Consider the following 144179-nt stretch of genomic DNA (forward strand, 5'->3'; position numbering starts at 1 on the left):
GCTGGATCTCTTCTCTCGTCATTCCTATCCTTACCTTGATTGAGAAGGGAGGGTCCTTTTAACCTAGTCTCCTGTCCCAGAAAGGATGTCCTTCATGGTGCTGTCAGGATTGTTGACCAGGATATATATTTATTTTTTCACGGTGCTACATTATAAACTTCCATGAAGCACTTGGGGGTTCAACATGCTTGCCACATATCTAGATAAGTTCGCGGTTAAGCGGGGGTTGGGGTGTACGAATGTCTAGTTTTTAAAACAGGGTTACTTGTGGGGTGGAGGATTGTTCCACTGTTCAGGCACATCAGGGGCTCCCCAAACACAACATGGTGTCTGAGCTCAATTTCAGGTTGAAGCCAAACAGCTCTCCTTCCCTTGCAAGCGCCTAAACAGTGGTTTTTTTCTCCATAAATAGGGGGGGGGGGGGGGGGGTTTGGAATTAGCATGTTCAGGAGAAAATTGCATTACATATTTTGGGGGTGCATTTGTTTTGGTTACCCTTGGGAAAAAAAAAAAAAAGAAAGTGTGCAGAGTCAAGGATTCAGCACAGATGACTTGTAACCGGCCCCTGAAGACTGAGCATTGTGAGCCATCTTGTATCTGCACCAGGAGGCTGTCCCAGATCACCTGCGATTGCTCTTTTTACGGCTGTCGGTACCATCAGTCTCATCTTGACCTTGTCCACCCAATAACCAGCAGAAATCTGGCTTGTTAAAATGACAACCTATGAAGAATGAGGAGAGCCCAAGCAAAGCAGCCAAAACACCGCTGTAACCACATCCAGATATTGGCGACTCATCGTCCAGAGGAAAAAGGCGACGAACAACCAGAACATCTAAAAAGAGGAACTTTATTAAAAGCAAAGACTATTTACAAGCAGCAAAGGAAAGGGCGACCACGAGAAGCGTGTGCAGAGCTAGGAAAGCAGCGGGCGCGCCATCTGCAACACCACCTCTGACCGCAGCTGGGGAAGGCCACTAATCTTCATCTGTTTGCTGCTGCCATATTTATTCTTCACCGTCTAAACAAGAAGGAAGATTATTAAAGTCCAGTTTTATGCAAATCTCTAAAGAAAAAACAAAATCTGAAATTGTGATTTAATCTGCCAACTGATTGAAGTCTCCGGATGACAATGGCAGCGGTTAGTCTCACACACCCTCCAGTATGGCACCATTACTGCACAGCTCCTTGGATTCCTTCCCCACATACTGATCTTATATCCTCAAATGACAATCCGAACCATAAACTAAGATTACAACCCAAACCTAGAAGTGGGGCCATCCCTGTAAGCCATCCAGACAGGCGACCGCCTCATCTTACCAGGTGTTTGGTAAGGCCCTTGTTCACCCTCACCACATTCTTGGCCATGTGCTGCATGACGGGCAGCAATGCCTCTTCGTTGTATGCCGTGTAGTGCTGCAGGGTCACGGTCTGAGGAGAACAAGTCACCGCTGAGTATGGAGTGGCACAAGGGTCAAGGCAGAAAAACACCAAACTTACCCAGTCACCAGCACTGAAGACCTTGAGGGACAAGCAGGAGGCAGCAGCAGCGATCTGTGAGGGCGGGTAGTGCACCATCTCATAGTCAACCATGACCAGCTCCATCAGATACTTTGCCAAACTGTGCTGCTCGGCCGTGACCTAGAGAGAGCGGGAAAGGTCCAAGAATGAAGAGTCCTAAAACTGACTCCATCCCTCCTACTCCTATAGCATCACCACGAGCCGACCCCCAAAAGACACTGTATACTTTGCAATGTTTTACTTTAGAGGAGAACAAAGTATACAAAAAAGTGACTTGTTCCTCTCATTAGCCAAGGTGCCACCCATCATTACAGTTAGCAGCGGTGCTTGCAAGCAGTTTCCAATAGTTGGTAAGCACAGCCACCTTCAGTGCCACCGCTTCCCTCTGAAGCCATGAGGAAGCTTTGCCTCCGCAGCTTTAGGGTGTGTAGTCCACGAGGAGACGCACAGCCGCCACGCACCCACTACCCTGGGCCGCCACGCACCCACTACCCTGGGCCGCCACGCACCCACTACCCTGGGCCGCCACGCACCCACTACGCTAAGCTCTGTGATCTCCGGCCCCTGCTGTATACAGTGGTCAGCGAGCAGTGCACTCAATACACTGCTGCAATCTAGCCAACAGCCCAGCATTATTACATATATTCATCCTATGGATCTGCAGTTCACTCATCTAGCATTTCATCATAAAACATGAAGACATTGCTAAAATGAGCAATCACCAAGGTCAGTCAGGAGTCTAACTGTATGCCTCGTTCTCAACCTTCAGAAAACTAAGTGTGAGCAGCTAGATTTACGATACAGGCCTACATGAGCCAGGAATTAAAGGGAACCTGTCCCCCCCCGCTCAGGCGTTTGTAACTAAGAGCCACTTGTGCTGCACCAATGCTACTTTCTGACGAGGTGGCTCTTAGTTCTGGTCCCTGGCACTGCTGCGATAATCGCTTTTGAAATTTGTCCCTCATACTGTGAAATAGTCCGGGGGGCAGGTGTCTCCCCTTAATCCAGACACCTCACATCTGTCACTCATGACCTCTGCACACCGCCTCCTCTTCGCCGTTTTTTTTTTTTCTTTGGGCATGCGCAGTTGCACTGCCCTTCGAACTTACAGCGCAGGCGGTGGGGACGCTACTGAAGGAAGAGGAGGCGATGTGAAGAGGCCATGAGTGACAGATGTGAGGCGTCTGGATTAAGGGGAGAGACCTGCCCCCCCCCCGGACTCTTTCACAGGTATGAGGGACAAATTTCAAAAGCGATTATCGCAGCAGTGCCAGGGACCCGAACTAAGAGCCACCTTGTCAGAAAGCAGCAGGAGTGCAGCACAAGTGGCTCTTAGTTACAAAAGCCTGAGAGGGGGGGACAGGTTCCCTTTAATGCTCAACATCCAGACACCAAGTAGTATTAAATATATATTCTATCGATTTGTACGAGGCTGAAGTTGGTCTCTTATTTTCAGCAGTTTTCTTTTTTATAGGTTTAACAAATAAGTATCACAATAATAACATACACTGCAGCGAGGCGCCCTGATGTGAACACACTTAGGCTAGGGTCACATTGCGTTAGTGCAACCCGTTTAGCGCTAGCGGGTTGCGCTAACGCAATGTTTTTAATGGGGCCGCGTCCTGGGGTCGCGGTAACGTCCGCGGCGCGCCAGGAAACACCGGCGCGTCGCTAGCGCGTGCTGAACATGGCACGCGCTAGTGCTGCGCGTTCCCATTGCCATGAATGGGCGCGCTAACGGACGCGTTGCACAGCGTTAATTTCGCCGTGCAACGCTGTCCGTTAAGCGCTTTCCCATAACGCAATGGGAACCCAGCCTACAACAGCTACAAAAACTATAAAACAGACACAAAAGTGGGCACCAAAGGGCGTTAATCAAAGGGTTAAATGACTTTGGGCTACTCTCATACTAAGAATACACAGATAGTGATGCCCTGTATCAAACCAAGGTCCCTCCAGCCTGGCCCAAATGGGTTCTGGGCATCAGAATTGGCATCAAAGTGGGCAAACCGCAGATTTTCACAGATTTGAATAAGTAACAGATGTTTTTTAAGTGTTAAATAGCCTTCTGCCACTGAGGTCATTTAACCCCTAAAATGATCAGTTACTTATTGAAGTCTGTGAAAAAAGCGTAGTTACTTACCGGTAACAGTATTTCTCAGAGCCCATGACAGCATCACCAGAGAGGGGATCTGCCCTTCAGGGACAGGAAACCTACAGGATAAAAAGGGCGGCACCTCTCTCCTGCGTCAGTTTGGTTTACAGAGCATCGGAGGTCCTCCAGGTTAGTGACAACAGGAAAATATACAATTTTAACAAAATACTTATCAGGGTTACACCGTGTCTAAATTAGAAACACATTCCGTATAATAAAGGTGCTCACCGCACACGTGATGAGGGGGGGGAATAAGCAGGTGCTGTCATGGGCTCTGAGAAATACCGTTATCGGTAAGTAACTACTCTATTCTCAGTCGCCCATGACAGCACCACAGAGAGAATTACAGAGATCATTGCTTAGGGAGGGACCACCGCCTGCAAGACCCTTCTTCCGAAGGTTAGGTCAGATGAAGAGGCCAGGTCTAAGCGGTAGTGCCTAAAGAAGGTTGAAGGTGATGACCAGGTGGCCGCCTTACAGATTTGATCTATTGGTACCTCCGACCTTTCGGCCCAGGAGGTCGCCATGGCTCTTGTAGAGTGCGCCTTGAGCCCCTCAGGAACTGCGTTCCCCGTGGATGAGTACGCCAAGGCTATCGCATCAGTTACCCAGCGAGCTATAGTGCTTTTGGAGGCTTTGAGTCCTTTCCTAGGTCCCTGAAAACAGATAAAGAGACCCTTCCTTCCTATACTGTGAGTATAAGTAATGTATTAAACACCTTCTCACATCTAATGTGTGGAACCTTTCCTCTTATTTTTAGGGTTTGGGCAAAAGGAAGGAAGAATTATTTCTTGGGACCTGTGGAAATTGGAAGCAACCTTGGGTAGATAAGCGGGGTCTGTTTTTAGTATTACCCTATCATCCATGATTTGCGTGAATGGAGGGTTCGCAGATAGAGCCTGGAGGTCACTAATTCTACAGGCAGATGTCAAAGCACTTTTAAGGTGCTCACCAAGAGGCTCATATCCAAACCTTTCTGCAGAAATTCTAATATTTTGACCACTGGGACCCCATCTTGTAGTTTTACCCCAGAGGTGGACAAACTTTTTCCAGGTCTTACCGTAGATTTTAGTTGTTACTGACTTTCTACTTTTTAAATAGTGTAGACACTAAATGATCTGAAAAGCCCCTTGCCCTTAGTAGTGACGTTTCAAGTTCCACGCTGTCAAGTGGAGGTTTGCTGACTGAGGGTGGAACACCAGTCCCTGTGATAAGAGGTTCGGAAGGTCCGGGAGAACCCAGGGATCGGAGACCGATAGAATTCTCAGCCAGGAAAACCAGGCCCTTTTGGGCCAGAAGGGGGCTATTAGGATGATTCTCGCCCTGTCCTGTCTGATTTTCCGTAGAACTGCCGGAATAAGAATGTGAGGGGGAAACGCGTATGCCAGACCCTGAGTCCAGGGGATCGTGAATGCATCCAGAGCCCGAGGGCCCCCTCTGGGGTTCAGAGAACAAAATTCCCTTACTTTCCTGTTTTCTGCACTGGCAAAGAGATCTATTGCAGGGACCCCCCAGATTTTGGTGATCCGATCGAAGATGCTTTGGTTCAGCGCCCATTCCCCTTTTTAACCGCGTACGGCTTAAGAAGTCGGCTTTTTGGTTCTCTACCCCCTTTTATATGTAGCGCAGAGAGGGATAGGAAGTGGTCTTCTGCTAAGGTCAAGATCTGGGAAGTGGCTTTCATTAGGGCTTGGGATCTGGTCCCCCCCTGATGGTTCAGGTAGGCTACCACTACCTGATTGTCCGAAAAAACCCGGACATGAAGCCCCTGCAGGCTGGGAAGAAAATATGATAGAGCGTGACTTCCTGCCCAAAGTTCTTTTTGATTTGAGGATACCTCGTATTCTTGATCTGTCCAGACTCCCTGAGTGATACTGTCGTCCAGGTGAGCTCCCCACCCCGTGGGACTGGCATCCGTGGTAACTATCCGAGATATGTCTATTACCCACGGAACCCCCTTTGATAGGTTGTTGGAATCTAACCACCAGGCTAGGGAACGAATAGTGTTTGAATTTAGAGTCATGTGTCCTTCTAGGTGTCCCCCCAGTGTAACCCGATTCCTCAGAATATCCCACTGGAGGTCCCTCGTGTGAATTTGTGCCCACTGTATTGCTGGGAGACAAGCAGAAAGGGACCCCAGCAGTGACATCGCCCCTCTCAGGGTTATGAGGGTTTGAGCGAGCTCTGGACACAAGATTTGATATTTTATGTTTTTTTTTCTGGTCTGGAAGACGACATTCCTGTTATCGAGTCCAAAGTTAGGCCCAAAGACTCTTGAACCCTGGTCGGTTCTAGTTTTGACTTTTGGAGCTTTAGGAGCCAGCCTAACTCCGTTAGTTTTTACTACTCTGTCGCATTGCTGGCGACAGTGTTGGGCTGAGTTGCTGACAATTAGGAAGTCGTCCAAGTATGGTATTAGAATGTCTTTTTCTCGTATGTGGGCCATCATTTCCGCTACCAATTTGGTAAATATACGAGGTGCTACCGAAATGCCAAATGGAAGGGCCTTGTACTGGTATTGTTTTATTTCTCCTCCCATGACTACCGCTAGTCTGAGGTATTTCTGGGCATTTTTGTGGATGGGGATGTGATGGATCTCAGCGACGCGTACTAACACTATCATGAAGCAATTCGGAAACAGGTTTTTTTATTGTTGATTTTATTGATTCCATTTTGAAGGATTGATTTTTTTACATAACTGTTTAGTTTTCGTAAATTTATTATTGTGCGGAAAGAACCATCCGGTTTTGGGACCAGAAATAGTGGGGAAAAGAACCCTTTGCCTCTTTCTAGTAGGGGAACTTCTTAGATCACATCTTTGATTATACGCTTTGAAATTTCTTGTTCCAAGGCTTGTTGTTGCTGAGGTGAGGGTTTTAGTGGGGTGACCACAGTTTTGGGGAGGCATGGAGGTAAAGTATTTGAAGTCCCATCTTTATCAAATTTAAAATCCAAGTATTGGTTGAAATTTTTTCCCAGGCTGGAAGGTATTGAGACAATCTCCCTCCCACCCTGGCGGAGGTGTCACTTAGGGTTTTTTTTTTTTAAATCTCTTGGGGAATTACCAAAGAGGAAGCCCCCATCCCTCCTTCTCCCATCATCCCATCTGTTCTGTTCCCTTGGGGGATGTCTCCGGAAAAACTTCCTACTCCGAAAGGGCCGCTTAACAAATGGTGTGGCTAGGTTAGGGAACCCCTTCTTATCCCCGACTTTTTGTAAAATGTCATCTAGGGTTTCCCCAAACAAAAATTTCCCCTCACATGGGATTGAACAGAGTTTTTGTTTAGTCTGTAGGTCGCCCGGCCAACTTTTTAGCCATAGCGTCCTACGAGCTGCATTAGATAAGGCTGCTGATTTTGAAGTAAGCTTGATTGAATCGGCTGATGAATCTGCCAAAAACGCTGCCGCCCCTCTAGTCATGGGAATTGATTCAATCATTTTATGTCTGGATACCCAGTCTCTTAGTTGTTTCTCCAAGTTGTCTATCCAAATCATTAAAGATCTGGAAGTACATGCGGCTGCTATTGCAGGCCTTAGACATCCCCCTGCTGATTCCCAGGCCCCGGAAGGTATCAGCTCTTTTATCAAGGGGATCTTTCAGAGTTCCCATGTCCTCAAAGGGCAATGCGAATTTTTTTGACGCTTTGGCTACTGCTACGTCAAGTTTGGGTGCCATGTCCCATGACGTAGAAGCCTCTTCCTCGAAGGGATATTTCCTTTTAAGGGAGGGCACGGATGAATTTTTCTCTTTCTGGTCTCTCCCATTCCCTTTTAATTAAGGCTTGAACATTTTCATTAAGTGGAAAGACTACATCTTTTCTGGCCCAGGCCCCCCAACCATAATGTCCTGTACGGTTTTGTCAGGACGTGGATCTATGACCCCCATGGTTGATCTTACGGCCTTTACAAGGGCATCTACTTCGTCTAAGGGGAAGCAGTGGCAGCCTCCGCTCTCAGAATCCAAGGAGGAACCGTGTGTCTGAAGCATCCCCCTCAGAACTAGAAGAAGCGGAGTGAGAATAGGGCACAGGTGTTTTCTCCTTGACCCCTTCCCCTTTAAGAGATTTAAATGCTGTTTCCACCTCTGATCTTATTAGATCGTAATTCAGAGGCAAAACTAGGGGTTTCTTCACAAAGGACTTGTCCTATACAGGAACCGCACAATTTCTTATCCCAGTTTTGCAACAGGGGTTCACTGCATAAGGGGCTATTCTTAGTTTTCTCAGTTCTTTTTCTTGCCTAAAAATAAACGGAAAAGGGTGACTCCAATTATTTGGTGAACTTTCACGAAGATCACTCACCCACCTTGCACAGCCACAGGTACCGGTTCTGGAGGAGGTATAGGGTCCTGTATGAGATCCGAAGTCGATGGCGTCGGCTGGTTAACCATATTGGAGGCTTTACTCCACGGCGTGGAATGGCTGCTGGAGTGGGTACTGCGGGTGCCTGCAGAGGACCTTTTCTTTTGGTCATCTGGCTTGCGCTGGTGGTGACGCTGCTGCAAGGGCTGCGCCAGCTGGAGCTGCTGATCGCTGTCCGCCATTATTAGGACTGCATGCAGCAAAGAGCGACTCCACAGCGATCTTTAAATAGCCATATTTCCTCCAGGGCTGCGTTCCAGTGAAGCGCTGATCCCCCTTGGTTCACTGCGCATGCGCGCTCTGCCCGGGACCCGGAATTAGCATTTCTATATCCGGTGCGGCAGCCATCTTGGTGCTCTCACACACACCATGCTACCGCTCCGAATCAGGAAGTGCCTCTGCGTCGCCGAGGCACACCGGGTCCCTGGAGCCCCTACCCCAATCCGGGGAGGCGGCCGCGCTTCCCTCCGCGCACTCTGCAGCCCCATCGGTCCCAGCAGTGGCGGCGTCGGACACCGCGCCAGCCGTAACAGGGGCCTCCGCGCCGTCATAGGTCGACTGGTCGGCTCCGGATCTCAGGTACCGATCCTAGAGGGTTCCCTGTCAGGGACAGGAAACCAAACTGACGCAGGAGAGAGGTACCGCCCTCTTTATCCTGTAGGTTTCCTGTCCCTGAAGGGCGGATTCCCTCTCTGGTAGTGCCGTCATGGGCGACTGAGAAAAGGCTGTTTGCCCACTTTGATGCCCAGAACCCATTTGGGCCAGGCTGGAGGGACCTGGGTTTGATGCAAGGCATCACTATGTATTTTTAGTGTGATCGTGGCCCAAAGTCATTTAACCCTTTGATTAACGCCCTTCGGTGCCCACTTTGATGCCCATTTTGTGCCAGTTTTATAATTTTTGTAGCTGCTTAAGTGTATTCACATCAGGGCACCTTGCTGCATTGTATGTTATGATTGTAATGCTTATTTGTTGTTCAACCTATAAAAACTAAATAAAAAATTGCCGAATAAAACCAAGCTCAGCCTCGTTTGATTTGCTGGATTGATTGTCTTCTGCACTGTGTGCCGACATTGTCGGGCGGAGCCCAGAAGGCTCACGGGATGGATCCTTGAGGACAAGTATGGTATATGGAGCCTTCCCATACAATATGGTGGCATGAATGCACCCAATCCCCCCACACACAAATGATCCATCACCCACCAGATCATCGACGGGCCATAGCAGCACTGATAGCTGGCCCTTACCTCTCCGACCTTGGAGGCCCTCCTGAGGAAGTGCAGGGGCAGAGGTCTTCCGATGGCAAACTTCAACACTCGGAGGATGTGCATTTCCATCTCTCTAATCTGTGCCTTTGTGTACGTGTGATCCGTCACAAACGTGAAGTCTCCAATCTCCGGAGGGTACATTTCCTCATACTTAGCAGCCAGAAACATGGCAGTCACCCCAACAAGCTGCAGCTGGTTTTTAGGTACGGGATTCTCCTGCACACAGTTACCAGACATTAGTCACACAGATCTGATAATTAGGGTGTAGGGTCAGTGTCCTACAGTAGAGTCACCTGTAAGAATCGGTCAATGATGCCAACCGTCATGAACATCGTCTCCTGCAGCAGCCGAAACTTCATCTGGACCTGGACCAGCCAGTCAATCAGTATGGCCCGCATGTTACCAGTCACCTCCTGACCCCGGAGATAGCTTGGTCGCACTGGCTGCGCGTCCTGCAGAAGACCAAAAAAGTGCTACTGAATACAAAGTGGTCAGAGCAGAAATTCAACCAGTCAGGAAAGACGTGAACTCATGAGATGACTGTAGGAGGGGAGATGCAACATGCATCAGGCAGAGAAGTCAAAGTTCAGCACCCAGATAATCCCAGTACATGCACTGCACCCACCCCGCTGCAAATCTCACCATATACACTGCCCCCACCCCGCTGCAAATATCACCACACCACACTGCACCCACCCCGCTGCAAATATCACCATATACACTGCCCCCACCCCGCTGCAAATATCACCATATACACTGCCCCCACCCCGCTGCAAATATCACCATACACTGCCCCCACCCCGCTGCAAATATCACCATATACACTGCCCCCACCCCGCTGCAAATATCACCATATACACTGCACCCACCCTGCTGCAAATATCACCATATACACTGCCCCCACCCCGCTGCAAATATCACCATATACACTGCCCCCACCCCGCTGCAAATATCACCATACACTGCCCCCACCCCGCTGCAAATATCACCATATACACTGCCCCCACCCCGCTGCAAATATCACCATATACACTGCCCCCACCCCGCTGCAAATATCACCATATACACTGCACCCACCCTGCTGCAAATATCACCATATACACTGCCCCCACCCCGCTGCAAATATCACCATATACACTGCACCCACCCCGCTGCAAATATCACCATATACACTGCCCCCACCCCGCTGCAAATATCACCATATACACTGCCCCCACCCCGCTGCAAATATCACCATATACACTGCACCCACCCTGCTGCAAATATCACCATATACACTGCCCCCACCCCGCTGCAAATATCACCATATACACTGCACCCACCCTGCTGCAAATATCACCATATACACTGCCCCCACCCCGCTGCAAATATCACCATATACACTGCCCCCACCCCGCTGCAAATATCACCATATACACTGCACCCACCCTGCTGCAAATATCACCATATACACTGCCCCCACCCCGCTGCAAATATCACCATATACACTGCACCCACCCCGCTGCAAATATCACCATATACACTGCACCCACCCCTGCTGCAAATATCACCATATACACTGCCCCCACCCCGCTGCAAATATCACCATATACACTGCCCCCACCCCGCTGCAAATATCACCATATACACTGCCCCCACCCTGCTGCAAATATCACCATATACACTGCCCCCACCCCGCTGCAAATATCACCATATACACTGCCCCCACCCCGCTGCAAATATCACCATATACACTGCCCCCACCCCGCTGCAAATATCACCATATACACTGCCCCCACCCCGCTGCAAATATCACCATATACACTGCCCCCACCCCGCTGCATGACCATTACAGGAACAGGAGCAGTTACCTCTGTAGCAGCTCCCAACAGGTCCTCACCTCTAGGCTTCTGAGATACGAATAGATTTCCTTCACATATTCACTGCACAGCATGGGGTTCCCTTCATCATCTGCATCCACATCTTCCACCTGTATGAGGACATCAGAGAAGGCCTGGCACAGCTCCTCCGGGAGGCACCCCGACGTCTCCATGGGGCTGGGGGAGCTGGGCTCTACCTACAGGGAGAGGAAGCCATCACTTCGGAGCAGCATCTGCCGGCCAGTCACACGGGACAACCAGTGACCACTGACAGTCGGTGAGAGCATCGCGCTGGGCTTCATACCTGAGGAGCTTCTGGACAGACACGTTCCACTGTCTTTGGCTCAGGCACCTTCTCCGCAGTTTTCGTTTTCTTGACAACTTTGACCGCTGGTTTTACATCCTGAGAAACAAGTTATTTAGTAACTAACATAAGACGCCCTGAAATGTAAACTGAGATTATTAATTCGTCCAAATATTCCCACCAGAAACATCTAAAAATGTGAATAGAAAACACTATTGATCCATAGCGCAGCTGATGTGCGGTCATACTGGACCCTAATTCACTGGTGTATTCTGTGGCCAAATCGTCGCCCTGATAAATACAGCGGCCATTGTGAAGCAGGAGGTAAAGAATGACGCCCAATATGGGACCTGGTCTCTGGATATCCCCCACAGTGACCCCTCCTGGCGCGTCAGTGGAGCCCCCACAGTGACCCCTCCTGGCGCGTCAGTGGAGCCCCCACAGTGACCCCTCCTGGCGCGTCAGTGGAGCCCCCACAGTGACCCCTCCTGGCGCGTCAGTGGAGCCCCCACAGTGACCCCTCCTGGCGCGTCAGTGGAGCCCCCACAGTGACCCCTCCTGGCGCGTCAGTGGAGCCCCCACAGTGACCCCTCCTGGCGCGTCAGTGGAGCCCCCACAGTGACCCCTCCTGGCGCGTCAGTGGAGCCCCCACAGTGACCCCTCCTGGCGCGTCAGTGGAGCCCCCACAGTGACCCCTCCTGGCGCGTCAGTGGAGCCCCCACAGTGACCCCTCCTGGCGCATCAGTGGAGCCCCCACAGTGACCCCTCCTGGCGCATCAGTGGAGCCCCCACAGTGACCCCTCCTGGCGCATCAGTGGAGCCCCCACAGTGACCCCTCCTGGCGCGTCAGTGGAGCCCCCACTCACACGTGGTCTCAGCGTCCTGTTACTGAACTATTTCACATCAGTATTTGCAGCCAAAACCAGGAGTGAAACAGAGGAAAGAAACTCGGCACCCTTCTGGATGTGTCACCCAGCCCTGGCCGCCTAATGCCGAGCGCGGCCGCATTGCCTAGATGGTCTGTAGCTCATTAGAAAGGTTCATGAAGGACTGACGTACATTACAGGGAGATGCCAACCTGCCACCACAGCGGGCAAAACACTATACATGGAAAAGCAAGAAGACTCCATGAGTTTGTACAGCAACCAACCATTGGCTCCGGACACCAGTGACGTGCGGAGACGCTCAGGTCTCCCAATCAGATCTCCGGGGGTTCCCTATAGTAGATCTATGGTCTGCGGACGGACGACGCTCACTATTCACCATGGAGACGATGAGGCCACTACACCAGCGCTGGCGCGGACTAAGGCGAGTTCACACTGGGCGGTTTTGCTGCTTTTTACCAGCAGAGCCTACGAGACCTCCAATCTCCTGCACACATTGGGTTTTTGTTCGATCAGGATTTGTGCTTCGCTGCTGTCACTTCTTTCAGCGTTTTTTACCCATTGACTTGAACGGGTGTTGGGAAAAAAAATAAAATATACAGGTATTATTTGCTGCCGAGAAGTCAAGGACATTAGCATGGACAAAGAGAAAAACCCACAACAAACACGCACTTAAACCTGCGCTTTTGCCACAGCTTCTTTCCTGCCAAGAAGATCAGGTTTTGCTGCAGAAAAATAAAGCAGCAAAAATGTCCTGTGTGAACTTCCCCTAATGGTGCAGATCTGGAGCGGTGCAGCACAGCTGGTTCTGGTGGGAAGATTTGTTAGGACTGGAAATCTTCATAAAGGACATGTGAGATAAGACGTCTGCGCCCTGCGTGATACGGTCAGTAGGGCAAGTGCTGCCTGCAGCCAACAGACGGGGGCCACATCGCTCGCACCCCGCAGCCAACAGACGGGGGCCACATCGCTCGCACCCCGCAGCCAACAGACGGGGGCCACATCGCTCGCACCCCGCAGCCAACAGACGGGGGCCACATCGGACGCACCCCACAGCCAACAGACGGGGGCCACATCGCTCGCACCCCGCAGCCAACAGACGGGGGCCACATCGCTCGCACCCCGCAGCCAACAGACGGGGGCCACATCGCTCGCACCCCGCAGCCAACAGACGGGGGCCACATCGCTCGCACCCCGCAGCCAACAGGCGGGGGCCACATCGCTCGCACCCCGCAGCCAACAGGCGGGGGCCACATCGGACGCACCCCACAGACAACAGACGGGGGCCACATCGGACGCACCCCACAGACAACAGACGGGGGCCACATCGGACGCACCCCACAGACAACAGACGGGGGCCACATCGCTCGCACCCCGCAGCCAACAGGCGGGGGCCACATCGGACGCACCCCGCAGCCAACAGACGGGGGCCACATCGCTCGCACCCCGCAGCCAACAGACGGGGGCCACATCGCTCGCACCCCGCAGCCAACAGACGGGGGCCACATCGCTCGCACCCCGCAGCCAACAGACGGGGGCCACATCGCTCGCACCCCGCAGCCAACAGACGGGGGCCCCATCGGACGCACCCCACACCCAACAGACGGGGGCCCCATCGCCCGCCCCCCACAGACGGGGGCCCCATCGCCCGCCCCCCACAGACGGGGGCCCCATCGCCCGCCCCCCACAGACGGGGGCCCCATCGCCCGCCCCCCACAGACGGGGGCCCCATCGCCCGCCCCCCACAGACGGGGGCCCCATCGCCCGCCCCCCACAGACGGGGGCCCCATCGCCCGCCCCCCACAGACGGGGGCCCCATCGCCCGCCCCCCACAGACGGGGGCCCCATCGCCCGCCCCCCACAGACGGGGGCCCCATCGCCCGCCCCCCACAGACGGGGGCCCCATCGCCCGCCCCCCACAGACGGGGGCCCCATCGCCCGCCCCCCACAGACGGGGGCCCCATCGCCCGCCCCCCACAGACGGGGGCCCCCATCGCCCGCCCCCCACAGACGGGGGCCCCATCGCCCGCCCCCCACAGACGGGGGCCCCATCGCCCGCCCCCCACAGACGGGGGCCACATCGCCCGCCCCCCACAGACGGGGGCCACATTACACGCGCCCCATCGTTTCCCCCCACAGACGGGGGCCACATCGCACCCCACAGACAACAGACGGGGGCCACATCGCTCGCCCCCCATTGCTTTCGCCCCACACAGGGGCCACATTACACGCATTCTTACTTTTCTTAGCGGCAGCTTTGTTTCGGCCTTGTTCCCGATGTCACCCAGGGCGGTGCGGGGGCGCAGGCCAGGCTTAGAGACCACCGGCCGTTTCCCCACCACCCCGCTCTTCACATTGTTCTCCGCATTGGCCATCATGTTCTGCAAAAGAAGAAGAGTCATCAGCGACAGGAAAGTGTCGGCTTCTCTCCGGGCGGTAATGAGGCGACCGCTCACCCGTGTGACCCGGGCGGCCATAACGCCTCCTCCGCTCCCTGCGCACTTCTGAGACGACGCTTCCGTACAAACAGTTTAAAGCCCGCGCTCTTTTCTTCCTATTGGTTGGTTTAAAAACTCTATTTTCTGATTGGGTGATGACCGTTTCGACAGAATGCGTTACCATGGAGAAGGAGGCGAAAGGGCGGTGCCATGAGCCCTGGCAACAAAGTGCGGGCAGCAATCACCGGGATATGGGAGCCTCAGCTGTTACCGGAAGTATTATAATATGAGCGCAATCTACGCTCACACCCTGTGCTGCTACCGTACACATTATAGTATAAGACCCAGCTCTCCTACTGTATAGCATTGTAAGAGCAGAATTGTTACCGTATATATAGTTATACGAGAGCTGTGGAGATTATCAATAAGGGGGAACAGTTGTTACTGAATGTAATGTGGCGGCCAGAGCAGCTTCTGTACACGTCGTAATAGGCGGCTACAGCTGAAGCGATATCCATATATATATGTAGTAATAGGAATGGCAGTGCTGGTGCGCTATAAGCATTGGGGCCACAGGGACCCGGTCAGCACTGAGCGCAGAGCACTGACAGGAGGTAGAAGTCACGTGACTCCGCTAGGTCTGGCGTAAGGCACAGAGCGCAGCGCATGCGCCGTGTCTCCGTCAGAGGCATGAGGGCGCATGCGCCGTGTCTCGGCTGTATCCGGCGGGGACGCAGAAGTTCATGGGATGAGGTCGGGCAGTGACGCGGGCATGGCGGCTGCTGTGCTGCAGATGAGTCTGGCATACAGAGGCCTCCTGGCGGTGAGGAGCAGGACTGTCGGAGCTGTGGCCTTGGGACTGGTGTCCTCGCAGCTCCGCACCTTCTCGGTGAGAAAAGAACCGGAACTGGAGGAAAATCCGTTCTACAGGAAATACCAGGACAAGATCCAGCAACTGCGCCGGTGCGGCCTCTAACGGTGGTTTGTGTTACTGCAGCCGCCCCCTCTCCCCTCCATGTCACAGGGCCCCAGTATGTGAGGAGCTCCCTGCAGCCGCCCCCTCTCCCCTCCATGTCACAGGGCCCCAGTATGTGAGGAGCTCCCTGCAGCCGCCCCCTCTCCCCTCAATGTCACAGTATGTGAGGAGCTCCCTGCAGCCGCCCCCTCTCCCCTCCATGTCACAGGGCCTCAGTATGTGAGGAGCTCCCTGCAGCCGCCCCCTCTCCCCTCCATGTCACAGGGCCCCAGTATGTGAGGAGCTCCCTGCAGCCGCCCCCTCTCCACTCCATTTCACAGGGCCTCAGTATGTGAGGAGCTCCCTGCAGCCGCCCCCTCTCCCCTCCATGTTACAGGGCCTCAGTATGTGAGGAGCTCCCTGCAGCCGCCCCCCCCCCCCCCTCAATGTCACAGTATGTGAGGAGCTCCCTGCAGCCGCCCCCTCTCCCCTCCATGTCACAGGGCCTCAGTATGTGAGGAGCTCCCTGCTGCCGCCCCCTCTCCCCTCCATATCACAGGGCCCCAGTATGTGAGGAGCTCCCTGCCGCCGCCCCCTCTCCCCTCCATGTCACAGGGCCTCAGTATGTGAGGAGCTCCCTGCAGCCGCCCCCTCTCCCCTCCATATCACAGGGCCCCAGTATGTGAGGAGCTCCCTGCTGCCGCCCCCTCTCCCCTCCATGTCACAGGGCCTCAGTATGTGAGGAGCTCCCTGCAGCCGCCCCCTCTCCCCTCCATGTCACAGGGCCCCAGTATGTGAGGAGCTCCCTGCAGCCGCCCCCTCTCCCCTCCATGTCACAGGGCCCCAGTATGTGAGTAGCTCCCTGCAGCCGCCCCCTCTCCCCTCCATGTCACAGGGCCCCAGTATGTGAGGAGCTCCCTGCAGCCGCCCCCTCTCCCCTCCAAGTCCCAGTAAGTGAGGAGCTCCCTGCAGCCGCCCCCCCCCCTCAATGTCACAGTATGTGAGGAGCTCCCTGCAGCCGCCCCCTCTCCCCTCCATGTCACAGGGCCTCAGTATGTGAGGAGCTCCCTGCCGCCGCCCCCTCTCCCCTCCATATCACAGGGCCCCAGTATGTGAGGAGCTCCCTGCAGCCGCCCCCTCTCCTCTCCATGTCACAGGGCCTCAGTATGTGAGGAGCTCCCTGCAGCCGCCCCCTCTCCCCTCCATGTCCTAGTAAGTGAGGAGCTCCCTGCAGCCGCCCCCTCTCCCCTCCATGTCCCAGTATGTGAGGAGCTCCCTGCAGCCGCCCCCTCTCCCCTCCATGTCACAGGGCCCCAATATGTGAGGAGCTCCCTGCAGCCGCCCCCTCTCCCCTCCATGTCACAGGGCCCCAGTATGTGAGGAGCTCCCTGCAGCCGCCCCCTCTCCCCTCCATGTCACAGGGCCCCAGTATGTGAGGAGCTCCCTGCAGCCGCCCCCTCTCCCCTCCATGTCACAGGGCCCCAGTATGTGAGGAGCTCCCTGCAGCCGCCCCCTCTCCCCTCCATGTCACAGGGCCCCAGTATGTGAGGAGCTCCCTGCAGCCGCCCCCTCTCCCCTCAATGTCACAGTATGTGAGGAGCTCCCTGCAGCCGCCCCCTCTCCCCTCCATGTCACAGGGCCTCAGTATGTGAGGAGCTCCCTGCAGCCGCCCCCTCTCCCCTCCATGTCACAGGGCCCCAGTATGTGAGGAGCTCCCTGCAGCCGCCCCCTCTCCACTCCATTTCACAGGGCCTCAGTATGTGAGGAGCTCCCTGCAGCCGCCCCCTCTCCCCTCCATGTTACAGGGCCTCAGTATGTGAGGAGCTCCCTGCAGCCGCCCCCCCCCCCCCCCTCAATGTCACAGTATGTGAGGAGCTCCCTGCAGCCGCCCCCTCTCCCCTCCATGTCACAGGGCCTCAGTATGTGAGGAGCTCCCTGCTGCCGCCCCCTCTCCCCTCCATATCACAGGGCCCCAGTATGTGAGGAGCTCCCTGCCGCCGCCCCCTCTCCCCTCCATGTCACAGGGCCTCAGTATGTGAGGAGCTCCCTGCAGCCGCCCCCTCTCCCCTCCATATCACAGGGCCCCAGTATGTGAGGAGCTCCCTGCTGCCGCCCCCTCTCCCCTCCATATCACAGGGCCCCAGTATGTGAGGAGCTCCCTGCCGCCGCCCCCTCTCCCCTCCATGTCACAGGGCCTCAGTATGTGAGGAGCTCCCTGCAGCCGCCCCCTCTCCCCTCCATGTCACAGGGCCCCAGTATGTGAGGAGCTCCCTGCAGCCGCCCCCTCTCCCCTCCATGTCACAGGGCCCCAGTATGTGAGGAGCTCCCTGCAGCCGCCCCCTCTCCTCTCCATGTCACAGGGCCTCAGTATGTGAGGAGCTCCCTGCAGCCGCCCCCTCTCCCCTCCATGTCCTAGTAAGTGAGGAGCTCCCTGCAGCCGCCCCCTCTCCCCTCCATGTCCCAGTATGTGAGGAGCTCCCTGCAGCCGCCCCCTCTCCCCTCCATGTCACAGGGCCCCAATATGTGAGGAGCTCCCTGCAGCCGCCCCCTCTCCCCTCCATGTCACAGGGCCCCAGTATGTGAGGAGCTCCCTGCAGCCGCCCCCTCTCCCCTCCATGTCACAGGGCCCCAGTATGTGAGGAGCTCCCTGCAGCCGCCCCCTCTCCCCTCCATGTCACAGGGCCCCAGTATGTGAGGAGCTCCCTGCAGCCGCCCCCTCTCCCCTCCATGTCACAGTATGTGAGGAGCTCCCTGCAGCCGCCCCCTCTCCCCTCCATGTCACAGTATGTGAGGAGCTCCCTGCAGCCGCCCCCTCTCCCCTCCATGTCCCAGTATGTGAGGAGCTCCCTGCAGCCGCCCCCTCTCCCCTCCATGTCACAGGGCCCCAGTATGTGAGGAGCTCCCTGCAGCCGCCCCCTCTCCCCTCCATGTCACAGTATGTGAGGAGCTCCCTGCAGCCGCCCCCTCTCCCCTCCATGTCACAGTATGTGAGGAGCTCCCTGCAGCCGCCCCCTCTCCCCTCCATGTCACAGTATGTGAGGAGCTCCCTGCAGCCGCCCCCTCTCCCCTCCATGTCACAGTATGTGAGGAGCTCCCTGCAGCCGCCCCCTCTCCCCTCCATGTCACAGTATGTGAGGAGCTCCCTGCAGCCGCCCCCTTTCCCCTCCATGTCACAGTATGTGAGGAGCTCCCTGCAGCCGCCCCCTCTCCCCTCCATGTCACAGTATGTGAGGAGCTCCCTGCAGCCGCCCCCTCTCCCCTCCATGTCACAGTATGTGAGGAGCTCCCTGCAGCCGCCCCCTCTCCCCTCCATGTCACAGTATGTGAGGAGCTCCCTGCAGCCGCCCCCTCTCCCCTCCCGTCACAGGCGTATGGTTTGCTATGTTATGCTTTTTACCACAGGTCAGACCCCGCAGCGTTTGTTGCTCGTATGGAGCAGAGGAAGGAGCAGCATAGCCCGGCAGTTGGTTTCCCTGCGCAGTCTGTGCGGTCCATGGAGGGGAAGGTAATAATGTAAAGTGGGGCCGGCTTGTGCTCCCCTCAGTACAGCGCTTGAAGTAAGAATATAAGTCGTCACCAATTTCTCTATCCCCATGATGGCACCACGGAGAGAGGGGTCCGCCCCCAGGGACAGGAAACTTACAGATGAAAAAGGGCGTACCTCTCTCCCACATCAGTTGGTTTCCTGTCCCTGACGGGGAACCTACAGCACGTACCTGAAGGATTCTTCGTGGGATTCCAGGGAGCTGGCCGGTCGGTTCCTGACAGGGGGCGCCCTGTCATGGCTGGATCCAGCAGGTTTTCTCCCCCCTTTTCTTCCGACCTTGAAGCACCACCGCTGGGGTCGGCGGGCCCTATGGGTGAGTGTGGCAGGGGGAGGCAGTGAAGGGGATCGAGCCTGCCTTCCCCGTGAAAAAAAAAAAAAAAAGGGGGAGGAAAGAGGCAGGTGACGGCGGTCACCGATATAGCCTCTGTACCGCTAATCGGTACATGGAGGTAGCAGCGGGTACGCTACCATGTGGGGACGCAGGAGCGCACCAAAAGCGCCCATAGCACCGCCGGACACCGCCGCCTAAACCGGAAGTGAGGGGGCAGCAAAACGAGGGCGGAACGCTAGAGCGCGCGCACAGGCGTCCCCAATAATATCCTCCCTATAGGACGCCTGTGCTGCGAACCGGAAGTGACTCGCGCGCATGCGCAGATCGCCGCTTTTCATCGGCGGCAAATTTAAAAAGAGCGTTTTCTAAGGGGAATATGTGGCAATACCTCCTCTTTGCTAAAAACGCAGCGGAGAGCCACTATGAGTGTCGCCTGAGCAAGTGCAGGTACAGCGGCACCCGCGCTCACAGCATCAGCGCAAGGGAAACGTTTCCTCTCAGCAGCAGTGGACGCTCAGGGTCACAACGCAGCCGAGTCTCTGGGAAAACTACGCGTCCGGTGACGGATCCAGTGGATATAGTCCCGAGGCCAGAGACGGTATCTCTTATTCACAGTGGGTGAGTGATCTACGTGAAAGTAATAATGTAATACAGGATTACTCTTTCTCCTAGGGAAGAAAATGTACAGCCAAATCAAAGCACAAAGTGTGTGCGATATGTCTGGAAGAGCTACCTTCCTCCTGGGAGAAAAAGCTATGCGGGCCTTGCATAGAAAAAACCATTCAGGAGGAATCTCCGGCGTTCGCTTCAGACCTAAAAACACTAATAAAAAATCAGGTGGAGAGTGCCCTCAAAGGCATTAAAGTCCCGAAGAAAAAGCACAGGTCAGGTCATAAATCCCCTGAATCTAGCATAGACGAATCAGATAGCGAAACATCTGACTCTTAACGATTCGTCGACATCCGAGACCTCTTCACTATCGTCAGAGGGGGGAGGCAGTTGCTTCCCCATCGAAGAGACAGACGCACTGGTAAAGGCCATCAGAACGACCATGGGTCTGGTAGACGAACGTCCTAAGAGAACGGCACAGGACATAATGTTCAGCGGATTAGAACAAAAGAAAAGAAGAGTATTCCCGATAAATGAGAAAATTCATTCTTTGATCAAAAAAGAATGGAAAAAACAGATAAAGTTCTCTTGACCCCCAAGAGAAAATACCAGTTTGATGACCCAGCCTGCTCATCCTGGAGCAAGGCACCCAAACTGGATGTGGCCATAGCAAAGGCCTCCAAAAAATTCGCCCTGCCCTTCGAGGACATGGGCACTCTAAAGGACCCGATGGACAAAAAAGCGGACACTTTTTTAAAAAACTCCTGGGAAGCAGCAGGAGGTGGCCTAAAACCAGCCATCGCAGCCACTTGTACGGCCCGTGCCTTAATGGTATGGCTCGAGCACTTGGATTCACAACTAAAGGAGAAAGTCTCAAGAGAAACAATCCAGAAGTCAGTGTCCATGATGAAAGGGGCGGCAGCCTTTTTAGCGGACGCTTCGGTGGACTCAGCAAGATTAGCAGTCAGGTCGGCCTCTTTCTCAAACGCCGCAAGACGGGCCCTGTGGCTAAAGTGCTAGCCGGGGGACTTGCAAACAAAGACCAAGTTATGCTCAATACCTTGCGAAGGTGAATTTCTGTTTGGGTCAACATTGGACGACATCCTTGACAAAGCGGGAGATAAAAAGAAATCTTTCCCCGGATTCCCTAACCAGTCATATAGGCGTTCCTTTCGGAACAGAAAGTTCATGCGGAGAAGACCCCCAAAAGGGAATAAAGACGGATGGGAAGACAGAAGGAACAAAAACAGGGGCTTCTTGTTCAACAACCCTCCCCCCCCCCCTCCAGATAATAAAAAATCTCAATGAAGGTACTCCCCGGGTCGGAGGGAGACTAGCAGAGTTTCTTCCAGCCTGGGAAAGAATTTCAAACAGTCCTTGGATTCTAGGTATTATACGAGAAGGCCTCAAATTCAAATTTCGTATCCCTCCCGGCAACTCCTTCATGATAACGCCTCAGAAACAATCACACGAACAGTCAGCTCTCGAGAAAGAAATTCTGAACCTAATCCAGAAAGGAGTATTGCAAGAAGTCCCATACCAGGAAAGAGGCACGGGGTTTCTATTCTCCCCTCTTCCTCCGCAGGAAACAGGACGGATCGTACAGAACGATCATAAATCTCAAAAAATTAAACAGTTTCCTAGAGATACAACATTTCAAAATGGAGACAATAAAATCTTGCGTGAGAATACTCTTTCCCTTGTGTTTCATGACTGTTCTAGATTTACAAGACGCATATTACCATGTGCCCATCCACAGAGATTATCAAAAATACCTCAGACTGGCAGTGAATATCCAGGGGGAAGTAAAACACTTCCAATTTCGAGCTCTCCCCTTCGGGATAGCTGTCGCTCCCCGTGTATTCACGAAAATAATGTCAGAGGTAATGGCCCACATACGGGAACAGAATATCCTAATAGTTCCCTATCTGGACGACCTCCTTGTGGTAGAGAACTCATTCCAACACTGCAAACAACAGTTGGATCTGGTCATGGCTTCACTGTCGAGTCTAGGGTGGCTACTAAACATACCCAAGTCCAAAATAGTGCCATCCCAGGTACAGGAGTACTTGGGGATAGTCCTAGACTCGATCACGCAGACATGCTATCTTCCTCAGGAGAAGGTCCAAAAAATGACACAGGCAGTGTTACAGCTGACGGTATCCCCAGTCACTACTCTGAGGAAAGCAATGTCCCTGTTGGGCTCCATGACTGCCTGTATCCCGGCCGTACAGTGGGCACAATGTCATTCCCGGGACCTACAATGGGAGACTTTAGATTCAGGCATATCTCTGCCCGGAAATTTAGACGGGCGGTTAAGTATATCACCAAACACGATACACTCCCTAGCATGGTGGGCAGACCCAGGGAATTTAACCAAAGGGGTTCCTTGGGCGCTACCGACAGAGAAGATTCTAACGACAGATGCAAGCCCCTGGGGTTGGGGAGCACATATAGGCGATTAAGTGGCACAAGGGAATTGGAACAAAAGTCAAGAGCTAGACTCTTCCAACATGAAAGAACTGTTAGCGGTAAAACTGGCCCTAACACACTTTCTATATCTCCTTCACGGCCATCACGTAAAAGTCTTTTCGGACAACCAAGTAGTGGTCGCATATCTAAACCACCAAGGGGGCACCAGGTGTCGAGCACTGATGGAGGTAACCCAATCCATCTTCCACATAGCGGAACACAGTCTAAAGTCCTTGACAGCTCTCCACTTAAAGGGCTCAGAAAACCAAACTGCAGACTTCCTGAGCAGAACATGCTTAAAGCAGGGGGAGTGGGAGCTAAACCAGTCGGTCTTCGATCAAATCGTGAATCTCTGGGGTCTACCAGAAATAGACCTATTCGCGAACAGCCAAAACCGCAAAGTAAAAACATTCTGCTCAATCGATCCCTGGGGGAACCCTGTAGCTCTAGAAGCACTGACAATTCCTTGGAACTATCACCTTGCCTATGCGTTCCCTCCAATGTCGCTCATCCCCTTAGTGTTGAGGAAAATTCGGGAGGAGGGAGCTACAGTGATAGTAATAGCGCCATTCTGGCCCCGCAGAATATGGTTTTCTTGGCTAAGAAAAATGTCCATATCAAGTCCATGGGTTCTACCAGACACTCCGAAGCTTCTGTCCCAGGGTCCAGTATTTCACCCCAATGTAAAGAATTTACACATGACAGCGTGGCTTTTGAAAGGAGGTTGCTAAGGGATAAAGGGTTCTCTCCCAACTTGGTGTCCACTCTATTACAGAGTAGAAAACCCGTAACCACTAAAATATATGGGAAAGTTTGGAAAAAATTTATGTCAGTATCAGGGGCAGACCCGTCCGAGGAGATCCCAATAGGGAAAATACTTGAGTTCTTACAGAAAGGTCTGGAAAGAGGGTTGGCTACAAGCACTCTAAAGGTTCAGGTGGCGGCCTTGGGAGCACTGTATAATTATGATTTGGCCAGAAATCGGTGGGTTATGCGATTTATTAAAGCCTCATCTAGGTCCAGGCCTATTCCCCTCCACAACTCTCCTCCATGGGATCTAAACCTTGTATTAAACGCTCTAACCAAACCTCCCTTTGAGCCCCTGACAGAAGTTCCTTTAAAGATCTTATCTCTAAAAACCTCACTCCTAGTGGCCCTAACCTCGGCTCGTCGTGTCAGCGATATACAAGCGTTATCTTCATGCCCACCCTTTACTCAGATACTTGATGACAGAGTCATTCTTAAAACTGACCCGGCTTACCTCCCTAAAATAGCGTCACAGTTTCACAGAACGCAAGAAATTTCTTTACCCTCCTTTTGTCCCAACCCTAAAAATGAGGGAGAAAAAACACTGCATACCCTAGACGTAAAAAGATGTCTGGTTCAATATCTGTCAGCCACTAGGGAGTGCAGGAAGGATAGGGCTCTGTTTGTCTGCTTCCAGGGTCCACGCAAGGGACAAAAAGCATCAAAAGCCACGTTAGCAAGATGGATAAGAGACGCCATCGCCCTATCCTACTCATCCTGTGGGACAGCCATCCCGGAGAATATAAAAGCTCATTCGACCAGAGCAGTGGCATCATCCTGGGCGGAGAGAGCTGGCGCTTCAATACAACAGATATGTAGAGCGGCCACTTGGTCTTCCCAGTCTACATTTTTCAAGCATTACCGCTTAGACTTGACCTCCTCTGATCCTACCTTTTGGGCGAAGGGTTCTAGAGGCAGTGGTCCCTCCCTAAGATTTCTATCTATTCAAATCTCTCCGTGGTGCCATCATGGGGATAGAGAAAATGTTAGTTACCTGCCGATAACGGTATTTCTCTGATCCCATGATGGCATCCGTATATTCCCTCCCTTTTCACACACAGGTGTGCACTTGATAATGTACTAGTAATTAATTTTAGTCACGGTGCCTCTGTTAAGTTAAATAGGTTAAGTTTAATTTGTGTAAATATTGAGTTGCAGCTGAAGTTCTGTATAAGGCTCTGTAATCCAACTGATGTGGGAGAGAGGTACGCCCTTTTTCATCTGTAGGCTTCCTGTCCCTGGGGGCGGACCCCTCTCTCCGTGGTGCCATCATGGGATCAGAGAAATACCGTTATCGGCAGGTAACTACCATTTTTCTACGTTAATCTATTTCTGAAGGTGATCTTGACATGAAATTCTCCCAGATGTCGGTAACAATCTATCCAATCCACACAGCCAAAGAAATCGCCATAGGTGTCCATAAAAAATAGTGCACAAATGAGAAATGACACAGGAAATGTATTGAGCACATTACAAGAGCCTTTGTTAGTGCTAAAGCGTCAAGACGCCTCCTGTATGGAGAAACTAGTCCCAGGCATTGCTCAGGTGGGATTTTGGCCCGTTCTTCCACACAAACACTATTCACACCCTGAAGCTTCCGTGGCTCCTTCTATGATCTGAGCTTTACTTTCTTCCGTACATTTTTTTTATTGGATTTAAGTCCAGTGATCGTCTCGGCCATTGTAGCAGATTTATTGTCTTTCTGACACCAGTGCAGAGTTTCCTTGGCCGTGTGAAATATCCCCCCTCATTTTCTCTTCATAGATGGCAGCAGAATGTCTCTGTACGAGGGGCCTGGCATGTAGCTTATTGGGGGATTCCGGGCTCCTGCACGGGGTGAACGATCGGAGGAGTGTGCCGCATATTCTGAGCCTCATGCAGGAACTGTGAGAGATGGCAGCGGGCCCTTCCCAGAGACCGTGGGTGCGGGCACGCCTGGAGCAGTATGCCAGGACGCCTGTGGATCCCTGCCTGCTGATGGACACCTCCTTCTGCCCATCCTGATTCTCTGATTGTGTGCGAGGCTGCGGATCTAGTTCTGAGAGCTGTATCTGCTGTCAGACGTGAATGGACGGATGGTTCTGGAAAGATGGACGTGTCGTACATCAGGCAACTGTTACAGTTTAAGGACAGAGACCGGATTCTGAGTCTTGCTCGCACTTTCCCCGGATCTCTGATGGATCAAAGGTGTCGCTTTTCCCAGACGTCTCCAAGGTTCAGAAGAGACGTGCCCAGTTTCCAGAAATCGAGGAGATTGCGCCAGCTGCAAGCTCAGTGTGCCATGTTAGATCCTGCAAGATTGAGAGTTGCCATCCTCCATGAAACCCATTTTTTGATGAGGCGTTGCGGTGGCCGGGTTTGGTGTCTATGAACTCGTAATGACCTGGAGAATCGTGATGGTTGGTCAGTTTTAGCATTCAGTGAACACCGTAAAAAACAGCTGTGTATTTTCCTGTTTTACAGTACACAACATGTTAAAACCAATGGTGTCGTTCAAAAGTACAACTCGTCCCGCAAAAACCAAGCAGTCACATGGCTATATTGCCAGAACAATAAGAAAGCTGTGGTTCTGGGAAGGGGGGGGAGCGAAAAACAAAACATGAAAATGAAAATGCCTCCGGGGGTTAAGGAGTTAAATCCCAAGCCATGTTTAGGGAGTTGATCTGGAAAAAAAGGCATAGCCGGAATCGAGTATGTTACAAAGGGGAGGGAGGGCTGGCTGCCCCTGATCCGTGGGGGAACATTTCGGCCTCACAATTTCAGCCACTTTAGCTGCTCCAAGGGTCTTCAATGTCTATATTGCTGAAACATATGGGGGGATATCCCGTCTTGCCCTTCCTGGAGGTGGGACGTCGGGGTGCTTTCAAGAAGAAGCTTCCAACAGTTGTCCTTTCATGATTGAAACTTGGGGGAAAAAATAAAGAAATGCTAGACTATGTTGAATATACCCCGGTCACGCCAATCTGGCAAAACCCGAAATTACCAGAGTTGTTTTCCTTTATGCCCTGTATAACAGCGGGCGCTTCTAGTTCAACTACAGTCTAATGGGATTTTCGATGGCTTTCAACAACTTAGTGATCAGTTTCCTCTTCCTAATAAATTCTTTTCAGTATCTCCAATTACGTCATGCTTGGTCTGCACAGAAGGCGCTCTCTCCCCTAAGAATTAACCCCTTCCCGACCCAGCATAGGCATCATAAGTCAGTGCCAATCCGACCTGTGACGCATATGCTGGATCACAGAATGATCGGGTGAAAGGGTTAACTCCAATTTCACCCGATCTGCAGGGATGAGCCGAAAGGTGCTTTAACCCAGGGGGGGGGGGCTTTGCCCCCACGTGGCTACGATTGCTCTGATTGGCTGTTGCACTTTCAGCAGCCAATCAGAGCAATTTGTAATATTTCACCTATGAAAAGTGGTGAAATATTACAATCCAGCAGACCACTAAGAAGGTCCTAGAGTGCTAAAACTATAAAATGTTCACATGCGCTAGTATCAAACCTATGTTATGAGCTCAGCGCCAGTGTGGTCATGGTTGTATGTGGTCAGGGTTTGGCTGAAATAAGCCCCTAGAATACCGGCACCTCCGGTGAGGAGTTTTGTGGATTCAGGGCTGGCGTATAGCCATTAGAATTACGGCACCTCCGGAGAGGAGTTGTGTTGTGAATTCCATTCTTGGGCTCCCTCCGGTGGTTGTAAATGGCACTCTTGTGAATTCTGCCCTTGGGCTTCCTCTGGTGGTTTTGAGTGGTACTGCTGCTCCTTGGGTTTAGCTTTAGCAGCTGCTTTCACTAATCGTCTCTCCTGGCTCTGCTATTTAACCTGGCTCTAATCTTCAGCCTATGCCACTTGTCAATGTTTTCTGGCTGGATTCACATCTCTGCTTGGATTCTCCTGGTTTCCTGATCTGTTCTGAAAAGATAAGTTCTGGCTTTGCTCATTTCAGTCCACATGTTGTGGACTTATTGTTCTGTGCATTCTATATTTGTCCAGCTTGTCATTATGGATATTTTCTGTTAGCTGGAATCTCTGGGAAGCAGATTTACCCTCCACACCTTTAGTCAGGTGTGGAGATTTTGTAAACTCTGTGTGAATTGTTTTGTAGTTTTTATACTGACCGCACAGTATCCTTTCCTGTCCTATCTATCAAGCTAGACTGGCCTCCTATGCTAAAATCTGATTTCATCTCTGCGTATGTTTTCCCCTCCTCTCACCGTCAATATTTGTGTGGGGCTATCTTTCCTTTGGGGATTTTCTCTGAGGCAAGATAGGTTTCCTGTTTCCATCTTTAGGGGAAGTTAGATCTTAGGCTGTGCCAAGGGGTCTAGGGAGCGTCAGGCACCCCCCACAGCTATTTCTAGTTGCGCTGCTAGGTTCAGGGTCTGCGGTCAGTACAGATACCACCTCCTTCAGAGCTTGTCTCATGTTGTTCCTAAACCACCAGATCATAACAGAGTTGCTCGTGTGCTATTCTGAGTGCATGACCACTGTCGGCTTTATTAGGTAGCTGTGATCTCCTGCGAGGCTAACAGGGCACGGCGTTCTCTTTTCGTAGTGACTCTGTGAAGTAACAGAGTTCGTTTATACCGCCATATAGTACTGCCTGTTACTAGCAGCAGGTTTCTCTCCTGCACGGTGGACCCCGGGTTGGGAACGCACCTACTAATATATATACATATATATATATATATATATATATATATATATACACACACACACACACACACACACACACACACACACACACACACACACACACACACACACACACACACACACACACACACACATATACATATATATACAGTGGGGCAAAAAAGTATTTAGTCAGTCAGCAATAGTGCAAGTTCCACCACTTAAAAAGATGAGAGGCGTCTGTAATTTACATCATAGGTAGACCTCAACTATGGGAGACAAACTGAGAAAAAAAAATCCAGAAAATCACATTGTCTGTTTTTTTATCATTTTTTTTGCATATTATGGTGGAAAATAAGTATTTGGTCAGAAACAAACAATCAAGATTTCTGGCTCTCACAGACCTGTAACTTCTTCTTTAAGAGTCTCCTCTTTCCTCCACTCATTACCTGTAGTAATGGCACCTGTTTAAACTTGTTATCAGTATAAAAAGACACCTGTGCACACCCTCAAACAGTCTGACTCCAAACTCCACTATGGTGAAGACCAAAGAGCTGTCAAAGGACACCAGAAACAAAATTGTAGCCCTGCACCAGGCTGGGAAGACTGAATCTGCAATAGCCAACCAGCTTGGAGTGAAGAAATCAACAGTGGGAGCAATAATTAGAAAATGGAAGACATACAAGACCACTGATAATCTCCCTCGATCTGGGGCTCCACACAAAATCCCACCCCGTGGGGTCAGAATGATCACAAGAACGGTGAGCAAAAATCCCAGAACCACGCGGGGGGACCTAGTGAATGAACTGCAGAGAACTGGGACCAATGTAACAAGGCCTACCATAAGTAACACACTACGCCACCATGGACTCAGATCCTGCAGTGCCAGACGTGTCCCACTTCTTAAGCCAGTACATGTCCGGGCCCGTCTGAAGTTTGCTAGAGAGCATTTGGTGATCCAGAGGAGTTTTGGGAGAATGTCCTATGGTCTGATGAAACCAAACTGGAACTGTTTGGTAGAAACACAACTTGTCGTGTTTGGAGGAAAAAGAATACTGAGTTGCATCCATCAAACACCATACCTACTGTAAAGCATGGTGGTGGAAACATCATGCTTTGGGGCTGTTTCTCTGCAGAGGGGCCAGGACGACTGATCCGGGTACATGAAAGAATGAATGGGGCCATGTATCGTGAGATTTTGAGTGCAAACCTCCTTCCATCAGCAAGGGCATTGAAGATGAAACGTGGCTGGGTCTTTCAACATGACAATGATCCAAAGCACACCGCCAGGGCAACGAAGGAGTGGCTTCGTAAGAAGCATTTCAAGGTCCTGGAGTGGCCTAGCCAGTCTCCAGATCTCAACCCTATAGAAAACCTTTGGAGGGAGTTGAAAGTCCGTGTTGCCAAGCGAAAAGCCAAAAACATCACTGCTCTAGAGGAGATCTGCATGGAGGAATGGGCCAACATACCAACAGTGTGTGGCAACCTTGTGAAGACTTACAGAAAACGTTTGACCTCCGTCATTGCCAACAAAGGATATATGACAAAGTATTGAGATGAAATTTTGTTTCTGACCAAATACTTATTTTCCACCATAATATGCAAATAAAATGTTAAAAAAACAGACAATGTGATTTTCTGGATTTTTTTTTCTCAGTTTGTCTCCCATAGTTGAGGTCTACCTATGATGTAAATTACAGACGCCTCTCATCTTTTTAAGTGGTGGAACTTGCACTATTGCTGACTGACTAAATACTTTTTTGCCCCACTGTATATACATATATACACACACACACACACACACACACACACACACACACACACACACACACACACACACACACACACACACACACACACACACACACACACACACGTGTTCAAAAGTCCTGCATAGGCGTGAAGAAAACTGTTTCATACTTTTGCATCTCTACAGTGAAACTGGTGGGACAGATATGTTTTTGTAATCCCTCATTGTATGCCATACTCATTTTTGAATGTCCCAAGTGTATAAATTGTTATGGTGTGCGCATTTTTGATAATTTTTTTTTACAGCATAACCATACCTACACTAGTACAGTGTGTAGAATGGTGAACAGGTTTCTAAGTTCACTAACTTCCAATGCAAGTTCACACAGACTTAAGTTTTACTTTTTCAGATTTATTATTTTTTATTGAATTCAGAGTGTTGAGCAGAAGGCAGCATCTTCTTATTAAGGATGTCTATGTATTTTTTTGCATTAACCATAGCCTCCACAATATGAAGCCTTCCAACACCCCTGGCTGCCATACAGCCCCAGACCATTACTTTCCTCGGATGTTTCACAGAGAAGCTCAAACACTCTGGCTTGTACTCTTCATGTGGGAACCTTCTCACATAAGACTTGCCATCATTTCCTGCTTTCATCACTAACTAGCACTTTTCCCCACTCCTCCTTCCTCCATTCCTCCACAGTTTTCGCCTTTGTCTTTGTATGGCTGTCATCAATGGCTTCTTTCGGGCCTTGCACCCTCTCAATCCTGCTTCCAAACATCTCTTCCTAACAGTTGATGTTGCTACCTCAATATTGCACTTTTCTTGCCATTCTCGCAGAAGCTGAGGAGAGATGAGCTTTCGATTGGCAAGGGATGTTCTTATCAGTACTCTATCCTCCCTTTTAGTTGACTTTCTGGGCCGACCAGATCTGGGCCTGTCCTGGGTAATTCCAAGCTGCTTGTTTCTGCAAAATTCTTACGACTGTACTCTGATTACAGCCGACCTTCCTTGCGATCTGGGGGCCAGTATAACCCTCTTCATGTGGCACCACAACTCGCACACGATCCTCCGCTGGCAAATATCTGAAGGCTCCCATCATAAAACTCTACAGTATGATTCACTAGATAGACCGACAGATAAAACAATGTAATGCAATGTGATTGGCTGCCATATCCCAGTTATGATGGTCACAAGAACCTCATCTGTGATTGGCTCATTTTGCATCTGAAGCTGTACAATGTTTAGTTCTGCTTTCAATTCCCATATTGTTGCAATAATTTCAGGCAAAACTGCTTCAAAAGCTAAAAATATTACAGGGAAAGAATGCAAAATTGTATTCTGAACAAAACCATATATAATATGTCATATTAGCATCGAAAATATTCGACAGAAAACGTTTAAAACTTGAAAAATCAATCAATTTATCCTATGCAGGACTTTTGAACACCACCATGTGTGTGTGTGTGTGTGTGTGTGTGTGTGTGTATATCTATATATATAATTGTCTAAGGGTTTTTCCGTCTGTCTGTCCTGGAAATCCCGCGTCTGATTGGTCGAGGCCGCCAGGCCTCGACCAATCAGCAACGGGCACAGCGACGATTATGTCATAAAGGACGTAGAAATCCCACGTTTCTGATTCAACGACGGGCACAGTATCGACGTAGATGTCATAATGGTTGCCTCGACCAATCAGCGACGGGCACAGTCTGCCGCGAATTCTGGAATCATCATTGTCCATATACTACGTGGACATGCATATTCTAGAATACCCGATGCGTTATATATATATTGCATTCCGCCAACCCTAGCACACAGAAGTTTGTTTCACTTGGAGTTATATTCTGTTAAGTGTTCCCTTTATTTTTTGAGCAGTGTATATTCTAGTGTCTGATCCACCTCCTGTTGAGACACAAATCAGAACTGCATATTTAGTTACAGGTCTGATTTATGTGGCTTCAAAATGCGGTTGTGTTAGTACAGCTGCTGTTACTACCTTGTTTCGTTGTTCTCCGTATGTGCTGCTTGTATTGAGGGCCTGTCCCATGTATGGTGGAATTGTATACCGTCTGGGGGGAGGGGGGCGGATTGTCTGTTATTGTTGTATTGTTAAAACAAGACCTTAATACAAAGTTATCTGATTTTAAAAAAGTGAATGCCTCGGTATATTTTTCCATTCATCCTTCCTTCAATTATATGAAGTTTGCCAGTACCTTATGATGGAAAAACAGCCCTACACCATGATGTCCCACCTCCACACTTCACAGTTGGTATGGTGTTTTTGGGGTGATAGGCAGTGCCTTCTGTAGCTCTCCACAGTTGGACATTGGCTCTTGGACAACTCTTCTGATAATTCGTTTCACTCCTCTGTATGAAATCTTGTGGGGATCACCTTAGGGTTAGGGTCGTGGCCAGTTTATGGTGAAATCTTGTGGGGAGAATCTGGTTGGGGTCGGTTTATGGTGAAATTATGTTCTTTCCACTTCTGGACTATGGCCCCAACAGTGTTCATTGAAACCTTCAGTAGTTTAGAAATTCTTATGTAACCAATGTCATCAGGATGTTTTACAACAATAAAGCTGTGAAGGTCTTGAGACGGCTCACTGGTTTTACCTATCATGAGATGTTCTTTTGTGGTACCTTGGTAATGAGACACCTTTTTATAGGCCATCAGTTGAACCAGCTGGTAGGGTTGCTTTTTAATTACTAATAGATTTCAGCTAGCGTCAGGGCTTTTTGCTCCTCTTTCTTCGTGTTCAATACTTTTTCTGGCATAGTTTCCCATTATTACATCGATGTGAATACTTTTCTGCCCAATGATGACAGAAGTATTCTAGGAGTGATACCTTTGTTAGCTAACCATTAAAGGTATCACTCCTAGAATACTTTTGTCATTGATTTTTCTGGCTAACACGGTACTACAATATAATGTATTGTACATCATTATTCCATACTAGATGGCGGCCCGATTCTAACGCATCGGGTATTCTAGAATATGCATGTCCACGTAGTATATGGACAATGATGATTCCAGAATTCGCGGCACACTGTGCCCGTCGCTGATTGGTCGAGGCAACCTTTATGACATCGTCGCCATGGCAACCATTATGACATCTACGTCGATACTGTGCCAGTCGCTGAATCAGAAACGTGGGATTTCTACGTCCTTTATGACATCATCGTCGCTGTGCCCGTTGCTGATTGGTCAGACGCGGGATTTCTACGTCGATGCTGTGCCGGTCTCTGGTCGAGGCCGCCAGGCCTCGACCAATCAATCAGAGAGCCAGGATTTCCAGGACAGACAGACAGACAGACGGAAAAACCCTTAGACAATTATATATATATAGATAATTTCTGGACCTCTATGGTGATTGTGGATTGGATATGTTCTGTTCCTATCTCAGGATGCCCCGGCCACTGACGTATGCACAATGGCTGCCTTTTCTCCTCTGATCGCTGTTGTCTTTTCCAGGTGACATCCAGTCCAGATTCAGAAGCCGTCCTGAAGAACAAGGTGAGGATGTCGTGTGAGGTGCCGCCCTTCTCCGAATCAATCTCCTGTGTCGCTGGCTTATATGGGTGCGGGCCGTCTAGCACATGTTCATTATTATGAATGCGGGGCGCTGTGCAGTAATTGTCAGCTCTGCGCTTTTCTCTTTAGACCTTGAATTCGCTGCTGAATGTGGAGCTGGTGATGGACAAGAGTGCAGAAGATATTGCCCAGGTCTGAGGGTGCATGCCGCACAGGCGCCACATTATAGGTGGTTTGGTGGGAGATGGTCTATGATGTTCAGCAGGGTCACGTTCCTGGGGGAATGGGGGAGTGTGCACACTGCATGCACAGAAGATATTGTCTATGTATGAGGGTACACACTGGCCGCCGGGGTCACTTTACCACCAGGGTCATGTCATAGGGGGGTTAGCGCAATGTTCCCCAGCAGGCAGAGGTTGAGTACATATGGACGAGCCGCTGAGCATATTACCTGGTATCTGGTTCATCTTCTAGATATGGACAGAGTTCTTTGCCAGAAGGGACACGGTGTACGCGGTTATCCCGGTGAGTGGCAGCAAGTACACAGGTGTAATGCATGCGTGGAGCCTCCAGGCCTTCACTGTGCCCCTCTTCTCTGCAGGGGGAAGCCTTTGACCTTGTTTGGAGCAGGTCTCGGTGCTGTCCATCTGTAAGTTGCAATGCTGTCCTGTATACTCGAATGCATGTGGATGGTGGCATGCTTGTCATCTTTTTGGGGGTGATGGAGGGTGGTGGTTTCTGACATTGTGGTGCGTGGCTGGGGTGATGTCATTATAATCTAGCAGGCTGAGGGCAGGTCTTTTCTCTCCTGCTTTGTCGCAGTTCCTGTATGCCCTTCCCCGCCAGGATGGCTATGAGTTTTTTGTCGGGCAGTGGACGGGGACGGAGCTTCACTTCACTGCACTCACCAATATTCAGGTGCGGTCACTGGTTCTATCAAGCTGAGTGGTGGAGGGGCCGGGATGTAACCTTGGTAAACTAGATGTTGTGTCTTGCAGACAGTGGGTGACTCTGCACAAAGTCAGCTGATCCTGCATCATTACCGCGAGCTCCAGGCCAGCAAAGGAATTGTATTAATGATGGGCGAGTGCGATTCCACCTTCCTGGTATAGTATTACCTTCCCCATCATCTCTCCATCTACCCAGTGACCATCATGGCTAAAATTGTCTGTACACCTGAGAGAACTGATGAGCAGACCCTTGGTCAGACAGCTATGCCTTCCCACTTAATAATAATAATCTTTATTTTTATATAGCACTAACATATTCCGCAGCGCTTTGCACACATTATCTTCAATGTCTCACAATCTAAATTCCCTATCAGTAAGTCTTTGGAATGTGGGAGGAAACCAGAACCCGGAGCAAACACACAAACTCCTGGCAGATGTTGACCGTGGTGGGGTTTGAACCCAGGACTCCAGCGCTGCAAGGCTGCTGTGCTAACCACTGAGCCACCGTGCTGCCAGTTCTCCCACGCATACGAACACTCAGTGAGAAAGTTACTGTCAGACTCCTCGCTTCAGACTCCTCGCTTTAGACTCCTCGCTTTAGACTCCTCGCTTTAGACTCCTCGCTTTAGACTCCTCGCTTTAGACTCCTCGCTTTAGACTCCTCGCTTTAGACTCCTCGCTTTAGACTCCTCGCTTTAGACTCCTCGCTTTAGACTCCTCGCTTTAGACTCCTGTCCTCTCTCCTCCCTGGAATAGGTTGTGATATCTAAAGGATGATGGGAATTGTGTTTCTTTACAGAAGGTGGAGGATGCGCGGTTTCTGGCTAATCAGGTTCAGCTTTTCTACGCTAGCGATCAATTTAAACTGGTGCAGAGCTTCAACCACGATCCCGGCGACTTCAAGTACATGGCGGTGATCTCTGCTCTGGAGCATAGTCAGTAGGGGGAACATGGCAGTGGGTTTGTTACCTGGCAGCCAAGTCTACCATTGACATCTCAGTGGCCATGTTGTAGGTTCATGTACGTTACTTTTTTATATATACAATAAATAATCTTCTGTTTTATAATGTGACCATTTGTCTGTAAGGCTGTCAACAGTAGGAGTGGTAATTTTAATGTGCAAGGTATGACCCAAATTACCAGTGTCAATTGTCCTCCTGAACAATGTGCCCTAAGAAAATACCCAATAATTGTGCTTTGTTTCTGCGGTAACCGTGGGAATGTCCTTGCGTCAAGAAATGAATGCATCCTCTCCGAATATTTGGCTCCCTCACCTCCTGCAATGATAAGACACACCCTACATTTTGAGATGGAAAATAGTAAAAAATGTTTAAATATAATGGTGGTGTGTCTCCCGTTATCTCAATCTATGCATACACCGCCTCTGGTGGCCATTATTGCGGAGCCCACCGCACGGAAATCTATGTGAAATGGGACTCCACCATCCAGCGTCACCATCTTCTGAGATCTCAGGCACCACAGCGTTGCTCCGCCCCTGCCGCTGCCCCACCCCTGCCGCTACCCCGCTCCTGCCGCTGCCCTCCTTGCATCATCCATTGCCGATCATATTCACAGGTCACATCACCAGTTGTGTCATCCATTGCCGATCATATTCACAGGTCACATCACCAGTTGTGTCATCCATGGCCGATCATATTCACAGGTCACATCACCAGTTGTGTCATCCATGGCCGATCATATTCACAGGTCACATCGCCAGTTGTGTCATCCATTGCCGATCATATTCACAGGTCACATCGTCAGTTGTGTCATCCATTGCCGATCATATTCACAGGTCACATCACCAGTTGTGTCATCCATTGCCGATCATATTCACAGGTCACATCGTCAGTTGTGTCATCCATTGCCGATCATATTCACAGGTCACATCACCAGTTGTGTCATCCATTGCCGATCATATTCACAGGTCACATAGCCAGTTGTGTCATCCATTGCCGATCATATTCACAGGTCACATCACCAGTTGTGTCATCCATTGCTGATCATATTCACAGGTCACATCACCAGTTGTGTCATCCATTGCTGATCATATTCACAGGTCACATCACCAGTTGTGTCATCCATTGCTGATCATATTCACAGGTCACATCACCAGTTGTGTCATCCATTGCCGATCATATTCACAGGTCACATAGCCAGTTGTGTCATCCATTGCCGATCATATTCACAGGTCACATCACCAGTTGTGTCATCCATTGCTGATCATATTCACAGGTCACATCACCAGTTGTGTCATCCATTGCCGATCATAGTCACAGGTCACATCACCAGTTGTGTCATCCATTGCCGATCATATTCACAGGTCACATCACCAGTTGTGTCATCCATTGCTGATCATATTCACAGGTCACATCACCAGTTGTGTCATCCATTGCTGATCATATTCACAGGTCACATCACCAGTTGTGTCATCCATTGCTGATCATATTCACAGGTCACATCACCAGTTGTGTCATCCATTGCCGATCATATTCACAGGTCACATAGCCAGTTGTGTCATCCATTGCCGATCATATTCACAGGTCACATCACCAGTTGTGTCATCCATTGCTGATCATATTCACAGGTCACATCACCAGTTGTGTCATCCATTGCCGATCTTGTGCCGCCTTCTACCACTTCATGGTCGTCACTGTCTTTATTTCCACTACATGGGATGACAGTGCGGTATTGCTGAGTCCCTGTGATGGGTTCTGCTTCCTGTAACTGATGTTATAACAAACTCTCCTCCTCCTCTTCGTAGTCCTGGTTTGTACAATACATTAACTGCATACCTCCCAACTTTTGAAGTTGGGAAAGAGGGACAAAGTTTGCGGCGCGCATCGCGCGCCGCGGCAAGTTTTAGGCCACGCCTCTGACCACACCCATTCACTAATCACACCCATATCCACGTCCCAACCACACCCATTTTAGCACTGCTGATCACACTGTTCATAAAGAATAATTATAAACAAAAAAATATGGCCACACTGCTCCATACTGTATAATGGCCACACATGATGCTCCATACTGTATAATGGCCACACAGTGCTCCATACTGTATAATGGCCACACACGATGCTCCATACTGTATAATGGCCACACATGATGCTCAATACTGTATAATGGCCCCACATTGGGGGGTCTGGGGTTGGGGGGGGTCGTGGCCTAACAAAAGGGGCGTGTGACAGCAGCTTCAACTGTTCTGCCTGCAGGACGCTCTGCGTCCCGGGCAGGACAGACGGGGCAAGCATCAAATCTGGGGCAGTCCCGCACAATGAGGGACGGTTGGGAGGTATGGAACTGGATGTTAAGAATTGTGGCATATTAGTGCTCCAACATACTAGGGGAGCATTTCTCCTCATCTCAACATATGGGCAATCAATTCTAATCACAGTAATCCTTGTCAGCCAGCACCTGACGGTCATCTTACTACCTTAACCTAACGGAATCCTGTGCTACTCCCACCAGCAGTAAGTTTATTGTGTACTGGGAAAACTAAACCACATTTATTTAAAACCACCATTACCTATAAAGGTTGTACATTTATCTAAGCAGGGGCATCTACTATAAGCCTCTGGAGATTAAGCAACCGTGGTCATCACAATACCCGCATCAATTGCAGATACACAGGGATCACGTCTCTTCATTGCACATTTCCATTTAATATCTGAGTGAGTATATATTATAAATCTATTTAGTCTCACTATATTCACCAATACAAACATTTACCCCCTTTTTTTTTTCTCTCCTCATTCCCCTAAGATTCTGATAGTACTTTAAGGACCCATTGCAAAATCCACTGCATAACCAATGATTACTCATTAAGTAAGTGCTCTCTTATTCATTTATTCATCTATTTTTCATTTTATTGTTCGTTTTTGTAGACAGCGCAGGTGAATACCACTCTTTTTCATTGGATGTTAAGAATATTTTTCTCCCTCCATTTGAGGAGTTGCCTGGGTGATAAGATCTGGTGTGAATACGGCCTGTGGAGGCCGAGCTGCCGGCCGGTCATCTGCTCTGCAGTCACCGTCTACCCCTGGACATTCTCAGCCCTAACAAAGCTTCTCCTCTGTCCTCTCCTGCTTCTAAGCTGTAACATAATAATATAATACAGTAATATCTAACAATCATGGATGATAAGATCTGGTGTGAATACGGCCTGTGGAGGCGCGAGCTGCCGGCCGGTCATCTGCTCTGCAGTCACTGTCTGCCCCTGGTCATTCTCAGCCCTAACAAAGCTTCTCCTCTGTCCTCTCCTGCTTCTAAGCTGTAACATAATAAAGTAATACAGTAATATCTAACAATCATGGATGATAAGATCTGGTGTGAATACGGCCTGTGGAGGCGCGAGCTGCCGGCCGGTCATCTGCTCTGCAGTCACCGTCTACCCCTGGACATTCTCAGCCCTAACAAAGCTTCTCCTCTGTCCTCTCCTGCTTCTAAGCTGTAACATAATAATATAATACAGTAATATCTAACAATCATGGATGATAAGATCTGGTGTGAATACGGCCTGTGGAGGCCGAGCTGCCGGCCGGTCATCTGCTCTGCAGTCACCGTCTACCCCTGGACATTCTCAGCCCTAACAAAGCTTCTCCTCTGTCCACTCCTGCTTCTAAGCTGTAACATAATAATATAATACAGTAATATCTAACAATCATGGATGATAAGATCTGGTGTGAATACGGCCTGTGGAGGCGCGAGCTGCCGGCCGGTCATCTGCTCTGCAGTCACTGTCTGCCCCTGGTCATTCTCAGCCCTAACAAAGCTTCTCCTCTGTCCTCTCCTGCTTCTAAGCTGTAACATAATAATATAATACAGTAATATTTAACAATCATGGATGATAAGATCTGGTGTGAATACGGCCTGTGGAGGCGCGAGCTGCCGGCCGGTCATCTGCTCTGCAGTCACTGTCTGCCCCTGGTCATTCTCAGCCCTAACAAAGCTTCTCCTCTGTCCTCTCCTGCTTCTAAGCTGTAACATAATAAAGTAATACAGTAATATCTAACAATCATGGATGATAAGATCTGGTGTGAATACGGCCTGTGGAGGCGCGAGCTGCCGGCCGGTCATCTGCTCTGCAGTCACCGTCTACCCCTGGTCATTCTCAGCCCTAACAAAGCTTCTCCTCTGTCCTCTCCTGCTTCTAAGCTGTAACATAATAATATAATACAGTAATATCTAACAATCATGGATGATAAGATCTGGTGTGAATACGGCCTGTGGAGGCGTGAGCTGCCGGCCGGTCATCTGCTCTGCAGTCACCGTCTACCCCTGGTCATTCTCAGCCCTAACAAAGCTTCTCCTCTGTCCTCTCCTGCTTCTAAGCTGTAACATAATAAAGTAATACAGTAATATCTAACAATCATGGATGATAAGATCTGGTGTGAATACGGCCTGTGGAGGCCGAGCTGCCGGCCGGTCATCTGCTCTGCAGTCACCGTCTACCCCTGGTCATTCTCAGCCCTAACAAAGCTTCTCCTCTGTCCTCTCCTGCTTCTAAGCTGTAACATAATAAAGTAATACAGTAATATCTAACAATCATGGATGATAAGATCTGGTGTGAATACGGCCTGTGGAGGCCGAGCTGCCGGCCGGTCATCTGCTCTGCAGTCACCGTCTACCCCTGGTCATTCTCAGCCCTAACAAAGCTTCTCCTCTGTCCTCTCCTGCTTCTAAGCTGTAACATAATAATATAATACAGTAATATCTAACAATCATGGATTATTTGGTAAATCTAGACCCCACACTTTTAGACCACAGGCTGAACAGATCTTAATTTGAGATTTTCGAACTGACACTGTAATATTTTTATTTTTTAAAATATGATTCCATCACGATCCCAGCTTGTATTTTGGTACAGATGTGGCTAGGAGCATGGCAGGCACATGTGCAGTTTTTGAAATCTTTAAATTAAACGTTTTTTTCGGAAATGCATTTTAAAATTTTGCGCTTGCGTTCGCATAGGTAAAATATTATCACAGATACTCTTGTGACATATCGGTTGAAAGCCTGGACAGTTCTGAGTAGAATGGTGTTTATTTTGTTTCTCGATCTCTTTTCTAGCCTGAGTTATGGGGAGAAATGTAAAGGCAGGAAACACCGAAATTCGCACTTTTTCCGAACTTTGAAAATCAATAGAAAATAATAAAAAATTATCTAGAATTTTTTCTTCTTCACATTTTGCATTCTCTGACACACTGTTACCAAATAACAAAATCTCAAAAGAATTAAAAATATAGTGGTAAAAATCATTGGTTCACTTGGCATGGAATGACCCGGGGGCACATATCACCTGACATCACCTGGGGGAGACGTATCACGTGACATCACCTGGGGGGAGGTGGCACATATCACCTGACTTCACCTGGGGAGCGGGGGCATGTATCACCTGACATCACCTGGGGGAAGGGGGCATGTATCACCTGACATCACCTGGGGGGAGGGGGCATGTATCACGTGACTTCACCTGGGGAGCGGGGGCACATATCACCTGGGGGAGACGTATCACGTGACATCACCTGGGGAGCGGGGGCACGTATCACCTGGGGGGTGGGGGCACGTATCACCTGGGGAGCTGGGGCACGTATCACCTGGGGGGCGGGGGCACATATCACCTGACATCACCTGGGGGGCAGTGGCACGTATCACCTGGGGGAGACGTATCACGTGACATCACCTGGGGGGAGGTGGCACATATCACCTGACTTCACCTGGGGGGCGGGGGCACATATCACCTGGGGGCGGGGGCATGTATCACCTGACATCACCTGGGGGCGGGGGCATGTATCACCTGACATCTGGGTGCAGTGGCACGTATCACCTGGGGGAGACGTATCATGTGACATCACCTGGGGGCGGGGGCATGCATCACCTGACATCACCTGGGGGGAAGGGGCATGTATCACCTGACATCACCTGGGGGCGGGAGCATATATCACCTGACATCACCTGGGGGCGGGGGCATGTATCACCTGACATCACCTGGGGAGCAGTGGCACGTATCACCTGGGGGGCAGGGGCACATATCACCTGACATCATCTGGGGGGCAGTGGCACGTATCACCTGGGGGAGACGTATCACGTGACATCACCTGGGGGTGGGGGCACGTATCACCTGACATCACCTGGGGGCGCTGGCATGTATCACCTGACTTCACCTGGGGAGCGGGGGCACATATCACCTGGAGCGGGGGCATGTATCACCTGACATCACCTGGGGGGAAGGGGCATGTATCATCTGACATCACCAGGTGGCGGGAGCATATATCACCTGGGGGCGGGGGCATGTATCACCTGACATCACCTGGGGGCGGGGGCATGTATCACCTGACATCACCTGTGGGTGGGGGCATGTATCACCTGACATCACCTGGGGGGCGGGGGCACATATCACCTGACATCATCTGGGGGGCAGTGGCACCTATCACCTGGGGGAGACGTATCACGTGACATCACCTGGGGGGAGGTGGCACATATCACCTGACTTCACCTGGGGAGCGGGGGCACGTATCACCTGGGGGTGGGGGCACGTATCACCTGACATCACCTGGGGGGCGGGGGCACATATCACCTGACATCACCTGGGGGGCAGTGGCACGTATCACCTGGGGGAGACGTATCACGTGACATCACCTGGGGGGAGGTGGCACATATCACCTGACTTCACCTGGGGAGCGGGGGCACATATCACCTGGAGCGGGGGCATGTATCACCTGACATCACCTGGGGGGAAGGGGCATGTATCACCTGACATCACCTGGGGGCGGGAGCATATATCACCTGGGGGCGGGAGCATGTATCACCTGACATCACCTGGGGGCGGGGGCATGCATCACCTGACATCACCTGGGGGAAGGGGGCATGTATCACCTGACATCACCTGGTGGCGGGGGCACGTATCACCTGGGGGGCGGGGGCACATATCACCTGACATCATCTGGGGGGCAGTGGCACGTATCACCTGGGGGAGACGTATCACGTGACATCACCTGGGGGTGCGGGCACGTATCACCTGACATCACCTGGGGGGCGGGGCATGTATCACCTGACATCACCTGGGGGGCGGGGCATGTATCACCTGACATCACCTGGGGGGCGGGGGCATGTATCACCTGACATCACCTGGGGAGCGGGGGCACGTATCACCTGGGGGGCGGGGGCACATATCACCTGACATCATCTGGGGGGCAGTGGCACGTATCACCTGGGGGAGACGTATCACGTGACATCACCTGGGGGGCGGGGCATGTATAACCTGACATCACCTGGGGGGCGGGGGCACATATCACCTGACATCTGGGTGCAGTGGCACGTATCACCTGGGGGAGACGTATCATGTGACATCACCTGGGGGCGGGGCATGCATCACCTGACATCACCTGGGGGGAGGGGGCATGTATCACCTGACATCACCTGGGGGCGGGGGCATGTATCACCTGGAGCGGGGGCACATATCACCTGACTTCACCTGGGGAGCGGGGGCACATATCACCTGGAGCGGGGGCATGTATCACCTGACTTCACCTGGGGAGCGGGGGCACATATCACCTGGAGCGGGGGCATGTATCACCTGACATCACCTGGGGGCGGGGGCATGTATCACGTGACATCACCTGGGGAGCGGGGGCACGTATCACCTGGGGGAGACGTATCACGTGACATCACCTGGGGGGAGGGGGCACATATCACCTGACTTCACCTGGGGAGCGGGGGCACATATCACCTGGGGAGCGGGGGCATGTATCACCTGACTTCACCTGGGGAGCGGGGGCACATATCACCTGGAGCGGGGGCATGTATCACCTGACATCACCTGGGGGGAAGGGGCATGTATCACCTGACATCACCTGGGGGCGGGGGCATGCATCACCTGACATCACCTGGGGGGAGGGGGCATGTATCACCTGACATCACTTGGGAGCGGGGGCACGTATCACCTGGGGGGCGGGGGCACATATCACCTGACATCATCTGGGGGGCAGTGGCACGTATCACCTGGGGGAGACGTATCACGTGACATCACCTGGGGGCGGAGCATGTATCACCTGACATCACCTGGGGGGCGGGGCATGTATCACCTGACATCACCTGGGGGGCGGGGGCATGTATCACCTGACATCACCTGGGGAGCGGAGCATGTATCACCTGACATCACCTGGGGGCGGGGCATGTATCACCTGACATCACCTGGGGGGCGGGGGCACATATCACCTGACATCACCTGGGGGAGACGTATCACGTGACATCACCTGGGGAGGCGGGGCATGTATCACCAAAGTGAACCTGGAAATTATAGGCCAGTAAGTCTAACCTCTATTGTTGGTAAAATATTTGAAGGGTTTCTGAGGGATGTTATTCTGGATTATCTCAATGAGAATAACTGTTTAACTCCATATCAGCATGGGTTTATGAGAAATCGCTCCTGTCAAACCAATCTAATCAGTTTTTATGAAGAGGTAAGCTATAGGCTGGACCACGGTGAGTCATTGGACGTGGTATATCTCGATTTTTCCAAAGCGTTTGATACCGTGCCGCACAAGAGGTTGGTACACAAAATGAGAATGCTTGGTCTGGGGGAAAATGTGTGTAAATGGGTTAGTAACTGGCTTAGTGATAGAAAGCAGAGGGTGGTTATAAATGGTATAGTCTCTAACTGGGTCGCTGTGACCAGTGGGGTACCGCAGGGGTCAGTATTGGGACCTGTTCTCTTCAACATATTCATTAATGATCTGGTAGAAGGTTTACATAGTAAAATATCGATATTTGCAGATGATACAAAACTATGTAAAGCAGTTAATACAAGAGAAGATAGTATTCTGCTACAGATGGATCTGGATAAGTTGGAAACTTGGGCTGAAAGGTGGCAGATGAGGTTTAACAATGATAAATGTAAGGTTATACACATGGGAAGAAGGAATCAATATCACCAGTACACACTGAACGGGAAACCACTGGGTAAATCTGACAGGGAGAAGGACTTGGGGATCCTAGTTAATGATAAACTTACCTGGAGCAGCCAGTGCCAGGCAGCAGCTGCCAAGGCAAACAGGATCATGGGGTGCATTAAAAGAGGTCTGGATACACATGATGAGAGCATTATACTGCCTCTGTACAAATCCCTAGTTAGACCGCACATGGAGTACTGTGTCCAGTTTTGGGCACCGGTGCTCAGGAAGGATATAATGGAACTAGAGAGAGTACAAAGGAGGGCAACAAAATTAATAAAGGGGATGGGAGAACTACAATACCCAGATAGATTAGCGAAATTAGGATTATTTAGTCTAGAAAAAAGACGACTGAGGGGCGATCTAATAACCATGTATAAGTATATAAGGGGACAATACAAATATCTCGCTGAGGATCTGTTTATACCAAGGAAGGTGACGGGCACAAGGGGGCATTCTTTGCGTCTGGAGGAGAGAAGATTTTTCCACCAACATAGAAGAGGATTCTTTACTGTTAGGGCAGTGAGAATCTGGAATTGCTTGCCTGAGGAGGTGGTGATGGCGAACTCAGTCGAGGGGTTCAAGAGAGGCCTGGATGTCTTCCTGGAGCAGAACAATATTGTATCATACAATTATTAGGTTCTGTAGAAGGACGTAGATCTGGGGATTTATTATGATGGAATATAGGCTGAACTGGATGGACAAATGTCTTTTTTCGGCCTTACTAACTATGTTACTATGTTACCTGGGGGGCAGGGGCACATATCACCTGACATCATCTGGGGGGCAGTGGCATGTATCACCTGGGGGAGACGTATCACGTGACATCACCTGGGGGCGGGGCATGTATCACCTGACATCACCTGGGGGCGGGGCATGTATCACCTGACATCACCTGGGGGCGGGGCATGTATCACCTGACATCACCTGGGGGGCGGGGGCACATATCACCTGGGGGAGACGTATCACCTGACATCACCCGCTGGCTGCACTATTGGATTGAAGTTCATTCGCTGTACAATCTTGCCTTGCGCAGGCGTGTACTATGGAGGACAGAGAATGAACTTCAATATTGCAGCCAGCGGGTAAGGAAAGGGTGAATCAAACACCCGAAAACCCCGCCTCCATGGCCTCCCTTTAACAGTGGACGCCATTTTGTAGCTTTCCCGCCTTCTTCCAACCAGTGGGAAACAGAAACACAGCAGCAGCAGGATGGCGCAAACTACATCAGCAGCGACACTTCCGGGCTGCGCTCCAAGCCTCGCTCTCCCTGCAATATTAGCATAAGAGCGTGAACCAATAGATGAGATCGAAGCGCGGCCAATCATCTGAGGGGACGTGCAATAGAGGAGCCAATCACAGCACTGGGATGGCTGACCAATGAATGAAGTGGGCGGAAAAGGCTAGACGTAACTAACCAATGAGTGCACAGCCCTGTAGAGGGAGGGGCGGTGTTTGGGTCTAGGTTCCGGGATGAGCTGCTGTTTCTGTTCGGGTCTGATCTGCTCAAAGGGAGGGGATGCCGGCAGGTGAGCGGAGAGCACGGGAGGGGGGCAGAGTGCCGGCGGGTGAGCGGAGAGGAGGGGAGGGTAGAGTGCCGGCGGGTGAGCGGAGAGCAGGGGAGGGCAGAGTGCCGGCGGGTGAGCGGAGAGCAGGGGAGGGCAGAGTGCCGGCGGGTGAGCGGAGAGCACGGGCGGCAGAGTGCCGGCGGGGGAGCGGAGAGCACGGGAGGGCAGAGTGCCGGCGGGTGAGCGGAGAGCACGGGGGGCAGAGTGCCGGCGGGGGAGCGGAGAGCACGGGAGGGCAGAGTGCCGGCGGGGGAGCGGAGAGCACGGGAGGGCGGAGAGCAGGGGAGGGTAGAGTGCCGGCGGGTGAGCGGAGAGCAGGGGAGGGCAGAGTGCCGGCGGGGGAGCGGAGAGCAGGGGAGGGCAGAGTGCCGGCGGGGGAGCGGAGAGCACGGGCGGCAGAGTGCCGGCGGGTGAGCGGAGAGCACGGGAGGGCAGAGTGCCGGCAGGTGAGCGGAGAGCAGGGGAGGGCAGAGTGCCGGCGGGTGAGCGGAGAGCACGGGAGGGTAGAGTGCCGGCGGGTGAGCGGAGAGCAGGGGAGGGTAGAGTGCCGGCGGGGGAGCGGAGAGCAGGGGAGGGCAGAGTGCCGGCGGGTGAGCGGAGAGCACGGGAGGGCAGAGTGCCGGCGGGTGAGCGGAGAGCAGGGGAGGGCAGAGTGCCGGCGGGGGAGCGGAGAGCACGGGAGGGCAGAGTGCCGGCGGGTGAGCGGAGAGCAGGGGAGGGCAGAGTGCCGGCGGGGGAGCGGAGAGCAGGGGAGGGCAGAGTGCCGGCGGGGGAGCGGAGAGCACGGGCGGCAGAGTGCCGGCGGGTGAGCGGAGAGCACGGGAGGGCAGAGTGCCGGCAGGTGAGCGGAGAGCAGGGGAGGGCAGAGTGCCGGCGGGTGAGCGGAGAGCACGGGAGGGTAGAGTGCCGGCGGGTGAGCGGAGAGCAGGGGAGGGTAGAGTGCCGGCGGGGGAGCGGAGAGCAGGGGAGGGCAGAGTGCCGGCAGGTGAGCGGAGAGCACGGGAGGGTAGAGTGCCGGCGGGTGAGCGGAGAGCACGGGAGGGTAGAGTGCCGGCGGGTGAGCGGAGAGCAGGGGAGGGCAGAGTGCCGGCGGGTGAGCGGAGAGCACGGGAGGGCAGAGTGCCGGCAGGTGAGCGGAGAGCAGGGGAGGGCAGAGTGCCGGCGGGTGAGCGGAGAGCACGGGAGGGTAGAGTGCCGGCGGGTGAGCGGAGAGCAGGGGAGGGTAGAGTGCCGGCGGGGGAGCGGAGAGCAGGGGAGGGCAGAGTGCCGGCGGGGGAGCGGAGAGCACGGGCGGCAGAGTGCCGGCGGGTGAGCGGAGAGCACGGGAGGGCAGAGTGCCGGCAGGTGAGCGGAGAGCAGGGGAGGGCAGAGTGCCGGCGGGTGAGCGGAGAGCACGGGAGGGTAGAGTGCCGGCGGGTGAGCGGAGAGCAGGGGAGGGTAGAGTGCCGGCGGGGGAGCGGAGAGCAGGGGAGGGCAGAGTGCCGGCGGGTGAGCGGAGAGCACGGGAGGGCAGAGTGCCGGCGGGTGAGCGGAGAGCAGGGGAGGGCAGAGTGCCGGCGGGGGAGCGGAGAGCACGGGAGGGCAGAGTGCCGGCGGGTGAGCGGAGAGCAGGGGAGGGCAGAGTGCCGGCGGGGGAGCGGAGAGCAGGGGAGGGCAGAGTGCCGGCGGGGGAGCGGAGAGCACGGGCGGCAGAGTGCCGGCGGGTGAGCGGAGAGCACGGGAGGGCAGAGTGCCGGCAGGTGAGCGGAGAGCAGGGGAGGGCAGAGTGCCGGCGGGTGAGCGGAGAGCACGGGAGGGTAGAGTGCCGGCGGGTGAGCGGAGAGCAGGGGAGGGTAGAGTGCCGGCGGGGGAGCGGAGAGCAGGGGAGGGCAGAGTGCCGGCAGGTGAGCGGAGAGCACGGGCGGCAGAGTGCCGGCGGGGGAGCGGAGAGCAGGGGAGGGCAGAGTGCCGGCGGGTGAGCGGAGAGCAGGGGAGGGCAGAGTGCCGGCGGGTGAGCGGAGAGCACGGGCGGCAGAGTGCCGGCGGGTGAGCGGAGAGCAGGGGAGGGCAGAGTGCCGGCGGGTGAGCGGAGAGCAGGGGAGGGCAGAGTGCCGGCGGGTGAGCGGAGAGCAGGGGAGGGCAGAGTGCCGGCGGGTGAGCGGAGAGCACGGGCGGCAGAGTGCCGGCGGGGGAGCGGAGAGCACGGGAGGGCAGAGTGCCGGCGGGTGAGCGGAGAGCACGGGAGGGCAGAGTGCCGGCGGGTGAGCGGAGAGCAGGGGAGGGCAGAGTGCCGGCGGGTGAGCGGAGAGCACGGGGGGCAGAGTGCCGGCGGGTGAGCGGAGAGCACGGGGGGCAGAGTGCCGGCGGGGGAGCGGAGAGCACGGGAGGGCAGAGTGCCGGCGGGGGAGCGGAGAGCACGGGAGGGCGGAGAGCACAGGGGGCAGAGTGCCGGCAGGGGAGCGGAGAGCACGGGCGGCAGAGTGCCGGCGGGGGAGCGGAGAGCAGGGGAGGGCAGAGTGCCGGCGGGTGAGCGGAGAGCACGGGAGGGCAGAGTGCCGGCGGGTGAGCGGAGAGCACGGGAGGGCAGAGTGCCGGCGGGTGAGCGGAGAGCACGGGAGGGCAGAGTGCCGGCGGGTGAGCGGAGAGCACGGGAGGGCAGAGTGCCGGCGGTGAGCGGAGAGCACAGGGGGCAGAGTGCCGGCGGGGGAGCGGAGAGCACGGGAGGGTAGAGTGCCGGCGGTGAGCGGAGAGCACAGGGGGCAGAGTGCCGGCGGGGGAGCGGAGAGCACGGGAGGGTAGAGTGCCGGCGGGTGAGTGGAGAGCAAGGGAGGGCAGAGTGCCGGCGGTGAGCGGAGAGCACAGGGGGCAGAGTGCCGGCGGGGGAGCGGAGAGCATGGGAGGGTAGAGTGCCGGCGGGGGAGCGGAGGGCAGGGGAGGGCAGAGTGCCGGCGGGTGAGCGGAGAGCAAGGGAGGGCAGAGTGCCGGTGGGTGAGCGGGGGGCAGAGAGCACGGAGGGCAGAGTGCCGGCGGGTGAGCGGAGGGCACGGGAGGGTAGAGTGCCGGCAGGTGAGCGGAGAGCACGGGAGGGCAGAGTGCCGGCGGGTGAGCGGAGAGCAAGGGAGGGCAGAGTGCCGGTGGGTGAGCGGGGGGCAGAGAGCACGGAGGGCAGAGTGCCGGCGGGTGAGCGGAGAGCACGGGGGGAAGAGTGCCGGTGGGTGAGCGGAGAGCACGGGGGGCAGAGTGCCGGCGGGTGAGCGGAGAGCACGGGAGGGCAGAGTGCCGGCGGGTGAGCGGAGAGCACGGGGGCAGAGTGCCGGCGGGTGAGCGGAGAGCATGGGAGGGCAGAGTGCCGGCAGGGGAGCGGAGAGCACGGGGGGCAGAGTGCCGGCGGGGGAGCGGAGGGCAGAGTGCCGGCAGGTGAGCGGAGAGCAGGGGAGGGCAGAGTGCCGGCGGGGGAGCGGAGAGCACGGGGGGCAGAGTGCCGGCGGGGGAGCGGAGAGCACGGGAGGGCAGAGTGCCGGCGGGGGAGCGGAGAGCACGGGAGGGCAGAGTGCCGGCGGGGGAGCGGAGAGCACGGGAGGGCAGAGTGCCGGCGGGGGAGCAGAGTGCCGGCGGGGGAGCGGAGAGCAGGGGAGGGCAGAGTGCCGGCGGGTGAGTGGAGAGCACGGGAGGGCAGAGTGCCGGCGGGGGAGCGGAGAGCACGGGAGGGCGGAGAGCACAGGGGGCAGAGTGCCGGCAGGGGAGCGGAGAGCACGGGCGGCAGAGTGCCGGCGGGGGAGCGGAGAGCACGGGAGGGCAGAGTGCCGGCGGTGAGCGGAGAGCACAGGGGGCAGAGTGCCGGCGGGGGAGCGGAGAGCACGGGAGGGCGGAGAGCACAGGGGGCAGAGTGCCGGCAGGGGAGCGGAGAGCACGGGCGGCAGAGTGCCGGCGGGTGAGCGGAGAGCACGGGAGGGCGGAGAGCACAGGGGGCAGAGTGCCGGCGGGGGAGCGGAGAGCAGGGGAGGGCAGAGTGCCGGCGGGTGAGCGGAGAGCACGGGAGGGCAGAGTGCCGGCGGTGAGCGGAGAGCACAGGGGGCAGAGTGCCGGCGGGGGAGCGGAGAGCACGGGAGGGTAGAGTGCCGGCGGTGAGCGGAGAGCACAGGGGGCAGAGTGCCGGCGGGGGAGCGGAGAGCACGGGAGGGTAGAGTGCCGGCGGGTGAGTGGAGAGCACGGGAGGGCAGAGTGCCGGCGGTGAGCGGAGAGCACAGGGGGCAGAGTGCCGGCGGGGGAGCGGAGGGCAGGGGAGGGTAGAGTGCCGGCGGGTGAGCGGAGAGCACGGGAGGGCAGAGTGCCGGCGGGTGAGCGGAGAGCAAGGGAGGGCAGAGTGCCGGTGGGTGAGCGGGGGGCAGAGAGCACGGAGGGCAGAGTGCCGGCGGGTGAGCGGAGGGCACGGGAGGGTAGAGTGCCGGCAGGTGAGCGGAGAGCACGGGAGGGCAGAGTGCCGGCGGGTGAGCGGAGAGCAAGGGAGGGCAGAGTGCCGGTGGGTGAGCGGGGGGCAGAGAGCACGGAGGGCAGAGTGCCGGCGGGTGAGCGGAGAGCACGGGGGGAAGAGTGCCGGTGGGTGAGCGGAGAGCACGGGGGGCAGAGTGCCGGCGGGTGAGCGGAGAGCACGGGAGGGCAGAGTGCCGGCGGGTGAGCGGAGAGCACGGGGGCAGAGTGCCGGCGGGTGAGCGGAGAGCATGGGAGGGCAGAGTGCCGGCAGGGGAGCGGAGAGCACGGGGGGCAGAATGCCGGCGGGGGAGCGGAGGGCAGAGTGCCGGCAGGTGAGCGGAGAGCAGGGGAGGGCAGAGTGCCGGCGGGGGAGCGGAGAGCACGGGGGGCAGAGTGCCGGCGGGGGAGCGGAGAGCACGGGGGGCAGAGTGCCGGCGGAGGGCAGAGTGCCGGCGGGGGAGCGGAGAGCACGGGAGGGCAGAGTGCCGGCGGGGGAGCGGAGAGCACGGGAGGGCAGAGTGCCGGCGGGGGAGCGGAGAGCACGGGAGGGCAGAGTGCCGGCGGGGGAGCGGAGAGCACGGGAGGGCAGAGTGCCGGCGGGGGAGCAGAGTGCCGGCGGGGGAGCGGAGAGCAGGGGAGGGCAGAGTGCCGGCGGGTGAGTGGAGAGCACGGGAGGGCAGAGTGCCAGCGGAGAGCACAGGGGGCAGAGTGCCGGCGGGGGAGCGGAGGGCACGGGAGGGTAGAGTGCCGGCGGGGGAGCGGAGGGCACGGGAGGGTAGAGTGCCGGCGGGGGAGCGGAGGGCACGGGAGGGTAGAGTGCCGGCGGGGGAGCGGAGAGCACGGGGGGCAGAGTGCCGGCGGGTGAGCGGAGAGCAAGGGAGGGCAGAGTGCCGGCGGTGAGCGGAGAGCACAGGGGGCAGAGTGCCGGCGGGGGAGCGGAGAGCACGGGAGGGTAGAGTGCCGGCGGGGGAGCGGAGGGCACGGGAGGGTAGAGTGCCGGCGGGGGAGCGGAGAGCACGGGGGGCAGAGTGCCGGCGGGGGAGCGGAGAGCACGGGAGGGTAGAGTGCCGGCGGGGGAGCGGAGGGCACGGGAGGGTAGAGTGCTGGCAGGTGTGCGGAGAGCACGGGAGGGCAGAGTGCCGGCGGGAGGGCACGGGGGGCAGAGTGCCGGCAGGTGAGCGGAGAGCACGGGAGGGGAGAGTGACGGCAGGTGAGCGGAGAGCACGGGAGGGCAGAGTGCCGGCGGGGGAGCGGAGGGCACGGGAGGGTAGAGTTCCGGCGGGGGAGCGGAGAGCACGGGAGGGTAGAGTGCCGGCGGGGGAGCGGAGGGCACGGGAGGGTAGAGTGCCGGCGGGGGAGCGGAGAGCACGGGAGGGTAGAGTGCCGGCGGGGGAGCGGAGAGCACGGAAGGGTAGAGTGCCGGCGGGGGAGCGGAGAGCACGGGAGGGTAGAGTGCCGGCGGGGGAGCGGAGAGCATGTGAGGGCAGAGTGCCGGCGGGAGGGCACGGGGGGCAGAGTGCCGGCGGGAGGGCACGGGGGGCAGAGTGCCGGAATGTGAGCGGAGAGCACGGGGGGGCAGAGTGCCTGCGGGGGGGCAGGGTGCCGGCGTCTGCCTCACATCCTTCGCGTCAGGGGGAGCAGTGCTGATACCAGAGGATGGCGTGTGCTGCTCCCTGTGAGCTGAAGATTCTGACTCCTCTATTACAAGCATGGATCGTCCTGTGTACTGGGCGCCTATGCAGAGCATTGTCGCCATGGTTACTGACCACTGATGTAGGGGTCTGTCTGTGGGATCACGTGTCTCCTGATGTATTGGGGGCTTTGTTTTCTGCCAATCTTCCTCTTCTGATCTCTTCCTGCAGAGATGCTCAGCAGTCGGAGTATCCCGATAGATGATACCGGGAAGAGGAGGAAGAAGAAGAAGAAACGCGTGCGAGTGGCATCGACCTTCAGCGGGACGTTTCCAGGTCTGTCACTAGGGGCTGTGCGAGACCCTGCGTCACACGTGGGGGTCTGGCCTCTCTCCCCACCCCCTGTATGGGCACCCGGGGTCTGGCCTCTCTCCCCACCCCCGTATGGATACCCGGGGTCTGGCCTCTCCCCCCCCCCCACCCCCGTATCGATACCCGGGGTCTGGCCTCTCTCCCCCACCCCTGTATGGGCACCCTGGGTCTGGCCCCTCTCCCCACCCCCTGTATGGGCACCCAGGGTCTGGCCTCTCTCCCCACCCCCCGTATGGGCACCCGGGGTCTGGCCTCTCTCCCTACCCCCCCGTATGGGCACCCGGGGTCTGGCCTCTCTCCCCACCCCCCGTATGGGCACCCGGGGTCTGGCCTCTCTCCCCACCCCCCGTATGGGCACCCGGGGTCTGGCCTCTCTCCCCACCCCCCGTATGGGCACCCGGGGTCTGGCCTCTCTCCCCACCCCCCGTATGGGCACCCGGGGTCTGGCCTCTCTCCCCACCCCCCATATGGGCACCCGGGGTCTGGCCTCTCTCCCCACCCCCGTATGGGCACCCGGGGTCACTGTGTACATACATTACATTACTGATCCTGAGTTACATCCTGTATTATACTCCAGAGCTGCACTCACTATTCTGCTGGTGCAGTCACTGTGTGCATACGTTACATTACTGATCCTGAGTTACATCCTGTATTATACCCCAGAGCTGCACTCACTATTCTGCTGGTGCAGTCACTGTGTACATACATTACATTACTGATCCTGAGTTACATCCTGTATTATACTCCAGAGCTGCACTCACTATTCTGCTGGTGCAGTCACTGTGTGCATACGTTACATTACTGATCCTGAGTTACATCCTGTATTATACCCCAGAGCTGCACTCACTATTCTGCTGGTGCAGTCACTGTGTACATACATTACATTACTGATCCTGAGTTACATCCTGTATTATACTCCAGAGCTGCACTCACTATTCTGCTGGTGCAGTCACTGTGTACATACATTACATTACTGATCCTGAGTTACATCCTGTATTATACCCCAGAGCTGCACTCACTATTCTGCTGGTGCAGTCACTGTGTACATACATTACATTACTGATCCTGAGTTACATCCTGTATTATACCCCAGAGCTGCACTCACTATTCTGCTGGTGCAGTCACTGTGTGCATACATTACATTACTGATCCTGAGTTACATCCTGTATTATACCCCAGAGCTGCACTCACTATTCTGCTGGTGCAGTCACTGTGTACATACATTACTGATCCTGAGTTACATCCTGTATTATACTCCACATCTGCACTCACTATTCTGCTGGTGCAGTCACTGTGTACATACATTACTGATCCTGAGTTACATCCTGTATTATACCCCAGAGCTGCACTCACTATTCTGCTGGTGCAGTCACTGTGTACATACATTACATTACTGATCCTGAGTTACATCCTGTATTATACTCCACAGCTGCACTCACTATTCTGCTGGTGCAGTCACTGTGTACATACATTACATTACTGATCCTGAGTTACATCCTGTATTATACCCCAGAGCTGCACTCACTATTCTGCTGGTGCAGTCACTGTGTACATACATTACATTACTGATCCTGAGTTACATCCTGTATTATACCCCAGAGCTGCACTCACTATTCTGCTGGTGCAGTCACTGTGTACATACATTACTGATCCTGAGTTACATCCTGTATTATACCCCAGAGCTGCACTCACTATTCTGCTGGTGCAGTCACTGTGTACATACATTACATTACTGATCCTGAGTTACATCCTGTATTATGCCCCAGAGCTGCACTCACTATTCTGCTGGTGCAGTCACTGTGTACATACATTACATTACTGATCCTGAGTTACATCCTGTATTATACCCCAGAGCTGCGCTCACTATTCTGCTGGTGCGGTCACTGTGTACATACATTACTGATCCTGAGTTACCTCCTGTATTATGCCCCAGAGCTGCACTCTCTATTCTGCTGGTGTAGTCACTGTGTACACACATTACATTACTGATCCTGAGTTACCTCCTGTGTTATTCTCCAGAGCTGCACTCACTATTCTGCTGGTGCAGTCACTGTGTACATACATTACATTACTGATCCTGAGTTACATCCTGTATTATACTCCAGAGCTGCACTCACTATTCTGCTGGTGCAGTCACTGTGTACATACATTACATTACTGATCCTGAGTTACATCCTGTATTATACCCCAGAGCTGCACTCACTATTCTGCTGGTGCAGTCACTGTGTACATACATTACTGATCCTGAGTTACCTCCTGTATTATACTCCAGAGCTGCACTCACTATTCTGCTGGTGTAGTCACTGTGTACACACATTACATTACTGATCCTGAGTTACCTCCTGTATTATACTCCAGAGCTGCACTCACTATTCTGCTGGTGTAGTCACTGTGTACACACATTACATTACTGATCCTGAGTTACCTCCTGTATTATGCCCCAGAGCTGCACTCACTATTCTGCTGGTGTAGTCACTGTGTACATACATTACATTACTGATCCTGGAGGATAATTGGGAAGGATAAGGAGGGGTGAAGTGCGCTGCTGATGACCAATGAAATGAATGTTCCAGGAGACAAGATTCCGCACCGTGCGGTTCATGATCAGCTGGTTTCCAAGTCCTCCGCCTTCATCAGTGCCTGTGTGCTCAGTGTTCTATCCGGTGGTCACTGCCAGAGCGAGGGCCCCGGAGCGCTGAATGCTCCAGTATGTGATCTAGGAGGCTGACTAGTATGGAGGCGCCGGTATAACCCGGGACCTTGTTCCTTTTAATGTGAATGTTTATTAGTCTTGTGATGGTTTCGATGGTTCTTGATGGGTCTCTGTATCTTTCCCATTGCTTTGGCGTCTGGCCGGAGGTGTATGGCGTCAGCCCATGTGTTTTGTGATATTTGCTCCTTTTTGTGTTCATAGACTTGTACAGACTGACAGATGATGTGCTCGGAGAAGGCGCCTACGCCAAGGTGCAGGGCTGCGTCAGCCTCCAGAGCGGGAAGGATTATGCCGTCAAGGTGATGTTACCCTTCTGTATTGCTGTCCTTCCTCCAGGCACATTAGTCGTCCTCTATGGGGAGGAGTGGTGGGATGAGCTGTGCGGCCTGTAACCTTCCCTTCCCTCTGCAGATAGTGGAGAAGAAAGACGGGCACAGCCGAGGACGCGTCTTCCGAGAGGTTGAAACTTTGTACCAGTGTCAAGGCAACAAGTAAGATAGCTGGGTAGGCGTGGTGGGCGCTGGGTAGGTGTGGTGGGCGCTGGGTAGGTGTGGTGGGCGCTGGGTAGGTGTGGTGGGCGCTGGGTAGGCGTGGTGGGCGCTGGGTAGGTGTGGTGGGCGCTGGGTAGGCGTGGTGGGCGTTGGGTAGGCGTGGTGGGCGCTGGGTAGGCGTGGTGGGCGCTGGGTAGGTGTGGTGGGCGCTGGGTGGGCGCTGGGTAGGCGTGGTGGGCGCTGCTTCCACGAAGCCCCTGTGTGGCCCTCACTTTCGGTTTTATATTGCAGGAACATCTTGGAGCTGATTGAGTTTTGTGAGGACGACGCTCGCTTCTATCTGGTGTTTGAGAAGTTGCGGGGCGGTATTTCACTCAATTCTGTCTTGTGATTAGGGGCTCCGGGAACCTCCCTATGCAGGCGCTATTATGCTGGCGGCTGAGCAGGGTCCAGCATCCCCTGGTCGTATACGACCGCCTTTGTGCCTCTGGCGTTTTGGGGCATAGCGGGAGGATGACCATTATGTGAGATACTTTGCCTTTTCCTGCAGGTTCCATCCTGTCTCATATCCAGAGGAAGAAGCACTTTAATGAGAAAGAAGCCAGTATGGTGGTCCGCGACATCGCCACAGCCCTGGACTACCTCCACACGAAAGGTGGGAACACTGTTGCTCATCATATGACAACATGTAGAATTAGATTGTACCCTTCAACTCACCGTGAGAGATAAATAAACATATCTATCGATCAGACACTTCACTCACCCTACTGTGCGTAAGTTCTAGGCAGGTAAAAAAAAATTCTACAAAGTCATTTTGCCCAACTGGCGGCGCTATAAGACCAGCAATGGGTAAAAATTCCCGGCTTCTGCTTGTTTAATGGCTTGTGTTAACTACGAGTGGTGAAATATCGGAGATCGCTCTGTGCACACAGGCCGCCATTGTTTGCACGAGAAGCCAAGAACTCGTTAATTGATAAGAATAGTCTAAATTAATTAAGAAAACACATTAGTATCTGCTGGCCGCTCGTCGCCTCCATCATCATTAGTATCTGGTGGCCGCTCGTCGCCTCCATCATCATTATTATCTGGTGGCCGCTCGTCGCCTCCATCATCATTAGTATCTGGTGGCCGCTCGTCGCCTCCATCATCATTATTATCTGGTGGCCGCTCGTCGCCTCCATCATCATTAGTATCTGGTGGCCGCTCGTCGCCTCCATCATCATTATTATCTGGTGGCCGCTCGTCGCCTCCATCATCATTAGTATCTGGTGGCCGCTCGTCGCCTCCATCATCGTTATTATCTGGTGGCCGCTCGTCTCCTCCATCATCGTTATTATCTGGTGGCCGCTCGTCGCCTCCATCATCATTAGTATCTGGTGGCCGCTCGTCTCCTCCATCATCATTATTATCTGGTGGCCGCTCGTCTCCTCCATCATCATTATTATCTGGTGGCCGCTCGTCGCCTCCATCATCGTTAGTATCTGGTGGCCGCTCGTCGCCTCCATCATCGTTAGTATCTGGTGGCCGCTCGTCTCCTCCATCATCATTAGTATCTGGTGGCCGCTCGTCGCCTCCATCATCATTAGTATCTGGTGGCCGCTCGTCGCCTCCATCATCATTATTATCTGGTGGCCGCTCGTCGCCTCCATCATCATTAGTATCTGGTGGCCGCTCGTCTCCTCCATGATCATTAGTATCTGGTGGCCGCTCGTCTCCTCCATGATCATTAGTATCTGGTGGCAGCCCGTCTCCTCCATCATCATTAGTATCTGGTGGCCGCTCGTCGCCTCCATCATCATTATTATCTGGTGGCCGCTCGTCGCCTCCATCATCATTATTATCTGGTGGCCGCTCGTCGCCTCCATCATCATTAGTATCTGGTGGCCGCTCGTCGCCTCCATGATCATTAGTATCTGGTGGCCGCTCGTCGCCTCCATGATCATTAGTATCTGGTGGCCGCTCGTCTCCTCCATGATCATTAGTATCTGGTGGCCGCTCGTCTCCTCCATGATCATTAGTATCTGGTGGCCGCTCGTCTCCTCCATGATCATTAGTATCTGGTGGCCGCTCGTCTCCTCCATGATCATTAGTATCTGGTGGCTGCCCGTCAGCCCGGAGCCCTGATCTTACATCGTCCCGTCTTAATAATAATTTTTATTTTTATATGGCACTAACATATTCCGCAGCGCTGTACAGTTTATCTGCCTCGTACACAGCCGATCTGGGTTTGTTTGTTGGTAGTTTTTTCTTGCAATTCACCCTCAGTTATTCTCACATCTGCGTGACCCTTCCACTCATCGTTGTGTCTGATGTTTTTATGTTTTCTTTTAGGGATTGCACATCGAGATCTGAAGCCAGAGAACATCCTGTGTGAATGTGAAGATAAGGTGGGAAGTTGCTGAGGGCTGATGTGTTACTATCCGCCTTCGCTGCGTTACTATCCGCCATCGCTGCGTTACTATCCGCCATCGCTGCGTTACTATCCTCCATCGCTGCGTTACTATCCTCCATCGCTGCGTTACTGTCCGCCATCGCTGCGTTACTATCCTCCATCGCTGCGTTACTATCCTCCATCGCTGCGTTACTGTCCGCCATCGCTGCGTTACTGTCCGCCATCGCTGCGTTACTGTCCGCCATCGCTGCGTTACTGTCCGCCATCGCTCGTACTTCTTCTGCTTGTAGGTGTCGCCTGTGAAAATCTGTGATTTTGATCTTGGAAGTGGCATGAAGCTGAACAGCGCCTGCACGCCCATCAGCACCCCGGAGCTCACCACGCCGGTAAGTAGACGCACGGCTCCGGTGGCTTCATTGTACCAGACCAGTATGGCCGAAGTGTCGGTGGGTTTGTCTGTTTTGCAGATGAACATAATTTTCGGATAGATTCTGATGGGAGCAAGCAGGTACCCTGGATATAAAAGGTCTGCACACCTCAGTAAAGGGTTTTTTTTTCCGTGTAAAATATTCCACCAAGAAGAATCATTTCAGAACGTTTTTGCCCTTTAGTGTCGTCCATAATTTTGTATAAATTAATTTAGAAACTGAAAGTAGTTTGAGGAAGAAAATAAAATATCAAAAACTACAATAATGTGGTTGCATAAGTGTGAACACCCTCTTACAATCCAGGCTGTGGTTGTGCCAGTGTCAGCCGATTTCCCCCATATTAGTTGTCAGTGCTCGGCTGCGTTTTTTTTTTTTTTTTACAGCGATTCTGATTAACCCCAGAGAATGTTCTTGGAGAATGTTCCTGACATTTTCTGGTCTAGAAACCGCTGACAACATAGCAAAGGATCTCCTTGTGGAAAGTTGTCAGTCAGGAGAATGTACAAAACCATTACCAGCCATCAGATCTACCTTGGACGCTGTGAAGAAGTCCTCGATAAGGGGCTGAAATTTGGCGCAACAGTGACATTACAGAGAACTGGACGTTTCTCAAACATCAGTGAGAAGACAAGAACAACATTTGGTGCTGGAGGCTGCAAAAGGCCAAGAGCAACATTAGAGGAGCTGCAGGAATCTGACCAGGTTGTGTCCTGCATGTGACCATAATCTTCCCCGTTTGTCCAGCCTGTGGGGTTGGGGGGGACAGAGCCAATTTATTACAAAGAAAAACACCCAAACCCGGCTGTGTTCTTCTAGAACTGCCATCATGTCAATCAAGAGGGGAAACCTTTTATCTGAGGCTGAGGGGAACATTTTGTACACAATTCCAAAAGGCATAAAGCCGACACCGGTCATTACCAGAACACCACCCCCACAGTGAGACATGGTGGGGGCAGAATTGTGTGTTATGGCTGTTTTGTCTGCAACCAAAACTGGGGTTTTAGTCAAAGAGGAGGTGATTATGGACCGTTCCACTATTGGTCAGTTTTGAATTTCACGTGTCAGTAGATGGTGACCCCAAGAACCTCCAAATCACAGAAAGAACAGCTGGTCCATGAGAAGATGAAAGTTCTGGAACAGCCAAGCCTGGAACTGAACCCAAGGGACAGTCTGTGGTAACCTGAACAGGGCGCTGTACATCTGCGATGTCCCCGTATACCAACACGCGGAGGAGCAGGCAAAGATTGCGCATTCTAGATGTGCCGAGCTATGGGCCCCGACCCAAGAAGACTGACCGCTGCCAGAAATACACAGAGGACTGGAACACCGTATTAGTATAAGGGCGTGCAGATTTACACATGATTTTATTCTGGGTATGAAGGGGAGGGTGTACGGGTTCATTGCCCCCAGGGTACGGGGGGGCTGTCCCACACTGCGGGTTCATTGCCCCCAGGGCACGGGGGGGGGGGGGGGAGGGCTGTCCCACACTGCGGGTTCATTGCACCCAGGGTACGGGGGGGCTGTCCCACACTGCGGGTTCATTGCCCCCAGGGTACGGGGGGGGGGGGGCTGTCCCACACTGCGGGTTCATTGCACCCAGGGTACGGGGGGGCTGTCCCACACTGCGGGTTCATTGCCCCCAGGGTACGGGGGAAGCTGTTCCACACTGCGGGTTCATTGCCCCCAGGGTACGGGGGGGGGGGGGCTGTCCCACACTGCGGGTTCATTGCACCCAGGGTACGGGGGGGCTGTCCCACACTGCGGGTTCATTGCCCCCAGGGTACGGGGGGGCTGTCCCACACTGCGGGTTCATTGCCCCCAGGGTACGGGGGAAGCTGTTCCACACTGCGGGTTCATTGCCCCAGGGTATGGGGGGGCTGTCCCACACTGCGGGTTCATTGCCCCCAGGGTGCGGGGGGGTTGTCCCACACTGCGGGTTCATTGCACCCAGGGTACGGGGGGGGCTGTCCCACACTGCGGGTTCATTGCCCCCAGGGTATGGGGGGGGTGCTGTCCCACACTGCGGGTTCATTGCCCCCAGGGTATGGGGGGGGTGCTGTCCCACACTGCGGGTTCATTGCCCCCAGGGTATGGGGGGGGGGCTGTCCCACACTGCGGGTTCATTGCCCCCAGGGTATGGGGGGGGGTGCTGTCCCACACTGCGGGTTCATTGCCCCCAGGGTACGGGGGGGCTGTCCCACACTGCGGGTTCATTGCCCCCAGGGTACGGGGGGGCTGTCCCACACTGCGGGTTCATTGCACCCAGGGTACGGGGGGGCTGCCCCACACTGCGGGTTCATTGCCCCCAGGGTGCGGGGGGGCTGTCCCACACTGCGGGTTCATTGCACCCAGGGTGCGGGGGGGCTGTCCCACACTGCGGGTTCATTGCCCCCAGGGTGCGGGGGGGCTGTCCCACACTGCGGGTTCATTGCCCCCAGGGTATGGGGGGGGGGGGTTCTGTCCCACACTGCGGGTTCATTGCCCCCAGGGTATGGGGGGGCTGTCCCACACTGCGGGTTCATTGCCCCCAGGGTATGGGGGGGCTGTCCCACTCTGCGGGTTCAATGCCCCCAGAGGCAGGTTCATTGCCCCCCGGTTGTGAGTCCGGGCGCCTTCTACACTCCTGTTTCATACTGGTGTTGACCGCCTCTTGGGTCGGGTTGCTGTAATCTGCCGTGTTTTCAGTGTGGCTCGGCGGAGTACATGGCCCCGGAGGTGGTGGAGGTCTTCACAGAAGAAGCCACGTTCTATGATAAGCGCTGTGATCTGTGGAGCCTGGGCGTCATCCTGTACATATTGCTGAGCGGGTATCCTCCCTTTGTGGGACACTGCGGGACAGACTGTGGCTGGGACCGAGGAGAAGTCTGCAGAGAGTGCCAGGTAACAACTGCGGGCTGGGTAATGGCCGCTGGGTCTGTAGACACCGTCCTCACTAGCGTCACGTTTACTTCCTAGAATAAGCTGTTTGAGAGTATTCAGGAAGGGAAATACGAGTTTCCGGAGAGAGACTGGGCTCACATCTCCATCCAGGCCAAGGACTTAATCTCTAATCTGCTTGTACGTGACGCCAAAAACCGCCTCAGTGCAGCCCAAGTTCTTCAACACCCTTGGGTTCAAGGGGTAAGTAATGTGTTCCCCCCCATCCCCGTCCACAACCTACCCACTGGCACCTGCAGGAGGCGCTCTGACCTCACCACAAATTAAGTTCCATCTCTTATGTTTGTAGGGTGCTCCAGAACGCGGCCTGCCGACCCCGCTGGTCCTTCAGAAGTAAGTAGCACCGGGCGCATGATCTGTGGGATCCGGTCTTCTCTGGCCGCTTCTTCTGGACACTTTTGGCCACATGGGGATCAGTTACTAAGTAAATGTGCCAGAGTTCTGACTTAACCACTTACCTGCATATAACCTTCAGGGTACGTCACAGGCCAGCTGCTGCCCTCAATGTGGGTTCACAAGCCAAGCCTACGTCTGTGCCGGCCGATGATTGCTGTTATAATCGGCTATCATCTGCCTGTAGCAGACACGGTGTGACCAGTACGCCTGCAGCCATTAATCTGTGACAGTGGCAAAATTTGGTAAAAAAAAAAAGTTGCAGTTTTCAGACTTTTAAATTTTGTACCCTTAAATCAGAGAGTGGTGTCACACAAAATGGTTAAATAACATTTCCCACATCTCTGCTTTATATCAGTGCAATTTTGGAAACCTACACGGCTCCAAAAAAATAAAGGGACACTTATATTCTGTTTAACTCCAAGTAAATCAGACTGTCCACTTAGGAAGCAACGCTGTTTGACAATCAATTTCACATGGTGTTGTGCAAATGGAATAGACAAGATGGAAATTATTGGCAATTATCAAGACACCCTCAATAAAGGAGTGGTTCTGCAGGTGGGGACCACAGACCACATCTCAGTACAATGCTTTCTGGCTGATGTTTTGGTCACTTGAATGTTGGTTGTGCTTTCACACTCGTGGTAGCATGAGACGGACTCTACAACCCACACAAGTGGCTCAGGTAGTGCAGCTCATCCAGGATGGCACATCAATGCGAACTGTGGCAAGAAGGTTTGCTGTCTGTCAGCACAGTGTCCAGAGGCTGGAGGTGCTTCCAGGAGACAAGCCAGTACACCAGGAGACGTGGAGGAGGCCGTAGGAGGGCAACAACCCAGCAGCAGGACCACTACCTCAGCCTTTGTGCAAGGAGGAACAGGGGGAGCACTGCCAGAGCCCTGCAAAATGACCTCCAGCAGGCCACAAATGTGCATGTGTCTGCACAAACAGTTAGAAACCGACTCCATGAGGATGTTCTGAGTGCCCGACGTCCACAGATGGGGGTTGTGCTCACAGCTTAACACCATGCAGGACGCTTGACATTTGCCACAGAACACCAAGATTGGCAAATTCGCCACTGGCGCCCTGTGCTCTTCACAGATGAAAGCAGGTTTACACTGAGCACATGTGACAGACGTGACAGTCTGGAGACGCCGTGGAGAGCGATCTGCTGCCTGCAACATCCTTCAGCATGACCGGTTTGGCAGTGGGTCAGTAATGGTGTGGGGTGGCATTTCTTTGAAGGGCCACACAGCCCTCCATGTGCTCGCCAGAGGTAGCCTGACTGCCATTAGGTACCGAGATGAAATCCTCAGACCCCTTGTGAGCCCATATGCTGGTGCGGTTGGCCCTGTGTTCCTCCTAATGCAGGACAATGCCAGACCTCATGTGGCTGTAGTGTGTCAGCAGTTCCTGCAAGACGAAGGCATTGAAGCTATGGACTGGCCCGCCCGGTTCCCAGACCTTAATCCGATAGAACACATCTGGGACATCATGTCACCCACCATCCACCAACGTAACGTTGCACCATAGACTGTCCAGGAGTTGGCGGATGCTTTAGTCCAGGTCTGGGAGGAGATCCCTCAGGAGACCAAACCGCCGCCTCATCAGGAGCATGCATAGGCACTGTATTGAGATCATACAGGCACGTGGAGGCCACACGCACTACTGAGCATCATTTCCTTGACTTGAGGCATTTCCACTGAAGTTGGATCAGACTGTAACTTCATTTTCCACTTTGATTCTGAGCATCATCCCAAATCCAGACCTCCATGGGATATTAGTTGTGATTTATGTCGATCATTTTTAGGTTTTATTGTTCTTAACACATTCCACTATGTAATGAATAAAGATTTACAACTGGAATATTTCATTCAGTGATCTCTTGGATGTGGGATTTTGGTGTTCCCTTTATTTTTTTGAGTAGGGTATATATATTTTTTTTGTTTGGACATTATAAGGGTTAAAAGTTGACCCACAATTTCTCATATCTCCAACAAAATTTACAAAATTATTTTTTTAGGGACGACCTCACATTTGAAGTGAGTTTGGGAGCTTTATATAACAGAAAATACCCCAAAGTGACCACATTCCAAAAACTGCACCCCTCAAGGTGCTCAAAACCACATTTAAGACATTTTTTAACCCTTCATGTGCTTTACAAGAACTAAACCAATGTGAAAATTAACTTTTATCTTTTTTCACAAATTTACTTTAGACCCCAATTTCTTTTATTTTCACAAGGGTATCAGGAGAATATGGACCCCAGTATTTGGCAATTTCTCCTGAGTATGCCAATACACCGTATGTGGGGGAAAGCCACTGTTTGGGTGCACTGTAGGCCTCAGGAGGGAGGGAGCACTGTTTGACTTTTTGAATGCAAAACTGACTGGCATCAATGGTGGCACCATGTCACAGCTGGAGAACCCCTGGAAGTACTAAACAGTGGAAACCCCCCAATTCTAACCCTATTCCCAACACCAACAACCCTAACCCCAACACTAACCCTAACTGCAAAGAATGGAAACAAATACAGAATTTCTATTTTATTATTTTTATCTAACTAAGGGGGTGACGGGGTTTGATTTACTATTTTTTTTTTTTTTTTTTTATGGGGTCTATCAGTGATCAACATGAACCAATAGGATAAATCTCCTATGGTTGCCGGGTGCCAGCGCACCCTCAATTTTCTTGCAGGAAGATGACACTGAGGGCTGGGGTATAGCGGAGGTACTGGGGGGCTGGGGGACCCCAATTCTCTCTAATATGCCAGATCATATCAAAGGAGAGAGAAATAAGTGGAAAATGACTTTTTTTTTTGTGATCAGTTATTCGGTGAATTACGGTAATCGCGTGAATGGGGACGGTAAAAACCGACCGGAATCATGTTCTCTGGGGTCTCCGCTACCCCTGGAGACTTTGACACTTTGGAGCGCCATACACTTATTTTTCAGCGCCGTTAAGAAGCGTATCTGCGGTCGGTAAGGGGTTTAGGGCACTAACAAATGCAGTCAAACGTGAAAGAAAAACATAAAGGCTCAAATAAACAAATTTCACATCACTGCGATTGTAAAAGTCCATTCTATTAAAATAAGTTTACCATTCAAACGATGTAACGAGAATTGACCAAGAGAACACAAAAAAATGTATCAAAACATTGTATCTGTCCCAAAATGATATCTATGGGCGTGTTAAAGGGAAGGTGCCACCAGTTTTCTTGCAGTTTGTTTTTTTATGAAATTAAGCTTAAAATAGTAATTAAAATGTATTAATGCAATGTTTGCAAACATTTCTATATGAAAAATATATATTTTCTTACAAATATATAGATGGATAGATATACATACCACTAGGGGGAGCATTTTCCATTTTAGACCTCAAGTAGTTATAGTAAGACTTACCAGCGTTACTGTTAGCTGGAAAATTGGGGCAGTAACTGCTGACATCACCATTTCCCTCCCTTTTGGGTGTTGTAGTACCCTTGGGGCACAATGAAGAGTAGCATCACAGGGCAGCGCCATTTTGTGGGTGACTGCCCTGTGATCTGCTATCACCAGCAGATTGTCTCTCTCCCATCAGTCTTTATATGTTTCTCACCCCCCTCCACAATGCCTGGCCATTCACTGCAGACCCCCAGCTGCTTCTTATCACAACTGCTGAGCAGCTGACAGCTCCTGTTCCAATAATGGTACACTGTTCCTCCTTGATGTGTCTGCTATTCTGCCATGCTTTTCTACTGCATTTTACTACTATCAGCCATCAATCTAGGATCTGTTCTGCTGGAAGCAGTACTGCTTATGTTAGCCGATCCAAGGGCTTCATGAATATGGCAGCAGAACACTCCCAGAGGCATGCCCAGTGCACAGCAGTGACAGTTCTACTACAATAGATGGGGTCGGAGTCCATCTGTTATCTCCTATGACCATGGGGAGCCACATTATGACACTCATAGTGTTGTGCTGCTACTGTGAAAGTAAGACCCCATTGCCTTCTTTAAACTCCTACAACACACGAAATATGTTTCACGTGCAATCAAAACTTGGTTATAACAGCATGTTATGCTACATTACATTAATAAATCAATCTACAAACGCGGTACCTTCCCTTTAAAACAAGCATCCCTTCCCCCAAGACCCCGAAAGCTGAAACGTTACAGCTGTTGGAAAATGACAACAAAAGCTAATCGTTTTCTATTCACATAGTTCAGAGTTTTCTTTCTCCTCTTAGAGTAACTGTTGTTTTAATTTTTATTTTATAAATGGTGCAGATGAAAATAAGTAACTTTGTAATAAATCTTATCAGAGAGATTTGGCTTCTTTCTCCTCCAGAACGGATCCGGCTTTATCAAATTCCTCAGTTCTGAGGTCAAATCTGTATTCAGTGAAGACTAAAATCAGCGAGGAGAGCGGCTACTGCTGAGGTTCTGGGGAGGAGTTAGAGGTAGCTCCTCCCCCTCTATAGGAGAGTGGCTACTGATGAGGTTCTGGGGAGGAGTTAGAGACAGCTCCTCCCCCTCTATAGGAGAGTGGCTACTGATGAGGTTCTGGGGAGGAGTTAGAGACAGCTCCTCCCCCTCTATAGGAGAGTGGCTACTGATGAGATTCTATGTAGATAAGAGGGGGAGGAGCTAGAGACAGCTCCTCCCCCTCTATAGGAGTGGCTACTGATGAGATTCTATGTAGATAAGAAGGGGAGGAGCTGTCTCTGGTCCCTCCTTGTTCAGAACCTCAGCAGTAGCCGCGCTCCTCTTCGATTTCAGTGATGGAGAAAGTCTTCACTGAATACAGTACAGATTTGACCTCTGAATCGAGGATTTAGATAATAGTGTAATAAATCTTTCCATGTGCATTATTCATTTATGAACTAAAAATTAAACGACAGTTACTCTTTAAGTAAAACAAAAGCTATGCATGTATGGTATCGCCGTAATGGTGCTGACCTGGAGAATCATATTGCAAGGTCGTCTTTTTAACATAAAATGAACGCTGTAAGTATAAAAAAAAAAAAAGAAGCCCTCACACCCCAATGTCACCAGAAAAAGAAAAAAGTTATGGCTCGGGGAGGAAAAAACGAATGCGCAGACACAAAAAAAGCCCAGTCTTTAAGGAGGTTTTTGTAATCTGAAACTACCATAATGTAGGAGACCCTGATTCCATTGTGCTGTGGCGGGTTAAACACCGCTCGACACCTGAGCTCTGCTACATCTGAGAGCACTGCTGTTGTGGGTTAAACACCGCTCGACACCTGAGCTCTGCTACATCTGAGAGCACTGCTGTTGTGGGTTAAACACCGCTCGACACCTGAGCTCTGCTACATCTGAGAGCACTGCTGTTGTGGGTTATACACCGCTCGACGCCTGAGCTCTGCTACATCTGAGAGCACTGCTGTTGTGGGTTATACACCGCTCGACACCTGAGCTCTGCTACATCTGAGAGCACTGCTGTTGTGGGTTATACACCGCTCGACGCCTGAGCTCTGCTACATCTGAGAGCACTGCTGTTGTGGGTTATACACCGCTCGACATCTGAGCTCTGCTACATCTGAGAGCACTGCTGTTGTCGGTTATACACCGCTCGACACCTGAGCTCTGCTACATCTGAGAGCACTGCTGTTGTGGGTTATACACCGCTCGACACCTGAGCTCTGCTACATCTGAGAGCACTGCTGTTGTGGGTTATACACCGCTCGACGCCTGAGCTCTGCTACATCTGAGAGCACTGCTGTTGTGGGTTATACACCGCTCGACGCCTGAGCTCTGCTACATCTGAGAGCACTGCTGTTGTCGGTTATACACCGCTCGACACCTGAGCTCTGCTACATCTGAGAGCACTGCTGTTGTCGGTTATACACCGCTCGACTCCTGAGCTCTGCTACATCTGAGAGCACTGCTGTTGTGGGTTAAACACCGCTCGACACCTGAGCTCTGCTACATCTGAGAGCACTGCTGTTGTGGGTTATACACCGCTCGACACCTGAGCTCTGCTACATCTGAGAGCACTGCTGTTGTGGGTTAAACACCGCTCGACACCTGAGCTCTGCTACATCTGAGAGCACTGCTGTTGTGGGTTATACACCGCTCGACTCCTGAGCTCTGCTACATCTGAGAGCACTGCTGTTGTGGGTTATACACCGCTCGACTCCTGAGCTCTGCTACATCTGAGAGCACTGCTGTTGTGGGTTATACACCGCTCGACACCTGAGCTCTGCTACATCTGAGAGCACTGCTGTTGTGGGTTATACACCGCTCGACACCTGAGCTCTGCTACATCTGAGAGCACTGCTGTTGTGGGTTAAACACCGCTCGACACCTGAGCTCTGCTACATCTGAGAGCACTGCTGTTGTGGGTTATACACCGCTCGACGCCTGAGCTCTGCTACATCTGAGAGCACTGCTGTTGTCGGTTATACACCGCTCGACACCTGAGCTCTGCTACATCTGAGAGCACTGCTGTTGTCGGTTATACACCGCTCGACACCTGAGCTCTGCTACATCTGAGAGCACTGCTGTTGTCGGTTATACACCGCTCGACACCTGAGCTCTGCTACATCTGAGAGCACTGCTGTTGTGGGTTAAACACCGCTCGACACCTGAGCTCTGCTACATCTGAGAGCACTGCTGTTGTGGGTTAAACACCGCTCGACACCTGAGCTCTGCTACATCTGAGAGCACTGCTGTTGTCGGTTAAACACCGCTCGACACCTGAGCTCTGCTACATCTGAGAGCACTGCTGTTGTGGGTTATACACCGCTCGACACCTGAGCTCTGCTACATCTGAGAGCACTGCTGTTGTGGGTTAAACACCGCTCGACACCTGAGCTCTGCTACATCTGAGAGCACTGCTGTTGTGGGTTAAACACCGCTCGACACCTGAGCTCTGCTACATCTGAGAGCACTGCTGTTGTCGGTTATACACCGCTCGACACCTGAGCTCTGCTACATCTGAGAGCACTGCTGTTGTGGGTTAAACACCGCTTGACACCTGAGCTCTGCTACATCTGAGAGCACTGCTGTTGTCGGTTATACACCGCTCGACTCCTGAGCTCTGCTACATCTGAGAGCACTGCTGTTGTGGGTTAAACACCGCTCGACACCTGAGCTCTGCTACATCTGAGAGCACTGCTGTTGTGGGTTAAACACCGCTCGACACCTGAGCTCTGCTACATCTGAGAGCACTGCTGTTGTCGGTTATACACCGCTCGACTCCTGAGCTCTGCTACATCTGAGAGCACTGCTGTTGTGGGTTATACACCGCTCGACTCCTGAGCTCTGCTACATCTGAGAGCACTGCTGTTGTCGGTTATACACCGCTCGACACCTGAGCTCTGCTACATCTGAGAGCACTGCTGTTGTGGGTTAAACACCGCTCGACTCCTGAGCTCTGCTACATCTGAGAGCACTGCTGTTGTGGGTTAAACACCGCTCGACACCTGAGCTCTGCTACATCTGAGAGCACTGCTGTTGTGGGTTAAACACCGCTCGACTCCTGAGCTCTGCTACATCTGAGAGCACTGCTGTTGTCGGTTATACACCGCTCGACTCCTGAGCTCTGCTACATCTGAGAGCACTGCTGTTGTGGGTTAAACACCGCTCGACACCTGAGCTCTGCTACATCTGAGAGCACTGCTGTTGTGGGTTAAACACCGCTCGACACCTGAGCTCTGCTACATCTGAGAGCACTGCTGTTGTCGGTTATACACCGCTCGACTCCTGAGCTCTGCTACATCTGAGAGCACTGCTGTTGTGGGTTATACACCGCTCGACTCCTGAGCTCTGCTACATCTGAGAGCACTGCTGTTGTCGGTTATACACCGCTCGACACCTGAGCTCTGCTACATCTGAGAGCACTGCTGTTGTGGGTTAAACACCGCTCGACACCTGAGCTCTGCTACATCTGAGAGCACTGCTGTTGTGGGTTAAACACCGCTCGACACCTGAGCTCTGCTACATCTGAGAGCACTGCTGTTGTCGGTTATACACCGCTCGACGCCTGAGCTCTGCTACATCTGAGAGCACTGCTGTTGTGGGTTATACACCGCTCGACGCCTGAGCTCTGCTACATCTGAGAGCACTGCTGTTGTCGGTTATACACCGCTCGACTCCTGAGCTCTGCTACATCTGAGAGCACTGCTGTTGTCGGTTATACACCGCTCGACTCCTGAGCTCTGCTACATCTGAGAGCACTGCTGTTGTGGGTTATACACCGCTCGACGCCTGAGCTCTGCTACATCTGAGAGCACTGCTGTTGTCGGTTATACACCGCTCGACTCCTGAGCTCTGCTACATCTGAGAGCACTGCTGTTGTGGGTTAAACACCGCTCGACACCTGAGCTCTGCTACATCTGAGAGCACTGCTGTTGTGGGTTAAACACCGCTCGACACCTGAGCTCTGCTACATCTGAGAGCACTGCTGTTGTGGGTTATACACCGCTCGACTCCTGAGCTCTGCTACATCTGAGAGCACTGCTGTTGTCGGTTATACACCGCTCGACGCCTGAGCTCTGCTACATCTGAGAGAACTGCTGTTGTGGGTTAAACACCGCTCGACGCCTGAGCTCTGCTACATCTGAGAGCACTGCTGTTGTCGGTTATACACCGCTCGACGCCTGAGCTCTGCTACATCTGAGAGCACTGCTGTTGTCGGTTATACACCGCTCGACTCCTGAGCTCTGCTACATCTGAGAGCACTGCTGTTGTGGGTTATACACCGCTCGACTCCTGAGCTCTGCTACATCTGAGAGCACTGCTGTTGTCGGTTATACACCGCTCGACTCCTGAGCTCTGCTACATCTGAGAGCACTGCTGTTGTGGGTTATACACCGCTCGACTCCTGAGCTCTGCTACATCTGAGAGCACTGCTGTTGTGGGTTATACACCGCTCGACGCCTGAGCTCTGCTACATCTGAGAGCACTGCTGTTGTGGGTTATACACCGCTCGACGCCTGAGCTCTGCTACATCTGAGAGCACTGCTGTTGTGGGTTATACACCGCTCGACTCCTGAGCTCTGCTACATCTGAGAGCACTGCTGTTGTGGGTTATACACCGCTCGACGCCTGAGCTCTGCTGCATCTGAGAGCACTGCTGTTGTGGGTTATACACCGCTCGACTCCTGAGCTCTGCTACATCTGAGAACACTCTGACTCTATCTTGACACCTCGCTGGAATCGCCTCTGTCCTACCTCGTGGTGCTGACTGATTTGCCTCAGTTTTTTGTGTTTTTAACCCTTTGCTAAAACAGGGATTGTGTCTTAGTAACATAGTTATTAAAGTTGAAGGAAGACTTTACGTCATAGTAACATAGTAACATAGTAACATAGTTAGTAAGGCCGAAAAAAGACATTTGTCCATCCAGTTCAGCCTATATTCCATCATAATAAATCCCCAGATCTACGTCCTTCTACAGAACCTAATAATTGTATGATACAATATTGTTCTGCTCCAGGAAGACATCCAGGCCTCTCTTGAACCCCTCGACTGAGTTCGCCATCACCACCTCCTCAGGCAAGCAATTCCAGATTCTCACTGCCCTAACAGTAAAGAATCCTCTTCTATGTTGGTGGAAAAACCTTCTCTCCTCCAGACGCAAAGAATGCCCCCTTGTGCCCGTCACCTTCCTTGGTATAAACAGATCCTCAGCGAGATATTTGTATTGTCCCCTTATATACTTATACATGGTTATTAGATCGCCCCTCAGTCGTCTTTTTTCTAGACTAAATAATCCTAATTTCGCTAATCTATCTGGGTATTGTAGTTCTCCCATCCCCTTTATTAATTTTGTTGCCCTCCTTTGTACTCTCTCTAGTTCCATTATATCCTTCCTGAGCACCGGTGCCCAAAACTGGACACAGTACTCCATGTGCGGTCCATCTAGTTCAGCCCATAGCCTAACCTAACATGCCCTAACATGTTGATCCAGAGGAAGGCAAAAAAAATTGGCAAATAGTAAGCTCCACTTTGGGGGAAAAAATTCCTTCCCAACTCCACATACGGCAATCAGACTAGTTCCCTGGATCAACGCCCTATCAAGGAATCTCGTGTATATACCCTGTAACATTATACTTTTCCAGAAATGTATCCAGTCCCATCTTAAATGTAAGTAATGAATCACTCATTACAACATCATACGGCAGAGAGTTCCATAGTCTCACTGCTCTTACAGTAAAGAACCCGCGTCTGTTATTATGCCTAAACCTTCTTTCCTCCAGACGTAGAGGATGCCCCCTTGTCCCTGTCTCAGGTCTATGATTAAAAAGATCATCAGAAAGGTCTTTGTACTGTCCCCTCATATATTTATACATTAACATAAGATCACCCCTTAGTCTTCCTTTTTCCAAACTAAATAGCCCCAACTGTAATAACCTATCTTGGTATTGCAGACCCCCCAGTCCTCTAATAACCTTGGTCGCTCTTCTCTGCACCCGCTCTATTTCAGCTATGTCTTTCTTATACACCGGAGACCAGAACTGTGCACAGTATTCTAAGTGTGGTCGCACTAGTGACTTGTATAGAGGTAAAATTATGTTCTCCTCATGAGCATCTATGCCTCTTTTAATGCATCCCATTATTATATTTGCCTTAGTAGCAGCTGCCTGACACTGGCCACTGAATATGAGTTTGTCATACACCCAGGTCTTTTTCATTGATGGTTTTGCCCAGAGTTTTAGAATTAAGCGCATAATTATACATCTTATTACTTCTATCCAAGTGCATGACCTTACATTTATCCCCATTAAAGCTCATTTGCCATTTATCAGCCCAAGCTTCTAGTTTACATAAATCATCCTGTAATATAAAATTGTCCTCTTCTGTATTGATTACCCTGCAGAGTTTAGTGTCATCTGAAAATATTGAAATTCTGCTCTGAATGCCCCCTACAAGGTCATTAATAAATATGTTAAAAAGAAGAGGCCCCAATACTGACCCCTGTGGTACTCCACTGCTAACCACGACCCAGTCCGAGTGTGCTCCATTAATAACCACCCTTTGTTTCCTATCCCTGAGCCAGCTCTCAACCCACTTACACATATTTTCCCCTATCCCCATTATTCTCATTTTATGTATCAACCTTTTGTGTGGCACCGTATCAAAAGCTTTTGAAAGGTCCATATACACTACGTCCACTGGGTTCCCTTGGTCCTGTCCGGAGCTTACCTCTTCATAGAAGCTGATCAAATTAGTCTGACATGAACGGTCCCTAGTAAACCCGTGCTGATACTGGGTCATGAGGTTATGCCTCCTCAGATACTCCAGTATAGCGTCCCTTAGAATGCCCTCCAGGATTTTACCCACAGTAGAGGTTAAGATTACTGGCCTATAATGTCCGAGTTCAGTTTTTGTCCCCTTTTTGAATATTGGCACCACATTTGCTATACGCCAGTCCTGTGGTACAGACCCTGTTATTATGGAGTCTTTAAAGATTAATAATAATGGTCTATCGATGACTGTACTTAGTTCCTGCAGTACTCGGGGGGGTGTATCCTGTTTTGAATTCTGTGGTCAAGCTCCCTCCTGTGGTCATGAGTGGTACTTCGGCTGGTTCTGTCTATGAGCTTCCTCTGGTGGATGTGAGTGGGGCTGCGGCTTCTGAGTTTCCTTCCTCAGGTGACGAGGCTAAGTCGTTAGGTGCTGCTCTTTTTAACTCCACCTAGTTCTTTGCTCCTGGCCTCCAGTCAATGTTCCAGTATTGGTCTTGCTTTCTCCTGGATCGTTCTTGTGGCCTGTCTGCCCTGCATAAGCTAAGTTTTGCTTGTGTTGCTTTTGTTTGCTATATTTTCTGTCCAGCTTGCTATATTGGTTTTTCTTGCTTGCTGGAAGCTCTGAGACGCAGAGGGAGCACCTCCGTACCGTTAGTCGGTGCGGAGGGTCTTTTTGCCCCCTCTGCGTGGTTGTTTGTAGGTTTTTGTGCTGACCGCAAAGCTATCTTTCCTATCCTCGGGCCTCACTTTGCTAAAATCTATTTCATCTCTGTGTTTGTATTTTCATCTTAACTCAGTCATTATATGTGGGGGGCTGCCTTTTCCTTTAGGGAATTTCTCTGAGGCAAGGTAGGCTTTATTTTTCTATCTTCAGGGCTAGCTAGTTTCTCAGGCTGTGCCGAGTTGCATAGGGAGCGTTAGGAGCAATCCACGGCTACCTCTAGTGTGGTATGATAGGATTAGGGATTGCGGTCAGCAGAGTTCCCACGTCTCAGAGCTCGTCCTATGTTAGTAACTATCAGGTCACTTTGTGTGCTCTTAACCACTAGGTCCATTGTGGTTGTGAATCACCTGTTCATAACAGTATCCCATCCGGGCCCGGAGATTTGTCAATTTTAGTGATTTTTAGACGCCGCAGGACTTCCTTCTGGGTTAAGCAGGTGACATTTAATGGGGAATTTTTATCACTAGTCATTTTGTCCGCCATGGGATTTTCTTGTGTAAATACTGATGAAAAAAAGTCATTTAGCATATTGGCTTTTTCCTCATCCTCATCCACCATTTCACCCAGACTATTTTTAAGGGGGCCAACACTATCATTTTTTAGTTTCTTACTATTTATGTAGTTAAAGAATATTTTTGGGATAATTATTTTTACTCTCTAGCAATGAATCTCTCTGTCTCAATCTTTACTGCCTTGATTTGCTTTTTACAGAATTTATTTAATTTTCTGTATTTATTTAATGCCTCCTCACTACCTACTTCCTTTAATTCTCTATATCCTTTCCTTTTGTCCCTTATTGCGCTCTTTACAGCCCTATTTAGCCATATTGGTTTCCTCCTATTTCTAGTATGTTTATTACCATACGGTATATACTGTGCACAGGTCCTATCCAGGATGCTAATAAACGTCTCCCATTTTCTTTGTGTATTTTTGTGTCTCAGGATATCGTCCCATTTAATTGCACCAAGATCATCTCTCATCCGTTGGAAATTTGCCCTCCTGAAGTTTATTGTTCATGTCACCCCTCTACTACACATCTTATTAAAGGATACATGAAAACTTATTATTTTGTGATCACTATTCCGCCAGTGACCCCCAACCCTTATATTTGCTATGCGGTCTGGCCTGTTGGTTAATATTAGGTCTAGCAGTGCCCCCCTTCTTGTTGGGTCCTGAACCAGTTGTCAGAGGTAATTGTCTCTCATAGTTGTCAGACCCCGATCACCTTTGCTGGAACTGCAGGTTTCTGTTCCCCAATCTATTTCAGGGTAGTTGAAGTCCCCCATAACAATGACTTCCCCTTGAGTCGCAGCTTCATCTATTTGCTTTACGAGGATATTCTCTGTTGCTTCCATTATTTTTGGAGATTTATAACAAACCCCTATCAGTAATTTATTATTTTTTCCCCCTCCCCTTATCTCCACCCACAGGGACTCTACATTTTCATTAAATTCACCTATATTATCACGCAGTATGAGTTTCAAGGACGATTTTACATATAGACACACCCCTCCCCCTCGCTTATCTGTACGGTCATTTCTGAACAGGCTATAGCCCTGCAAGTTCACAGCCCAGTCATGGCTCTCATCCAGCCACGTCTCAGATATCCCCACCATGTCATCATTATGCTCCAACAACATTAGTTCTAATTCCTCCATTTTGTTGGCGAGGCTTCTGGCATTAGTATACATGCACTTGATGTTCCTCTCTGCACCTCTATTGTTTCTTAAATTATTAACTGTTCTAACCCCACCCCCCATGCCCCCGCCACCCCCATCTTCATTATTTGTGCCCAGGTCTCTGTCTGCACTATCTTCCCCTCCTATATAATGAATACCCTCCCCCCCAATCCCTAGTTTAAACACTCCTCCAACCTTCTAGCCATTTTCTCCCCCAGCACAGCGGCACCTTCCCCATTGAGGTGCAGCCCGTCCCTAGCGTAGAGCCTGTAGCCAACTGAGAAGTCGGCCCAGTTCTGCAGGAACCCAAACCCCTCTTTCCTACACCAATTCTTGAGCCACTTATTAACCTCCCTAATCTCCCGGCGCCTCTCTGGCGTGGCACGTGGTACAGGCAGTATTTCGGAAAATACCACGTAGGAGGTCCTTGCTTTCAGCTTGCAGCCTAATTCCCTGAAATCATCTTTAAGGACCTTCCACCTACCTCTAACTTTGTCATTTGTGCCAATGTGCACCATGACCGCTGGGTCCTCACCAGCCCCCCCCAGTAATCTGTCCACCTGATCAGCGATGTGTCGGACTCGAGCGCCAGGTAGGCAGCACACCGTCCGACGATCCCTGTCTTTGTGACAGATTGCCCTATCTGTTCCCCTAATAATGGAGTCCCCCACTACCAGCACCTGTCTGGCCTGCCCTGCTCTCCTATTTCCCTCCTTACTGGAGCAGTCACTCCTCCGGCTTTCAGAGGACATGCCTGGCTGCAGCAGTGCTACCCCTGTACTGGCACCCCCCTCATCTGCCAACAGATCAGGACTAGCCTCCCTGGCACTCTTCCATCTACCCCGCTTCCTAACTGTCACCCAGCTTGCTACTTCATTGTCCTGCAGCTCCATCCTACCATCCCCCCCTCATCTGTCCCATTGAGCGTCTGCTCCGTGAGCAGAAGACTCCTCTCCATATTGTCTATGGATCTCAGTGTTGCCAGCTGCACATTTAGATCCAGAATCTGGGTTTCCAAATGCACAACGTGCTCACATCTCGCACAGCAGTATGCACCCTCGATCGGCTGCTCAAGGACTGCATACATGTGGCAAGATGTGCACTGGAGGCATTAACAAGAGTGGAGCACATTTCCTAATGGGGATTGCACCAGACAGAAAAGTTAAATAAAAAAAAAAAAATACAAAGTATTAATAAAAAACAGACAGCAATTCAGTAATTCCTCCCTTGGAAACTCCCTGAATCCAAAGTCACTGAATCACAAGTCACACTTACCGCCGTTCACAATTATGCTCAGGTCACACTCAGCTCGCTCACACTTACGACCGTTCACACTTACCGCCGCTCACACTTACGCTCAGGTCACACTCCGCTCGCTCACACTTACGACCGTTCACACTTACCGCCGCTCACACTTACGCTCAGGTCACACTCAGCTCGCTGACACTCACTAAGCTGAAGATTTAAAGAATATATATTTTTTTTTTTCTTTTTCCCCTCAGCTGCAATCCACCTTTCTGCTCAATGCACCCCCCCTTCCCTCCCCCCAAAAAATGGTACCTAATACGAAGTGGGTGGGGTGTGCGATGCGTCGGGTCTAGCGTACAAGTCGTGGCCGGGAGGTAGTGATGTTACCCTGTGTGTAGCCGCTGAGCCTGACTTGTAACCACATTTTTACTGTACAGGAACAGCAGCACTAAAGACTTGACCCTGTTTGCCGCCGAGGCCATCGCAGTAAACCGTCAGCTGTCCCAGCACGACAGCGACCTGAGCGAAGACAGTGAGAGCTTCATCCAGAAGATGTGTTCCATGAGACTTTCCCCTCCCTCCAAGTCCCGCCTGGCGAAGCGGAGAGCACAAGCCCTGGCCAGTAAAGGCAGCGCCCTCTAGTGGCCATTCTGCAATGCTTTTATCCTTCTATTTAACATTTGCCAATGGTTGTGATGTTTCAGTACATTGTTTTATATTTTGTTTTGTTTTTTAATAGAATGCTAGTTTTTAAAGAGGACCTGTCACATTGGATAATGCTATTAATCTGTAGACCTAGGGTGATTCTGCATGTTAATAGTGTTCTGAAGGTGTCGGGCCGCTGAACTACGTGTGCGGCTCTGATTTTGAGTGAGCTGTAGGAAGATGGTTCATTGTCTCCTGGGTGCTGCATGTGTACAGCGGCCGAGCACCTTCATAGCGCACTATGCACCTACAGATTAACCCTGTATCTGACCTGGCAGGTAAAATTACTGTGACCCCGAATGCTACTTGAGACTGTGCCTCCCGGTGCTGTGTGCAGACCTGAGCATCTGCCAGAGGATGTTATCAGGAAAATCGTGGAAATCCGCCCTCCCATCTGATGTTCTGGCCAGCCTCCTCTCCCCAGCCTCCCATTTAATGTTCCGGCCAGCCTCCTCTCCCCGGCCTCCCAATGAATATTCTGGCCTCATCTCCACTGCCTCCGTCTAAGTCTGTTTCTTGTACATGCCAATTTTTGTTCTTTATCACAGCTTTGTGGTGTCGTAGGAGCCGCCTCATCTGCTCTTGGATTTAAGGCCCTAAATCTATGTTATTATTATGTTATATATTATGTTGTTGTTTTTTATTTTATTATTTTTTTTCAGCATTTACCTAGATGTAACTTATATGTGGCATTGCTGGGATCTGAGCCGCTGATGGATACGATGCAGGCTCTGGACTCTGCCGTCTCCCGGGGTCTGACGTTATTTTACACCGAATAAACTTCCAAGTTTTCATTTTGTTTCTTTGTTTCAGAGTTTAAAGTCAAACAGCAGCTACATGCTTCATGGATCAAAAGTAAGGCTGATGGCATGAAGAACTCTCTTCTCTGCTCACATTGTGACATTCAGACTTGTAAGGCTACTTTCACACTTGCGTCTTCTGGCGGCCGTCACAATGCGTCGGCGCGATGTATCGATGGATGCGTCAGAAATAGTGAAAAACGGATGCAGCGCATCCAGTATTTCAACGGATCCACTAGACTGTTCTGTCGAAAAACTGGATCCTTGGCGTCCATTTTTACCATCCGTTTTTATGACGGATCAGTTTTCCATACCTAAAAATGTGATTGGCTAGTGGAAAATAGGGAAAACTATATATTGACTGTTTATACAGTCCATCTTTGAAAGGGTTTAGAGAAAGTGGCAGAGATGGAGGGAGTACTTGTGAAGATTGCGAACGTAGTTACTGATGTGATTTTTGAGACCAATCGGCTGGATATTATAGTTCGGGAGAAGGAGGCGGCAGCAAGATGGAGGATTATTCTACAGCGACGTCGCCGGTGCCGCCTATGGATACATCCCATAAACGCACAGCGGATGACCCGGGGCGTCTATTGTACTCTCTACATGGAGTTGCGGCAGAACCCGGAGACCTTTTTTAATTGTGTCCGGATGAGGCAGGAACACTTTGATCTTTTGCTGGAACAAGTGTGGGATGTCATCCAAAGGCAGGACACACGGCTCTGGTGTTCCATCTCACCGGCGGAGCGGCTGATGGTGACACTGCGGTAAGCCTACTTGTTATGTTTTTTTATATCATTGTTCATATTTAATGCCATGTAAACATGTTTTAATCTATGGAAAACCACATCAGCAGTGAACATACTGCAGAAAATACTGCATTGAAACACTGCGTTGCATTTTCTGCAGCATGTTAATTTTTTTTATTGTTTGTGGCCACTCCACAGTGTTTATTACCTGCTCCATAATAGGAATGCACAGATGTAAAAATGCTGGTTTTATGTGCATCACAACAGAACAAAAACTTCCGCAGTGCCATTTATCAAAACTTAAAAGTAATATTTGTGTAAATTGCTTAAAAATCTAATGTTGGTCTTTGCAATTTTTACTACCATTTTTATTTGTTTTTCACAGCTTCCTTGCTACAGGAGAATCCTTGACTTCACTCCATTACCAGTTCTGCCTTGGAATATCTACAATTTCAGGGATTGTGATAGAGACCTGCCTGGCTATATGGGATACCTGGCACCAGGACTACATTCCACAACCGACAAGGGACATCTGGTTGCAGAGTGCTGAACATGTTGAGAAACTGCCATTTCCCAAATTGCTTGGGTGCCGTAGATGGCAAACACATCCATATTTCCAAACCTGCAGGATCTGGCTCAGAGTACTTTAACTACAAGAAGCACTTTTCAATAGTACTCATGGCCATAGCGGATGCTAACTGCAAATTCCTGGCTGTGGACATTGGAGCCTATGGCCGGTCCAACGACTCGCAAGTCTTCAAAACTTCTCAGATGGGCCGTTGTCTGTATGGAGACAGCTATGATTTTCCACCAGCAGGACCACTCCTGGGAACATCTGGACCAGCTATGCCATATGTCTGTGTTGGTGATGAGGCTTTCCAGTTGTCACCACACCTACTAGTACCGTATGCAAAAAGAGCTTTTAATTACCGCTTACCTAGAGCCAGACGAGTGGTGGAGTGTGCGTTTGGCATTTTAACCACAAAGTGGAGCGTGCTGCTAACACCGTAAGACTGCACACACAAACAGTGGATGAGGTTGTCAAGGCCTGTGTGGTGCTGCACAATTATGTGATTTCCCAGGAGCCAGTGTCCATGGATGATGAGCACTCTGAGACCACCTTGTGGGATTACGCGGCAGCTCTGTTCACTCCGCAGGTTCTGTTTCCAGAATGAGCGACCACTTTGCTGAGTATTTTACCCTTCGCCACGACAGCAGCCACTGTGAGAGAGGGACCCGCCCATAGGAACAGGAAACCTACAGAGACAAAAAGGGCGGCCCCCCTCTCCTCCTCAGTTGGTTTCCTGTTCCTATCGGAAATCCTGGAACACCTACATGGAGGGAGGTGGTCGGAGCACCTCCATGTTACCTGACCCATGCACCCGCCTGTGTGGTATCCGAGAGAACAGCAAGGGCTGCAGTGTCAGCGGCAGCGTCGGGGGAGGCACTGCATGCATCCTCCCCCCTCGTCTGGGCACCATCCGGCAGGTTCCGGGCGACAGAAGTCCGGCCTATGGAGGAGGCAAGTGTGGAGGATCGTCCGCTCTCCAGCGGCGCTGCTGTGTGAGTGGCCACAGGAGCGGCACTTCCGGTTCGCGGCAGGAGGCGTTCTAATGACCGCGCTTTTATTATTATTATACATTTTTATAGCGCCATTTATTCCATGGCGCTTTACATGTGAATACGAGGCAAATATAGACAAATACATTAAACATGAGCAGATAACAGGCACACGGGTACATAAGGAGGGAGGACCCTGCCCGCGAGGGCTCAGTCTGCAGGGGATGGGTGATGAAACACTAGGAGAGGGTAGGGCAGGTTGCGCGGCCGGGGCACAGCGCTAATCGCTCACTATGCTGTCCCCGGCACATAATGAGCTTCCACCAGCGGTGGATGAGAGCGCTGACATGAGCAGTGCTAAATCTGCAAAGAAGAGTGATCGCTCCATGGCAGGAGCTGATACTCACAGGAGCAAGACAAGAAGTAGAGATTCAGATCTACTTATTCCCCACACAAAATCTCCACCTCCAAGACCGGTATGGCGTTGGCTTCACTGGGTGAGTGTTTCATGGTCCTCTACCTATAAGCTGATCCCTTCCTTTTCTGCCTCTCCCCTTAGGCTAAAAAGACCAATAAAACTAAGCACAAACAATGTGCTCTATGTTTGCAACCCCTGCCTGACACGTACCCCAAGAGGTTATGTCAGGACTGTATAAAGCAGACTTTGCAAGACTAGGAGGCTGTAACAACAACGAATATTAGGGCCATGATACGACAGGAGATCCAGTCTCTCGGATCAAAATCCTTAGAGAAACGTGGAACTAAGCGTCTCTCCCCTGCCGCTAGTACGGAGTCCGAAGAGGGCCTCATCCGGTCTTCCAATACTTCTGGATCATCTCCCAGCTTGTCTGAAGATGAAGGCGGAGCATGTTTTCCTGTAGAAAGTATAGATAACCTCGTAAGATCCGTCAGGAACACTATGGGGTGTCCAGACACGAGAGCTGTAAAATCTGCATAGGATATTATGTTTTCAGGTCTGGGTCATAAAAAAGGCGAGTTTTTCCAGTTGTTTCTGCCGTCAAGGACTTTGTAAAAAAAAGAGTGGGATAAACAAGGGAAAGGGTTTCTCCCATCCTCTTCTAAGAGACGTTACCCCTTCAGTGACGAGGAACTAACAGTATGGTCCAAGGTTCCCAAAGTAGATGCGGCAGTGGCATCCACCTCCAAACCGTCATCTCTTCCTGTGGAGGATGCAGGGATCTTACTACATCCTTTGGATCGTAAGACTGAAGCACTCCTGAAAAGATCCTGGGAGACAAACACAGGAGCCTTTAAGCCTGCCATATCTGGCACGTGCACTGCAAGGTCATTGCTGGTATGGGTAGACCAGCTGGAACAGCAGATAAAAGGAAAAGTCGCAAGGGACAAAATCTTACAAGCAGTCCCTTTAATTAAAAGTGCTGCGGCATTTTTGGCTGACGCTTCAGCGGATTCTCTAAGATTGGCGGCAAGGTCTGCAGGACTTGTCAATGCGGCTCGTCGAGCCCTCTGGTTGAAGGGATGGAAGGGCGATACACAGTCTAAGTCTAGATTATGTACAATCCCCTGTCAGGGTGAGTTCCTGTTTGGGAAGGTTCTTGACGAACTCCTTAATAAAGCCGGTGAAAGAAGGAAGGGATTCCCTTAACAATTTCCTCCTTCTTATAGGAGAGCGTTTAGGAGACGGCCGTTCAACAGAAGGAGGCCGTATGAACCGCAGAGAGACCGTTGGGATCCGAAGGAAGCAAAACCGAAAGGTGCCTTTATTCAGTAACCCTGAGACCTCTAGACGTGGTAGATACCATCAGTAGTATCCCAGTAGGGGGAAGACTGAAGTATTTCCATCAACAGTGGGAGCAAATATCTTCAAACCAATGGATCCTTAACATAATCAAAAGGGGACTAAAATTAGAGTTCATCAAATTACCATCAGATACTTTTGTAGTTACATCATTAAAAGCGCCAGAACAACGTAAAGCGCTTCAAATAGAAATTCTGAGCCTTTTGGCTAAGAATGTTCTCATAGAGGTACCAAAAAATCAGGAGAGGAAAGGATTCTATTCTTCCTTGTTTCTGATTCAGAAACCAGATGGTACTTTCCGTACTATAATAAATCTAAAAAGATTAAACTCCCATCTCCGTGATCATACCTTTAAAATGGAATCGATAAGATCAACTATTAAACTTTTGTTCCCTAGGTGCTTTATGGCGGGTCTAGATTTGAAAGATGCGTACTACCATCTTCCCATCTGTGCAGAACACCAACAGTATCTCAGAGTAGCAGTACAGCTACAGGGCCGAATCCGCCACTTCCAGTTCACAGCCATGCCGTTCGGCCTCTCCATGGCTCCTCGGATTTTCACAAAGGTTATGCTCGAGGTGATGGCTTATCTGCGTCATCAAGATACGTTAATTGTCCCTTATCTAGATGACTTCCTGATAATTGGTAACTCCGCTTCACAATGTAAAGAACGTCTTACTAATGCCATTTCATCATTACAGGATTTGGGTTGGATTGTGAACTTCAAAAAGTCCAGACTACAGCCAGAGGCTCTTCAGTCCTTCCTAGGTCTAATCTTGGACTCTGTAAGTCAAAGAGGTCTCTTGCCAGAAGACAAAAAATCAGTTATAATTTCTAAGGTGACTATGGCGAGGTCTAACCCTCGGATGTCCCTCAGAGACGCTATGTCTCTCTTGGGTTCTCTGTCCTCTTGTATTCCTGCGGTTCAATGGGCCCAATACCATACTAGAACCTTACAACATCAAGTTCTGCAGGTTCAGTCGTATTGCCATGATCATTTAAATACAAAGATGACCCTGTCTAAAGACGTACTTAGTTCTCTCCTTTGGTGGTTAGATAGAACACATTTGTCCAGGGGAGTCTCATGGTCAATAAAACCCTCAAAATTAGTCACTACTGACGCAGGTCCAGAAGGTTGGGGGGCCATCTGAATCAAGATATAGCTCAAGGCCGCTGGAATTCTAATGAAATTCAGCAGTCCTCTAATTGGAAAGAATTAAGAGCAGTTTATTATGCGTTGAATTTGTTTCTTCCCCAGCTCCGAGGATCTCATATCAGTCCTATCGGACAACACAACGGTTGTCGCGTATTTAAATCATCAAGGAGGAACGCGATCAGGAAGTCTGTGTTCAGCGGCAAACATCTTCAACTTGGCAGGAAACAATTTCTTATCACTAACAGCTCTCTACATCAGAGGAGTAGAAAATGTAAAAGCCGACTTCCTAAGTCGCCACACACTCCGTCAAGGAGAGTGGACTCTCAATCCTCGGCTATTCAAGAACATAGTGGACATATGGGGCCTGCCGCAAATAGATTTATTTGCAACCAAAAATAACACAGGTACCAATGTTTGCCTCCTTAAATCCAACAGACCATCCAGACATGATAGACTCACTCCAACATTCGTGGGAATACGATCTGGCTTATGCGTTCCCTCCAATGATGCTGATTCCTTTGGTCATCAAAAAGATAAGGGAAGAGAAAGCGAGGGTGATATTGATAGCACCATTTTGGCCAAAGAGGCCCTGGTTCTCATGTCTTCGAGCGATGTCAGTTTGCGATCCCTGGATTCTGCCAATGACCCCAGACCTACTATCTCAGGGTCCATTCTATCACCAGCAAGTCAAAAATCTTCGCCTAACGGCGTGGAACTTGAAAGGCAGATACTAACCCTAAGGGGATTTTCTCAAGAACTTATTAACACGCTGCTGCTAAGTAGAAAGAGGTCTACAACCCTAATATATAGCAGAGTATGGAAAAAATTCCTTACCTTCTATAAAAAGCCCTTCTCTAGTAAGGTTCCTATTAAAGCTATACTAGAGTTCCTACAAAAGGGTCATGAGCTCGGTCTATCAGTTAATACCTTAAGAGTTCAGGTGTCTGCTTTAGGAGCCCTCTACAGTGCTAACATAGCGGGTGATAGATGGATAGCTAGATTTATTAGAGCATGTGAACGATCTACTCCAGTTCATGTCCCTCGTCTACCACCTTGGGACTTGAATCTAGTTCTAGATGCCTTAACGGGTCCTCCCTTTGAGCCTTTAGATTCCATCCCTCTAAAAAATGTTACATACAAGGTAGCTTTACTGATAGCCTTAACGTCAGCCAGACAAGTAGGAGACATCCAAGCCCTCTCCGTAGACCCTCCATTCCTAATGACATACCAGGACAGGGTGGTTCTCAAACCAGATCCATCATATCTCCCTAAAGTAGCGACAAAATATCATAGATCTCAGGAAATTTTCCTACCTTCCTTTTATGATAATCCACTAAATCCAGAGGAAGAGAAGCTACATATGTTGAACATTAAAAGAGCAGTCCTAAACTACATAGAGAGAACCCAGTCCTGCAGACAGAGTAGGGCTCTGTTTGTATCTTTTCAGGGTCACCGAAAAGGCCACGGTGTCACGAAAGCTACCTTGTCCCGTTGGATCAGGGAGGCTATCCATCTTGCATACTCGTCAAAAGGCAAAGATCCTCCAGAGGGAGTGAAAGCACATTCAGCTCGGGCTGTTTCATCCTCGTGGGCGGAGAATAAAGACATCTCCATCGAGCTCATATGTAAGGCCGCAACCTGGTCGTCGCCTTCTACTTTCTATAGACATTATAGACTTGATCTGTCTTCCACATCTGACTTGGCATTCGGGAGAGCCGTCCTTAGTACGGTAATCCCACCCAGGTGAAGGTTCTCTGAAAGTCTCTCATAGTGGGTGTTGTCTGTTGTGAATTCTGTGGCAGAGCTCCCTCCTGTGGTCACAAGTGGTACTTCGGCTGATTCTCTCTGTGAGCTTCTGTTGGTGGAGGGAAGTGGTACTGCGGCTTCTGAGTTTCCTCCCTCAGGTGATCTGGTGAGGTCGTTGGGTGCTTCTCTACTTAACTCCACGTAATGCTTTGATCCTTGCTTCCTGTCAATGTTCCAGTGTTGGTCTTGCTTTTCCCTGGATCATTCCTGTGGCCTGCTGCTCTGCATAGCTAAGTTCTTCTTTGCTATTTGTTTGCTATTTTTTCTGTCCAGCTTGTCTAATTTGTTGCTGGAAGCTCTGGGACGCAAAGGGTGTACCTCCGTGCCGTTAGTTCGGTACGGAGGGTCTTTTTGCCCCCTTTGCGTGGTTTTCTTTAGGGTTTTGTGTAGACCGCAAAGTTACCTTTTCTATCCTCGATCTGTTAAGAAAGTCGGGCCTCACTTTGCTGAATCTATTTCATCTCTACGTTTGTCTTTTCATCTTAACTCAGTCATTATATGTGGGGGGCTGCCTTTTCCTTTGGGGTATTTCTCTGAGGCAAGGTAGGCTTATTTTCTATCTTCAGGCTAGTTAGTTTCTCAGGCTGTGCCGAGTTGCATAGGCAGAGTTAGGCGCAATCCACGGCTGCCTCTAGTGTTGTTTGGAGAGGATTAGGGATTGCGGTCTGCAGAGTTCCCACGTCTCAGAGCTCGTTCTATGATTTTGGGTTATTGTCAGCTCACTGTATGTGCTCTGACCGCTATGTCCATTGTAGTACTGAATTGCCTTTCATAACAGTTGTCGTGGCGAAGGGTAAAAAGCCGGATTACTTACCGGTAATGCCCTTTTAATGAGCCACGACAGCACCCTGTCACTTCCCACCCTAGTTATATATCTAAATTTTTATAAAAAATATTCCACGGGTGAATATAAATTAAATGATTTATGCAATAATGAGCGTATATGCTAATTGGACAATGGCGGTTCCTCTTGTACTCTGAAAAACAACTGAGGAGGAGAGGGGGGCCGCCCTTTTTGTCTCTGTAGGTTTCCTGTTCCTATGGGCGGGTCCCTCTCTCATAGTGGGTGCTGTCGTGGCTCATTAAAAGGGCATTACCGGTAAGTAATCCGGCTTTTCGTGTCACCTGTGGGCAGAGTTCCACGGCAAGACGACATATAGTGTGAGATCTTTATTTCATGTCTCGGTGATTTGTTTCTGCACAAAGTGTTTTTATTGACACCAAGTTTTATTAATTAGTTTCCAACAGTTTTGTAATAAACCAAATGTTATACCTTTTAGGCCATGTTCACACAGTGCGGTTTTTACTGCGGAACCGCAGCGTTTTTGCCGCTGCGGTTCCGCAGCTGTTTTCCATGCAGGGTACAGTACAATGTACCCTATGGAAAACAGGAACCACTGTGCACATGATGCGGGAATCGGGGAAAAAAAGCCGCGCTGAATAGCCGCGGTAAAAAAGAAGTACCATGTCACTTCTTTTTTCGGAGCCGCAGCGGTTCTGCACCCATAGACCTCCATTGTGAGGTCAAACCCGCAGTAAAACCCGCAGATCAAAAATATATCTGCGGGTTTTATTGCGGTTTGTAGTGCAGAACCGCTGCAGCAGGAAGTGCGGGGAAGTGGGCGGAGTGTGGCTGCCCCGATCCCACCACCCCCATGCTCCGATGCCCCCCCGTGCTCCGATGCCCTCCCCCCCATGCTCCGATGCCCCCCCCCCCGTGCCCTAATCTCCCCCCCTTATACTTACCCGGCCTCCCGATGTCCTTCTGGCCGTCTTCTTCCTGGGCGCCGCCATCTTGCAAAATGGCGGGCGCATGCGCAGTGCGCCCGCCGAATCGGCCGGCAGATTCGTTCCAAAGTGCATTTTGATCACTGAGATAGGTTATATCTCAGTGATCAAAATAAAAAAATAGTAAATGACACCCCCCCCCCCCTTTGTCACCCCCATAGGTAGGGACAATAAAAAAATTAAGAAATTTTTTTTTTTTTTCCCACTAAGGTTAGAATAGGGTTAGGGTATTTTCAGCCATTTTAACCCTAAAAAACTTCCTAGAAAACACACACTCTGCATAGAAAACTGCATAAAAAAAGATCAAAAAACGCACCAAAAAAGCACAAAAGAAGGACCTGCGTTTTCTGCCAAGAGCTGCGGTTTCAGTCCTGAAAAAAAAAAGGATGGAAATCAGGAACGTGTGAACATACCCTTAACGTGTGGTGTGTAACGTTTTTTTTCCCCTTTTTTACCATACCTAAATGAAGGCACTGAAACAAAAAGTATTTTTTAACCAAAAAAAATTTTATTTAACTTTTTGTGAAAAAATTTTTTCCAATCCTTTTGTCATAAAATATTTTTTATAAAACTTTTTGTGGTAAACACATTTATAAAACTTTTTTTATATAACATATTTCAACATGTAAAATTTTGAAAAAGATTTTTAACATAAAAACAGTTTCACAAGTCTGTAAAGTGTGGGGTGGAGATACTAGCGGAGGGGGTGGAAGATTGGACCATGTCGATAGGTGGGGAAAGCCTACTGGGTTGGGGTGTAGTGGAAGGAAGGGGGGGGGAAACAGGAGGCTGAGCAGGGTGGTGGTGTTGGGGTAGGTGGAATTCGAAATGGGGAAGGAAAGCTGGACAAGGAAGAAAACATTGGGGAAGACATTGGGATTTGGGGCCAGGATGGGTATTGGGACTGGGCTGGGCAAGTTGTTTGGAAAGGGTTGTTTGCAGAGACAGTGACTGTGTGGGGAGGTGTGGTAGTTGTTTGGGCTTCGGACATGACCTGCACTAGAGCACCATGGCAGCCTTGCATTACCCTCATCTGCTGGTCAAGAGTTAGCTTTTCCATGCTCCTGAGCATGGATTGAAAAAAAAAAAAAGGTGGTTTTGGAGATTGACTTGCATCTGAATGCAGCCTATCCAAGCGACTGCTGTGTTCACTGATACGTGTTTGCAGCATGTTGAACCCAGCAGCCACTTGCTCTCCCAAAATTTTGAAAGAGCTTTGGAAGGTTGCATTCAGATGCAAGAACTCGGGAGCATAGCTCCTTTCCGGACCTCTCTGTCGCTGCTGCCACGAACCTAATGCTGGTCTAGAGGTGGCAGGATCGTAGGGGTGGGGTAAAGGGAACGCTAACTCTTCACCAGCAGCTTCAAGTAACGAAGGCTGCAATGATGCTCCAGCGCTGGCGGCGGTGGAAGTGGATGGGGCTGAGGTATCGGGAAGGGCCAGACGAGGGGTGGGGTCTAATGACGTGGCCCTCGGTGGCGGACTCCTGAGGGATCACTCCAGAGGGGTCCAAGGTAGATGCAGGCTCCTGATGGCTACAGACGGTGCTGTGAAATAGGAAAAAAATATATATTGATAGGAAAAAGCCCTGACTGAAACCAAACAAGTTAGACAGGTAAACATGGTGAATTATTCAATGGGCTGTTAAATACTTGCGTTCTACTCAGCATGGTTTCCCGGAGGAATGACAGGGCGCAGCTCGGACCGGCGTCCTCTTGAGCCACTCGGGGCCTGCATCTCCTGGTTAAACCCCCTCTTAAAGCGATCCCTGAGTGACCGCCACCGCTTCATAATCCTTTCACATGTAAAGAGGAGAATGACAAAAAAAGGGGGTTAAGTACTGTAACGGGGTCTACCAAGCTGTGGTACCTCTTTCAGTACCACCCCGTGTTTCAGGAGGTCCACTCTGCTTTTGCTGGATTCTGAATGAAGGATGCTGGCTGGAATTCCTTGGTTACGTGAGAGCATATAAAAGCTGACTGCTACCCCACGTATTTCTAGTCTAAAAAGAACACTACAGCACACAGAATATATAACACAGATACACAGGGCAGGCCAATAGAAAAAGCAGGCCAGCCATATATTACAATAGCCGCAGGGGGCCGGACCTGCTGATATGTACTGTGGGAATTACAAAGGTGGGGGAGGACAGAAGGGGGATATCTTGTCCTCTGCCCAGGTGCGCAGCCTGTGGACTGATGCATTTCACATGGAACCTATTATACATGATTTATACTGCATAACATATTCTTGGTGCTGGGGGTTCTGTAACACGGCTCCCCTTTTCAGCGATGCGATCGGCATACATAGTCTGATCCTTAACGGATCGGTTTGGGGATGACCGAAGTTTATGGGGTTGGTACAAGTTCCATTTGTCGACTTAGTCCATCGGCATTACCGTTTTGTTTGCCAGGTCTGTAGTGGATGGTGAAGTCCAGAGGTTGTAGGGCTAAACTTCATCGCAGTAATCTGGCGTTGTCTCCGGAGACCCGATTAAGCCAGACTAGGGGATTATGGTCCGTTAGGAGGGAAAACTGTCATCCATACAAATATGGTTGTAACTTTTTGAGTGCCCATACTATTGCCAGGCACTCCTTCTCGATGGCCGCATAGCTCACTTCACGGGGCAGTAGTTTCTGACTCAGGTAAGCTACCGGGTGTTCTTGGCCGTCCGGCCCGACTTGGCTTAGTACTGCCCCCAATCCAAACATAGAAGCGTCTGTGTGAACAAGGAAACGTTTAGTTGGATCGGGTGCAGCCAGTACAGGGGTATTGGTGAGGGCGTCCTTTAGCTGGCGGAAGGCTCCCTCACACTCTGGGGTCCAGGTTACCTGGCGGGGTTGGTTCTTACGGGTCAGATCAGTGAGGGGCTTGGCCACGCTGCTGTAATTGGGAATGAATTTCCTGTAATACCCCGCTGTCCCTAGAAACGCCATGACCTGGGTTTTAGTGTGTGGGGTGGGCCATATGGCTATGGCCTCAATCTTGGCTGGTTCTGGTCGCTGTTTCCCACTTCCCACCCAATGCCCTAAATACTGAACCTCTGCTTTGCCCACGTGACACTTGTTTTGGTTCAGGGTGATTCCGGCCTTGTGGATCCTGTCTAATACTGTCTCTAGGTGATTTAGATGCTCTTCCCATGTCGTGCTGTAGATGGTGATGTCATCCAGGTAGGCACACGCATAGTCCTGGAGACCATCCAGAAGCCGGTCAGCCAGCCTCTGGAAGGTCGCCGGGGCAGTCTTCATCCCGAATGGCATAACTCGAAACTGGAATAAGCCAAACAGGGTGACAAATGCCAACTTGGGAATAGCATCAGGACTAAGGGGAATCTGCCAGTAGCCTTTGCATAGATCGATGGTGGTCAAATACTTTGCCCCTGCCAGCCGGTCTAACAAGTCATCCACACGCGGCATGGGATACGCATCCGTCACTGTTTTCTCATTGAGCTTACGATAGTCTACACAAAACCGTGTAGTCCCATCCTTCTTGGGCACTAACACTACGGGGGATGCCCAGGGACTATCTGACTCTTCAATGACCCCTAAACACAACATCTCTTGTATCTCTTGTCGCATCCCTTCTCGTACAGACTCAGGGACGCGGAAGGGGGGTTGTCGCAGGGGGGTCTGATCCTGGGTCTCAACCTTGTGTTGTGCCAGGCGAGTGTACCCGGGTTTCCCCGAAAACATCCTCTGTCGCTGCCTCAACAACTCCTCCGCCTGCTGTCTCTCCCGGGGACCTAAGTCTTCACCCCAGTGTACCTGGTCCCATGTTTTAGACTGAGTCCTCTCCCCTAAGACATCAGGCAAGGAACGTCCGGCTAAATCCTCTGCTTCAGGTGCACAGATGGCCACTACCTCTTCAGGGCGCTCCCAATAGGGCTTCAGCAAATTCACGTGGAACATGCGGATAACCCTGGGGTCGTCACAATCGGCGACATTATAGGTGGTGTCGGCTATTTTCCCTCTACCTGGTAGGGCCCCTGCCATGCAGCTTGGAACTTGTTCTGCCTAGTGGGCTCTAACACCAGGACCTTCTGCCCTATTTCCAAGGTAAAAAATTAAACAGAACACAGTGAGCCTATTAAAATCACAATTTTAACTCATATAAGAGTCCAATAGTTTGGAATATACCTAATAGAAATAGGGTGTACTGTGCAAGCTTCAGTGAATAAACCACTGAAATAAAGGGATCAAAACACCTAACCACCACAAGATAGGAAAACACCAGAAAGTCATACAGCGTTAGGATCAATAATATGCCTTTATTAAATGAAGTGGCAATTTATACATATAGTAAAAGGGATATATTTAGTTAAAATTTATATAAAAAAACACACAAAACGCAGGAACAATATTATATGGTACCCAAAACCTCAAGGTGGTTTTGGGTACCATATAATATTGTTCCTGCGTTTTGTGTGTTTTTTTATATAAATTTTAACTAAATATATCCCTTTTACTATATGTATAAATTGCCACTTCATTTAATAAAGGCATATTATTGATCCTAACGCTGTATGACTTTCTGGTGTTTTCCTATCTTGTGGTGGTTAGGTGTTTTGATCCCTATTTCCAAGGTGCGCTCTCTGGCCCTCCGATTGTACCATACGCGCTGGCGCCGTTGGGCCACGTGCATGTTCCCACGTACAGCCTGGGTCAGCTCCTGTAGGCGGTCCTGGAATTCCAGCACATAGGGTACAATAGGTACACCTTCTATGATGCCCTCCCCTTCCCAGAGTTCTAGCACTAAGTCTAGGGGTCCCCTTACCCGTCTCCCGTATACCAGTTCGAATGGGGAGAACCCCGTGGATTCTTGGGGGACCTCTCGATAGGCAAACAGGAGGTGAGGAAAGAATTTATCCCAGTCCCTGTAGGTCCTGGTAAAAGTCCCAATGAGTTGTCTTAACGTCCCGTTAAAGCGTTCACACAACCCATTGGTTTGCGGGTGGTTCGGGGCGCTTCTAATGGACTTTACGCCGCACAGCTTCCACAGTTGGTTGGTCACCTCTGCTGTAAACTGGATACCCTGGTCCGAGATAATCTCCCGGGGAAATCCAACCCGTGAGAAAACCTGGAGCAAGGCAGCCGCCACCGTCTCTGCCAGTATGTTAGGTAACGCAACCTCCTCTGGATACCATGTGGCATAATCTACCACTGTCAATATATACCTTTTCCCTGACGGACTGGGTTTGGCTAATGGCCCTATCAGATCGACCGCTACTCGGCTAAATGGTTCCTCCACAATGGGGAGGGGGCGTAATTTGGCCTTGCATCGATCTCCCCTCTTGCCAATGCGCTGGCAACTGTCACAGGTCTGGCAGTATTGACGAACATCATAGGTTATCCCCGGCCAAAAGAAGTTTTGTGTCAGACGATGCCTGGTGCGACTGACGCCGAAGTGCCCGGCCAAGGGTATGTCATGAGAGATTTGCAGTAACTCCTGCCTATACTTCTTGGGAACTACCAGCTGTCGTTTTATAGTGGGGCCCGTCCCTGTGTGGTGCTGCTCTGTGATCCAGTAGAGGAGTCCCTGCTTCCACATAAACTGTTCCCCTTCCAGTACCCCTCTCCCCTCCTGTGCCTTCCCATGATATTCCTCCAATGAAGGATCCTCAAGTAACGCCCTCTTAAATTCATCTGGGGTGGCCCAAGAAATCTGTCTGGCTATGTGAATACGTGTAGGGCTGGGATGTCTTACCTGGGCCTCCTCTGAGTGTGATTCCGCCTCCGCAGCTCGAGCTTGTCTCCGGGTCGTCACAGGATATGTCTCAGCCAGAGGGGCAACCGAGAAGGCAGACAACATGGGCCCCAAGTCATTTCCCAGCAAAACGTCTGCAGGCAAATTCTCCATCAAGCCGACCTCAACAAGGCCATCCCCAACTCCCCAGTTCAGGTGAATCCTGGCAGTGGGCAGTCGATGTATGGCTCCCCCTGCTACACGGACTGCCACTGTCCGGTCCGTCTTCTCTTGGTCCCGGACGAGATGAGGCTTCACAAGGGTCAAAGTTGCTCCGGAATCTTAGTCCCTGCATGCGTTTCCCATTAACCCACACGACCTGTCGATGCTGTTGTCGATATCTGCCCGGGCTGCCTGCACGGGGTCTACTTCATGCAGCACTTCCTCCATGTCTTCCACCCCTTGGTTAGTTGTAGCCCCCAATGCCGGGTCAGCTTCGCCTTGGTAGCAGTGTACAGCGGCCCGGCGGAAGGTAGCTGTTCCCGCCTTTGGCCACTGGGTATGCTGAGTCTGGTTGGGACATTGTCTTTGCAGGTGGCCCAGCTGACGGCAGGTGTGGCATCGCGCCCCAGGGGAACTGTGCTAGGCCAGTTTTCTAGCTTGTCCCCCTACAATCTTCGGTGGTTTGGGGCCCTCCAGGTCCATGGGCGGACCCCTAGTGACCATCTTTGATCCGGACAACTGAGGCCTCCTGGCGTCATGATGATCATCGGCCAGACGAGCGGCTTCCTCAAGAGTCATTGGCCACCTGTCCCGAAGCCATTCCTGTGTCTCGGGGTTTAGTCCATTAAAGAATCATTCTAACAAGAAGAGCTGGAGGACGTCCTCCTTAGTGGTTGCTTGGCTCCCTTGTACCCACTGTAGCAGTGACCGCCGTAATTTACAGGCCCATTCAGCGTGGGTACCGGTTACTCGTTTTATAAGTTCACGGAACTTTTGGCGGTATGCCTCTGATGTCAGCGCATACCGGGCCAAGATCACTTCTTTGATCCGCTCATAGTCAATACAGTCCTCATCAGGTACTGTGCAATAGGCGTTCGTTGCCCGGCCTGTCAGTTTGCTGGCCAGAATCTGAACCTGTTCCTCCAGCTTCACTTGATGAAGGGCACACTGCCGCTCAAAGTCCTGCAGAAAGCCATCAAGGTCTTCCTCTGCCTCCCCCAACTGTCGGAAGGCATTATACTGGATCTTTTTGTGGCTTACTGTTGAAGGTACCTGGGCGGAAGCCAGAGTGTTATGATCCGGTGACCTTGGAGCAGCATGAAACTTTCTCTGGAGTAGGTGGAAACTATACTGACCGCAAATCCTGAACTGACACCGCAACTAGAAGTAGCTGTGGGGTGTGCCTAACAAATCCTAGACACCTCGACACAGCCGGAGGACTGAATACCCCTATAGATGGAAATAGGAAATCTACCTTGCCTCAGAGCAGAACCCCAAAGGATAGGCAGCCCCCCACAAATATTGACTGTGAGTAGTAGAGGAAAAGACACACGCAGGCAGGAAACAGGATTTAGCAAAAGAGGCCACTCTAGCTAAAATAGGAAAGGATAGGACAGAATACTAAGCGGTCAGTATTAAAACCCTTCCAAAAATATCCACAGCAGAAAATACAAAAAATTCCACCATCTAACTAAAGATGTGGAGCGTATATCTGCAACTCCAGAGAGTCCAACAAGACTGAGAAAACACTTACACAATCTAAGCTGGACAAGAGAAATCAAATGAATAGCACAGAATAATTAAGCACACAGCATGTGTGCCACAGAAACAAAAACCAGACACTTATCTTTGCTGAATTGGCAGCAAGGCAGGAGGAACCAGACAAAGATCCAAAACCTCCCTGAACCATGGGCAACTGGCAAGGACTAATGAATCCTGCACACCTAAATATCCCAGTCAGAACTGCAATCAGCAGTGGCCAGGACTGCAACTCAGGGACAACTGCATTCCCACCTACAACCACTGGAGGGAACCCAAAAGCAGAATTCACAACCCCAGAGCTCCCCCTGCTCGCTGACTCTCCTCTCTCCGCTCTGCCATCTCCATCTTGGCCAGCTCCACTTTGGTCCGCTCTGCCATCTCCATCTTGGTTAGCTCTATCCTGGTCCGCTCGGCCATCTCTTCCTTCAGATCAGTACGCACATCAGCCATCACCTCTCGTATGATCTCTACTGCAGGGTTTGGGCCATAGAACGCCAGTCTGTGCTTTACCTCCCTCTGGAATTCAGTCTCCTCCACGTTCACATTGGGGGGCGCTGCACTGTAGTGTTCCATGTTGGCTGCTATCAAATCCGCTTTTGTTTTGTTACTGGCGATTAACCCTCGGGCTTCCACCAGATCTTTTAATGTAGTCCTCTTTAACTTCTGGTAGTTGTCTTCAATTCATTCCTTTCCTCCTGTAGAAGGGGTATCAGATCCCGCTGTCTGCCACCAGTGTAACGGGGTCTACCAAGCTGGGGTACCTCTTTCAGTACCACCCCGTGTTTCAGGAGGTCCACTCTGCTTTTGCTGGATTCTGAATGAAGGACGCTGGCTGGAATTCCTTGGTTACGTGAGAGCATATAAAATCTGACTGCTACCCCACGTATTTCCAGTCTAAAAAGAACACCCTTTATTTACAGCACACAGAATATATAACAGATACACAGGGCAGGCCAATAGAAAAAGCAGGCCAGACATACATTACAATAGCCGCAGGGGGCCGGAGCCTGCTGATATGTATTGTGGGAATTACAAAGGTGGGGGAGGACAGAAGGGGAATATCGTGTCCTCTCTGCCCAGGGGCGCAGCCTGTAGACTGATGCATTTCGCATGGAACCTATTATACATAATATATACTGCATAACATATTCTTGGTGCTGGGGGTTCTGTAACAAGTACAACATATTCCGACCTGCTCCAGAAATGACTGAAATGTGACTACTTACGTTCTCGAGTCTGCTGCCTTGGATCTAGGTCCTCCCAGTTGCCTCTGACGTTTTGGCAGACTTCCTCCCAGAGCCGACGGGTCACATACTGATCAGCATGCCTGCGGTCAGTTATATTCCACAGCGGCTCCCGCTCGCGGACTTCCTCGGTGAGGTGGCCACATCAAGTCCCACCTCATCATCTGAGTCAGGAGCACGCTGTGAATCCTGTGAAAAGAGCAAAAAAAAAAAAAAAAACATTAGTACACTGAAACACAAAAGTATCGAGACAAAAAAAAATAATTTCACTGCTGGCTGACCGGCGGCGATTACGGCGCCGACTCTGGGAGCTGCTGGGAGGACCTTCATGTGCAGCAGACTAAAAAAAAAAATGAAAAAGAATTATGTTGGATGTAGGCATATGTTGTATGTGTACTGTGATGTATGATCTGTTTTGTGTTGGGTGCACTGTGATGTGTGAAGCAACTGTTTGGCACAACTTACACTCTGTGTGCCCGCTCCTTGTATTTCTCCACCCCTCCTTCTGAGAGGCTGCTTCAGCTTCCTGTGAAAACATAATTAATGCATATAGTGATTCACAGAAATTTTAACTGTAACACAAAAAACTTAAAAAATGTTAAATTACTGCAACACGCTATCGCTGTGGAGGGCTCCCAGAAGAAGACATTCTTCAGTGGTCCCTGGTGGCTCTGTAAGTATAAAGACACTTGTAATCTACTATACAAATTGAAATTGCTGATGTAAGTATTAAAGACCGTAAAGCTTCAAAGTGGCTTGCTCCCTGCTGGCTTGGTTCCAGGTGGCTGTGGTCCCTGGTGGCTTGGTTCCAGGTGGCTGTGGTCCCTGGTGGCTTGGTTCCAGGCGGTTGTGGTCCCTGGTGGCTTTGTGTCAGCCGGCTGTGGTCCCTGGTGGCTTGGTTCCAGGCGGCTGTGGTCCCTGGTGGCTTGGTTCCAGGCGGCTGTGGTCCCTGGTGGCTTGGTTCCAGGCGGCTGTGGTCCCTGGTGGCTTGGTTCCAGGTGGCTGTGGTCTCTGGTGGCTTGGTTTCAGGCGGCTGTGGTCCCTGGTGGCTTGGTTCCAGGCGGCTGTGGGCCCTGGTGGCTTGGTTCCAGGCGGCTGTGGGCCCTGGTGGCTCTGCAAGTATAAAGAATTTATCGTTAGACGCACCCCCCAAACTAGCTAATGTAAAAGATTTAGTAACCACCCTGCTCAAATGATCTGAGCAATGTTCATGCAGGCCAACAACAAAAGTTTTGAGAAATAAACCCCCCAAAAAATATACCCAAGGCACACCAGTCTGAGCTGGATTCCCTACTTCAAAAGTATGTGCAAGCTGTAAAACCATTTCCCCCCCCACCCAAAAAAACCCAAACCTAATATATACCCTCTTGTAAAATTGAAATGCCTACACACCAGTTGAAAATGTATTGATCACATATGTGATTTGAAAAGATCCCTTTAAAAATCACTTAAAAATAAAATTACCTTTTTAAAAATTTCAAATTACCGTATTTTTCGAACTATAAGACGCACCGGACCATAAGACGCACCCACAAATTTGGTGAAGAAAAAGAGAAAAAAATATTTTTTTTATGTTAAATGGTGGTCTGTCTTATAATTCCAGTGTCCGTCTTACAAATCATATGTCCCTCATCCTAGTATCTATATCACCCCCACCCTTGTGCTGGCACATGCCTTCCTGTGCTGCTGGCAGGCACATGCCCCCTGGTCATAATATGTCCCCTTGTGCTGCTGGCAGGGACATGCCCCCCAGTCACAATATGCCCCCCAGTGCTGCTGGCAGGTAAAGGCCCCCTGGTCACTATATGCCCTCCTGTGCTGCTGGCACACATGCCCCCCCATGCTGCTGGCACACATGCCCCCCCCATGCTGCTGGCAGGCACATGCCCCCCGTGCTGCTGGCAGACACATGCCCCCCCGTGTGCTGCTGGAGGACACATGCCCCCTTGTGCTGCTGGCAGGCACATGCCCCCCTGGTCACTATGTCCCCTTGTGCTGCTGGCAGGGACATGCCCCCCCCCGGTCATAATATGCCCCCCAGTGCTGCTGGCAGGTAAAGGCCCCTCGGTCACTATATACCCCCCTGTGCTGCTGGCACACATGCCCCCCCCCCCCCCCGTGCTGCTGGCAGACAGCCCCCCCCCCCCCCGTGTGCTGCTGGAGGACACATGCCCCCTTGTGCTGCTGGCAGGCACATGCCCCCCTGGTCACTATGTCCCCTTGTGCTGCTGGCAGGGACATGCCCCCCCCCCCGGTCACAATATGCCCCCCAGTGCTGCTGGCAGGTAAAGGCCCCCCGGTCACTATATACCCCCCTGTGCTGCTGGCACACATGCCCCCCCTCCTCCCCCCGTGTGCTGCTGGTGGACACATGTGCCCCCCCCCCCCCCGTGCTGCTGGAAGACACATGATAAAATGACAAACACTTAACTCCCCTTCAGATAATGGCTCCGTGCTCACAGCTCTGTTGTGCTTCCTGTTTCTCAGGCATCGGATCATGTGACCTGGGCACACAGTGATGTCATCACTGTGCTGTGCCGATCACATGATCAGATGTCAGCACAGACACAGGAAGCACAACAAAGGAGCTGTGTTGTGAATTCTGTTGTTAAGCTCCCTCCTGTGGTCATGAATGGTACTTCGGCTGGTTCTGTCCATGGGCTTCCTCTGGTGGTTGTGAGTGGGGCTGCGGCTTCTGAGGTTCCTTCCACAGGTGACGAGGTTAATTCGTTAGCTGGCTGCTCTATTTAACTCCACCTAGATCATTGCTCCATGCCACCTGTCAATGTTCCAGTATTGGTCTAGTTCGCTCCTGGATCATTCTTGTGACCTGTCTTCCCAGCAGAAGCTAAGTTCCTGCTTGTTTTTCTCTGTTTGCTATTTTTTTCTGTCCAGCTTGCTATTTTGATTTTTGTCTTGCTTGCTGGAAGCTCTGGGACGCAGAGGGAGCGCCTCCGCACCGTGAGTCGGTGCGGAGGGTCTTTTTGCGCCCTCTGCGTGGTCTTTTTGTAGTTTTTTGTGCTGACCGCAAAGTTACCTTTCCTATCCTCTGTCTGTTCAGTAAGTCGGGCCTCACTTTGCTAAATCTATTTCATCTCTGTGTTTGTAATTTTCATCTTTACTCACAGTCATTATATGTGGGGGGCTGCCTGTTCCTTTGGGGAATTTCTCTGAGGCAAGGTAGGCTTTATTTTTCTATCTTCAGGGCTAGCTAGTTCCTTAGGCTGTGACGAGTTGTATAGGGAGCGTTCGGAGCAATCCACGGCTATTTCTAGTGTGTGTGATAGGATTAGGGATTGCGGTCAGCAGAGTTCCCACGTCTCAGAGCTTGTCCTGTATTATTAGTAACTATCAGGTCATTCCGTGTGCTCTTAACCACCAGGTCCATTATTGTCCTCACCACCAGGTCATAACAGAGCTGTGAGCACGGAGCCATCATCTGAAGGTGAGTTAAGTGTTTATTTTATCATGTGTCTGCCAGCAGCACAGGGGGGCATATAAGAGTGACGGGGCCATATCCATGATGGGACGGGGGGAGATGCAGGCACATGCAATATTCGCTGCTCCCCTGTGTATCAACTCCGGCAGCTTCAGCACCAAGGTGATGGACAGCAGATGCAGTGAATATTACATAAGGCTAATGAGCGGGAGCACAGGACCTCCAGAGCTGCTCCCCCTCCTCTACAGCACACAGATTGAGATTATAAGACGCACCCCCCACTTTCTCCCAAGATTTGGGGGAACAAAAATGCGTCTTATAGTCAGAAAAATACGGTACCTTTTAGCTTAAAAAATACACCCTCAACCAACTCAGTGTTGCATGTGTGGCCATTTGTACATACAGCATTTTAAAATTTACCTTTGTGAAATGATACTACAGACATTTTGAAGAAAATTTTTACTAATTCTTTTTTAATTTTTTTTTTTTTACAATCACACAGGAGCTACAATGCTCTTTATTTTAAATACAAATACATCAACTGGAAATGTTTTGAACCATACAGTTAAAACAAAAAAAAAAAAATTAAAATAAAAAAACGAAACACACACGTAAGACACACGCTCACACACTGAAACCACATGCTGCACAGCCCACCCTACTTGGTAAACACATCACAGTAAAAAAAAATGCACGTGCACTCAACCTGACGCACGCATGCACGAAAGCACACAGGCGCAGGCATAATGCATGCACACACACAACAGCACACAGCCGTGCGCAAACACACAGATGCACACACAAAAGCTCACAGGCTTATGCAAACACACACAGATGCACACATGCCCAAAAGCACACAGTCGGACAAAGACGCACACAGGCACACACGCATGCACCCACAGATGCACGCAAAAATGGCAGGACTCAAACTGTCTGGATACTGGTAGGCCTCAGGCTAAACGCTGGCAGGGCGCTGGCTGGTGCAGGACGATGGCACGCCTCTGGCTGTACTCGGGTTTATATAGCTGTGGCTCTGGCTGGCTTCTGTGTGTCATGAGTCTTGCTGGCACATTTGGGGGTGACTCCCCAGGCCAGGTTTATATAGATTTGGGGCCTGTCTGGCCAATTGGCTACAAATTCCTGATTCTGAGCATGCTCAGTGTAAAAAAAAAAAAAAAGATTGCAGCGCTGGATTGCATCATACGACGTGTCACAACGGATCCTGCGTCCAAAGCATTCCATTCTAGCCAACAGCGCATGCCGCAGGATGAATCACGACACGTTTTCCCGACGCAGACAAAAACGTTACAATCAACGTTTTTTCCAGACGACGGGCCGCCAAATACCGATGCATCTAGTGCACGATGGACGCGACGCATGGCAATCCGTCGCGATGCGTCGCCAATACAAGTCTATGGGAAAAAAAACGCATCCTGAGGGAAAATTTGCAGGATGCGTGTTTTTCACAAAACAACGCATTGTGACGGCTGCCAGAAGACGCAACTGTGAAAGTAGCCTTAGAGGCAAAACGTCATAAGCTGAAGGGGCGTCTGTCCCCATATGTTTGCTTTATAATCTGAAAGCAGCTTATGGTCAGGACAGAGACCCTGATTCCAGCCATGTGTCAATTGCAAAAACGGTTTTGCTGTTTCCATTAAATCAGTGCTCCCAGGTCATCAGTCCTGACTGCACCATGGAGGACATCCTTCTTATCCTTACTGGGACAGGAAACAACGAGAGGCTAAAAGGATCCTCCCATCTCCACCCCTCAGTGTTTTTTCTTGTCCCAGTGAGAATAGGAACAACGAGAGAGAGCTCTGGCGTAATCCTGGCTGTACCTGGCAGACCCAGCGCGGATTGGAGGGGGCTCAGCCTCTCCCCGTGGATTGTGGCCAACATATTCTGATGGGGGGTCCGTCAGCCTACCTGGTCAGCGCTGCTCCTGGGAGTCGAGGTGCTTCCTGCTGCCGGGAGGCGCTCGGCTCTAGTGCGCTGAATCCCATGCCGCTGCGCTTCCAGCTACGTCATCACTGCGTGTCGGGCAGAGCACTTCCAGGTCGCGGCCAGCGTGTGTTCCACGGTGGAATGCAGGAAAATCCTGTGATGCATGATCCGAGTGGCACCCTGGATGAGGGTATGGTAAAAATAGGGGTCCTAGATGTCTGTAGGCTGCCCTACTGTATGCTTGGACATGGAGGAATCTGCCAAAGCTGAGACTAGCTTGGAACAGAGCCAGGGGCACGTGAGTAAGCTAGTAAGACACACACTCAAAGCTCTTCCCTCACACATAGAAACAGATGGCATCTACTCTTTTGGGGAAACATTTGCCTCGGCAGCATCTAAAAGGCATGGAAATCAGGGAAGGGTAGAAGATGTGCTATATGTAACATCAAGCTACCGGTCACCTGGCAGAAGCACCTATGTGAACCCTGTACCTCAAAAGTTAATAGAGAAGAACAGTCCTCTCTACTGTCGGACATGAGGCCCATAATCAGAGAAGAGTTCCAGGTCTCGAACTCAGCGCTAGTCCAAGCACATATTCCACAGCCCGAATCCCAAAGTGGTCCCTGTACCAAAAGGCCAAGAGAAATAGAGTTGTCCTCTGAAGAAGACATAATGTCGAGTGAGTCTGACCACGAGGAAGTGGAGGGGACTGCTGACCCACCAGAGGGAGGAAAAAGATACCTTTTCTCCTCCGAGGACACATATGAACTCCGTGCAGTAAGAAATACCATGCAGGTGGAGGAAACACAGAAATCCCTCTCCATACAGTATGAGATGTTTGGTTTGAGGTCCCAGAGGAATAGTATTCCTAGTCAACAACCACATCCGTTCAATGATCATGGAGGAGTAGGAAGATGCAGAAAAAAGGCTGATGATTCCCAGGGACTTCAAGCTTCCCCTCTGCTTCGAGCCAGAGGACATCAAAGCCTGGGAAGACATCCCCAAGATTGATGTTCCGGTAGCCAAGGTGGCGAAGAGGACCTCGATTCTGTTCGAGGACTTTTCCAACCTAAAGGAACCAATGGATCGGAAGGCGGATGATGTCCTAAGAAGTACCTGGGAGATGTTGGCGGCCATAATTCATGCCAACATCGCGGTGACCGATGTAGCTCTAACCATGCATCTATGGGTTAGTAACCTGGAAGAACACTTGAGGTCCAAAACTCCCAGGGACGCCATCCTGAAATCCCTTCCCCTCCTGAAACTAGCGACCGGATTCATAGCTGATGTATCTGCAGAATCTGTTAGCTCTAGGGCAGCATTGGATAAAGGACCCATTCCTGGCTGCAAATCTATCTGGCTAAAACCATGGTCGGGGATACAGTCCAAAAACAAGCTGTATTCCATTCCCTTCTTTGGCAATAGACTGTTTGGGTCTGTACTAGATTATATCCCAGAAAACGCATCAGCCAAAAAGAAAGGGTCCCCAGAGGAGAAGCCAAACAAGTATCCGCTCTTCATAGACCCCAACCCAGCCAGACATCAGGCTATAAGTGAAATGGCAAGACAGGCAGATGGAGCTACCTCAAGGGAGGTAGGGGTGAGGACTCCATTTTCAGCTCAGGTTCTGGAAGAAAATGATGCCATGAGAGTGGGGGATGGCTGGGGCCTTTCCTGGGAGCCTGGCAGGAGATTTCAGAAAATCGGTGAGTATTAAGGATAGTCTCTTTCGGTTATAAAATAGTTTACCAAAACCCCGCCAGTGATGTTCATAATAACAAACTCCCGCCTCCAGTTGGCCGTTTCCCCCATGTGGTCAGATGTTCAGAATCTCCTAAAGATCGGAGCAATAGTTGCGGTGCCCAATCAAGAAAAATGTAAGGGCCATTACTTCAGCTTCTTTTCAGTAAAGAAAATTCTTTGATTCCCCCCTGCCTGCCCACCCCTTGATAGCTAGGTTGGCCAGAGCTGTACAGAGGCTGATACCTTCAGTGAGGAAATCTGTCCCAGCTTGGGATCTAAACCTGATGCTTTGTAAGCACTAGTGATGAGCAAGTATACTCGTTACTCGAGAATTCCTGAGCATGCTCAGGTGATCTCCGAGTATTTGAATGTGCTCGGAGATTTAGTTTCTTTCTCTGTAGCTGCATGATTTACGGCTGCTAGCTGGCCTGAGTGCATGTGGGGGTTGCCTGTTAATAATAATAATAATAATAATAATAATAATGATAATTTTATTTATATAGCGCCAACATATTCCGCAGTGCTTTACAAATTATAGAGGGGACTTGTACAGACAATAGACATTACAGCATAACAGAAATCACAGTTCAAAATAGATACCAAGAGGAATGAGGGCACTGCTGCTCGCAAGCTACAAACGGGTGAACCTAGCCTCTCTGCTGCCTGAGGCGAAAGGAAAAATGGCGCTCCCCCCCCACAGTCCCTGCCTCACTGCCTGTGCACACACATCCCTCCACCGGACCTGGTAATCGCCGCTCACAGTAGCATACCGGCAGAGGTGTATCTAGGGTTTCTGGCACCAGGGACAAGAATTCATTTTGGTGCCCCCCCTCCACCAAGGACATATGCGATTTGCACACTTAATCATGTGCCCACGAGCTCCTCTCCCCAATGCTCACAATGTTCAGTGAAAAACTGAGAGAAACAGAAGAGAAGCTCGATGTCACAGGACCATAAGTATGAAAATCGCATATGAGTGAAGTGTCCATGTGACGACTACTGGAACCTGCAGAGCTGAATTCTGACATTGCAGCTTCTGAATTCTCACAACGCATGCACTGCACACTGTTGGGATTCTCCCTTGCCGGTGGACGGTCATGTCAGCACAAGCATGTGACTTGTATACTTCTGACCACATTCCGCCTAGACGTGCCCGGCCTCGCTCAGTTCATTTTCAATGACGGAGGCTACACATGTCTAGTCAGCATGTGACCGCGTGTATGTAAATCACCAGCACGAGAGAATCCTGACAGCGTGCAGTGTGCACTGTGAGAAGTCAGAAGTCTGCAGTCACAAAGAATGACTGCAGACTCATTACAAACCTGGACATCCCCTTTAAAGCTCCTAACATAAATAAAAACATGAGAATTAGTTAGTATCACAAATAACATTTACATCCAGGTACCTTATAGATGGCGTTGACTCTGGAGCCGTTCTTCTTTTCTTCATCTTGTCCAGACCCCATGATGAGTTTACTCATCCACAGCCGTCTCTGCAGACTTCCATCTTTTCCGCTCTTTTGCAAAAAATCTCCAAGATGCCCTTAAAGATACAAGTGTCATTATAATGCTCCGGTATAAAAAATTGCCCCTCACTATATTGTCTGCACAAAATATGACCCCCACACTGTCCCTCTTATGGTACATGCTCTTCACACTGACCTCTCCTTTCTATACCGGCCCCCTCTTCACACTGTCCTCTCACACTGTGTCCCCCCTATAGGGCCTAGTATTTATACTCCATATTTATACTCCATCCTCCCACCCTGTGCGCATGGCTCCCCCATCCTTCTCCCCTGCGTGCATGGCTCCTCTATCCTCCCCTGCGTGCATGGCTCCCCCATCCTCCCCTGCGTGCATGGCTCCCCCATCCTCCTCCCCTGCGTGCATGGCTCCCCCATCCTTCTCCCCTGCGTTCATGGCTCCCCCATCCTTCTCCCCTGCGTGCATGGGTCCCCCATCCTCCCCTGCGTTCACGGCTCCCCCATCCTTCTCCCCTGCGTTCACGGCTCCCCCATCCTTCTCCCCTGCGTTCACGGCTCCCCCATCCTTCTCCCCTGCGTTCACGGCTCCCCCATCCTTCTCCCCTGCGTTCACGGCTCCCCCATCCTTCTCCCCTGCGTTCACGGCTCCCCCATCCTTCTCCCCTGCGTTCACGGCTCCCCCATCCTTCTCCCCTGCGTTCACGGCTCCCCCATCCTTCTCCCCTGCGTTCACGGGTCCCCCATCCTTCTCCCCTGCGTGCATGGGTCCCCCATCCTTCTCCCCTGCGTGCATGGGTCCCCCATCCTTCTCCCCTGCGTGCATGGGTCCCCCATCCTTCTCCCCTGCGTTCACAGCTCCCCCATCCTTCTCCCCTGCGTGCATGGGTCCCCCATCCTTCTCCCCTGCGTGCATGGCTCCCCCATCCTCCCCTGTGTGCATGGCTCCCCCATCCTTCTCCCCTGCGTGCATGGGTCCCCCATCCTTCTCCCCTGCGTTCATTGCTCCCCCATCCTTCTCCCCTGCGTGCTTGGCTCCCCCATCCTTCTCCCCTGCGTGCTTGGCTCCCCTATCCTCCCCTGCGTTCATGCCTCCCCTATCCTCCCACCCTGCGTGCATGGCTCCCCATCCTTTTTCCCTGTCACTCACCTCTCACCGCGCGGCACAGAACTTCCTGGCATCTCTTCTGCAGCGTCTTCCTTCCTGTCTTCAGCGGTCACATGATAGCGCTAATTAAGGTCATGAATATGCGCATATTCATGACCTAAATGAGTGGTACCATGTGACCGCTGAAGACAGGACGCGCTGCCGGCGCTGGAGGAAGGTGAGTATTACATCTTCAGGTAGGGTGGGCGGGCACTTGACCCCGGAGTTTTATAAAAAAAAAAACAAAAAAAAAAACCTAGCAGCGCAAATCCAGTTACTACGGAATCTGCCGCCACCTCTCTTCTGCCGCCTGAGCCAAAGGGCTCAAATCGCCTAATGGAAGCAGCGTCCCTGGCTACAAACTATGAGGAAAAGGGGAGACACGAGAGGTGGATGGTAACAATTGCTTTCGTTGTTCGGACCGGCCATAGTGTAAGGCTCGGGGGTTCATGTAAAGCTGCATGAACCGGTTATCAGCCTAAGTATGTAACAGTACAGACACAGAGGGCTATTAACTGCATAAAGTGTATGAGAACATAATGCGAGGAACCTGATTATGGTGGTTTTTTTTTTTTAATGGGCCACAGAGGGATAGTTAGGTTAATGCGTTGAGGCGGTAGGCCAGTCTGAACAAATGAGTTTTTACTCATGAGTTTGTTTGTTAGGAAATCCCCACATGTATTCAGGCTGTCCAGCAGCCACAAATCTTGCAGCTACGGTGAAAGAAACTAAATCTCTGACCACATCCAAATACTCGGAGATCACCCGAGCATGCTTGGGAAATCTCGAGTAACGAGTATACTTGCTCATCACTAGTAAGCAACCATGCGAGCCGGTAAACAGTACGGACATTAGCAGACGTTCATTTAAAACTGCTTTCCTAGTGGCGATTACATCAGCCAAAAGCATAGGGGAATTACAGGCCCTGTCTATCAAGGACCCGTATCTATGGATATTTGAGGACCCCTTTACCCCCAAGGGTGGTTTGCACATTAAAGACCGGGCCAATTTTTACAATTCTGACCACTGTCCCTTGGTTATAACTTTGGAACGCTTTAACGGATCCTGATGATTCTGACATTTTCTCGTGACATATTGTACTTCATGTTAGTGGTAAAATTTCTTTGATATTACGAGTTTTATTTGTGAAAAAAATGGAAATTTGGCAAAAATTTAGAAAATTTCGCAATTTTCCAACTTTCAATTTTTATGTCCTTAAATCACAGAGATATATCACACAAAATACTTAATAAGTAACATTTCCCACATGTCTACTTTATATCAGCACAATTTTGGAACCAAATTTTTTTTTTTGTTAGGGAGTTATAAGGGTTAAAAGTTGGCCAGCAATTTCTCAGTTTTACAACACCATATTTTTTTTAAAGACCACATCACATTTAAAGTCACTTTGAGGGGTCTATATGGCTGAAAATACCCAAGTGTGACACCATTCTAAAAACTGCACCCCTCAAGGTGCTCAAAACCATATTCAAGAAGTTTATTAACCCTTCAGGTGTTTCATAGGAATTTTTGGAATGTTTAACAAAAAATCAACATTTAACTTTTCACCAAAAATTTAATTCAGCTCCAATTTGTTTTATTTTACCAAGGGTAACAGAAGAAAATGGACCCCAAATGTTGTTGTGCAATTTGTCCTGAGTACGCTGATATCCTATATGTGGGGGTAAACCACTGTTTGGGCGCATGGCAGAGCTCGGAAGCGAAGGAGCGCCATTTGACTTTTCAATTCAAAATTGACTGGAATTGAGATCGGATGCCATGTCGCGTTCGGAGAGCCACTGATGTGCCTAAACAGTGGAAACCCCCCAATTCTAACTGAAACCCTAATCCAAACACACCCCTAACCCTAATCCCAACGGTAACCCTAACCACACCTCTAATCCCAACCGTAAATGTAATCCAAATCCTATCCCTAACTTTAGCCCCAGCCCTAACCCTAATGGGAAAATAGAAATAAATACATTTTTTAATTATATTATTTTTCCCTAACTAAGGGGGTGATGAAGGGGGGTTTGATTTACTATTTATAGCGGGCTTTTTATCAGATTTTTATGATTGTCAGCCGTCACACGCTAAAAGACGCTTTTTATTGCAAAAAATTGTTTCTGCATCTCCACATTTTGAGAGCTATAATTTTTCCATATTTGAGTCCACAGAGTCATTTGAGGTCTTGTTTTTTGCGGGACGAGTTGAAGTTTTTATTGGTACCATTTTCGGGCACATGACTTTTGATCGCTTTTTATTCCAAATGTTGGTAGGCAGAATGACCAAAAACCAGCTATTCATGAATTTCTTTTGGGGGGGGCGGCGCGTTTATACCGTTCCACGTTCGAAAAAATTGATAAAGCAGTTTTATTTTTCGGGTCAGTACGATTACAGCGATAAACACTTTTATAAAAAAAAGTAATTTTTGTTTTGCTTTATTCTGAGGACTGTAACTTTATTTTTTCGTTTGCTGTATGGTGGCTCGTTTTTTGCGGGACAAGATGATTATTTCAGCGGTACCATGCTTATTTATATCCGACTTTTTGATCGCGTGTTATTCCACATTTTGTTCGGCGGTATGATAGTAAAACGTTTTTTGCCTTTTATTTTTTTTTTTTTACAGTTAACTAGTGGGACAGTTTTATAGGTCGGGCCGTTACGGACGCGGCGATACTAAATATGTGTACTTTTTTTTATTTAGATAAAGAAATGTATTGGAAAAAAAAAAAAAGAAAAAAAATGTGTGTGTATATATGTATACTAGCTATTGAACCCGTTCTACGCCTGGGTGGCGAGCATTTATATTGGTATATGGTCTCCATCCTGGTATGTGCTGCTTCATCCTGCGTCCCCATCCTGTCATGTGCTGCTCCATCCTGCGTCCCCATCCTGTCATGTGCTGCTCCATCCTGCGCCCCATCCTGTCATGTGCTGCTCCCATCCTGCGCCCCCGTTCTGTCATGTGCTGCTCCCATCCTGCACCCCCGTTCTGTCATGTGCTGCTCCCATCCTGCGCCTCCATTCTGTCATTTGCTGCTCCCATCCTGTCATGTGCTGCTCCCATCCTGCGCCCCCGTTCTGTCATGTGCTGCTCCCATCCTGCGCCCCCGTTCTGTCATGTGCTGCTCCCATCCTGCGCCTCCATTCTGTCATTTGCTGCTCCCATCCTGTCATGTGCTGCTCCCATCCTGCGCCTCCATTCCGTCATTTGCTGCTCCCATCCTGTCATGCGCTGCTCCCATCCTGCACCCCCATTCTGTCATGTGCTGCTCCCATCCTGCGCCCCGTTCTGTCATGTGCTGCTCCCATCCTGCACCTCCATTCTGTCATTTGCTGCTCCCATCCTGTCATGTGCTGCTCCCATCCTGCGCCCCGTTCTGTCATGTGCTGCTCCCATCCTGCGCCCCGTTCTGTCATGTGCTGCTCCCATCCTGCGCCCCGGTTCTGTCATGTGCTGCTCCCATCCTGCGCCCCCGTTGTCATTTGCTGCTCCCATCCTGTCATGCGCTGCTCCCATCCTGCACCCCCGTTCTGTCATGTGCTGCTCCCATCCTGCACCCCCGTTGTCATTTGCTGCTCCCATCCTGTCATGCGCTGCTCCCATCCTGCGCCCCGGTTCTGTCATGTGCTGCTCCCATCCTGCGCCCCCGTTGTCATTTGCTGCTCCCATCCTGCACCCCCATTCTGTCATGTGCTGCTCCCATCCTGCGCCCCGTTCTGTCATGTGCTGCTCCCATCCTGCACCTCCATTCTGTCATTTGCTGCTCCCATCCTGTCATGTGCTGCTCCCATCCTGCGCCCCGTTCTGTCATGTGCTGCTCCCATCCTGCGCCCCGTTCTGTCATGTGCTGCTCCCATCCTGCGCCCCGGTTCTGTCATGTGCTGCTCCCATCCTGCGCCCCCGTTGTCATTTGCTGCTCCCATCCTGTCATGTGCTGCTCCCATCCTGTCATGCGCTGCTCCCATCCTGCACCCCCGTTCTGTCATGTGCTGCTCCCATCCTGCGCCCCGTTCTGTCATGTGCTGCTCCCATCCTGCGCCTCCATTCTGTCATTTGCTGCTCCCATCCTGTCATGTGCTGCTCCCATCCTGCGCCCCGTTCTGTCATGTGCTGCTCCCATCCTGCGCCCCGGTTCTGTCATGTGCTGCTCCCATCCTGCGCCCCCGTTGTCATTTGCTGCTCCCATCCTGTCATGTGCTGCTCCCATCCTGCGCCCCCATTCTGTCATGTGCTGCTCCCATCCTGCGCCCCCGTTCTGTCATGTGCTGCTCCCATCCTGCGGCACCGTTCTTTAATTTGCTGCTCCCATCCATATGCCCCATACGCTGCTCCATAAGATGCTCCATAGTATATGCCCCATATCAGGTGGCGTAAGTAACAAATAGCTGTGGCATGAAGTGCCACAGCCTCATGCCACAGCAATTTGTTACTTGCGCCACCTGATTCCTTTCCGCCGCCATTTTCTTGGTCCTCCTGCTGGCGGAATCGGCGCCTGCGCAGTCCGCGCTTTCCGGGGCCATTTTCTTGAAGACACACCTGCAGTGTGTCTTCAAGAAAATGACGCCGGCAGTGTGTCTTCAAGAAAATGGCGCCGGAAAGCGCGGACTGCGCAGGCGCCGATTCCGGCAGCAGGACCAAGAAAATGGCGGCGGAAAGGAATCGGGTGGCGTAAATAACAAATTGCTGTGGCATGAAGTGTCACAGCTTCATGCCACAGCAATTTGTTACTTACGCCATTCCTTTTCGCCCATTTTCTTCGTCCTCCTGCTGCCGGAATCGGCGCCTGCGCAGTCCGCGCTTTCCGGCGCCATTTTCTTGAAGACACACCTGCAGTAGAGCCGGAGTGTGTCTTCAAGAAAATGGCGCCGGAAAGTGCGGACTGCGCAGGCGCCGATTCCGGCAGCAGGAATCGGTGCCTGCGCAGTCCGCGCTTTCCGGCGCCATTTTCTTGAAGACACACTCCGGCTCCTCTGCCTGTGACTGGTGAGAGGGCGGCGCCGGCGCGCATTAAGCGCGTCATCGCGCCCTCTGAACTGTCACAGCAGAGGAGCCGGGAGACGGAGCCGCACGCAGCGCTGGAACGGGGAAAGGTGAATATACTTACCCTCCTGGCGGTCCCTGACTCTCCGGTGGAGATCGCGGTATGCGTTCAGTGCTTACGCATACCGCGATCTCGTGGGAGCGTTATTCTGGGGGGGCCAGACTGCGCCGGCGCTTGCGCCTGCGCAGTCTATAAAGGCTTCGGACAGAGTGACGCTCCCAGCGTTATATTATAGATATATATAAAAAAAACACGTGTAAAAAAATAAAAATAAATAAAAATCCTAAATAAAAGAAAAAAAAAAAAAAAAAAAAATATATATATATATATATATATATATATATATATATATATATATATATATATATATATATATATTTATTTAGATTGTGGCCTGATTCTAACGCATCGGGTATTCTAGAATATGCATGTCCCTGTAGTATATGGACAATGATGATTCCAGAATTCGCGGCAGACTGTGCCCGTCGCTGATTGGTTGAGGCAACCTTTATGACATTGTCACCATGGCAACCATTATGACATCTACGTCATAGAACTTAACACAATTGAATGAAATTATGAAACAGATCATCAAAATATATAAACCACATTACATGAACTGTAACTGTATTTAAATAAATCATCGGACAAAAGAAGTACATTGACACTATAATACATTTATTAACAATATCAAGCCAAAATATTTTTGTACACCACATTTCTTGTGAATACCTTTTGACTACCTATAAGCAACTTTCCTTGTAAAGGGGTAGGAAGAACTTGCACCTTGACGTTGGATCTCATTTTAACTCTTGAAAATGCAACGTAGAGTTGTCCATGACCAAAAACGGGCTGCGGTAGATATATGCCAACACGGTGTAGAGTTTGACCTTGTGACTTGTTTATTGTCATGGCAAAAGCTGGTTTTATTGGAAACTGTCGACGCCGAAGCCTAAATGGAAGACCCGTGTCTGAAGGACATAAATCAATGCGTGGAATGAACACTTCATCTCCTTTTGCTGATCCAGTGATCACTCTTGCTTGAATGACGTGAGAATGGAGTCCAGTAACAATAAGGCGAGTTCCATTACATAGACCATTTTTCGTATTTAGATTCCGCAGCAACATTATGATTGTTCCAACTTTCAGTTGAAGTCTGTGGGATGGCATTCCTGATGGCGTAAGACTATTTAAAAATTCAACTGGATAATGCTCTCGTTCATCTTCATTGTCTACATCCACTGAATCATCACTTTTATACAATTATACTCACCAGGCATTCTATCCATCACACGGGAATTTAGCAGAGCCACGGCACCATTCTTGGGACAGAGAATTGCATGAGAAGAGGCCCTCTCAACACTGCTTTGGTCGTTCACATCAATTTCAATGCATTGTCCAAAAACATCAGTTACGATGCAGTCAGTGCACAACATGTCTTCTGGTATTTCAATAATATCTTCTCCAAGGTTGTATTGGTTGCAAAGTTCACCGTTGCCAAGTTTAAGAAGCCAGTTGCTATACTCTGGGTCCAAAGATCGCATATTGTTAATTAGTTGGAGTTTATTGAACTGTTTCCAAAGGTCAGCCATTTTTAAGCTGGACTCGATAACATCTGTTCTTGTTCCATTTGGTATGACTGGAAGGCATTGCCTAAAATCTCCACCAATGACAAAAACTTTACCTCCAAACGGAATTTTATTTTTTTCAGCAACATTTGTAGTCATTACTTCACGCAGAAGTCTGTCAATTAAGCTCAAAGCGTATTTGGGTGCCATGGTTCACTCATCAAGTATGAAAACATGTGTATTTTTAACAGTCTTCCTGCAAATGTGTCTTGTTTTATTCTGGAAATAGAGATTTCGTTGACTGGAACTGGTATCCCAAAGAGTGAATGGATAGTGCGGCCTCCTCGTAAAAGGTTTGCTGCAATCCCTGTTGTAGCCGATGGCAATACGACTTTTCCCAACCCTCTAACGTGATGCATTAAAGCTTCATAGAGGTATGTTTTACCGCTCCCTCCTGGACCGTCAAAGAAACATTTTGGCCTTGCATCTGCTTGGTTTTCTATAGCGCTCACAATAGTGTCATATGCAATCCGTTGTTGTTCATTTAAGGAGTTTGTCTTCTCTGTTGCCAGCAATAATTCATAAGCTTCGTCATACTCTGGAACTTGTGGAACTTGAATGGCAGGCTGGGGCAAATTAAAGTCTGAAAACGTTTTTCCATGTAGTAGTAAGATATTTTGGACATTTTGCATGGCATGCGATTCGCAATTTTGACAACTTCCACTTCTGCTGTGAAGACGTAGGCAGTAGTCCTCGATTAGATGTTCTTTAAAATTTGTCCAAAGCTGAGCTGGATTTGTAGGCGGTCCAAATACACAGATGTAGGCTAACAATTCACGAAGTTGCTTAGGCATATGTAGAGTAAATGCGTCTTCTAAAGTAAGTTTCCACACAGTATCATCCAATAGAAGTCCTAAGGCCAAAGCTGCAGCTTTAAATGTATCGTGCAATACTCCGTTAACTGTTTTCAAATCGTCATACGTTTTAGCTCCTTTGATATGTAGTAGTAACAGCCGAAGGCAATATCTTTCTTGATCCTTGACACTAACAGTATACATGCGTCCAATTATTCTGCTAACTCCTCGTTGTCTTGGATTCCAAGTTTTATTCCAAACGTAATGCTCTGTTTTCCATGCATGGACTTTTTGGATTTGCTACACCGCATGGGCCATGAACCATATGAGAGACTACAATATTATACAGTTCTGGATACTTTTCTTGGTTAGGAATTTCAGCCCACACTATATTGTCGATTTCTTCCTCCGTACGAATCTTGGAATCCGTGTCTAAGATAATTAGTATATGCGCATGTGGGAGACCTCGTTTCTGAAACGCTATGACGTGTACCATTGCTACGACTGTTCCAAAAAGTCCATTTTTGATGTCTTTCAAAAGGCTGATGAGTTTCAGTCGAAATACGCGTGCGACTAAGTACGGCCTGTGTTCAACTTTTTGCCAGGGTTCTAGATTTTCGGTAATTTCTGGCCATTTAGGATTACAGGTCATTGTCACAAAAATGTCAGGTCTTCCAAACTTTGTTACTATTGCCATTGCATCTTGATAACGCTGTTGCATGTTGCGGGGGCTACCTTCAAACGACGACGGGAGGATTACTGTTTTTCCAATTGGAATTCCCTTTTCAATTGTTTTTGCAAATGTTCTTGAAGAACGCAGTAGTCTTCAACTTTAAGTTGTTTTTGGTTCATTCTTATGAAATTTAGACGATTAGCTTCAATTTTAACATATGCGTCAACTAAGTACTGTTGTGTCAGTTTCCCACCGTTTAAAATAGGATTGAAGTAATTTCGGACAGACAGACGAAAACTGTAGTATTGCAGCTGTGTAATTCTTCTTGAAGTTCCTTGTTGGTTTAGGTTTTCATGCCACCCTTGTTCACCTCTTGGAAAGAATAGCGGATACAGAAGAGCATCAAGGTTGCTGTGCAAAATGCTAATTCGTTGTGTCTTAGGAACCAAAGGGTTGTTTTGGTCTGGCTTAAGATGGACTAATATATCCCTTTGAAAAGGAGGTTCTCCATCATCATTTTGAAAAACAACTGCGACCTCACTTACACGTGGTTTGTTATAAAGTCGGGGATCCTGTTTACGTTCTTGTTTAATGGCCATGACAATAGAAGGCATTTCAGTACCATTTTGTATAGCCCTCTGTTCCTCCTCAGCTTGAACGTCTTTTACCATGCAATATGCGGCAGCAAATGGGCTTATTTTTTGTAAATGTACAGCAATTTGGTTCATCAGTTCAGCATCACACTTTTCGTTTTCTTTTAGGTTCATCCTTTGTTCTGTAGCCTCATTTGTATCAATGATGTATAATTGTGCAAATTTTGGTGGTTGTCCTATTTCTGGGTGAAGTGTTCCAGTGCGATGGTAGATCTGGCCGTGAATTTTAAAACAATAAGGTCCGAATCCAGGGGGCGGTGCAATGTTGGCACCGAATGAAGCAAACGCATGAGAACTGTTGATGCTTCTGATATTTTCCATAAAATTTCTACTATGTTGATGCATTCCTTTCATTAACTGCTCAAACAGATCTGAGTAGTGAGGTCTCGGTAGCATAACTTCCTTTTTGGCAGCATTGAGTAAACTGATTGTCAGATGGTTTTTCATCAATGAAATTCAGAGAGTCGCGTTTAGAGCAAACTGCATTCATATTCCCACAGTAGTGTTCATGAATTGTACTTTCATTGTCTGTTACATAATGTGCAAGTTGTTGAATATTGTCCTGGTCGTGCCTTAGTTGGTAGAGCATTCGTTTTTTTTTAATTTGGCGATCATGTTGTTCCTGTTGCACAACAGTTTGTTGTGGTGTCTCCTGTTGGCGACGTTGTCTGTGAGATTCCACATCCTGGGCTTGTCTGGCGGCAGTTTCTTGTGGTGTCTCCTGTTGGCAACGTTGTCTGTGAGATTCCACATCCTGGGCTTGTCTGGCGGCAGTTTCTTGTGGTGTCTCCTGTTGGCGACGTTGTCTGTGAGATTCCACATCCTGGGCTTGTCTGGCGTCAGTTTCTTGTGGTGTCTCCTGTTGGCGACGTTGTCTGTGAGATTCCACATCCTGGGCTTGTCTGGCGTCAGTTTCTTGTGGTGTCTCCTGTTGGCGACGTTGTCTGTGAGATTCCACATCCTGGGCTTGTCTGGCGTCAGTTTGTTGTGATGTCTCCTGTTCCCGATGTTGTCGTTTTCTTGCTGCTGCTGCTGCTGCTTTTCTGTCATCCTCATTGGCGTATTTTCGTTTACGACCCATTCTACATACAGGGAGACGCAGGCACGCACCCTACACAATGGCGCCACTTGACAGCAGTGGAGGACAATGATGATTCCAGAATTCGCAGCAGACTGTGCCCGTCGCTGAATCAGAAACGTGGGATTTCTACGTCCTTTATGACATCGTCGCTGTGCCCGTTGCTGATTGGTCGAGGCCAATCCTGGCCTCGACCAATCAGAGACGCGGGATATCTACGTCCTTTATGACATCATCGTCGCTGTGCTCGTCGCTGATTGGTCGAGGCCTGGCGGCCTCGACCAATCAGAGACGCGGGATTTCTACGTCGATGCTGTGCCCGTCGCTGATTGGTCGAGGCCTGGCGGCCTCGACCAATCAGAGAGGCGGGATTTCCAGGACAGACAGACAGACAGGCGCTTGCAAGCCACCTCTTTGCAGGACCCGGAAGGAGCCCCGTTGCCATTTTGGATCTGTGGCCTGCAGGAAGGCCTGCATCCCTGTGCGATGCTTCCCTATGCCGCCGGAACGCTGCGATCATGTTTGATAGCAGTGTTCCAGGGATTAATGTGCCAGGAGCAGTCCGTGACCGCTCCTGGCACATAGGTGACACCCGACCCCGATTGGCAGCGCTCCCCCCGTGAGTGCGGCTGATCGGTGATGACATACTATCCCATCAGTGGTCATAGGGGCCCATACCACCTCGACGGGATAGTACGTCATATGTCAGAAAAGGGTTAAGGCTCAACCCGGCATTCCTCCCCAAAGTGGTATCAATCAGGAAGTCGCTCTCCCCTCCCTCTGCCAGCACCCTAAAAACCCCAAAGAACAGTTCTTTCATTCTCTAGCTGTTAGGAGGAGGTAACCAGGCACTGGAGACAGGACACAAACCTATTTGTGCAGTATGGAGGATCAAATCGGGGTAAAAAAAGTGGCAAAATCCACAATTACCAAGGTGGATGAGATCCACAATTGGTCTGGCCTATGAGGCTGAGGGAAGATCTTCTCCGGAGACACTTAGAGCCCGGTCAACTAGGGCCATAGCCACCTCATGGGCAGAAAAGGGGGCATCCGTGGATCAGCTATATAGGGCTGCAACATGGTCAAATCTGAGTCCCTTTTCTGTTTTATACAGTTCAACTACTTTTTCCCATAGATCCGTTGACAATTCTTTTGCTTTCCCCATGACTCACAATCCAGAAACATCAGTGGCTGGATCAAAGATGCAAGAGTCTGTCTGGATCCCAGAAACTCACTCAGCTTTTATGCGCACACACACTGATTACAAGCAAACAGGTCACAAGTGAGGATGTTACTTTTAGTAGCCATTCACACCCATTTGTGTCAACTTCTGTGCATGTTATCAGGCTGAAATCACCAGGGAATGTGAACTTTTGATCAGGGTCATTTGGATATTTGGATTGTCATTATTAGGGTTGAGCGAAACGGATCGGACAAATTCAAAAATCGCCTACTTTCGGCAAAGTCGGGTTTCATGAAACCCAACCCGATCCTAGTGTGGGACCGGACATGAGGTCAGCGACCTTCGCGCCAAAGTCACGTTTCGTATGACGTGTTCAGCACCATTTCTCAGCCAATGAAGGTGGACGCAGATTGTGGGCAGCGTGATGACATAGGTCTCGGTCCCCACCATCTTAGAGAAGGGCATGACAGTGATTCGCTTGCTTTCTGCGGCGTCACAGGGGCTATAAAGGGGCGTGCACGCCGACCGCCATCTTACTGCTGCTGATCTGAGTATAGGGAGAGGTTGCTGCAGCTTCATCAGAAGAAGGGATATAGTTAGGGAGGGAAGATTAACCCTGAAACTGCTTGTGCTGTAGCGATTTCCACTGTCCAACACCACCTTTTCTTTGCAGGGACAGTGGAGTTTTTTTTTGTGCATCAGCTCTGTAGCTTATTGTGCTGCCTTATAAGGCTCCCTGATAGCTGCATTGCTGTTTGTACGCCGCTGTGCAAACCAACTGCTTTTTGAAAAGCAAAAATCCTGTTGCTCCTTTCTGCACAGTTCTCTTGTTTCTTTGTCCACACTTTTGTGTGCAGCAGTCCTTTTTATTGCTGCCATACTTGTCCTGAGATCAGTGTAGGGAGATTGAAATTGTACTACAGCCCTTGTATTTTTCATATATCTTCCACCCACTTTCTGCCACTTACCGTATATACTCGAGTATAAGCCGACCCCCCCCTAATTTTGCCACAAAAAACTGGGAAAACTTATTGACTCGAGTATAAGCCTAGGGTAGGAAATGCAGCAGCTACCGGTAAATTTCAAAAATAAAAATAGATGCTCCATTCCGTTCATTATTGCCCCATAGCTGTGCCACATATAATGCTCTGCACCGTTCATTATTGCCCCATAGATGTACCATAGAAAGCTGTGCCATATAGTGCTCTGCACCGTTCATTATTGCCCCATAGCTGTGCCATATAAAGCTGTGCCATTGCTGCTGCTGCAATAAAAAAAAATGCCATACTCGCCTCTCTTGCTTGCAGCTCCTCAGCGTCCCGTCTCGGCGTCTCTCCGCACTGACTGATCAGGCAGAGGGCGGCGTGCACACTATACGTCATCTCGCTCTCTGACCTGAACAGTCAGTGCAAGAGGACGCGAAGACAGAGCGGCGCCCGGCGGGTGGAACGTGGACAGGTGAATATGTAATACTTATTTGCTCCCGGCGTCCCGCTCCTTCCCCCGGACAGCTGGTCTTCGGTGCCGCAGCCTCTTCCTCTATCAGCGGTCACCGTTACCGCTCATTAGAGAAATGAATATGCGGCTCCACCCCTATGTGAGTGGAGTCCATATTCATTACTTTAATAAGCGGTCCCACGTGACCGCTGAACAGGGGAAGAGCTGCGGCACCCGGAGACCGTAGGACTGCAGGGACAGCGCCAGGAGCCCCGGAAGCAGGTAAGTATGCCTCCGCACCCTCTCCCCCTCACCCACCAACCCTGCCGCCGACCGCGACTCGAGTATAAGCCGAGAGGGGCACTTTCAGCCCAAAAATTTGGGCTGAAAATCTCGGCTTCTACTCGAGTATATACGGTAAATTGTGTTGTTTTATGCACAGGGCCTGAGGTTTGGTTTAGTCTCTCCCCCCCCCCCAAAAAAAAAAAAAAAAAAGTGAGATTCAAATTCTCACAAAGTGGATATACTTCAGTCCTGTTAGTTTGTCATATATCAGCCAGCCACTTCCTGCCACTTACATTGTGTTGTTTTTTGCACAGGGCCTGATTTTTTTTTTGTTCAGTCTCCCCCCAAAAAAGGGAGATTTAAATTCTCAACAAGTTTATATACACCTTCTACCTTGTTTTACAGTACCATATAATGGTTGTTATTTTGGTTAGATTTTCCAAAAAATGAGGAAGTCTCGTGGAAGAGGCCGTGGGCGGTCGTTGCCAGCTGTTACTGATGGTGGTGGTGCCTCTGGTGGTAGTGGCAAAAGCACAATAGCACCTAAGGCTGGAGGTGTTGAGCCAGCGTCATCGTCTGGCTACACAAGGCCTTGAAGGCTCCTTTATCTGGGAGTAGGAAAACTGCTTTTAAAGCCAGAGCAGCAGGAAAAAGTTTTGGCTTTCCTTGCTGACTCAGCCTCTAGCTCTTTCGCCTCTTCTTCAGAAAGTTCCAAATATAAAAGCAGTGAGTCGTCAGTGGATGCTCCCGGTCAGAAACAAGACCTTGTTTCCTTGTGTCCTTCACCCAAACCAAAAGTGAAAGATGCATCAGGCGACACTACAGGTTACTCCATGGAGCTCTTTACACATACCGTGCCTGGGTTAGAACGGGAAATTGTTAACAGTCCAGTACAAGATGAATCGGACATGGAGTGCACTGATGCACAGCCACAGCTAGATTATAATGCTGTTCCATTGACTCAGATCACTACATTGCCCTCGCAGTGTACTGAGCCAGAATCTGACCCTGATGAGACTATGGTGCCCCGTCCCGAACGCTATAGCACCTTACATGGTGACACAGAGGAAGGTGCACATGACATTGAAGAGGAGGTGATAGATGACCCAGTTGTTGACCCAGATTGGCAGCCATTGGGGGAAGAGGGTGCCGCTGCCAGTAGCTCAGAAGCGGTGGAGAATGATCCGCAGCAGCCATCTACATCGCAACAGCTGTCATCTGGCAGGCCCGTATCAGGCCACAAACGTTTGTCAAAAACAAAAACAGTTTTAGGACAGCGTGGCCATCCGGTGAAAGTAGCACAGCGTGCAATGCCGGAAAAGGTATTCCATAGTAGGAAGAGTGCAATGTACTCAGGACAAATTGGACAACTATTGGGGTCCAATTTCTCTTGTTACCCTTGGGAAAATAAAATTTTGGGGATCTAAAAATACATTTTTGTGAGAAAAAAATTAATTTTTATTTTCACAACTCTGCGTTATAAACTGTAGTGAAACACTTGGGGGTTCAAAGCTGTCAAAACACATCTAGATAAGTTCCTTAGGGGGTCTACTTTCCAAAATGGTGTCACTTCTGGGAGGTTTCTACTGTTTAGGTGCATCAGGGGCTTTGCAAATGCAACGTGACGGTTGTAGACCAATCCATCTAAGTCTGCATTCTAAATGGTGCTCCATCACTTCCGAGCTCTGCCATGCGCACAAACGGTGGTTCCCCCCCACATATGGGGTATCGGCGTACTCAGGACAAATTGGATAACAACTTTTGGGGTCGAATTTCTCCTGTTACCCTTGGGAAAATACAAAACTGGGGGCTGAAAAATAATTTTTGTAAAAAAAAAAAAATTATTATTTTCACGGCTCTGCATTATAAACTGTAGTGAAACACTTGGGGGTTCAAAGCTGTCAAAACACAGCTAGATAAGTTCCTTAGGGGGTCTACTTTCCAAAATGGTGTCACTTGTGGGGGTTTCAATGTTTAGGCCCATCAGGGGCTCTCCAAACGTGACATGGTCAAATGGCACTCCTTCGCTTCCGAGCTCTGCCATGCCAAACAGTGGTTTACCCCCACATGTGGGGTATCGGCGTACTCAGAACAAATGGCACAACAACTTTTGGGGTCCAATTTCTTCTCTTACCCTTGGGAAAATAAAACAAATTGGAGATTAATTAAATTTTTTGTGTAAAAGAGTTAAATGTTAATTTTTTAAAAAAAATTCCAAAAATTCCTGTAAAACACCTGAAGGGTTAATAAACTTCTTGAATGTGGTTTTGAGCACCTTGAGGGGTTTAGTTTTTAGAATGGTGTCACACTTGGGTATTTTCTATCATATAGACCCCTCAAAGTGACTTCAAATGTGATGTGGTCCCTAAAAAAATTTGGTGTTGTAAAAATGAGAAATTGCTGGTCAACTTTTAACCCTTATAACTCCCTAACAAAAAAATTTTTGGGTTCCAAAATGGTGCTGATGTAAAGTAGACATGTGGGAAATGTTACTTATTAATTATTTTACATGACATCTCTGTGATTTAAGGGCATAAAAATGTAAAGTTTAAAAATTGCAACATTTTCAAAATTTTTGCCAAATTTCCGTTTTTTTAAAAAAATAAACGCAAGTTATATCGAAGAAATTTTACCACTATCATGAAGTACAATATGTCACGAGAAAACAATGTCAGAATCGCCAAGATCCGTTGAAGCATTCCAGAGTTATAACCTCATAAAGGGACAGTGGTCAGAATTGTAAAAATTGGCCCGGTCATTAACGTGGACAGTGGTCAGAATTGTAAAAATTGGCCCGGTCATTAACGTGCAAACCACCCTTGGGGGTAAAGGGGTTAAAGTTAGGGACTAGCCCATAGTGGGAGGTGTTAGTATTAGGGAAAGGGAATGTTTCCTGTTAGGAGATAGGAGTGGCCTTCCGAAGATGGGTCATAGGGCAGGACAAAAAAGAAAAAAATACTTAACAGCTCTCTCAAAGTGTAATGTAGTCCAGGGATCTATGAATTACGGTAGGGATGCACAGAAGGAAGATGGGTGAGGCACAGGAGTAGTAGGAAAAATCCAGAAATCACAATCACCTGGGATTGCTGAATTTTTCCTATTGTTCTTGTGCCTCACAAAGGGTAAGACACCTAGCCACTAGTGATGAGAGAGTATACTTGTTGCTTGGGTTTTTCCGAGTATGCTCGGGCGTCTTCTGAGTATTATGGCGTGCTCGGAGATTTAGTTTTTTGTCAATGCAGCTGCATGATTTGCAGCTGCTTGACAGCCTGAATACATGTGAGAATTCCCTAACAAACAGGCAACCCCCACATGTATTCAGGCTTTCCAGCAGCCGCAAATCATGCAGCTATGTTGACAAAAACTCTGGGGGGTGTGGCCTGCAAGCTGAACCTGGAGGTTGCGTAGCTGAAGAGTTCCTGAGACACAGGACCTAAACCAGCTCAAATCGGCCTTTACAGACCTCCCTGTTCCTCCACATAAGCGGCATCAGCTTCCTTACTGCCTGGGGCACATGATGACACGCAGCCGAGCCCAGAAGCACGGGTCCCCGCCAAGACTGCCTGACTTCTTTGCTAGGGGAAAACCCTTGGGGACCGCAGGTAAAATGGCACCAGTGTCTCCATGTGGATCCTTGCGCTCCTCACTGGGCACTGGGGGAGGTGCGGGTGCTGTGGGAGATCAGCAGCATCAATATGCCGGTCCCCTAACAAGAGAAGACATACAAGGACTTCACTTCCCAGAAGGGAGATATACATGTTATGCTACAGGAAATGAAGAGGAGCCCTGGGAGAGCGCACCAGCCACATGGAAAATAAAATGGCCGAATACACTACATCGTTTAATGCTCTGGTGGATGAAATGAGGTGCTCAGAGAGGAACTGTCATGGGTCAGTAATAAAGTGTATGACCTTGAAGATAGATCCCGTAGGAATAACATCCGCATAAGGGGTATACCAGAAGGGGTCACTGATAAAGAGTTACCTGCCTTTCTGCAAAAATATCTTCAGGCTGTTCTTCCCGATTTACCCACCAGAGATTTAATGGTTGACAGAGTTCACAGAACATCTAAGCCGAGAGTCGAGACATGTGGATCAGGATCTCCTTAGAGATACATTGGCAAGACTGCACTTTTTACCACCAAGGATATATACATGCAAAAGATGAGAAAGAGTCCAGTGTTGCCTGAAAGTTTTCCCAGACTTATCTGCTGTGACTTTGGCTAAAAGGAGAGAGTTTGCACAGATGACATGTGTAAAGCCCTTTTGGATGTTGGAAGAAGATGTAGATGGGGGTTTAACCCAGTGACACTGCTGATTTCATATGATGGGCAGATGGTGGTCTGTCAATGCCCTAAACAAGTGGAGGATAAACTTACCAGTTGGAAAATTCCTTTTGTTCTTAAGCAGCAGTCACAAAGGAAAAATATTGCCCAGGAGTGGTTTACGGCCTGACACGGAGGAAGGGACATGGTCCGTTTCTCTAGAACCTTGTGGAGGGTTACTATCTTTGTGATCCAGGACTGTGAGCAACTTCACAGAGAAGGTGGAGATGGAAGAGCTCACTTGCCCCATGCAGCTAATGTGTCTGTGGATTATAACGGATGTTTGTTGGATGCATCTGAAAGTTTGCATCCTGATACTTGGGTCATGTTTTTTTTTTGTTTTTCGTGTTTGTTCATCTTTGCTGTTATTTGTATAATCAATATTTTGGTCCTTGTATACTTGACATCTTCACACAGCATTGTATATGTCGGGTAGGCTTGTGTACACATAACCGGGTCTTGAAAGTGGGGGCACAGGAAAAATTAATTGTGCTTCAGATGAATAGGCATAGGATATTTTGTGTTATATTATGGGTATCCAAATTTTACCCTGAAATGTACCGGGACTGAATTTCCGGGTGATAAGATCTATGTTATGGAGAGAAGTCCTGAAGTAACGGCCTTAAATTATCTGTTTACAGGAGACGTATTTGTTGGAGGCTGATAATTGCGGGATACATCATCTGCAATTCCCTCATACATTCTTTGCTAACAATACGAGTAAAAAAAACTAAATCTCCGAGCACGCCAAAATACTCGGCGGACACCCGAGCATACTCGGAAAAACCCGAGCAATGAGTATACTCACTTGTAGTGAAATATGTATGGATGTATGACCAGCAGTAAATTAACATCTGTCCTTAGATTGCAGCTCTCACAAAGGTCATGACATATTAACTTGAGGCGGCAGCCTCCTGGTCTCCAGTCACCCCAGGGGGAATTTCCTGAGAACACACAAAGTGGAAATATTTCACACCTTCTGATTCTTTTGAAGACAGACGCAAATTGCAACCCCACACTACTGACTATGAGAAAGGTCACACAAAGTGTTCAAAGAAAAATAATGTATTCATTGGTAAATAGCCGAGATCCAGTCACAAACCAAGGATTAGAATATTAACCTGAGAGGTTGGTCTAGAAATCTGACCTCCAGGTTAAATCTATGTTAGGCCTTTACACTTAGAAACCTGTTCATAGATTGAGGGGCAGCCAAACTGATGTGATGCATTTCATACTCATCCCCCCTCAGGGACTGCAAAGTTTAGATATTTCTGTAAGTTTTCTCACTTTTATTTTATAACTGTTTTGCATATTTGTATATCACTTTTTATTTCCATGTTTTTATACCCGTTCATTGTAAGCACTGTACCTTTTATATATTAAAGCTTAAAACATTAATAAGTCTTACCCTTGTAGATTGTGAGCCCTTGTGGGCTCCGGGCAGGATCCTCTCTCCTCCTGTACCATTGTGACTTGTATTGTACTGTACTTGTTTTTATTATGCATACCCCTCCTCACAGGTGAAGCACCATAGAATAAATGGTGCTATAATTATAAATAATAATAACTTTGCATGCTCTAAAGAATCCACAGCCTTAGGCTGCCGTCACACTATCAGTATTTGGTCAGTATTTTACATCAGTATTTGTAGCCAAAACGAGGAGTGGGTGATAAATGGAGAAGTGGTGCTTATGTTTCTGTTATACTTTTCCTCTAATTGTTCCACTCCTGGTTTTGGCTACAAATACTGATGTAAAATACTGACCACATACTGCGAGTGTGACGGCAGCTTTAAGGTACCGTCACATTAAGCGACGCTGCAGCGATATAGACAACGATGCCGATCGCTGCAGTGTCGCTGTTTAGTCGTTGTGTGGTCGCTGGAGAGCTGTCACACAGACAGCTCTCCAGCGACCAACGATGCCGAAGTCCCCAGGTAACCAGGGTAAACATCGGGTTACTAAGTGCAGGGCCGCGCTTAGTAACCCGATGTTTACCCTGGTTACCATTGTAAATGTAAAAAAAAAAAAACACTACATACTTACATTCCGGTGTCTGTCGCGTCCCTCGCCCTCAGCTTCCCGCACTGACTGTGAGCGCCGGCCGGCCGTAAAGCACAGGGGTGACGTCACCGCTGTGCTCTGCTTTACGGTCGGCCGCAGTCAGTGCGGGAAGCTGATGCCGGGGGACAGACACCGGAAGGTAAGTATGTAGTGTTTGTTTTTTTTTAACTTTTACAATGGTAACCAGGGTAAACATCGGGTTACTAAGCGCGGCCCTGCACTTAGTAACCCGACATTTACCCTGGTTACCAGTGAACACATCGCTGGATCGGCGTCACACACACCGATCCAGCGATGACAGCAGGTGATCAGCGACCAAAAAAAAGGTCCTGATCATTCCCAGCGACCAACGATCTCCCAGCAGGGGCCTGATCGTTGGTCGCTGTCACGCATAACGATTTCGTTAACGATATCGTTGCTACGTCACAAAAAGCAACGATATCGTTAATGAAATCGTTGTGTGACGGTACCTTTAGAGTATGTGACCCTGATGATTGGCAGACAGTAGTAGTAATATTTCAGGGGACTCATTGCCCATGTGTTCGGTGAGTGGTGGCAGCCTTTGTAGGAATCGGGGTGCATGTTCTGTGTAGGTGTGTGATTTAGCTCCCATTGCAGCATAAAACAGAGGTTGAATGCTGGACTGAGTTAGAGGAGATAGATTAACCCTTGCAGGCGCATCCCCAAGTCACGTCCTGAGAAGCGGGCACGTGACATCTCTCATCACTCCTAGCCACAAGGTAACAGGCCTTAGCAGAAATGAGATGGAGACTAGTAAAGGGTCCAAAGTGCTAGATCCAGGGTGCCAGTAGTGGAAGTAATAAGACGCGGAACCGCTAAGCAAGTAAAGGAGACTTGAGAATCAGAACTGTAGCGTTAGGGCTGGGTTGTGTTGAAGTAGGGAGAAATAGTGGACATAAAAAGCCCTGGAGGAAACTACTGAGAGACTGTGTGGAAAATGCTTCATACTGTAAAAGGAAACCCGCATAAGACTTTGTACCCGCTATCCCTTGTATATATCCCGCTATCCCTTGTATATATCCCTTACCAAGTTACCACTCAGTAGAGTTTATTATGGAAAGGTGGTTTCCCTCAATGAACTGTGAAACACCTGGTCCTGGCAAACCTACAACACCGGCTAATTTGGGCCTGCATAGGCGTAAGGACCTCGCAGCACAAGTCCACACACCCAGTCAAGACCCACACTTTCATGTAATGTGCCGGGAAGCTGAAGACGAGTGTCTCGCCTGCGGCTATCACCCCGAGCCACGCTGCACTTCTACCACTTATAGGTTTATATCTGTATGTCTTCCAGACTGCTGTACCAATGCCTTGTGTCCACTCTGACCTCAGGCTTACCTGGTACGGCGAATTTGTGAAGCCAAACACTTCTCTTTATTGCATGATTTAGGCCCTACAAAAATCCTAGCGTAAATTCCCGACCAACACTTTATAGCAGGGGCTTCTTCCACAGCTCTCTTGAGAAGAAATTCTTCAATTAGTGGAAAATGAGGTTTATATGTTTGGTTCAGATAGAATTTTCTTTTTGGAATAGTTTTGAGTTTCAGAGCTTAGGAAGTGTGGAACAAACCCAATAGTCTTTTAAGTTACGAGTTTGGTCCAAGCACAAGAATAAATGTTTGTACCAGATTGATGCGTATATAGTTCTTAAAGGGACACTGTCACCTGGATTTGGAGGGAACAATCTTCAGCCATGGAGGCGGGGTTTTTGATTCACCCTTTCCTTACTCGCTGGCTGCATGCTGGCTGCAATATTGGATTGAAGTTCATTCTCTGTCCTCTGTAGTACACGCCTGCACAATTCAATCTTGTCTTGCGCAGGCGTGTACTATGGAGGACAAAGAATGAACTTCAATCCAATATTGCAGCCAGCGGGTAAGGAAAGGGTGAATCAAAAACCCCGCCTCCATGGCTGAAGATTGTTCCCTCCAAATCCAGGTGACAGTGTCCCTGTAAATCAGTCCACACCAGGCATAGCAATGGATTTCTACCAGGTAAGTCGGTACAAGGTGAATGTGTTTGTGCCAGGCACAGGCAGGACTCTGGGTGAATAAGACAGTAACATGTGCAGGAGTCTTCCCAAAGAGAGGTTTTGTGTCTAGGAGATTGGCTCATGATTGCCCAGCAGGGCAGAGACTGATGTGCTACGTCTTGAGATGAGGTTGTGGCCATGAAGAAGCTGCGAGATGGGATCCATCACAACAGTCTTTCCCTCAGCGGAGGGACTTAGTGACAATTCTTGGAATCCACTTGGCTTTTTGTCATCTCCCAGACTGAACAGACCAGCAGTTTGGTGACCTGAGAGCTAGAGCTCTTTTTGACGCCAAAGTTGACTTTTCTGTTTCCATAGAAACCAAGTTACTGTGACAACTGGAGGTTTGTCAGGATATTCAATATCTTAGGTTTTCTGTAATCTTTACAGGATTCAGAAATTTATTGTCTTTAATAATCCGTTCTGCACATGAAAAGATGAACCCACAGCCCTCTAACCCAACCTCCCCATGTTTTCCAGGCTCCCAAGTCTGGAGGAATCTTTGTAGTGCAGCGTGGGCGGTAGCGACAGGAATGGCCCTCGTCTCCTCTTTGTAGGCCCCGGCATGCTACATGAACGTGTGGGTCCTGGCTGGGTGATGATGTTAGTGCTGTAAGAGCCTAACGATCGTGCAGACCGCCTGAAGCTGGTGATGTGAGCTGGTCAGAACCATGGCTTACACAGTTTAGTAAGAGACTCCCGTTCTAAAACAGTCTTTACTGAATGATAACTTGGTAACGGTTACGTTTTAAGGATAGCGGGTACAAAGGCTTATGGATGTTTGCATTGCAGTATAAAGCATTTCCATAGTTTTCTTCCTCTGTAGTCTACTCCAGGGCCGGTATAGCACACTGCTTTGCCCTTCTTCGTCACAGCCTTGCTTGTCGGCATAGTACTAATCATCTGTAAAAGCCTGGGCCAGAGCCGTAGTTGTGGCTGAGAACAGCTGGTTATGTTTGCCCTGGCGCCCAGTTACATGTAAATAATATCCATAAATCAGCGTACCTGTGACTTCACGTTCTGCACCGTCAGGATCTTCTCTACATTGCTGAAGATTCTCTCCATACGGTTTTGCACAAATTGAAACAGTCCAGGTTTTATAAGAACAACTTTACTGATTTCGTTGCACAGCACATTGGTATTTATCATAGCACTTACAGCAGGTTTCACAATGCACGTTCCTTTCCTTTTCTCTGTACTCCTTTATCTGTCACAAAGCACGTTACCGGGATGAACCATATCACACGGTTCCTCAGCGTCCTCCCTGTCCAGTTTTGCAACGATTTGGCATACCCTTGTCTGTTTCGCCCAGACTTAGGGCATAAGCCCATGAAGTCAGCTGCCAAGAGGTGAGTGACCTGCCCGGCAGCACTGTCCCTTGCGGTAACACAGCGCCCTCCTTATTCACACTCACTGCGTTTAGAGTCCCCCTCAGCTGTTTCACCCCGGATCTGAAGGTATCAGCCCATGCGATGAGCTGCCACATTGTGGAGCCACCTGTGTGCCCGCTTTGTCCTGTCTACGTTCCCAATCTGTGTTCCAAAGCTGCTGTGGCCTAATGCTGTCCTGGCCTACTTCTATGGATGGCTGAGCTCCCACTTGTGCAAACGTTATGGGGCTACTGGTTTGTTCTGTGCTTTAAGCCCGTCTGGACCATCAGGGCTCTCAGGCCCTCCTAAGCTGTTCAGCGCCCAAGCTACTCTGAACCAGAAACAGGAAGCTCTCGATGTGATCCCACAGTAGCTCCTCCTAAATTAACTATTTACTAAATGTAACACCTGTCTATACCATGTTCACTATACTGCTCCCATCTAGTGGCCAAAAACGGACACTACGCTTTCCATATCACAAACATTAAAACATACATTATACAGGAGCAATGGATAAATACAACATGAAATGTACTATCAAACAGTAAAACCTTATATTTACGACCGGTACGAAAGTAGGGGAAATAGTACGACCTTACCGAGCAAGTATCTCTACTTCCGTGCCCTATTTCTTCTACTACTGGCACCCTGGATCTACCGCTCGGGACCCACACTAGTTCCATAAACTCAGACCTGTTTAGGTTCATTACCTTTGGCGTTTATCATGCTCAGGACTTCTCGGAACACATTGTCTTATCCAAGGACCACTTTAAGGTGGAAGGCTATGCTGACTCATCTTCAGCTAGTTCCAGGTAGCGCTACTCTGTTGTCCCTTAGTCTCCTTTTCTTAGCAGTTCACGCAAATGGCATCACTGCTCACAGACACTTTCTCCTGGTCCTTGAAATTGTCCCTGTCTACAGGAAGCAGTCACTTGCTCTAACACTAATTCCCACCCACTATGGGCTAGTCCCAAACAATAACACTATCCTATCTTACCCTAACATCACTACCTAAGCTACAGTCACTATGCGTATCCTATACTACCTATCTTTTATGATCACATTCTACACTGTACATTCCGATAATTATTATTATGCATTATCCTCCATCACCCCAGTGTTCACCTTAGTCTTCTTCTCATCATCATCATTATCGCCCCTGGTGATTACCTCCATTTCCTCCACTTCATTATCACCCCGGTGATTACCTCCATTTCCTCATCACCCCGGTGATTAGCACCATCTCCACATCATTATCACCCTAGACATTACCTCCCTCTCCGCCTCCTCCTCATCATTATCACCCCAGTGATCACCTCCATCTCCTAATTATTATCACCACTCCTGGTTATTACCTCCATCTCCTCCTCTTCACTATCTCCCCGGTGATTACCTCTGCCTTCTCATCATCACCTCTGGCGATTACCTCCATCTCCAAATTATCACTATCACCCCAGTGATTATCTCCATCTCCTCTTCATTGTCACCCTGGTGATTACCTCCATCTCCTCCTACTCATCATTATGAACCCAGTGATTACCTCCAACCCCTCTGTGAGGGACGATGGAGACTCCATTTTGGATTTATTAATTCAGACCCCATAGATTATCCAGAGATCTTTCTCCACTCCTCAAGTGCTACCCCACCCTTGGGATAAGTACACAAATCCTCAAAAGAACAGAACTTTTGCCAGATGATTAGAGGCCACTGTTAATGAAGGCAAGGAGGAGCAGAGCTGTGATCCTCTGCGGTCTTTTGTGCAAGGCGGCCATCACTCAACTATCAAGGGAAAGTGTAGACCCTTAGGCACAGACACCTAGAGATGAATTATGAGAGTACAGTGTACCTCAGAGTTAAGTCCAATACACCACCAGAACCCTGGGAGCCTCCGCACACATCCCAGTGTCTCATATTTCTCTAGCTGTCCCAGATACCGAGCTAGCGAGACTGGCTCTCCAGAGCCACTTAGCCGACCCAAGTTTGGACTTTCCGTATCGGTCCAGCCCCAACGAACCCGTTGAGACATCAGTCATTCTGATTGAACCTCCTGCTAGGAAGTTAAGAATTCAGTCCAACCCAGGGGGGCAGCATATATGGGAGGGGGCGAGCTAGGGGTTAAAAGCTAGCTACACACCTTTAGCCTTTGTCTCTGTTCTGCTATGAAAGCCACGTCACATGTGAAGACAGACCAGAAGCTGAGGTCCCTGTGGATACGAGAGCTTCCCTTCATCACAAGTGATATGAAACGGTAACGTGACACATTCAGCTAACTGCTATCCCCAACTTGTACCCTACTTTCATCTGTACTTCTGGTTGTAATCTCTGTATATATTTGTAATATCTAGTGCGCCTTTCGGCAATTAACCCTTTTACCTCCAAGGGTGGTTTGCACGTTAATGATCGGGCCAATTTTTACAATTCGGATCACTGTCCCTTTATATGGTAATAACTCTGGAACACGTTAACGGATCTTGGCGATTCTCAGACAGTTTTTTTGTGATTTATTGTACTTCACGTTAGTGGTAAAATTTCTTCGATATAACTTGCAATTATTTGTGTAAAAAACGGAAATTTGGTAAAAATTTTGAAAATTTAGAAATTTTTAAACTTTGAATTTCGATGCCCTTAAATCAGAAAAATATGTCACACAATAGTTAATAAAATTACCCACATATCTACTTTACATCATTGGGAAGTTATAAGGGTTAAACGTTGACCAGCAATTTCTCATTTTTACAACAAAATTTACAAAAAAAACATTTTTTCTTAGGGACCACCTCACATTTGAAGTCACTTTGAGGGGTCTATATAGCAGAAAATACCCAAAAGTGACACCATTCTAAAAACTGCACCCTTTAGGGTCCTCAAAACCACATTCAAAAGAAGTTCATTAACCCTTCAGAGGAACTGCAGCAACGTGGAAGCAAAAAATTAACATTTTACTTTTTTTCACTAAAATGTAACTTTAGACAATTATTTTTTAATTTCACAAGGGTAAAATGAAATGAACCTCAAAATTCATAACGCAATTTCTCCTGAATATGCCAATACCCAATATATGGGGAAAAAACACTGTTCACTGTTTAGGCGCATGGCTGAGCTCAGAAGGGAAGGAGCGCCGTTTGACTTTTTCAACACAAAATTGGATGGAAATGAGATTGGGTGCCATGTCACATTTGGAGAGCTCCTGATGTGCGTAAACAGTGGAAACCCCCCACAAGCGACCCTATTTTGGAAACTAGACCTCCAAAGGAACTTATCTACTTGTGTGGTGAGCACTTTGAATGCCCAACTAAAGTTTATAATGTAGAGCCGTGAAAATAAAAAATCATGTGTTTTTTTTTTACACAAAAATTATTTTGTAGCCAATTTTTTATTTTTCCAAGGGTAATAGGAGAGTTTGGACCTCAAAAGTTGTTGTCCAATTTGTCCTGAGTACGCTGATAACACATATGTGGGAGAAAACTACTGTTTGGGCTCGGAAGGGAAGTAGTGACGTTTTGGAATGAAGACTTTGATGGAATGGTCTGCAGGTGTCCTGTTGCGTTTGCAGAGCCTCTGATGTGCCTAAACAGTAGAAACTCCCACAAGTGACCCCATTTTGGAAACTAGACCCGTAAGATACTTATCTACAGTAGATGTGCTTAAACAGTGGCAATGCCCAACAAGTTCCCCCTTTTTGGAACTAATCTACTGTTTCCTGGTATTTTAATTTTATAATATAGTGGCAAACGTGAGTTGTGTAGTGTTTGTCAGGCTGTCATACGTCAGTTAATAATGATAATAATTTTTATTTATATAGCGCCAACATATTCCGCAGCACTTTACAATAAGCGAGGACATGTACAGACAATAAATTCAGTACAAGTTAAGACAATTTAACCAGTGACATTAGGGGTGAGGTCCCTGCTCGCAAGCTTACAATCTACAAGGAAATGGGGGGACACAATAAGTGAAAAGTGCTCGTTATTTCAGGTCTGGCAATTATAATAAATAGGGATTTTCATAAAAAGCTGCATGATCCGGTCATCAGCCGTGTGTTTAAGTGCAATAGTCAAGTATCAAGTGCAGTTATCGTGTGCATGGAGGGTGTGGAGACAGATGAATAGTAGGGTGCAGATTCAGAGTAATATTTGGAAGGAGGGAACAGGACAAAGTTAGTTTACCGAGTAGTTGATGTGGTCGGCTTGTTTGAAGAGATGGGTTTTTAAAGCGCTCTTGAATAGGTCGGGGCTAGGTATCAGTCTGATCGTCTGGGGAAGTGCATTCCAGAGAGCTGGCGCAGCACGAGAGAAGTCTTGGAGACGGAGGTGCGAGGTTCGGATTACGGGGGATGTTAGTCTTAGGGTACCATTACACTATACGATTTACCAACGATCACGACCAGCGATACGACCTGGCCGTGATCATTGGTAAGTCGTTGTGTGGTCGCTGGAGAGCTGTCACACAGACAGCTCTCCAGCAACCAACGATGCCGAGGTCCCCGGGTAACCACGCTTAGAAACCCGATGTTTACCCTGGTTACCAGCGTAAGAAAAACAAACAGTACATACTTACATTCCGGTGTCTGTCCCTTGCCGTCTGCTTCCCGCACTGACTTACGGCCGTAAAGTGAAAGTACAGCACAGCGCGCTGTGATTACCGGTGATTACCTCCATCTCCCCCTCATCATCATCACCCCGGTGATTACCTCCATCTCCCCCTCACCATCATTATCACCCCGGTGATTACCTCTATCTCCCCCTCATCATCATCAATATCACCCCGGTGATTACCTCCATCTCCCCCTCACCATCATTATCACCCCGGTGATTACCTCCATCTCCCCCTCACCATCACTATCACCCCGGTGATTACCTCCATCTCCCCCTCATCATCATTATCACCCCGGTGATTACCTCCATCTCCCCCTCATCATCATCATCAATATCACCCTGGTGATTACCTCCATCTCCCCCTCACCATCATTACAACCCGGTGATTACCTCCATCTCATTATGAGCATCATCACTCCAGTAACTGCTTCCATCTCCTCCTCATTATCACCCCGGTGATTACCTCAATCTCCCCCTCACCATCATCATTATCACCCCGGTGATTACCTCCATCTCCCCCTCAAAATCATTATCACCCCCGTGATTACCTCCATCTCCCCCTCACCATGATTATCACCCCGGTGATTACCTCCATCTCCCCCTCAAAATCATTATCACCCCGGTGATTACCTCCATCTCCCCCTCATCATCATCAGTATCACCCTGGTGATTACCTCAATCTCCCCCTCATCATCATCATTATCACCCCGGTGATTACCTCCATCTCCCCCTCAAAATCATTATCACCCCGGTGATTACCTCCATCTCCCCCTCACCATGATTATTACCCCGGTGATTACCTCCATCTCCCCCTCATCATCATTTTCACCCTGGTAATTACCTCCATCTCCCCCTCATCATCACCCCGGTGATTACCTCCATCTCCCCCTCACCATCATTATCACCCCGGTGATTACCTCCATCTCCCCCTCGCCATCATTATCACCCCGGTGATTACCTCCATCTCCCCCTCACCATCATTATCACCCCGGGGATTACCTCCATCTCCCCCCACCATCATTATCAGATTCACCCCGGTGATTACCTCCATCTCCCCCTCGCCATTATTATCACCCCGGTGATTACCTCCATCTCCCCCTCATCACCATTATCACCCCGGTGATTACCTCCATCTCCCCCTCACCATCATTATCACCCCGGTGATTACCTCCATCTCCCCCTCACCATCATTATCACCCCGGTGATTACCTCCATCTCCCCCTCGCCATCATTATCACCCCGGGGATTACCTCCATCTCCCCCCACCATCATTATCAGATTCACCCCGGTGATTACCTCCATCTCCCCCTCATCATCATTATCACCCCGGTGATTACCTCCATCTCCCCCTCACCATCATTATCACCCCGGTGATTACCTCCATCTCCCCCTCACCATCATTATCACCCCGGTGATTACCTCTATCTCCCCCTCATCATCATCAATATCACCCCGGTGATTACCTCCATCTCCCCCTCACCATCATTATCACCCTGGTGATTACCTCCATCTCCCCCTCATCATCATTATCACCCCGGTGATTACCTCCATCTCTCCCTCATCATCATCAATATCACCCCAGTGATTACCTCCATCTCCCCCTCATCATCATTATCACCCCGGTGATTACCTCCATCTCCCCCTCATCAATATCACCCTGGTGATTACCTCAATCTCCCCCTCACCATCATTATCACCCCGGTGATTACCTCCATCTCCCCCTCATCACCATCATTATCACCCCGGTGATTACCTCCATCTCCCCCTCAAAATCATTATCACCCCGGTGATTACCTCCATCTCCCCCTCATCATCATCATTATCACCCCGGTGATTACCTCCATCTCCCCCTCACCATCATTATCAACCCGGTGATTACCTCCATCTCCCCCTCACCATCATTATCACCCCGGTGATTACCTCCATCTCTCCCTCATCATCATCAATATCACCCCAGTGATTACCTCCATCTCCCCCTCATCATCATTATCACCCCGGTGATTACCTCCATCTCCCCCTCATCATCATCAATATCACCCCAGTGATTACCTCCATCTCCCCCTCACCATCATTATCACCCCGGTGATTACCTCTATCTCCCCCTCATCATCATCAATATCACCCTGGTGATTACCGCCATCTCCCCCTCACCATCATTACACCCCGGTGATTACCTCCATCTCATTATGAGCATCATCACTCCGGTACCTGCTTACATCTCCTCCTCATTATCACCCCGGTGATTACCTCCATCTCCCCCTCGTCATCATCAATATCACCCTGGTGATTACCTCAATCTCCCCCTCACCATCATTATCACCCCGGTGATTACCTCCATCTCCCCCTCATCACCATCATTATCACCCCGGTGATTACCTCCATCTCCCCCTCAAAATCATTATCACCCCGGTGATTACCTCCATCTCCCCCTCATCATCATCATTATCACCCCGGTGATTACCTCCATCTCCCCCTCACCATCATTATCACCCCGGTGATTACCTCCATCTCCCCCTCACCATCATTATCACCCCGGTGATTACCTCCATCTCCCCCTCACCATCATTATCACCCCGGTGATTACCTCCATCTCCCCCTCATCATCATCAATATCACCCTGGTGATTAACTCAATCTCCCCCTCACCATCATTATCACCCCGGTGATTACCTCCATCTCCCCCTCATCATCATCATTATCACCCCGGTGATTACCTCCATCTCCCCCTCACCATCATTATCACCCCGGTGATTACCTCCATCTCCCCCTCACCATCATTATCACCCCGGTGATTACCTCCATCTCTCCCTCATCATCATCAATATCACCCCGGTGATTACCTCCATCTCCCCCTCATCATCATCAATATCACCCTGGTGATCACCTCCATCTCCCCCTCACCATCATTATCACCCCGGTGATTACCTCCATCTCTCCCTCATCATCATTATCACCCCGGTGATTACCTCAATCTCCCCCTCACCATCATTATCACCCCGGTGATTACCTCCATCTCTCCCTCATCATCATTATCACCCCGGTGATTACCTCAATCTCCCCCTCACCATCATTATCACCCCGGTGATTACCTCCATCTCCCCCTCACCATCATTATCACCCCGGTGATTACCTCCATCTCCCCCTCACCATCATTATCACCCCGGTGATTACCTCCATCTCCCCCTCATCACCATCATTATCACCCCGGTGATTACCTCCATCTCCCCCTCATCATCATCATTATCACCCCGGTGATTACCTCCATCTCTCCCTCATCATCATCATTATCACCCCGGTGATTACCTCCATCTCCCCCTCACCATCATTATCACCCCGGTGATTACCTCCATCTCCCCCTCAAAATCATTATCACCCCGGTGATTACCTCCATCTCCCCCTCATCACCATCATTATCACCCCGGTGATTACCTCCATCTCCCCCTCATCATCATCATTATCACCCCGGTGATTACCTCCATCTCCCCCTCACCATCATTATCACCCCGGTGATTACCTCCATCTCCCCCTCATTATCACCCCGGTGATTACCTCCATCTCCCCCCACCATCATTATCACCCCGGTGATTACCTCCATCTCACCATCATTATCACCCCGGTGATTACCTCCATCTCCCCCTCATTATCACCCTAAGGTAATCACCCTTTCTACGTCACACTTAACCATGACAGCATCATTTATAAAATGTTGACTGAAATCTGAAAAGCTGCGACTTCCGAGCACGGTGCGCAGCTCTCTGCTCACTACACCGGGTGGCGCCTTGGCGGCCATGAGCCTCCCCTGTCTCCTCCTGCGTCCGTCACTTGCGGTGACGTCATAAGGCGACTTGTCAGGGTCTGAGCTCTACAGCGGAGAACAGCGCCCCCTGCTGTGTGCGAGGAAGATAGCGGGAGACAGTAGCGCCGCCTGTATCAGAGCATCGAGCAGCGGAGGAGCCCGACCCGGACCGGGCAACAGCGGACACAAGGTCCGTGCATGTGAGCAATAGACTGGGGTATAATGTGAGGGTGTATATATAGAGACTGGGGTATAATGTGAGGGTGTATATATAGAGACTGGGGTATAATGTGAGGGTGTATATATAGAGACTGGGGTATAATGTGAGGGTGAGGATGTATATATAGAGACTGGGGTATAATGTGAGGGTGTATATATAGAGACTGGGGTATAATGTGAGGATGTGTATATATATAGAGACTGGGGTATAATGTGAGGGTGTATATATAGAGACTGGGGTATAATGTGAGGGTGTATATATAGAGACTGGGGTATAATGTGAGGTGAGGATGTATATATAGAGACTGGGGTATAATGTGAGGGTGTATATATAGAGACTGGGGTATAATGTGAGGGTGTATATATAGAGACTGGGGTATAATGTGAGGGTGTATATATAGAGACTGGGGTATAATGTGAGGGTGTATATATAGAGACTGGGGTATAATGTGAGGGTGAGGATGTATATATAGAGACTGGGGTATAATGTGAGGGTGTATATATAGAGACTGGGGTATAATGTGAGGATGTGTATATATATAGAGACTGGGGTATAATGTGAGGGTGTATATATAGAGACTGGGGTATAATGTGAGGGTGTATATATAGAGACTGGGGTATAATGTGAGGTGAGGATGTATATATAGAGACTGGGGTATAATGTGAGGGTGTATATATAGAGACTGGGGTATAATGTGAGGGTGAGGATGTATATATAGAGACTGGGGTATAATGTGGGGGTGTATATATAGAGACTGGGGTATAATGTGAGGGTGTATATATAGAGACTGGGGTATAATGTGAGGATGTGTATATACAGTGGGGCAAAAAAGTATTTAGTCAGTCAGCAATAGTGCAAGTTCCACCACTTAAAAAGAGGAGAGGCGTCTGTAATTTACATCATAGGTAGACCTCAACTATGGGAGACAAACTGAGAAAAAAAAATCCAGAAAATCACATTGTCTGTTTTTTTAACATTTTATTTGCATATTATGGTGGAAAATAAGTATTTGGTCAGAAACAAACAATCAAGATTTCTGGCTCTCACAGACCTGTAACTTCTTCTTTAAGAGTCTCCTCTTTCCTCCACTCATTACCTGTAGTAATGGCACCTGTTTAAACTTGTTATCAGTATAAAAAGACACCTGTGCACACCGTCAAACCGTCTGACTCCAAACTCCACTATGGTGAAGACCAAAGAGCTGTCAAAGGACACCAGAAACAAAATTGTAGCCCTGCACCAGGCTGGGAAGACTGAATCTGCAATAGCCAACCAGCTTGGAGTGAAAAAATCAACAGTGGGAGCAATAATTAGAAAATGGAAGACATACAAGACCACTGATAATCTCCCTCGATCTGGGGCTCCACGCAAAATCCCACCCCGTGGGGTCAGAATGATCACAAGAACGGTGAGCAAAAATCCCAGAACCACGCGGGGGGACCTAGTGAATGAACTGCAGAGAGCTGGGACCAATGTAACAAGGCCTACCATAAGTAACACACTACGCCACCATGGACTCAGATCCTGCAGTGCCAGACGTGTCCCACTGCTTAAGCCAGTACATGTCCGGGCCCGTCTGAAGTTTGCTAGAGAGCATTTGGTTGATCCAGAGGAGTTTTAGGAGAATGTCCTATGGTCTGATGAAACCAAACTGGAACTGTTTGGTAGAAACACAACTTGTCGTGTTTGGAGGAAAAAGAATACTGAGTTGCATCCATCAAACACCATACCTACTGTAAAGCATGGTGGTGGAAACATCATGCTTTGGGGCCATTTCTCTGCAAAGGGGCCAGGACGACTGATCCGGGTACATGAAAGAATGAATGGGGCCATGTATCGTGAGATTTTGAGTGCAAACCTCCTTCCATCAGCAAGGGCATTGAAGATGAAACGTGGCTGGGTCTTTCAACATGACAATGATCCAAAGCACACCGCCAGGGCAACGAAGGAGTGGCTTCGTAAGAAGCATTTCAAGGTCCTGGAGTGGCCTAGCCAGTCTCCAGATCTCAACCCTATAGAAAACCTTTGGAGGGAGTTGAAAGTCCGTGTTGCCAAGCGAAAAGCCAAAAACATCACTGCTCTAGAGGAGATCTGCATGGAGGAATGGGCCAACATACCAACAACAGTGTGTGGCAACCTTGTGAAGACTTACAGAAAACGTTTGACCTCTGTCATTGCCAACAAAGGATATATTACAAAGTATTGAGATGAAATTTTGTTTCTGACCAAATACTTATTTTCCACCATAATATGCAAAAATGTTAAAAAAAAACAGACAATGTGATTTTCTGGATTTTTTTTTTCTCAGTTTGTCTCCCATAGTTGAGGTCTACCTATGATGTAAATTACAGACGCCTCTCATCTTTTTAAGTGGTGGAACTTGCACTATTGCTGACTGACTAAATACTTTTTTGCCCCACTGTATATAGAGACTGGGGTATAATGTGAGGGTGTATATATAGAGACTGGGGTATAATGTGAGGGTGAGGATGTATATATAGAGACTGGGGTATAATGTGGGGGTGTATATATAGAGACTGGGGTATAATGTGAGGGTGTATATATAGAGACTGGGGTATAATGTGAGGATGTGTATATATATAGAGACTGGGGTATAATGTGAGGGTGTATATATAGAGACTGGGGTATAATGTGAGGGTGAGGATGTGTATATATAGAGACTGGGGTATAATGTGAGGGTGTATATATAGAGACTGGGGTATAATGTGAGGATGTATATATAGAGACTGGGGTATAATGTGAGGGTGTATATATAGAGACTGGGGTATAATGTGAGGGTGAGGATGTATATATAGAGACTGGGGTATAATGTGGGGGTGTATATATAGAGACTGGGGTATAATGTGAGGGTGTATATATAGAGACTGGGGTATAATGTGAGGGTGTATATATAGAGACTGGGGTATAATGTGAGGGTGTATATATAGAGACTGGGGTATAATGTGGGGGTGTATATATAGAGACTGGGGTATAATGTGAGGATGTATATATATAGAGACTGGGGTATAATGTGGGGGTGAGGATGTATATATAGAGACTGGGGTATAATGTGGAGGTGAGGATGTATATATAGAGACTGGGGTATAATGTGGGGGTGAGGATGTATATATAGAGACTGGGGTATAATATGGGGGTGAGGATGTGTATATAGAGACTGGGTATAATGTGGAGGTGAGGATGTGTATATAGAGACTGGGGTATAATGTGGGGATGTATATATAGAGACTGGGGTATAATGTGAGGATGTGTATATATAGAGACTGGGGTATAATGTGAGGATGAGGATGTATATATAGAGACTGGGGTATAATGTGGGGGTGAGGATGTGTATATAGAGACTGGGGTATAATGTGGGGGTGAGGATGTATATATAGAGACTGGGGTATAATGTGGGGGTGAGGATGTATATATAGAGACTGGGGTATAATGTGGGGGTGAGGATGTATATATAGAGACTGGGGTATAATATGGGGGTGAGGATGTATATATAGAGACTGGGGTATAATGTGAGGGTGAGGATGTATATATAGAGACTGGGGTATAATGTGGGGGTGAGGTTGTGTATATATAGAACCTGGGGTATAATGTGGGGGTGAGGATGTGTATATAGTGACTGGGTATAATGTGGGGTGAGGATGTATATATAGAGACTGGGGTATAATGTGAGGGTGAGGATGTATATATAGAGACTGGGTATAATGTGGGGTGAGGATGTGTATATAGAGACTGGGGTATAATATGGGGGTGAGGATGTATATATAGAGACTGGGGTATAATGTGGGGGTGAGGATGTGTATATATAGAACCTGGGGTATAATGTGGGGGTGAGGATGTGTATATAGTGACTGGGTATAATGTGGGGTGAGGATGTATATATAGAGACTGGGGTATAATGTGAGGGTGAGGATGTATATATAGAGACTGGGTATAATGTGGGGTGAGGATGTATATATAGAGACTGGGGTATAATGTGAGGGTGAGGATGTATATATAGAGACTGGGGTATAATGTGAGGGTGAGGATGTATATATAGAGACTGGGGTATAATGTGAGGATATATATATAGAGACTGGGGTGTAATGTGGGGGTGAGGATGTATATATAGAGACTGGGGTATAATGTGAGGGTGAGGATGTATATATAGAGACTGGGTATAATGTGGGGATGTATATATAGAGACTGGGGTATAATGTGGGGTGAGGATGTGTATATAGAGACTGGGGTATAATGTGGGGTGAAGATGTGTATATATAGAGACTGGGTATAATGTGGGGGGTGAGGATGTATATATAGAGACTGGGGTATAATGTGGGGGTGGGGATGTATATATAGAGACTGGGTATAATGTGGGGTGAGGATGTATATATAGAGACTGGGTATAATGTGGGGTGAGGATGTGTATATAGAGACTGGGGTATAATGTGGGGTGAAGATGTATATATAGAGACTGGGTATAATGTGGGGGGTGAGGATGTATATATAGAGACTGGGGTATAATGTGGGGGTGAGGATGTATATATAGAGACTGGGGTATAATGTGAGGGTGAGGATGTATATATAGAGACTGGGGTATAATGTGGGGTGAGGATGTGTATATAGAGACTGGGTATAATGTGGGGTGAGGATGTATATATAGAGACTGGGTATAATGTGGGGTGAGGGTGTATATATAGAGACTGGGGTATAATGTGAGGGTGAGGATGTATATATAGAGACTGGGGTTTAATGTGGGGTGAGGATGTGTATATAGAGACTGGGTATAATGTGGGGTGAGGATGTATATATAGAGACTGGGTATAATGTGGGGGTGAGGATGTATATATAGAGACTGGGTATAATGTGGGGGTGAGGATGTATATATAGAGACTGGGTATAATGTGGGGGTGAGGATGTATATATAGAGACTGGGGTATAATGTGAGGGTGAGGATGTATATATAGAGACTGGGGTATAATGTGAGGATGTATATATAGAGACTGGGGTATAATGTGAGGGTGAGGATGTGTATATATAGAGACTGGGGTATAATGTGGGGATGTATATATAGAGACTGGGGTATAATGTGGGGTGAGGATGTGTATATAGAGACTGGGGTATAATGTGGGGGTGAGGATGTATATATAGAGACTGGGTATAATGTGGGGGTGAGGATGTATATATAGAGACTGGGGTATAATGTGAGGGTGAGGATGTATATATAGAGACTGGGATATAATGTGAGGATGTATATATAGAGACTGGGGTATAATGTGAGGATGTATATATAGAGACTGGGGTATAATGTGAGGGTGAGGATGTGTATATATAGAGACTGGGGTATAATGTGAGGATGTATATATAGAGACTGGGGTATAATGTGAGGGTGAGGATGTGTATATATAGAGACTGGGGTATAATGTGGGGATGTATTTATAGAGACTGGGGTATAATGTGGGGTGAGGATGTGTATATAGAGACTGGGTATAATGTGGGGTGAAGATGTATATATAGAGACTGGGTATAATGTGGGGGTGAGGATGTATATATAGAGACTGGGGTATAATGTGGGGGTGAGGATGTATATATAGAGACTGGGGTATAATGTGGGGGTGAGGATGTGTATATATAGAGACTGGGTATAATGTGGGGGTGAGGATGTATATATAGAGACTGGGGTATAATGTGAGGGTGAGGATGTATATATAGAGACTGGGGTATAATGTGAGGATGTATATATAGAGACTGGGGTATAATGTGGGGTGAGGATGTGTATATATAGAGACTGGGTATAATGTGGGGGTGAGGATGTATATATAGAGACTGGGGTATAATGTGGGGGTGAGGATGTATATATAGAGACTGGGGTATAATGTGGGGGTGAGGATGTATATATAGAGACTGGGTATAATGTGGGGGTGAGGATGTATATATAGAGACTGGGGTATAATGTGAGGGTGAGGATGTATATATAGAGACTGGGGTATAATGTGAGGATGTATATATAGAGACTGGGGTATAATGTGGGGTGAGGATGTGTATATAGAGACTGGGGTATAATGTGAGGATGTATATATAGAGACTGGGGTATAATGTGAGAGTGAGGATGTGTATATATAGAGACTGGGGTATAATGTGAGAGTGAGGATGTGTATATATAGAGACTGGGGTATAATGTGAGGGTGAGGATGTATATATAGAGACTGGGGTATAATGTGAGGATGTATATATAGAGACTGGGGTATAATGTGGGGTGAGGATGTGTATATAGAGACTGGGGTATAATGTGAGGATGTATATATAGAGACTGGGGTATAATGTGAGAGTGAGGATGTGTATATATAGAGACTGGGGTATAATGTGAGGATGTATATATAGAGACTGGGGTATAATGTGAGTGTGAGGATGTATATATAGAGACTGGGGTATAATGTGAGGGTGAGGATGTATATATAGAGACTGGGGTATAATGTGGGGTGAGGATGTATATATAGAGACTGGGGTATAATGTGGGGTGAGGATGCATATATAGAGACGGGGGTATAATGTGAGAGTGAGGATGTATATATAGACTGGGGTATAATGTGAGGATGTATATATAGAAACTGGGGTATAATGTGGGGGTGAGGATGTATATATAGAGACTGGAGTATAATGTAGGGGTGAGGATGTGTATATATAGAGACTGGGGTATAATGTGGGGGTGAGGATGTGTATATAGAGACTGGGGTATAATGTGAGGTGAGGATGTATATATAGAGACTGGGGTATAATGTGGGGGGTGAGGATGTATATATAGAGACTGGGTATAATGTGGGGGTGAGGATGTATATATAGAGACTGGGGTATAATGTGGGGGGTGAGGATGTATATATAGAGACTGGGGTATAATGTGGAGGTGAGGATGTATATATAGAGACTGGGGGTATAATGTGGGGGTGAGGATGTATATATATAGAGACTGGGTATAATGTGGGGTGAGGATGTATATATATAGAGACTGGGTATAATGTGGGGTGAGGATGTGTATATATAGAGACTGGGTATAATGTGGGGTGAGGATGTGTATATAGAGACTGGGGGTATAATGTGGGGGTGAGGATGTATATATATAGAGACTGGGTATAATGTGGGGTAAGGATGTATATATATATAGAGACTGGGGTATAATGTGGGGGTGAGGATGTATATATAGAGACTGGGGTATAATGTGAGGGTGAGGATGTATATATAGAGACTGGGGTATAATGTGAGCTGAGGATGTATATATAGAGACTGGGGTATAATGTGGGGGTGAGGATGTGTATATATTGAGACTGGGGTATAATGTGGGGGTGAGGATGTGTATATAGAGACTGGGGTATAATGTGGGGGTGAGGATGTATATATAGAGACTGGGTATAATGTGGGGTGAGGATGTGTATATAGAGACTGGGGTATAATGTGAGGGTGAGGATGTATATATATAGAGACTGGGTATAATGTGGGGGTGAGGATGTATATATAGACTGGGGTATAATGTGGGGGTGAGGATGTGTATATATAGAGACTGGTGTATAATGTGGGGTGAGGATGTATATATAGAGACTGGGGTATAATGTGAGGGTGAGGATGTATATATAGAGACTGGGGTATAATGTGAGGGT

The 144179-nt window shown here is 49.7% G+C and overlaps 3 protein-coding genes across 5 annotated transcripts; 2 read left to right on the forward strand and 1 right to left on the reverse strand.

Moving 5' to 3' along the window:
- Positions 1-827: 827 nt before the first annotated feature.
- Positions 828-15377, reverse strand: LOC138647073 (G2/mitotic-specific cyclin-B1-like). The gene is made up of 9 exons (XM_069735889.1): positions 14806-15377; positions 14590-14730; positions 11466-11564; positions 11182-11358; positions 9596-9754; positions 9282-9518; positions 1498-1638; positions 1318-1428; positions 828-1018 (listed from the first exon to the last, which is right to left on the reverse strand). The coding sequence occupies exons 1-9, from the start codon at positions 14824-14826 to the stop codon at positions 914-916; spliced, it is 1191 nt and encodes a 396-aa protein (XP_069591990.1). The 5' UTR covers positions 14827-15377; the 3' UTR covers positions 828-913.
- Positions 15378-15474: 97 nt separating this feature from the next.
- ATPAF1 (ATP synthase mitochondrial F1 complex assembly factor 1) lies at positions 15475-35449 on the forward strand. 3 transcript variants are annotated; one of them, XM_069735890.1, is made up of 9 exons: positions 15477-15750; positions 19145-19247; positions 33368-33409; positions 33557-33619; positions 33902-33952; positions 34029-34076; positions 34250-34345; positions 34426-34533; positions 35177-35449. In XM_069735890.1, the coding sequence occupies exons 1-9, from the start codon at positions 15488-15490 to the stop codon at positions 35318-35320; spliced, it is 918 nt and encodes a 305-aa protein (XP_069591991.1). In that variant the 5' UTR covers positions 15477-15487; the 3' UTR covers positions 35321-35449. The 3 variants fall into 3 exon arrangements, with proteins under 3 accessions (XP_069591992.1, XP_069591991.1, XP_069591993.1); XM_069735892.1 differs by having other exon boundaries at positions 15541-15676; XM_069735891.1 differs by lacking the exons at positions 33557-33619; positions 33902-33952; positions 34029-34076 and having other exon boundaries at positions 15475-15750.
- A 10307-nt stretch (positions 35450-45756) lies between these two features.
- On the forward strand, positions 45757-78046 carry MKNK1 (MAPK interacting serine/threonine kinase 1). The gene is made up of 12 exons (XM_069735893.1): positions 45757-45859; positions 52210-52314; positions 55265-55362; positions 55475-55554; positions 55846-55919; positions 56105-56209; positions 57886-57941; positions 58237-58332; positions 61060-61254; positions 61330-61494; positions 61601-61644; positions 76987-78046. The coding sequence occupies exons 1-12, from the start codon at positions 45850-45852 to the stop codon at positions 77189-77191; spliced, it is 1233 nt and encodes a 410-aa protein (XP_069591994.1). The 5' UTR covers positions 45757-45849; the 3' UTR covers positions 77192-78046.
- Positions 78047-144179: the final 66133 nt, after the last annotated feature.

The sequence above is a fragment of the Ranitomeya imitator genome, chromosome 8 (genome assembly GCF_032444005.1).
Source record: "Ranitomeya imitator isolate aRanImi1 chromosome 8, aRanImi1.pri, whole genome shotgun sequence".
Taxonomy (NCBI): Eukaryota; Metazoa; Chordata; class Amphibia; order Anura; family Dendrobatidae; genus Ranitomeya; species Ranitomeya imitator.

Bases quoted from the DNA above. Each gene is read 5' to 3' on its own strand.
- LOC138647073 (XM_069735889.1), bottom strand. From the start codon at position 14,826: ATGGCCGCCCGGGTCACACGG. The intron at 11,565-14,589 runs GTAAGAATGCGT...CTTGTTTCTCAG, and splicing joins CAAAGCTGCCGCTAAGAAAA to GATGTAAAACCAGCGGTCAA. The intron at 11,359-11,465 runs GTATGAAGCCCA...CTCTCCCTGTAG, and splicing joins TCTGTCCAGAAGCTCCTCAG to GTAGAGCCCAGCTCCCCCAG.
- ATPAF1 (XM_069735890.1), top strand. From the start codon at position 15,488: ATGCGCCGTGTCTCGGCTGTATCCGGCGGGGACGCAGAAGTTCATGGG. The intron at 19,248-33,367 runs GTAATAATGTAA...TGTCTTTTCCAG, and splicing joins TGCGGTCCATGGAGGGGAAG to GTGACATCCAGTCCAGATTC. The intron at 34,534-35,176 runs GTATAGTATTAC...GTTTCTTTACAG, and splicing joins AGTGCGATTCCACCTTCCTG to AAGGTGGAGGATGCGCGGTT.
- MKNK1 (XM_069735893.1), top strand. The intron at 61,255-61,329 runs GTAACAACTGCG...TTTACTTCCTAG, and splicing joins AAGTCTGCAGAGAGTGCCAG to AATAAGCTGTTTGAGAGTAT. The intron at 61,495-61,600 runs GTAAGTAATGTG...TTATGTTTGTAG, and splicing joins AACACCCTTGGGTTCAAGGG to GGTGCTCCAGAACGCGGCCT.